This window comes from Eubalaena glacialis, chromosome 19, assembly GCF_028564815.1.
Source record: "Eubalaena glacialis isolate mEubGla1 chromosome 19, mEubGla1.1.hap2.+ XY, whole genome shotgun sequence".
NCBI classification, from domain to species: Eukaryota; Metazoa; Chordata; class Mammalia; order Artiodactyla; family Balaenidae; genus Eubalaena; species Eubalaena glacialis.
This window is the reverse complement of record NC_083734.1, coordinates 27,968,376-28,112,554: the sequence shown is the minus strand read 5'-3', so window position 1 is coordinate 28,112,554 and position 144,179 is coordinate 27,968,376. Positions and strand designations below refer to the sequence as shown.

The 144,179-nt window shown below is 43.2% G+C and overlaps 3 protein-coding genes and 1 pseudogene across 6 annotated transcripts in view; 1 reads left to right on the top strand and 3 right to left on the bottom strand.

Moving 5' to 3' along the window:
- The window catches only part of TRIM25 (tripartite motif containing 25), a 20,346-nt gene extending 4,009 nt beyond the window's left edge, over window positions 1–16,337 (bottom strand). The window contains exons 1-8 of one of the 3 annotated variants that reach the window (XM_061174718.1): window positions 15,673–16,337; window positions 11,380–11,475; window positions 7,899–8,132; window positions 5,602–5,773; window positions 4,031–4,096; window positions 1,788–1,814; window positions 1,381–1,464; window positions 1,204–1,302 (exon numbers count right to left, since the gene is read on the bottom strand). In XM_061174718.1, the coding sequence (XP_061030701.1) occupies window positions 1,204–1,302; window positions 1,381–1,464; window positions 1,788–1,814; window positions 4,031–4,096; window positions 5,602–5,773; window positions 7,899–8,132; window positions 11,380–11,475; window positions 15,673–16,269 (1,375 nt within the window). In that variant the 5' untranslated portion in view covers window positions 16,270–16,337. The remainder of the gene's footprint in view (window positions 1–1,203; window positions 1,303–1,380; window positions 1,465–1,787; window positions 1,815–4,030; window positions 4,097–5,601; window positions 5,774–7,898; window positions 8,133–11,379; window positions 11,476–15,672) is intronic. The other 2 variants (XM_061174719.1, XM_061174720.1) reach the window with 2 other exon arrangements.
- Window positions 16,338–23,226: 6,889 nt separating this feature from the next.
- On the bottom strand, window positions 23,227–25,443 carry LOC133080772 (regulatory factor X-associated protein-like; annotated as a pseudogene).
- Window positions 25,444–42,526: 17,083 nt separating this feature from the next.
- On the bottom strand, window positions 42,527–59,271 carry COIL (coilin). 2 transcript variants are annotated; one of them, XM_061175737.1, is made up of 7 exons: window positions 59,022–59,271; window positions 50,163–51,267; window positions 49,953–50,039; window positions 49,410–49,457; window positions 47,443–47,512; window positions 44,682–44,770; window positions 42,527–43,004 (listed from the first exon to the last, which is right to left on the bottom strand). In XM_061175737.1, exons 1-7 carry the CDS (start codon window positions 59,264–59,266, stop codon window positions 42,894–42,896), a joined length of 1,755 nt encoding a protein of 584 aa, XP_061031720.1. In that variant the 5' UTR covers window positions 59,267–59,271; the 3' UTR covers window positions 42,527–42,893. The 2 variants fall into 2 exon arrangements, with proteins under 2 accessions (XP_061031720.1, XP_061031721.1); XM_061175738.1 differs by lacking the exons at window positions 44,682–44,770; window positions 47,443–47,512.
- An 11,922-nt stretch (window positions 59,272–71,193) lies between these two features.
- Window positions 71,194–109,801, top strand: SCPEP1 (serine carboxypeptidase 1). The gene is made up of 13 exons (XM_061176081.1): window positions 71,194–71,284; window positions 74,113–74,261; window positions 78,792–78,881; window positions 80,947–81,102; window positions 81,447–81,521; window positions 93,028–93,100; window positions 96,827–96,864; window positions 97,736–97,864; window positions 98,460–98,553; window positions 99,336–99,449; window positions 101,895–102,032; window positions 103,042–103,205; window positions 107,154–109,801. Exons 1-13 carry the CDS (start codon window positions 71,218–71,220, stop codon window positions 107,214–107,216), a joined length of 1,350 nt encoding a protein of 449 aa, XP_061032064.1. The 5' UTR covers window positions 71,194–71,217; the 3' UTR covers window positions 107,217–109,801.
- Window positions 109,802–144,179: the final 34,378 nt, after the last annotated feature.

Sequence of the window (144,179 nt, the reverse complement as noted above, 5' to 3'; positions counted from 1 at the left end):
GAACCAGACATGGTGCCTGGCTTCATGGAGTTCACACTCCCACAAGCAAGGCAAGCCCGTCGGTAATGACAACACTATGGGCCCCGCACTCTGCTAAAGGGCAGGCACACTGCTGGAGGGACACAGCCACGGGGCAACAGGTAAAGGGTGGGGAGAGCACAGGGGAACACTTCACACGTGGGCTAGAATTGGAGCTGAGCGACAGGAAGAGGAGGAGAATTAAACAGAGGAGAGCAGAGGAGGGAGAAAGGCTATGCTCGGAAGAGGGGACAGTGAAGGCAAACATGGAGTCACGAGGACGGTGGACAGGTGCTGGGACCAGGGAAGGCTGGGCAGCTGGGAGCACAGAGGCCACAGCAGGAGAGGGACACATGGAGCCACAAGTAGAGAGCTAAGCGGTCTAGACTTTAATCGGTTGCAACGGGGAACCAATCAAGGTCTGTGAGCACACCAATGACCTGAATATACTCCTTGGTTGGGACACGAGCATGGCCTCCCCGCCCTTCCTGCCACACTTCCAGCCAGTTCTGGCAGGTCCAAAGACTGAGCAGAGATGAGTGCTGTCCCCACCCTCCACCTCCTCCCCAGGACACACCCATCTCTGCCCCTCCGCTCACAGGGAACCCTGGACCAGTGGGAGACAGCAGGCAGAGAAGGACAATCCCTAGCTTGGGAATTCAGGACTGGGGTTATCTGCCACTCCCTGGCTCAGAGGCTCAGGGAAGGATACTTTGCACTGGTTCTCCCCCAGGGCAAAATGAATGGCCTGGGAAAATGTCCTCTAAGATCCTAAGTCCCTAGAACTCACTTCCTCTGCTTACACGGCTGTATCACAGAGCGCAGGGGGCTCCACAAATCGGGGGCGGCGGGGGGAGGTTCTCGGGTGCTGGCCCAAGAACCAGGCATCCACTGCCCCCCACCAAGCCTGCCATGGCTGTGGGGAAAGGTGGGTCAGAGCGCACTTTGCAGAGAGAGGTTTTGGCCACTGCGTGGAAGTGAGCACAAGTGGAGGATGCTCTGTGGGTGAAGCTATGGGCGGGTGGCCCCTAGGCTGGCCTGGAAGAAGGAACTCCCACCACTTCCGGGCTGGAAGCCAGAGGGGAGCAAGTAAGGGTGTGACAGAGTAGAGCACAGTGGGTCCTCCAGGGGAGAGGCTGACCAAGCTAGACGGAGGCAAGGGTAAGCAAGCCAGCAGCTACTCACACGCCAGGAGCTCAGGCCTGGACTTGGCTAGGAAGGTCTCCAGCACCTTGGCCTTGAGAGACACCGGGGTCGGCGGTACGGTGGGGACTTTGACCTCAGCTGGATGAAGAACAGAGAGATGTTTTCAGAACAAACTCAGAGCGGGCAGCCCACTGCCCCTGGCCCACCAGAACTCACCCTCCTGGCCAGTTTGCTTGAGATCCACTAAATGTTCTGGGGCTCCAAAGGAGGGAAGCTTGCTGGGTGAGGCAATGGTTGGGGCTGAGGGAGGAGACGCATGAGTTAGGGACATGACAGAGTGACCTGATGGCCTATACTCCCTCCCACGCTGATTCTCAAGAGCTGCTTCCACAAACACACACCTGGACAGCCAGGGCGACACAAACGAGTCCAGACAGGGCAACACTCATCCTAGTGGTCTTACGCATTTACACTTGCCACCTCCAAGCCCAGGCGTGGCCGCCAGCACGGGACACAGTCACAGAGCCCAGACCCCCAAACCCATGGCTCAGCTTTCCCTGCTGGCATTTAGTTCTACACTCAGGCACTCAAGAAACAAAAAGATGCAGAAATGCGTAACTTACGAGGTTTCTTGGGTTTCTTTTCTTCTTCTGAAAAAGAAAATTTTCAGAATTAACATATTTTAAACACAATGACACTTTCAAAACACCATAATAACAATCAATGCACTAATGTGACCCATACAAATAAAGCTAGGATGTTTTAACTTGAAAAATATAAGGGGTCAACAGGCAAATTAATCTATGGTGATAGAAACCTGAATCATGGTTTTGGTAGGGAGGGGCTCACTAATAAGGAGCACGAACGAATTTCCTGGAATAATGGAAATCTTTATCCTGATTTGGGTAATGGTAACACAGATGTATGCATTTGTCAAAATTAATCTAACTGTACTTTTAAGATCTGGGCATTTTACTGTAGTATTAAATTATATCTCCACAAAAGAAAAAATGCAAAAACAAACACAAAAAAAGACACACATAGGGAGCCAGCCAAAAAAATGTGCTTGCCAAGTATCACGATAGTCTTTAGAAAGTATCCCGAGTGTGTGCCTGTGGGAACTGAGTTTAGCTAAAACACCCGTCCTCAAAGCGTGGTCCCCAAACCAGTAGCAGCAGCATCACCTGGGAAGCTGTAGGGATGCAAATTCTCAGACCCACCCAGACCAGCTGAAACTGAGAGTCTGGGGGTGGGGCTCAGAAGTCTGTCTGTTACAAGCCCCTGGGATTGCGATGAGGGCTCAAGGTTGAGCAGGCTAGAAGATTTCAGGTTCCCTTTCTGTCACCTTCCCCACCACTGAAATGACAAGGGGGGTTTTGGATCTCATCCCTGCTTGCCTGCAGGATCCTGTACATTCCAGACCAGCCCTGCTCTCTCCCCACCAGACCCTCCCTGGTCCCACATGCCCCACTGGCTCCCCGTTCCTCCCACTTCAGAGCCGTATTTCTCAGGAGTCGTTCTCACTCTCCCCGTCTCCCCCCTGCTCCTCTCCTGCCCACTGCCACTGGACCAGCATCTTGGCAGGACCCCGGGCTATGACCTTGGCCTCAGGCAAAGGGCCCCCTCCCCAGTCATCGCAATTCTTAGGAGCCTCATCCACAGTGATAAGCCTACCCTTTCCTTGCCTGTTTCCCCACCTCAGCCCCGCCACAGCTCACTCACGTGAAGAGCGGGCCTTATGAAGTGGGGCAGCGGGAAGGAGGCTTTCAGGGGCTGTGCCTTGAGAAGGACACAGGTTTACAGTACTTGTCACCTCCTCTTCCACCTCCCTCTTCACACAAGGTGCCCTTCCACGTTTTCAGGCTCCACTGATGGCTCCCTCCTCACCTGCCCCAGGCATCCCAGTCCCCGACCCCATTCCACTCAGGAACTGGTACCACACATTTGTCTGCCAAAGACAACCACTAAACACTAACACCAAGCAAACAACAACAAAAACCAGCCCGGAGTTCTCTCATCCCAACCACCCAATAGGGGGCAGCCCTCCTCCGTCCTCGCTGACTTTTTGGCCAACAGTTTGGTGACACATGCCTGTCCTTTAAAGAGCTTTCACCATCAGTGTCCCATGTGAACCTCACACAATAATCCCATGAGGTGGACGTCATTATGGTCCAAATTTGATAGATGAGGAAATTGAGGACCATTCTTCACCCCAGCCCCACCCATCTCAACAAGGGTGATTTTGCCCCCAAGGGGGAGCAAAAATTGATGCTTAGGAGGTGAGGGGGAGAGAAGGATGGAAAAAACTTGTTCTTTTTATGTATAAAAGCACAGTGTATAAACAGATATATCATATGTGTGGTATTAAAATTTCATGGATGGGGGTGATTACGAAAAAAATTTCTAAAAGGTCCTGAGAGGTAAGAGCAAAGGAGGGCAATACGGAAAAAAGGTTGAAGAGCTCCGTGATGGCAGAAACACATCCCAACCCGAGGCTGAACGGCACTGGGCTACGGTGAGGCTCAGCCTCTGCTCAGGGGGTCACCCCAAATGCCAGAACTCGGGCATCATAAGTATTTCTCAAGACAAGCCAGTTTCGGTCATCTTGCTGTTCCAGGCAGTCAGAATATCCAGTGCTGATGGCCGGTCCTCCCGCGTGCCCCAGCAGGGCTCCTGCAACAGCCCCGCCACCGCCCCTCAGCGGGGTCAGGCAGCACTTGCCTCCAGGTGCGCCCGGGCCCCGCGGAGCCTGGGATGGGCTGTGCTCCGCTGGAAGGAGCCGTGACGCCTGCCAGTACCTCAGCCCGAGCACCGCCTGCCACAGTCGCTGCTGCCCCAGGGACAGAGGTGGGGTTACTTTACTTACTTGGGATCTTCTTCACAGGCCGTGGCGGTTTCGGAATGTGCAGCAGGCTATGTCCTCCAGGGCCCCCTGTGCCAAAGAAGAAGAGGGTAGTCTATGCGGCTCTTCCAAACCAAGCCTAGGAGCCAGCCCCGCCATCGGCAGGCGGGGAGAGGGCTTACAAAGTTGATTTCCGCTGACCTTCCCCATCTGATCATTTACAAGCACTAGAAACAAGATAACTGAAAGACAAATTCGGTATGTTCCTTCTTTTCTCTGCCTTAAAATGTAGCCAGGGTGGAGTCTTTCCTCCACCAGCACCCAGCTCCATGACCTCTGAACCGTCTGTGTGCTTTGGTTTCTTCCGACGTATGACGGGGATGACTCCTCTCGCTCGTGGTGGTGAGATCAAGATGCCTGGCATGTCGTGGTAGCTCCTTTCCCTCTGGTTTCTCTCACCCCTCCGTCCCCAGACCAGTGATCGCTGACATAGCAGAAAAACAAATATGCAGGGCTAATTCATCAATGGCTTTCCCCTCTGTGCCAGGCGCTGGGGAGAGTGTTGGATGAAAACAGACCCAGCCCCTGCCCTCACTGATCACAGTCTGGTGGGGGAGACACACGGGAATGGCAAGGAAGAGTGAAATGACAGGTGCGCAAAGGGCCCCAAGGGATGATAAGGACCCGGCAACCTGGTCTGAGGAGCAGGAGTGGCAACAGGGGAGGTTTGCTGAGAAATGTAATGTTTCAACTGATCTCTGAAGGGTGAGAGGAGTCACCTGGTGAAGATGTTGGAGTCTGAGCCCTCTAGGCAGTGGGGGAGCATGTACAAAGGCCCTGTGGCAGGAAGCTTAACATATTTGAAGAACTGTAGAGTGTAGAGGGATGTATGGGAGGAGGGGGTAACTTCAGGGCTAAAGAGACAGACGGGGCCTGACCAGGCAGGGGTTGACAGCCAGGGTCAAGAGTCTGGTCTGCAATCTAAAAGCAATGGAAAGTCTCTGAACAGGAGGCAGGGGAGAAGGTGCCAAGAAATCAGATTTGCATCCTGAAAAGCTCTCTCCAGCTGCAACAGGAGTGGATGCAGAGGGACTCATTAGGAAGCTGCCACAGGTGATTGCAATGGAGAGCAGGTGAGTGGTGGCTGGCAGTGAAACCAGCTGACTGAATCAGGAGATATTTAAGAAGCAAAATCTGACAATGGGTTGGATATAAGTGGAAGGGTAGGGGGTATCAAGGAGGAATTCCATGTTTCTCTGACCCCCAAACTAGCCATTTCCCTACCAAATAACAATGACAACCCAGAATCCATTCAACCCATCTGAGCCAACCTCAGACTCAGACAAAAAAAGCCTATCTAGAAAGACCCTTCATAACATCCAGCCCCCAAAAATATTTTAGGAAGGACAGCTACAATCTCAGGATGAGGCAAAAACTCCCCACTACCTCCTAGATGGAGGGCAGATGTTTTGTAACCCCCAAAACTCAAGCCCCAATGCTCCAGATCAAGATTTCTCTCCCACCCCAAAACACTGAGGGGACACATCCCATTTCAGGGGTCCCAGTGGAAAGCATAGGAGGTTGCTAATAGTTACCTGGGATGATGAGCTCTTCAGGCTTCTTGTCCTGGGGCTGTTTGAGGTACTGCTTCAGCTCATTTTTGAGCTCAGAGGTGCCCTGACAGACACCCTTTATCAGCTCGTGATTCAGCTCCACCTTGGGGACGTAGACTGGCTTCGTCGTGATTCCTTGCAGTTTTGCTGCTTTCTGCAACAAGCCAGGGGGTTAGCTCAGGCAGCTCTGGTGAAGCCAGGGCCTGGGCTCAGGCCTCATGAACCCCAGAGGGAGCTTCCCTGTGCCCATGGGCACTAAGTATAATCAGCCTCTCAAATTAGAGCCAGAGGTCAGTGGGGGTTAAAGTGCCACTTCAAGACACAGCGATCTGGAGCTGGAAGGGCCCTCAGAGGTCGCTCACCTTACAAATGGGAAAACTGAAGTCAAAAATGACAAGTGTCTTGCCAGGACCTCTGCCAGTTAGTGGCAGGGACAAAGCTGGGACCCAGATCTCCTGACCCCCATGGATAATGCTCTTTCCACCCCTCCAGCTGTGGCTGAAAAAGTACAGGAGACTCATCACCATCTCCATCCCGCAAGGACCAGCTCTGAACACAGGTCCTGAAAATAGACAGGAATGCCTGGAAGGCTGCAGGACTCAGCCACATATCCAACGGAAAAGAAGGATCTTACAGAAGGTTCCAAACTTGGAGACCACATCATGTCATACAGTATCAAGAGGACCAGATATGGACTCAGAATCCTTCTGTAAGAGCTCAAGGCAGCTAGGTCAACAAACAGGAATGAGCACGTGAGATGAAACTTAATGCCATCCAGCCTAGGTGTGGCTAGAAGATCCTGAACAGAGAAGAGAAGATTGCCAGGCACTCCTGTCCCTCCTCAGGACCTGAACATGGAATCTGGGCCTTTGACGTGTCAAAGCAGCACGTCACCCAATCAATGGGCCTCCCCAGAACATCTGCCGCGTGCCAGACACTCTGCCGTGCACTGGACATGCTAGGAGGATGAAGGGCCCCGCCCGAAAAGAGCTGACAGCTTTTTTTTTTTTTCTTTTTTTTTGGCCATGCTGTGCGGCATGCGGGATCTTAGTTCCCTGACCAGGGATTGAACCCACACCCCTTGCACTGGGAGCATGGAGTCTTAACCACTGGACCGCCAGGCAAGTCCCCTGACAACCTTTTAAACAGACATGAAAACAAGCACATCTAAAACAACGTTGTCGAGGGCAAGAGCAGAGGCAGGTAACATGCTCCGGATCGCCAGCAATGGCAGAATAACGGGATCCGAGGAAGATGGGGGAACTGGGGTTGCCCTGAACAAAGGACAGGGTTTACTAGGCAGAGGCCAGCCTTGGCCTTCCCTCTCAATGCCCGGTGCATCTGACGAGTGCTCTGCTGTGGTTAGAGCACAGGGCATGGGCAGGGGGTGGCTGGCAAGAGATGAGGCTGCTGGCAAAGGCAGGCTGGTCACCAAGGCCCTGTGGGAATGTGAAATCAGAAAGGGCGGGGAGGGGTGCCTGTGCTTTAGAGAGACACTTCCAGGGGCCGTGCAGAGGCGGGATGGAGGGAAGCGGTGGAGGCCTATGCAGTAGGCAGCATGCTAAGATGGCCCCCAAGACTCCCGCCTGCCCCGGGTACACATCCTATACATCCTCTCCTCCTGAGTATGAGCATGACACTGAGGATGAAAGGATATTACTCCATGGTTAGGTTACATTACATGGAAAAACTGAACGAATACTGCAGATGTAATGAAGATCCCAAATCTGTTGGTTCTGAGTTAATCAAAAAGATGATTCTCCCAGGTGGGCCTCACTTAATCAGGTAAAAGTCCTTAAAAGAGAAACTGGGCTTTCCTGGAGGGAGAAATTCTCTGCTGGTTTTGAGGAAGCCGGCTGCCAACTCGAAAGAGGGCCACACAGCGAGGAATCACAGCAGCCTCTAGGAACTGTGGGTGGCCCCTGCTGACAGCCAGCAAGGACATGGGGACCCCAGTCCTGCACCACAGGGGACTGAATTCTGCCAACAAGAATGTGAGCTTGGAAGACAACCTTGAGCTCCAAAAGGAATGTAGCCTGGTGAGACCTCAGCCATGCCCTGAGCCACAGAAAGTGTGAGACAACAGATAACAGTGGTTCTTCTAAGCCACTCAGCTTGTGGTAAGTTGTCATGAAATGTAGAAAACTAACACAGCATGTGTCTCAGGGATGCTTCCCATGACCTCATACAGCCTCAACTCCTCGAGGGCCCCAATGCACCTAGAGTCAACATCATGACGCTAGGCAGAAAGCGTATTCAATGTCCTCATCTTGACCCACCTCCAGAAACTCATACTCGTCCCCCTTAGTCAGGGCAAGTTCAATCTCCTCCTTCAGGGTCTGGATCTCACTCTTCTTCTTGAGGAGAATCTGATAAATGCTGTCGAACTTGCTGTTGACCCTCTTCTCCTCTTCCATTATCTTTCGTATGGAGCTGGCCTCTGAGGCATCAATGAGAGCCTTCATTTCCAGATATTCTTGTCTAAGCTGGTCCATCTTCCTGTGTGCAACCTCCTGAGAAGCCAAAACAAGAGGGCATCCATCAGACTGGCAAAAAAGCTAAGCCTGAGACATGGAGCGCCAGGAACTCTTACCTATACTTCATGGGAATACAAACAGACGCAACCACTTTGGAGAGCAAGATCTGGTGTATTTGAAGGTGCTCATACCCTTTGACCCAGCAACTCAGTCTAGGAATATACTCTAGAAAAAATCTGGGGACTTCCCTGGTGGCTCAATGGATAAGACTCCGCACTCCCAATGCAGGGGGCCGGCGTTCAATCCCTGGTCAGGGAACTAGATCCCACATGCATGCTGGAACTAAGAGTTCGCATGCCACCACTAAGGAGCCCGCGAACCGCAAGTAAGGAGCCCACGTGCCACAACTAAGGAGCTGGCGAGCCACAACTAAGGAGTCCTGGAGCCGCAACTAAGGAGCCCACCTGCCACCACTAAGACCCCATGCAACCAAGTAAATAAAGAAAGAAAAAAATCTCAGAACCTGCCCAAGAGACACACAAGAATGCTCTAAGCAGCACTGTTTGAATTAGCAAAACCCTGGAAACAACCTGAATGTCTATCAATAGAAGATGGAAAATTATTCACAGGATGGAGTATTAAACAGTAATAAGGGAAAAACAACTTGTAGAAGAAGACATACAGTATGATGCTCCTTACATAAAGGTTAGAAACAAACAGAATGGTAGTAGTTATTGCCAAAGGAATACATACATACATATTAAAAGTATAAAGAAACACATGGGAATGGATAAATTCAGGATAGTGGTTACTTCTGGAAGAGAGGAAGGGGGATATAAAAAGGGAGAAGCAAAGCAGGGGCTTCATCTTCCATGGCGATATTTTATTTCTTAAGCTGGAAAGCAGTTCATGAGTTTTTTGGGTTTTTTTAAAATTAATTAATTTATTTAATTTTGGCTATGTTGGGTCTTCGTTTCTGTGCGAGGGCTTTCTCTAGTTGTGGCAAGCGGGGGCCACTCCTCATCGCGGTGCACGGGCCTCTCACTATCGCTGCCTCTCTTGTTGCAGAGCACAGGCTCCAGACACGCAGGCTCAGTAGCTGTGGCTCACGGGCCTAGTTGCTCCGCGGCATGTGGGATCTACCCAGACCAGGGCTCGAACCCGTGTCCCCTGCATTGGCAGGCAGACTCCCAACCACTGCGCCACCAGGGAAGCCCCATGAGTAATTTTTTAAAGGGTATGAAGCTGCTCTAGAAAATTTCCTCTAGAACTGCACTATCCAATACCATAGCTACTCGCTACATGTAGCTACAGAGCACTCGAACTATGGTTAGTCCAAGTTAAGATGTGCTATAAGTGTAAAATAAAAGGAATTTGAAATATCTCATTAATACTTTATACTGATTAAAATAATATTTTGGATATACTGAGTTAAATAAAATATATTATTCAAATTAATTTCATGTGTTATTCAAATTAGAGTTATATACAGTATAAGGCTCATTTTATATTTCTAGCGGACAGCACTGCTCTAGAAGCTGCAGTTTCGCTTTACATGTTGGGAAACCTCAATAGCTCAGAATCAAACGTGACAAACAGAAACACACATAAGAGGGACAGGAAGATTGGAATTCAATTCTTTCTTTCTTTTTTGGCCGCACTGCGCAGCATATGGGATCTTAGTTCCTCGACTGGGGATTGAACCCGTGCCCCCTGCAGTGGAAGCACGGAGTCTTAACCACTGGACCACCAGGGAAGTCCCGGGAATTCAATTATTTCTTTAACCAACACTTTACCCTGCCACCTCCAGTGTGACTATCAATGTCCCCAAGGATTCATCCTCCTTCTGCTACCGTCAGTAAGAGAACACCCCTGGAGTTTAGACCGGCATGTGGCTGCCCAGCCACAGACTACATTTCCCAGCATCCCCTGCAGCTGGGCTTGGTCATGTGACTAAGCTGCTCACGACAGGAGCGAAAGTGATAATGGCAACACTCTCCTTCCCTGTCCCCCTTCTCACAGGCTAGAGCAAAGATGTAATGGTGACCCAGCTGCAACCAAAGAGATGAGGAAGGGCAATAAAAAGGAAAGATCCTGAACTCTGAAGGATCACATGGAGCAGAGCCATCCCACTAGCCTGGGTTGCTCAGGGAGCAAAATAAACGGCTATCTTATTTAAACCTCTGCTTTTGAGGGGTATCTCTGTTACAGCAGTTTAGCCTGCCCCCCAACTGATACAGGTATTTTCATGTGCATCCTTTCATTTAAGCCTCATAACTCACCTTTGGAAAGAAGTTGTGATTGCTTCAAAACTAAGGCTCAGAGATCTGCCAACACAGGCTAGTCTTCTAACCCAGATTTCATCTAATTAAGCCACAGCTGTGGCAATAAAACTGAATGCTGCAGCTCCAGACCAGGATGCTTAAAAATCAAATCTTCTTTCAATATAAAAACACTGTAACCTTATAAAAAACTGTAAAAAAACTAGAGGGAAAAAAATATCCCTAATTCTACCACTCCAACACTTGCAGTACTATTCCTTTACTATATTTCCTTCCAGTCTTTTTTCCTATACTTCCTGTAATGGGTTGAATGGCAGCCCCCCAAAAGATATGTCCATGTTTCAGAACTTAGAAAATGAGTCTTTGCAGATGTAATTAGGGTAGAAATCTTGAGATGAGATCATCCTGGATTACCCAGGTGAGCTCTAAATCCAATAGCAAGTGTCCTTATTAGAGACAAAAGAGGAGAAGACGGAGGAGGCCATGTGAAGATAGGGGCAGAGATTGGAGTGATGCAGCCACGAGCCAAGGAATGCCTGAGCCACGAGAGGCTGGAAGAGGCAAGGAAGGATTCTTCCCCAGAACCTTCGGAAAGAGTGTGGCCCTGTCGACACTTTGAATTTGGACTTCTGGCCTCCAGAACTGTGGGAGACCACATTTCTGTTGTTGTAAGCCAAGTCTGCAGTAACTTGTTACAGTCGCCCTAGAAATGAATACACTTTTTAAAAATAAACAGATACAACTTTTACTTCCTGTTTTTCTCCCCCTTAAATCATAACCATTTTTTATATTACTATATTTTAACCCTAATTTTTAATGGTTGGGCTTGTAGGTAGGCTTTCAGTCTGTGAAGCATCTCTCTGGGCACATAGCTTTTTGCATGTTTTGCACAGTTGAAGTTGAATTCTGACACTGTGAGTGAACCTGACACGAGCCTTGTCCTCCCCAGAGGCGGAGGGAGGCTCCAGGGCCAGGCTGGTGGCGGGAGCCCTGTCACTCACCCGCACGTCCTGCTGCCTGGCTCTCACGTCCTCCAGTGCTCTCGACGCCCCGTTGATCTGACTGTACGTGACAGTCAGTTTATGCCTCAACTTGTTCTGCGGAGAAAACAAACCGAGTGAGAAAACACCCCATCCAGCCCCCCACCAGTACCCAACACCAGCGACTGCCCTCAAGTCTATCCCACAGGTGTTTCCACCACCCCAAGTCTCACCTGCTTGTAGCTCTTTTTTTATTAAGTTTTTTTTCTTTTTTTGATGTGGACCATTTTTAAAGTCTTTATTGAATTTGTTACAATATTGCTTCTGTTTTATGTTTTGGTTTTTTGGCCACGAGGCACGTGGGATCTTAGCTCCCTGACCAGGGATCAAACCCGCACCCTCTGTACTGAAAGGTGAAGTCTTAACCACTGGATCGCCAGGGAAGTCCCTGCTTGTAGCTTTTTGAAGCATTCTCATATTTACTGCCTCCCTTCATCCTTTCAGGGGAACTGGACAGTAAAGAAGTTACAAGGATAGGATTTGGAGCCAGACAGACCAGACTCAATACCCAGCTCTCCAACTGTCTCTCACTTGTTTCTTTGGCCACGAAATAGATATCAACGCAACTGTTCCCACCCCGCAGGGCTAGTAGGAGAATTAACTGAAGCAGTGTAAGTCCTCAGCATAGTGCCTGGATCTTAGTCAGGACAAATGGCCTTAGTAAATTTCAGCTTGGATTAGTATGAGCTTCTTCACTAGCACCCATTTTATAGATGATGAAACTGAGGCAAAGAGGACAGCAAGGTGGTCAAGCTCACACAGACAGAACGAGCTGGGACAGCTGCTTCAATAAGTGGCAGACGGGGTTGTTCAAACCAAGCCTCCCACTGCAAACAACCAGAAAAGGAGACAAAATATTGGGGGAGGGGGATCTACTAAAAACCAATGGGGAGCTAAGAAAGCAGGGAAGGATTATGTAATTAAGATCCAGAAGAAGGAAACCCAGAGAGATAAGGCTGGCATCGGGGGTTGTTCTCCCAGAGCCATCTGCCAGTTCCGGAAGACAGCTGGGAGGGCCTCTGTCAGCCTCGGAGGGGCAGGTGGACAAATATCAGAGTCCAAGGCTCACTTGATAAGCCCCACAGGCAGGGACCTCCAAGGGCTAAACCCTAGGAATAGGGACGAACCAGCAGTAAACCAGCCATCGACAGTTCAGTCCCTGAAACTGAACTAAGGTGATTCAGAATTGCTAGGCACCTAGCCTTCAGATACAAAGGCTAATTGTGCACAGTGGAAGCTAATATCACCCAAGGCCTCTTAGTATTGCCATAAATTTTCATAATCAATATCCAATTTCACCCTACTCAGGTGAAATGTTGGGGCATAGAAATGGGTAGGAAAATCACCACCACCACCACCATAATGGCAGCTAGTGTTTATCATGTACTTACTCCAAGCCAGGCATTGTTCTAGTGCTTTCCATGTATTAACTATGTAAAGCTAAAAACAACACTAGGAGGTAGAGGGTTATCCGCCCTTTACAGATGAGGTCACTGAAGCACAGAGTAATTAAGTGGCTTGCCCTAGGTCACATCGCTATTAACTAGTGTTACAAGATCCTGGTGTTACAATTACAGACTTGTGTCCAAACTGAGCACATAGGAAAATTCTAGAAAAAAATGTATGTCCCCTAACTAACTGGTTCAACAATACTCTGGCCCTCCCTTCCTCTTCCCTGCCTCTCCCACTCCACCAGTGACCTTGACTCTGGATCTGAACAACCCAGAGACAGTCAAATGTAAAGGCTAGAAGCAGAGACCAAGGCCACACTAACTCAACCCCAAAAGCCCAAGTCATTGACAGTGTTTCAGATGTGACCTCTGCGACAATGCCCTTTGACCTGGTCTCTAACAGTGGCCAAGATGAACTGTGGGCCAAAGGCAGAAGGCCAGGCCCGGGCAGATCTGGCCTCACAGGTCTCAGAGCTGGAAGAGACCTCAGAATACCTGGGGGCTGCCAAACGTTTCACCTCCAAGACTCACCCTTAGTAGTACACCCCTGAACCCTATATTTTGAAAGATTTTACCCACCATTAATCAAATGCATACAACAGTCCCCTGATGGTAGAGAGGGGCCCACAGGGCTATAGATGACGAAAGGAAAGCCACCCAAGGGCTTTGACAGCAGCGACAATCCCCTAATCAAGGGTAGAGAACTTTTCGAAGTTCTGAGGATTCCTTCACAGACTGGGGACTTGGGTCCTCCACGTGGGAGGCACCAGAGTCCTGAGTCCGCCCCACACCAGTGACCGAGCCAAGCTGGGCTGGCTCTGCCACCAGTACTGACCAGCAGCAGGGCTTTCCAGCCCTGGAGACAGGTTAAAGGACTCAGCAAGCCAGGACAACGAGGGGTAGGGGAGAGATGGCAGGAAAGCCTTGTTAAAAGGACTAAAAAGCCAAGTGTGTATGGCATACAAATAATCTGGGCGCAGACTCCAGCTCCAGGCCCTGGAGGCTGAGAGGGAGCTGGGGCTCCAGACCAGGCGGAAATGGGTCCTTCTGCCTCCTGGGAAGAACTTCTAGAAGGGTCTTTCGATAGGAGCCAGGCTGCCCTAGTCCTCAGAACCATGCACCCTGAGGCAAAGAAGATCTGGGCAGCCTAACACCCTCTATGCAGCAAACTCTCCTCAGGGAATTTCTGAGTAACAGCAATGATAGTGGCAGTTCTATGGAGCATTAGCGAACTGTAAAACGCCATTTATGGAACACCTCATTTAATCCTCCCAGTAACCTTCTGAGATAGGTACTATTATTGCACCCTTTTTTTGAGTTCCTAGCTAGGAAGCAGAGCCAGAATTCAAACCCAGATCTCAACATCCAGCTCTGGTCGGAGCCCGTGTCAACCAGCCTGACCCTGGGGCCCGCCTATGAGGCACTTCCCACACAGTTCATCCCTCCGGAGCCTCCTGGTCACCCTTGGAGGTGGGGAGGGAATGCTATTAATGCCATTTTACGGATGAAGTTGAGGTTCAGAGAACTCAGTGACTTGCCCTGAACCACAGCGGATGCGGGGCAGAGCAGGGCTCCAGCCTCCGAAGGCCAGGCAGGTCCTTTCCTGCAACAGGTAGAGACCCAGGTAGGCTGGGCCTGAGATGGTGGTACCTCCAAAGTCAACTGTCAGGCACTGCCTGACGTCTGACTTCTGGGACTCAGGGAGGAAGTACATAGAAACCCAGCTCAGACTGGAGAAGCAGACCAGGCCAGGGAGGAGCCGTGCCCGGATGGGAGCAAAGCCTGCACCCTGGTCCTGGCGCCACTGCAAACCTCCCACAGGCCTCACGTCTCCTCTGATGACACGAGGACAGCCCTTGTTCTCCCTGACAGTGCTGCGAGAGTGAAAGGAAATCAGGCTTCACTCTGGAGCTCAGACTGATACAATGAAAGGTAGTTAGACTACACCTTTTCAGCCTCTGCCTCGAGTCCACAGAGGGAAATTATGATCCCCAAACCACTGAAATCATCACAGACCCAGAAGGCCCCTTAGGAATGAATCCACCCGGTCCCACCTCCTCACTTTACTGATGAGGACCAGCCCTGTGCTTTAAAGTGGCACAGGAAGTATATAGGGCGCTGTGGTGCAGGAGTGTGGCTGGGCATCCTATCCAGGGATTCCTGGGACTCTGCCCACCCTCCCACCCATAACCATCCTTCCTGGTCACTGGAAGTCTCTGGCTCACCAAAGGCTTTTTCTCACATGACCTCAGGAATGTCCTATGCTCTGAACTCTGCGGACTCGGCTTTGAGGCTGGTCCATAGGGAGAAACGGCAAATATGGAGTCAGACCAGCTGGGGGCCCAATGCCCACTTGGCCACTGGGGTTAGCTCAGGTTAAATTAACTTCTCTGAACCTCCATTTCCTCAGCTGTAAATAACTAATTATACCCACCTCCTGGGTGCTACCCGGGTTTATTGAGAGAACAGAGGTAACCTCTAGCGCTCATATCTGATGTTCAAAACCCTGTACTAAACATGTCAGACAAGTGCTAGGCTTAAGGCAAGCAACGTCCCTCTGTATAATGGGTGAGAGGGGTGGGGGCAGAGAAGGTGGACCAGGAATGATCCAGGAGGGCTGTATGTTCTCCCAGCCCCTTTCTACCTGGACACTGGGGATGCCCCTGCCCTGATCTCAGGCCCAGCAAGGCCCATTCCCCCGCACCCAGGTGATCCAAGTAGGCCAAGATGCCCACAGTGGTGCCCTCTGCACAACCCAGCAGGCCCAGGCTGCCCCTCTGGGCCCTCGCCCGCCAACCCCTACCTCCAGGTCAGTGCTGGCCTGACTCAGGGGCGCAGGCGAGCAGGTCTTGTGCTCCACCACGCAGATGTGGCAGATGCACTCGCCGTGCTCAGGGCAGAAGAAGTCCCGCAGCCGGTTGTGCTGGGGGCACTTGCGGCGCATCAGCTCACGGATGGGCGACTGCAGCGGGTGGTCCCGAAAGGCGGGGCTGTCGAGATGCGGCCGCAGGTGCTCCTGGCAGAAGGAGGCCATGCACACCAGGCACGTCTTGACGGCGGTCGCCTGCAGGCAGTGGTCGCAAGCCACCTGGCCGGCCGGGTTGGGGGCGGCGGCCCGGGTGGGCGGCATCCAGTCGTCGGGGAGCTCGGGACGGGCCTGCTCGGCCTGCAGGAACTGCTCCACCACCGCACACAACACCGTGTTCTTGTGCAGCTGTGGCCGCGTCTGGAAGCTGGTGCGGCACTGTGGGCACAGGTACGGCGGGTCCTGGACGGCCCACGTCTGGTCCAGGCACGACCCGCAAAAGTTGTGGCCGCAGGGCGTGGTGACCGGCCCCTTGAAGGGCTCCAAGCAGATGGAGCACGACAGCTCCTCGGCCAGGGGGCACAGCTCCGCCATGGCGCTCCTGGGGGGACCCGACGGGACGTGCTGGAACCGCGGCCGCCTCTGCTGCACTATCGCCCGGAAGCCGCCAAGGAAACGAAACTGAGAGGCGCGAGGGGCGGTCCCCGGCCCTTTCGGGAAGTCACGTGGGGCGGGCGGGGAGCGCGGGGGGTGGGGCGGGCGGGGAGCGCGGGGGGTGGGGCGGGCGGGGAGCGCGGGGGGTGGGGCGGGGCGCGCGGGGCCCCCGGGGTTGCTGAGGTGCGAGTTGCGACTTTCATATCCCGGTGGTTTCCGGGGGTTGGGTGCGGGGCGCTGGGCTCGGGGTTTCAGACGAGCCTCTGGACCACCAGCGGGTTCTTGCGGCCACTCTGCGGATGAGGAAACTGACGCCTCGCGTGGTGAACCCCGGGTCCCGGGAGTGAGGGGACTACTGCACAGAAGCCCCTGCAGCAGGTCCCTTCCTTCGGAGAACTCATCCGGACAGGAGTTGTCCCCACCGCCCCCGCGAGCAAGGCTGTCTTATCAGGATAGGGTTTTTAAAAAAATAACTGCAGGAACAGTAAACGACTGACTACTTTTTTTTTTTTTTTAAATCCTTCCTTTCTCTTCCCTGGTCCTGGGCTCTGGCGTAAAGGCTTACAATCTCTGCAGGCTGGAGCCCATGGTCACACACCCACACGCTCAGGCTTAAACTTGGTGATTTCTTTCCATGCCGCCGATATAACATGCTTTTTATTTTATTTTCCATTTCTACTTTACTGGAGTTCGGAGTCATCCCAGTTTAACAAAGTTTTCCTCTCACACACATACAAACACAGTTGCCCGTGCACACACACACAAATATAATTTTGAAACATTTTTCTCAAAATTGTTTATTTAGGTTTATTTTCTTTCATTTATTTTTAGCTTTGTTTCCCTCCCTGCTCTGGCCTGGGTGCAGGTAAAGTGGGTGTACAATAAGGGAGAAGTGTTCAAGAGAGGGGATGGGGAGCAAAGAGAATGATAGTGTTTCGGGAGGAATACGCTGGAGTTTGCTTTGGGGATAGGGTGGGCAGCAAAAAGGTAAATGCTAATCGTGATCACTACCATTTATGGGGCACCTGCTGGGTGCTAGACAAGTCATAGATATCCTTATAATCTCTTATAATCCTTGTAAGCACTACAAGACAGAAGTCATTATATCATTTTACAGATGAGGGTCATGTATTTTATACAAAATAGGACTGGGATGCTAGCTCAGGATTGCTTTATTTAATATCCTAATTCCCGCTTTTCCTGTAGTAATAGTAACAGTAATAGTAATTACTATAGTAATATAGTAATAGTTATTCTATTCCTCCAGGACTCTTTACCCCATTTCTTCTCTTTCATATTGCGTTGTTATTTGCACGAGAAGAAGGAAGACAGAAGAATGAGGAGGGTAGGAAATTAAGATTTATGTGTCTATCTATTTAGTATCTCATTTAATTCTCCCACTAAATCTTTGAGGTATAGTTATCTCATGGTACAGATGAGAAAACTGAGGCTTAGAGAAACTAAATAACTTGCCTAAGGTAATGGTTATTGGCATCCAGACTATCTGATTCCAGAAGCAAAGCATTTCCTACTATAAAATGCTGCCCCGCCTCCATGGGGAGCAGTTTCCAGGAAATGAACACTATGAAATCCCCTCTGACCTAGCTCTTGTGTGCGAGGTGAGCTGACTCATGCCAGAAGGCTTGTAGAACTCTCCTTCCAGGCAGAGAAGTGTAAAAAGGCTGGTTAGCCAGTGAAGAACACTAGGAGGGGCATACTTTATGTTTATCAAATTCTATGCCGTAGATATTTACTAAGACCTACCTAAATACATTCCACTGTGGTTAGAGAATATACTTTGTATTATTTCAATCCTTTAAATTTATTGAGACCCAAATGTGGTCTGTCTTCTTATTGGTTACTATTTGTATGGTGTCTCTTTTTCTATCCTTTTACTTTCAACCTATTTGTGTCTTTGAAACTAAAGTGTGGTTCTTGTGTACAGCATGTAGTCAGATCATGTTTTTTGTGCATTCTGCCAGTCTCTGCCTTTTAATTGGAGCATCTAATCCATTTACATTAAATTACTAAAAAGATAGGATTTACATCTGCCATTCACTACCTATTTTTATGTTATATATCTTTTTTGCTTTTCAATTTCTCTATTACTGCCTTCTTCTGTGTTAAATATTTTCTAATATACTCTTTTTATTCCTTTGTTATTTCTTCCAATCTTCTTTCTGCCCTCCTTCCTCTCCTCTCCTCTTCTTTAGGAACTCACATCATGTGTATGTTGGTGAGCTTGTTGATGTCTCACAGGTGTTTGAGCCTCTGTTCATTTTTCTTTATTCTTTTTCTTTTCTGTTTCACAGACTGGATCATCTCAGTTGATCTATGTCCTGATTCATGAATTCTCTCTTCTGCCTGATCAAATCTGCTGTTGAGCCCCTCTAGTGAATTTTTCATTTCAGTTATTGTACTTTTCAACTCCAGAATTTCCATTTGGTTCTTTTTAAAAAATAATAATAATTTCTATTTCCTTACTGATACTCCGTTTAAAGAGACATCATTCTCATGCTTTCCTTTATTTCTTTAGACATGATTTCCTAATGTTCTTGGAACATATTTAAAATAACTGATGTAAAGTATTTGTCTAGAAAGTCCAACATCTGTGCTTACTCAGAGACAGTTTCTGTTAATTTTTTTTTTTATATGAGCCATGTTTTCTTGTTTCTTTGTATGTATCACCAACTGTCATCAATTTTTTGTTCAAAACTGGACATGGACATTTAAAATAATACAATGTGGCACTGTGGACACCAGATTCCCCCCTTCCCAGGGTTTGTTGTTGTGGCTGTTTGTTGTTATTTATTTAGTGACTTTTCTGAATTAATTCCGTAAAGTGTGTATTCTTCATCATGTGTTTCTCTAAACTCTCTGCTTGGTTAGCTTCCTGATCAGCTACTGACTAGATAAGGATTTCCTTAAGTGCCTAAAACCAATAAGCTTCCCAGTGTTTTCCAAGAGCTTGGAGTTATTTGCAGACTATTGGTTTTTAAGACTACCATGGAGCTAGGGTGGGGGTAATGGGAAAAGGTCAAGTTAAAACCCCACAAAGCCTGCTGTTCTTACCAAGATTCAACCACTTTCTTTGAATAAGCATTTTTCTGAATTGTTGCAAGCTTTTTGCTAATTTACAGAGTTCTGAAAAAGTTGATCCTGACAATTTTTGCTAGTTTTCTTTTATGGAGGCAGAATTTTCAGGGGTCCTTATTCTGCCATATTACTCTTTTAATGTCAGTAGACTCTGTAGTAGTAACCCCTCTTGCGTTCCTGATTTAAGTAATCTGTGTTTTCTTTCTTTTTTCTTCATTAATCCATCTAATAGATTATTTATTTTATTAATTTTTTCAAAGAACCAGCTTTTGGCTTTAATTTTCTCTGCTCTTTTTTTCATTGATTTCTTCTCATATCTGTTATTTCCTTCTATTTACTTTTGGTTTAATTTGCTCTTCTTTTTCAAGTTTATTAAGCTGGAACATCAGATCATTATTGTTAAACTTTCTTCTTGTCTAATATAGGTTTTTAAAAATATAAATCTCCCTCTAAGCACTGTTTTAGTTATATTCCACAAGTTTTGATAAGTGTTTTCATTATCAATTTCATTCAAAATATTTTCTAATTTCCTTTATAATTTCTTCTATGTAATTTTTTTGTAATTACTTATAAAGATATGGCTTAATTTCCCACTATCTAGTGCTTTCCAGTATATCTTATTGTTATTAATTTCTAATTTAATTCCATTTTAGTCAGCTCTACTATCTCAGATGTTTGTCTTTTGAAATATGTTGAGACTGACAGGATGTTAATTTCAATATGATAATGAACTTGTCTATTTCTCACTTTGTATTTGTCCCTTTTTTCCCCCATGTATTGTGAAGCTTTATTATTAGGCACTATTATGCATTGAATTATATCCTCCCAAAATAGAGACACTAGGGTGGCTCTAATGCTTTGGCAGCCAACATAAGCAAAATATATGTTGAAGTCCTAACCCCTGATTTGGACATACGGTTTTGCAGGTTTAATCAATTAAGATGGGGTCATTACAGTGGGCCCTAATTCGACATGATGTAGGAAAATGCCATGTGAAGACAAATGCAGGTGACACTGAAGGCAGAGATTGAACTGCTGTAGCTGCAAGCCAAGGGACACCAAAGATTGCCGGAAAATCCTCATAAGCTAGGAAGAGGCAAGAAAGGAGCCTTTCCTACAGATTCCAGAGGAAGTGTGGCCCTCTGATACCTTGATTTCAGACTTCCAGCCTCTAGAACTGTGAGAGAATAAATTTTTGTTTTAAGTCTCCTAGTCTGTGGTACTTTGTTATGGCAACGCTAGGAAACTAATACAAGTACATACACGTTAAGGATTTTATGTATTTTTTATTATTTAACCCCTTGAAAGTCCCCCTTTATCTCTCATAATAATCTTTCTCTTAAAATCTACTTTGTCCAATAGCAACATAGTTACACTAGTTTTCTTATCTTACTACTTGCATGGTATAGCTTTCTAACGTGTTAATTTCTATTTCTCTGTGTCTTTATGTTTAAAGCGTGTCTCCTGTAGACTGAAGGTATTTGGGTCTTGCTTTTTATGCAGTCTGACAAGCTCAGCCTTTTAATTAGTGTGTTTAGTCCATTTGTATTTAACGTACTTATTGATTTTAAGTCTACCAAAATGCTACTTGTTTTTTGGTTGTCTCTTTGTGTGTTTTTTCCCTATGTTACTCTTTTCCAGTCTTCTTTTGGACTAATCCAATATGCTGTACATTTCATTTTCATTTCCTCTTATTGGTCTTTTGCCTATACCTCTATTTCTTTCTTTTTCTAACTTTTTATTTTATGTTGGAATATAGTTTTTTTTTTTTTCCAAAGGTCAATAACTGGACTTTAATGAATAATTCTGGTAAAAGCGTTTGCGCACAGATATGCAGGTATAAAACATATATCAAAAATGAACAAAAAGAGGGCTTCCCTGGTGGCGCAGTGGTTAAGAATCCACCTGCCAATGCAAGGGACACAGGTTCGAGCCCTGGTCTGGGAAGATCCCACATGGAGCAACCAAGCCCGTGTGCCACAGCTACTGAGCCTGTGCTCTAGAGCCTGTGAGCCACAACTACTGAAGCCCGTGCACCTAGAGCCCATGCTCCGCAACAAGAGAAGCCACCGCAATGAGAAGACCACGCACCGCAACAAAGAGTAGCCCCCGCTAGCCGCAAATAAAGAAAGCCTGCGTGCAGCAACGAAGACCCAACGCAGTCAAAAATAAATAAATAAATAAAATGAACAAAAAGATTCCTTCTCTCCTTAAGTACATCTTAGAACAGCCATGACTAAGTTTAACTTGATATATATTTCAGAGCTTAAAACCCAAGAAACTAACAAATTTTTGCACAAGTTTAACTTGAGACACATGCATTTATTGTCCTAACACTGGAAATACTTTCTTGACATTTGATTTGATACTCTTATTGGTAAGCTTTGCCTTTTAAAAGTTTTCCTAGGAGAAAATACAAGAAAAAAGTATCTATCCAGATTACCCATCACTCTTTGAACATTACTTAGGAATAACACAATCTCAAAATAGCTCAATTTTGAAAAACACAGAAAATGCTGGAGTGTTATTTGTATACTCAAGATCTCTTTTTTTTTTTTTAAGACACCAACTGTACTTGAACATTTGTTACTTTTTTTAAAAATTTATTTATTTATTTATTTTTGGCTGTGTTGGGTCTTCGTTTCTGTGTGAGGGCTTTCTCTAGTTGTGGCAAGCGGGGGCCACTCTTCATCGCGGTGCGCGGGCCTCTCACTATCACGGCCTCTCTTGTTGCAGAGCACAGGCTCCAGACGCGCAGGCTCAGTAGTTGTGGCTCACGGGCCTAGTTGCTCCGTGGCATGTGGGATCTTCCCAGACCAGGGCTCGAACCCATGTCCCCTGCATTAGCAGGCAGATTCTCAACCACTGCGCCACCAGGGAAGCCCCCAGGATCTCTTTTTGAAAAAGAAATGAGTATAAAAAAGTAATTTTGTCCTGACATTGGTGGGATGAGATACATTTGTACTGTTCACAAATTCTACACACAAGACTGTCTGTTTTAAATAAGATCAGCACTAATAGGGAACAAGAAGTACAGAAGCCAACTTTAGGAGATGCATTCATTCCAGGGTACTTGGTTAATGCCTCTCAGGTTTTACCAGCACATCTCTGAAAGGAGATGCACATCCTAATCTCACAGCTATTTAACAGTGATCACTTTCCTTATACACAGAAAATATGCTTACCTCTTTGACAGCTCCAGTCTTGACTGCAAACAAAAGGTTATTACAAGAACACAATTCTAGGTGCCCAACTACATTTTATCATCACAAATAGCTCTCAGTGTTTCTTAACAGGAGGATTATTGGCATTGCCTGTAACGTAATTCTTAGTTGTGGGGGACCATTCCAGACACTTAGCATTCCTGTCCTAGTCACTAAAAACCAGCAGTTTTCAAGGTCACTGTGACAAGCAAAAACATACCCATATGTTTCCAACTGCCCCTTAATGAGAATCACTGAGATCCAAGATTAAAATCTATTAACTTCTTGACTTGCACAGAAAGCAATTGCTTCATTACCTTCAGTAACAATGACTGAAGAGGAACACTTTGTTTAAAAAAACATTGTAATTAAATGTTACTTTGGAAAGACAAGCTGATTTCTTCAAATCCACAGTGATCTGAAAGGATTAGATGCACAATGTGCCATACTTATTGTCCCCAAATGCACACATACATTCACAGGAAAATGACTGTTTACCTTCTACTGGCAAATCTTAACCCATTTATCTTTAGTATAAAAATACGTCCATCCACTACAATAAGATAAAAAAACGTGTAGATCTTCTTGATAAATTCCCTCACACTGATGTTCCTGGAAACTGCTGTTGTCTTTGCTCCAAAACTTGCTGATATAATAGTTGTTGCTGTTTCTGTAAAAACTGCACCACTTCTGGACTTCTTAGTAAGAAGTCTTTTTTGATTTAACACTTGTTCTAAAAGAGTAGGTCTTGCAGGTTGATCCCCAAAAGATTCTGTTCTCTCTTTAACAGTGGAGAGTATATTATCTGCACTTTCCTCAAGTTTGACGTTTCCCGCGCTGCCAGCCTGGGCGGCCTCACCGCAGTTCAGGGCCTGGTCACTTTTCTTCTTCTTGTGCTTATCCTTGTACATCTTGTTGCGGTGTTTCTTGCACATCCACGGCTTGCGCTGTTTGGCCACCTGACTCGTGGTCTCGCTGCAGCCCTCGTAGGTGCAGGTCTTGCTCATGCTGCCCCCGCCGCTGCCCTCGCCGCTGCCCCCGCCGCTGCCCCCGGCTCTGGGTTCCCGCGCTGCCGCCCTCTCCCCCAGGGTGGGTCTCCTCGTCCTCCAGATCCTCCAAACTAGCCGTGCTCTCGCCTCCCCCCGGGGTCCGAAGTGTCCAGCAGGTTTGTCTCGTCTTCACCCGCCTCCTCCTCGCCATCCCCCGCCACTTTGCACGGGTACCAAATGGGCTTGCCCGCGCTAGCGCTGCCCCCCCAGGGCCGGAGCCTGCCGCAGGACGCATTTCGGCAGCAGCCTCCTCCTGCCCTCCACAGGGGCGCATCACCAGCAGGGTGAACTGCGAGGCCGCGGCCGGGACGGGGGCTAGAGCCAGGGCCTGGCCGGGGGCAGGGGCGGGGGCCCCGGGGCTGAGCGCGCCGCTAGCGGCGCCCGGCCCCGCGCCCTCTGCGACAGCCTGCACCTCCGTGCTGCTGAGACCTGGTGAGGGTCCACGACCCCAACATGTCAGCACCTGCCGGGCCCAAGTGACCTTAGCAAACCAAGACCCGGGACCCGCGAGAGGAAAAGGGGCTGGAATATAGTTGGTTAACAATGTTGTGTTAGTTTCAGGTGTACAGCAAAGTGATTCAGTTATGCATATACATGTATCTATTCTTTTTCAAATTATTTTCCCATTTAGGTTGTTACATAATATTGAGCAGAGTTCCCTGTGCTATACAGTAGGTTCTTGTTGGTTATCCATTTTAAATATAACATTGTGTACATGTCAATCCCAAACTCCCTAACTATCCCGTCTTTCAATTACATTTCTGGTGGTTGTTCTAGGGATTATAATATGCATCCTTAACTCATCACAGTCTATTTAGAATGAATATATTAAATGAATGAATATGTAAAATATGAGAATCTTATTACATTAAAATTTTATTTACCACCTCTTTTGCTATTGTTGTCATGTATTTTACATATACATACATAATAAACCCCACACTATCGAGAAAGTCATTAACAAGGAAGTCATTAGACTAGGGTGGCTCTAATGCTTTGGCAGCCAAGGCAAGCAAGCCAAAACCTAAGCCAGAGTCAATTTCTATAAATGCCTCAAGGGAAAAAAAATCAAAACTTGAGAACAACCAATCACAAACATCCAACTAGACTTTCCCAAATAATGCAACTGCTCAAGCTAGAGCCAATTAAATAATTTCCTTGCTTTGCTCCTGCGACTGCTCTGTAAAAGCCTTTTCCCTTGGCTCCTGACAGTAAAGTGCCCTCTAACCAGTTTCAGTTTGGCACTGCCTGATTCAAATCAATGTTTGCTCCAATGAACTCTTCAAAAGTTTAATGTGCCTCAGTTTATCTTTTAACAGTATTATATTATTACATTTACTTTATTTTTTTATATATTTATTTTTGGCTGTGTTGGGTCTTCGTTGCTGTGCGTGGGCTTTCTCTAGTTGCGGCGAGCTGGGACTACTCTTCATTGCAGCGTGCGGCCTTCTCATTGCAGTGGCTTCTCTTGTTGTGGAGTATGGGCTCTAGGCACAGAGGCTTCACTAGTTGTGGCACACAGTCTCAGTAGTTGTGATGCACAGGCTTAGTTGCTCCGTGACATGTGGGGTCTTCCCAGACCAGGGCTCGAACCCGTGTCCCCTGCACTGGCAGGCAGATTCTTAACCACTGTGCCACCAGGGAAGTCCTACATTTACTTTAAACAGTCAGTCACCTCTCAAAGAAAATAAAAGAAGAAGAAAATACATTATACATAAAAAGATAGATACGTTCTCCACATATTTACCATTTCCAGTACTCTTCATCCTGCCGATGGCTACAAGTTTACTTCAGCATATCCTGTAGTGCAGACCTGTTGGCAATGAATTCTTTCAGCTTTTATTTATCTGAAAATGTCTTTATTTCATCTTCATTTTTTTTTAATCAGTTCATCTTCATTTTTAATGGGTAATTTCACAGAATATATAATTCCTGGTTGACTCTCCTTTCAACACTTTAAAGATGTCATTCTGTTGTCTTCTGTCCTCCATTGTTTCTGATGAGATGTCAACTGTCATTTGTATTGGTGCTCCCTTGTAGGTAATGTATTTTATTTCCTCTGGTGGGTTTTGAGATTATCTCTTTAACTGTGATTTTCAGCATATTAACTATAATGCGCCTAGATGTCTTTTTTTTTTTAATCCTGCTTAGGGTTTGCTAGGCTTCTTGGATTTGTAACTTGTTCTCTTTTTCCAAATTTGGGCAATTTTTTTTGGTCTTTGTTTCTTCATTTTTTTTGGCCTCATTTTCTCTCTCCAATTATATATATGTTAGCTTGCTTGATATTGTCCCATAGTTTACTGGGGCTTTGTTAATCTTTTTAAATCTTATTTTCTTTTTCTTCTTTAGATGGGATCATTTCTATTGATCTGATTTCAGGTTTACTAATCCTTTCTTCTGAAGTCTCCAATTTGCTGTTAATTCCCTAAAGTTAAATTTTAATTTCAAATATTTTATTTTTCCATTCTAGAATTTCCACTTGGTTCTTTTTTTATAGTTTCCATTGTTTTGCTGAAATTTACCATCCATCTATTCATTATACTATATTTTTCTTTAAGTCCATAAAAATATTTTAATAGCTACTTAACATTATTGTCTATTAATTCCAACATTTGGGTCATCTTGGAGTCTGTTCTATTGATTTTTATTTGTTTGTTTTTCTTCATCAGGGGTCAAATCTCCCAGCTTTTTCACAGTAATAATTATTTTATTGTATGCTGGACATCGTGGGTGATATATTTTTTTAATATTTATTTATTTATTTATTTATTTGGTTGCGCAGGGTCTTACTTGCGGCAGGCAGGCTCCTTAGTTGCAGCTCACCACCTCCTTAGTTGCGGCACTTGAGCTCCTTCGTTGCAGCAGGCAGGATCCTTAGTTGTGGCTCTCTGGCTCCTTAGTTGCAGCATGCAAACTCTTAGTTGTGGCATGCATGTGGGATCTAGTTCCCTGAGCAAGGGATTGAACCCAGGCTCCCTGCATTGGGAGTGAGGAGTCTTAACCACTGCGCCACCAGGGAAGTCCCCATTGTGGGTGATATATTTTAAGAAGTCTGGATTACATTGTCTTCCTTTAAAGGGTATTGATTTTTGTTCTGGTAGGTAGTTAAATTACAGGCATATCCTTTTGGCCATTTTAGCCTTGGTTTTATTCTTTATTAGAGTGGGTGTATTTCAGTTTGGACCTTTTTTTAAAAATAATTAATTAATTTATTTATTTATTTATTTATTTTTGGCTGCATTGGGTCTTCGTTGCTGCGCGCAGGCTTTCTCTAGTTGGGGAGAGTGAGGGCTACTCTTTGTTGTGGTGCGTGGGCTCTAGGTGCGCGGGCTTCAGTAGTTGTGTCATGTGGGCTCTGTAGTTGTGGCTTGTGGGCTCACTAGTTGCGGCACATGGGCTTAGTTGCTCCACGGCACGTGGGATCTTCCTTGACCAGGTCTCGAACCTGTGTCCCCTGCATTGGCAGGTGGATTCTTTTTTTTTTTTTAAAGATTGATTGATTGATTGATTGATTGATTGATTGCTATGTTGGGTCTTCATTTCTGTGCTAGGGCTTTCTCTAGTTGCGGCAAGCGGGGGCCACTCTTCATCGCGGTGCGTGGGCCTCTCACTATCGTGGCCTCTCTTGTTGTGGAGCGCAGGCTCAGTAGTTGTGGCTCACGGGCTCAGTTGCTCCGTGGCATGTGGGATCCTCCCAGACCAGGGCTCGAACCCGTGTCCCCTGCATTAGCAGGCAGATTCTCAACCACTGCGCCACCAGGGAAGCCCCCAGGTGGATTCTTAACAACTGCACCACCAGGGAAGTCCCTCAGTTTGGACTTTAATCTTAGGGCTCAGCCCTTAAACGAAGACATATTCCTGACTCTTAAATTATGTCTTTTCTGGAGTCTCACCTGAAAGCCCAAAGTGCTCATAGAAGTCTCTGCACTCTGGCTTGGCCAGACACTAATACCTCTCAGAACAGCACAACCTCTAGTATCACCATTCAGCTCTCAGCCCACAACAGATCATCTTTGCTAGGCCTCACAGAGCCTCACCCTGTGCCTGTGCAGCCTAGCCCTCACCCGGGGACCATGGTGAATTCCTTTGCAACTTCCTCTTCTTTAATAACCTGCCCCCAATTTTCAGCTGCTTCAGTAGCCCAGTAACCCACTCCCTGCCCCCTCAGCTCAGCAAGCCATCCTTCCACTTAGGATTCACCTCCATGCACCACAGAAGAAATCTGCGGTGATTGTGAGGCTTACTTCACGTGTTTCTCATCTCTCCAGTCTCATACCCCTACACCAACCATCCTTTGCTTGAAAAAAGGTGCATCACATAACTCGCTCAGTTCTATAGTTGTTCAGTGAGAGGGAATCTTGTACCAATTACTCTGTTATAGCCAGAGGTGGATATTATTATGTCTTTTATTATTTTTTTACTTTTTTTAAAATTTATCTTCTCATTTCTAATTTCTTTTTATTTATTTTATTTATTTGTTTTGGCTGCATAGGGTCTTAGTTGCAGCATGCAGGATCTTCGCTGAGGCATGTAGGAATCTTTCTTGTGACACAGGGTCTTCATTGTGGCACACAGGCTTCTCTCTAGTTGTGGCATGCGGGTTGTCTCTCTCTAGTTGCGGTGCTTGGGCTCCAGGGCGCGTGAGCTCTGTAGTTGCAACACGCAGGCTCTCTCATTGAAAAGTGTGAGCTCAGTAGTTGTGGCGCACAGGCTTAGTTGCCCTGCGGCATGTGGGATCTTAGTTCCCCGACCAGGGATCGAACCCACGTCTCCTGCATTGGAAGATGGATTCTTTACCACTGGACCACCAGGGAAGTCCCCTATTCTGTCTTTTTTGACGTCAGATTCTTTCAGAAGTTTTTGTTTCTCATGTTTTTTGTTTTTGTTTTTTTAATATTTATTTATTTATTTATTTTGGCTGCACCGGGTCTTAGTTGCAGCACATTGGATCTTCGTTGCGGCATGCGGGATCCTTTAGTTGTGGCATGTGGGCTTCTTAGTTGTGGCATGTGGACTCTTACTTGTGGCATGTGAACTCTTAGTTGTGGCATGCATGTGGGATCTAGTTCCCCAACCAATGACAGAAGCCGTGTCCCCTGGGTTGGGAGCATGGAGTCTTACCCACTGGACCACCAGGGAAGTCCCTGTTTCTCATGTTTTTGATGCTCCTTTCTACTGGGGCCCTAAACTTAGGCCTAGTCCACCATTTGGATAATCCAGCACCACCCTGTCTCCTATTCCAATTTTTTCCCACTCTATCTTCTAATCCTAAAAATGGATTAGGATCAAGAGAATAAGGAGACAAGCCACAGAATGGGAGAAAATATTGACAAAACACATAGCTGACAAAAGACTGTTACTAAAGATATACAAAGAACTCTTAAAACTCAATAATAAGAAAACAAACAACCCAAATAAAATATGGGAAAAGAACTGAACGAGCATTTTACAAAAGAAGATATACAAATGTCAAATAAGCATATGAAAAGGTGCTCCACATGATATGTCGTCAGGGAAATGCAAATTAAAGCAAAGAAATACCAGTCTACATCGATTAGAATGGCCAAAATCTAGAACCTTGACAACACCCAACAGGAACTCTCATTCATTGTTGGCAGGAATACAAAAATGGTACAGCTACTTTGGAACACAGTTTGGCAGTTTCTTACAGAGCTAAACATAGTCTTACCATTCAATTCAGCAATCATGCTCATTGACATTTACCCAAAGGAGTTGAAAATTTATATCCACACAAAAGCCTACACACAGATATTTATTTCAGCTTTATGCATAATTGCCACAACTTGGAAGCAGTCCAGATGTCCTTCAGTAGGTGAATGGGTAAATAAACTTTGGTACATCCAGCCTATGGAATATTATTCAGTGCTTAAAAAGAAATGAGCCATCAAGTTACGACATGGAGGAAACTTAAATGTGTATTACTAAGTGAAAGAAGCCAAAGCTACATACTATATGATTCCAATTATATGACTTCTTGGATAAGGCAAAGTATATGGAGACTCTACAAAGGATTAGTGGTTTCCAGAGGATCTTTAAGGTTATGAAACTATTCTGTGTGATACCATAATGGGGGGTACATGTCATTTAGTAATACATTTAGTAAATGCATTTAGTAAAACCCATAGACTGTACAACACCAACGTGAACCTTAGCATAAACTATGGACTTTGAATGATAATGATGTATCTATGTAGGTTCATCAATTGTAACAAGTGTACCACTGTGGTCTCTGATATTGCATGTGTGGGGTCAGGGGATAGATGGGAACTCTCCCACAGCACAGTTTTTTGCTGTGACCCTAAAACTGCTCTAGAAAGAAAGTCTATTTTGAAAAATGGATTAGGAGTCAAAATGATGTTGGATTAAACAAATGCTAGAGGGAACTCCAGCTAAAGGAAATGTAACACACTTAGGGAATTTCCAGGAGAATGTGTTGTTTACATGGGTTATGAAGCCATCTAAAGCTAGACAGAATTCATTTATACTTAGAACACTAGCCCATTCTTTTAACTGGACTCACAGAGGAAGCAATAGTTCTACAAATTCAAAACATCAAATAATTGCTTAACAACAAACAAACACGGTGGGCATTTTGGAGCCCAGGAGTTTATCATCCTGAGTAGTATGCTTTAGACTAATTTTAAAAATGAGTTGTATTTCTATGCACTTTATCCCCAGTGATATTCATTGTGGCTTTTTTTCATAATAACAGAAATCTGGAAACTATCTAAATATTTAGTAATAAAGGACTGCTTAAGTAAATTGATACATCCATGTGATGTGACAGTATACAAACCTTCACAAAGATGCTACAGGCGAATATTTAAGGACATGGGGGAATACTTTCATGATAACTTTTTTTTTTGTTTAGTTTTTGAGGTGGTTGTATTTTTATTCTAGCTTTAATTCCATTTTAAGAAAACAGTTTGCTAAAATCTTTTATTAAAAATTATAAAACATTTGGGGAAAACATATTTTTACTTTGTTTCCCTATCTCTCATTTTTTTTTCTTTTGAGAAAGACCAAAGACACACCATCATTTTGCATCTGTTATATTTACTTACATTCTTTTTTGTTGTTATTGTTCTAGCCATGATGTGATATTCTAGGTGAAGTTTTTTGTTTGTTTTTTTTAACATCTTTATTGGAGTATAATTGCTTTACAATGGTGTGTTAGTTTCTGCTTTATAACAAAGTGAATCAGTTATACATATACATATGTTCCCATATCTCTTCCCTCTTGCATCTCTCTGCCTCCCACCCTCCCTATCCCACCCCTCTAGGTGGTCACAAAGCACCGAGCTGATCTCCCTGTGCTATGCGGTTGCTTCCCACTAGCTATCTATTTTACGTTTGGTTGTGTACATATGTCCATGCCACTCTCTCACTTTGTCACAGCTTACCTAGGTGAAGTTTTTAACCACTTTATAGCAACATCATTTGGGAGTAGGTTAAATAGCCATTTGTGTGTATTGATTTTATATTTCTAGATATTAATGTTTTTTCTTTTTTCCTTTTTGGTTTTCTTGAAGTATAGTTGATTACTGTTGTGTAATTTCTGCTATACAGCAAAGTGATTCAGTTATACATATATATATATATATATATATATATATATATATATATATATTCCTTTTTTATATTCTTTTCCATTATGGTTTATCACAGGTTATTGAATATTAGTTCCCTGTGCTATACAGTAGGACCCTGTTGTATATCCATTGTATATATAATAGCTTACATCATGATAACATTTTTAAGTGAACAAAGCAACTTGCAGAAGGGTATATGCAATTTGATCCTGTTTCATTTAAATTTATTTGTGTGTAGAAAGAGGTTATACATAAAAATGTTTAGTTATTTGTGGGTAAATGTATTATGGGCATTTTTCTTCTTTATCATTTATGCATTTTCTAAATTTTTACAAACAATGTATATATTGTTTTTAAGAAGAAAAATATATAATTTTTAAAATGAGTTGAATGATATGAACAAAAAGGAGTTAATGTTAGAACTAGGGAAGATGGTTGATTTTTATCAACTTTATTTCCCCAGAAGAGTGATGGTTCATGACATTAAGCAAAATGTTATTACATTAAATTAGAATCATACTAATCTTCTCATATTGTGCCCCCTGCCCAAAAAAAGGAAGTAGTAAGTGGACAGTATTTTCTATAGTTTAACCTTCTTCTATAGGAAATGGCTGGGTATGCCTCTTATATACCAGGAGCTTTGTATCAATTTTTTAGGAACCCTCGCAACTCTGTTTGCGTTCTCCCTGTTTCTTCAGCTCCCCGTTTCTTCGGAGCTGTTAAGTGACTTGTCCAAGTTCCTATGACTTTTATATGAGACATCTGTTAAAAACAAACAAACAAAAAAACCCCAACAACCTACATTATAAGATTCCGAAATACACACTTAAGCGGCTTAAGATTCTTGTCGGTATGGCACAGTGGTCAAAGACACCAACACCATCTCTGGAGCTCAGAATAGCTGCTTTCAAATCCCAAATCTGCCGTTTATTCTGTGTGTCTTCTGGACAAATTACTTGGCTTCTTGGTGCCTCCGTGTGTTAACCATAAAAGGGAGGCAACATGACTTAGGGTTTCTGTGAGGATTAAATGAGTGAAAGTATGTAAAGCACTTAAAACAGTAAGAACTCAATAACTGATAAATGTCAGCTGGAGTGCAATGTCACATCCATTCTCTTCCATCCTAGGAGCCAGATCATTGCTCAGATGCAGTATTGTGACTGGAAAGCAGGGCTCCAACTCTGCTGATCTATTGTTCTTAGCTCCTGTCTGCCAGGGAGCCCTCAGTAGTTTAAATCGCCATGGCCTCTGAGGGTGTGCGACCTACAAAAAGCCACCTTGAGGGTATGATCGGAGCGTTAGTATACTCCTTCAGTTAAATGAGCCAAAAGAAATTCTCTAAAGTTGGAGTTTTTCATCTGAGGTCCTTGGATCTCCAGTGTTACCAAGGTATTTAAAACTGTGTTTGTGGCTGTCCTTCAAACCCACACAGTAAAATCAGGGACATTATATTATAGTTGTACCTCATTTGGAAACAAAGATGGTATCTCCACTTTGTCCACCAAACTTGGCTGTTTCCAGAAATTAAATCTGGAATTCAAAATAGAAGATTAGCCATATATTTATCACTGCCATTACTGTAATTATTTGACTAGCTTTCTCTAGATTGTTGCCCAAAAGGAGATCCAAATAGGGTTGGCAGACTGGCAGCTTTAATGCAATAAGTGTTTGGAAATCCAAGGGTTTTATAAGACAGCATTTGTTTTAAAAAATGGGAAGGGGGAGCATGTTACCTATATTTCTTCTATTTCTATATTGTTAAAAATCTTAATATGACCATGCATGACACATCATACATTTGGATTTATATGGAAGGGGAAAAGAAAAAAACTAAAAATATTGCACTGGTTATTATCATAAAGAAATTAAAAAAAAAAAAGCAGCAAGACCCTTATTCATGTTGCACACAGAACAGCTCATTCTAATTATCTATTAAGAGGCCAAAAACACATTCTTGAACTCAATTGTGCTTGGCTTTTTTTACCTAATGATTTTGCAAGAGCACATTCTTAAGAGATTTAGCTCCAAACCTTTTGCTCAGCTCCTAATGGTGGAATTTTGTTCGTTTGTTTCTTCTTGCTCAGCTACTAACCAGGTAATGGGGAGGTGGGACCCTGCACGTTTGGCCACACCCCAACAGCCGCTGGCAACTGGCCACTGCCAGGTCTGGATGTCTGCGGAGGCACCATGATTGAGGCCCTGGGTCACATTTCCTTGGTGTCCCCCAGGCTCTCCACCCCCACAGAGGGTTATGCTTTTGGACAATTGCAGATCCCTTATTCTTTCCCCCGTCGCCTGGGGTAACTGCGGAGCCTCAGGAAGACAGAAACATCTATGACGCTCAAGGTTGGCTGTACATTTCTTACTCCATGTTGGAAATCCATCAGGGCCTGCATCACTAGCTGCTTCTGCATCTTCTCTCCCCATGCCCACCCCAACCCTACAACTTCTCTCCTTCCTGTTGCCCCGGAGTTCTACTTCCTGATGTTTTCCTAAGTAACATTCCTATTGATACCATATCCCTTTAAAACATACTACAAAATTATACAGGTATGGCATGCTTGTGGCAATACATTTACAGAGAGGAAGGATTAAAACAGTGAAAAGCCCCCCTCCATCAGTCCCTCTGTGCAGAGGTGACCACTATCAAGTTTTACAGAAGTCCTTCCAGAATATTTGTATCCATATCCTGTATCAGGAGCCTCTTTTTTAATGCAAATGGGAAATATACTCTATAAATATATTATGTGCTACAATTTGCATTTTCACTTAATACTACATCTATGTCTTCCCTGGACTCTTCTACTGCTGGGGAGGTGGTAGAGCTTAGTGATTAAGAGGACAGACCCTGAAACGGACAACCTAGATCTGGACCCCGGCTCCTTCATCTGCTAGCTGTGTGATCACAGGCAAGGGACTTAACCTCTGTGCCTCAGTTTCCTCTTCTGTAGAAAGGAAATACTAACAGTTCCTATCTCATGTAAATGAATTAACACATGTAAAGTGCTTAGAAAAACAGCGGGCCCAGAGCTATCGTCATCATCTCTGTTCTCCAAACTTCCCTGTCATGATTCTCATCTCCAGCCGTGGGTCTCAGTCTGGGGCCAGAATGGCAGCAGTGGCCCCTCCTAGGCTATGAGGATGACCAGGCCAGCATGGTGGTAGGGCTGCTCAGAGCCGCTCAGGCCATGCTGGGTCCATTTCCTGCTCCTGAATGAACAGCTGTGTCATGAAACAGTGTCCAAATGTGTGAGGTGCCCAAAGGGCTCACGGCACCTGTGTTCCAAGACTTGGATCCCCACAGCTCTGGGCCAGCCAGAACCCATGGGTGGTCACCTCTGGCCACTAACAGCGTCATTTTCTCCTCCCAGTATGCCCTACCAATATAATTTTCTATGTGAGCCCCTGTGTGAGAAAGGTCACAAAGCACTGCTCACAGCACTCACTGAATGTGTCAGTCCTGGCCCAAATAAAACATTCAGCCTCTGAAAGCCCTGAGCCAGCCCCCAGCTGGAGTAGCTGCATCACTCCCTTTTTCCTCTGCAATGAAAGAGAATCTCAGGTTTGCCAGGTCAGCCCCCAAGAGAAAGCTTCACAGCAGAGAGCAGGTGTAGTCAAGCGGAAGCCCCTTTGATTAGTCTGATGGGCAGGGCAGTGCCAGCATTCCGACTGTGTCCTCCTCTGCCTCAGTGCTTGGCAGATCTTCCCGTGCACGCGTCCCCTGTTTGGTTGGGGTTTGGTTAATGCAACTTCCGACACAGCAGGTCTGGGGTGGGCGGAGACCCTGCATTCCTAATCAGCTCCCAGGAAGGGGCCGCTGCTGATGTGTGGACCCACCGGAGCAGCAAGGTCTTGGCTTAGCCCACTGAACCCTTTCCCTTAGTGTTTGAAACCCAGGAGCCAAGAGAGTGGCCTGTGCCGTTGACCCTGAGGCTGTATCTCAGCAAAACTGACCTGGTTCAGTGGAAACTTGCTGGCTTGAGGTGTGTAACCAACACAACCAATGCCTTTGGACTCTGTTATGATGGGTTTGTTTTTTTAAAAAAAAAAAATTCAGACATTACCTTATAGCCACATTTCATATAGTAAAACCCTCCCCAAACCCTGCCCCAATCCAGTCACTCAACACATGGGGTAGCATTACTGCAAGGTTAACAAATTTACCAGCCTGTGTGTCCTGCAGAGCAAACTGCCAATCCCCTTATATCCCAAATGCATTTTTTCTGGGGTTTCATTATACTTATGTTCCCATAATCTCTCACTGCTTCATCTCCGAATGACTTTTCTGTTAACTGAAACAAAACAAAACAAAACAAAACAAAACAAAAAACCACCTGAGTTGTTTTCTTAATATAACCACTTTGAAAGTGGAGATCATGTGTTCTAAGTGGCTAGAGCCCTGGGAGAAAAGCTGTACCACTCAAACATTAGAATAAGACACAACAGTTTGGAGATAATGGGTGGATGCACAGAAATCTCCAAGCCTCCTATTCTAAAAAGCATCACTGATGAGAATTAGATGACTGACTTCCTCCTACATGAAAGAGGAAATTAGAGAAAATCTAAACAAGACAACTATGATATGAAATATGACACAAGTTATTTCTAACAGGTGAAAATAAATTAAAAATAAGGGGGTTCAAGTGCTATCAAAAATTTGGAGCAGGACCTTGGGCAAGTCGCATAATGGAAACATAAATGATAACTAATGTCTCATCAGGTGCTTACTACGTGCCAGGGCCTGTGCTAAATGCTTTACATGCATTATTATCTCACTCAGTCCTCACCACACTCCTATTGGTGGGTATTGTGATGAGGAAATCGAGGCTCGGAGAGGTTAGATAACTTGTCTTATGAAAAAACGACTAAGAAGAGTACAAGGCAGAACTGCACCTGGTTCATCAGACTCCAGCGCCCATGTTCTAACCACAAGCATCTCTGTTATTTCACCTACGCTGAGTCTGCCGTTTCAGGGTAAAATGGAGGTTGGGCTTCATTATTCCAAAGGTGGCTTCTGGCTTTAACATTTTGTGACCCTACAATGACCGAAGATTGTATGCTTAGATTCCAGTAAAGACTCACAGTTCAGACCAGAGCTTTATTTCTCCCTTGAGTCCACTGGGACACGGAAGAGATGATATTCTCCTGGCTGACCCATTCCCATGGGGGTTCCTGGACTGTTTAAAGAGCTGGGTGCTCACTGTAACCCCACTCTCATTTAGGCAGTGAAGCTTTAGAATGAACATTTTAGAACAGGGTACCTAAATATAACTTGAAAGTGAAATGAATCCACCGTAAAGAATATCCAATGCTAAGACTCAGTAGTGACTTTTCTTTCTGAAGGTTAAGTTGGAGTTTACTTCATTTTTATTTATTTATTTTCTGGGGCCGCGCTGCGTGGCATGGAGGATCTTAATTCCCTGACCAGGGATAGAACCCGTTCCCCCTGCAGTAGAAGCACAGAGTCTTAACCACTGGACCGCCAAGGAAGTCCCAGAGTTGGAGTTTATTATTATTATTTTTTGGCCACTCCACACAGCTTGTGGGATTTAAGTACCCTGACCAGGGATCGAACCTAGGCCCTCGGCAGTAAGAGCAAGGAGCCCTAACCTCTGGACCGCCAGGGAATTCGCCAGAGTTGATTACTTAGCTTCTTTTGAGTCTTATTAAAGTCTTAAGAGTAGACCAATACTTTCTGAATGTAACATTTTCAAGCATTACTTTAACCTTTCATTATAAATCTAAGGGTGGGTTAGTCTCATTCTACAAATGAAGACACTCACCCTTTGTCACCCAGCTCAGATGAGGACCCAACTCGGATTTCAAAACCCGTTTTCTTTCCACTATGACAGCAGTTCTCCAGATGTAGTCTGTGGACTCCTGCAGGTCCTCTAGATGCTTTTGGGGGGGGGGTCTCTGAGGTCAAAACTCCTAAGACATCATTTGTCTTTTCACATCAGCAAGCATTGATGTTTGCAATGACGGTGAAAAGCAACAAATTGCTGCACTTGAGCACCAATCTAGTCAGTGGTGTCCTTGGCCTCACTCACAGTAGGAAAGAAAAAAAAAAAGCCAGTTGCACTTAAGAATGTCCCTGATGGAGCAGAGACAATTGTTGTTATTAAATCGTGACCCTTAAAGGCACAGTTTCCACAGCATACCACAGTATGGCAGTTGTCTCAAGGAAAACCACTCGTGCAACTGGTCCCATTGTGAGCTGGACTGCCCCATTTTTCATGGAACACCAGTGCTACTTGAAATAATTACAGACAGAAAATCAGTGGTCATTCTGACATGGGTATTGGCAGACATTGTCTTGACAACGAATGAGGTGAGCCTCTCACTTCAAGAACAACTGACAGTGTTGGTTGCCAATGAAAAAGTTTGAGCTTTCAAGCAAAAATTAGAATTTTGGAAAACTTGTATCTGCTATAGCGAGCTGATAGCTTCCCAATACTTAAAGACTTTTCTGATGAGATGAGGCGCTTGGCAGTATTAATAAATGCAATTTTAAAATACTGCATAATTAAATGTGTCAGGATTTGAAAGATGGCAGATATCCAGCAACCCTCCCAACAAGGTCTGATCACAACCCAGGGGGCGAGGGTATCGCGAACTCTTCCTTGGTGGCTCTATCTCAGCCCCAGGGATTGTGGCTGCCCCTCATATATGACTCCAGCCCCTGCTATAGTTAGTAGTTCTCTGGTTGAATTACCGTGTGGTCTCTCTCTCTCTTGATTGGATCGAGGCTGATACAGCTGGCCTTGCAAGCAAGCGCTGAGATCAGTCACCAGGGAAGAAAAGCAAACCAGAACAGTCGCTGCTGTGAAGGGAAGAGAGCAAGGAGAGGGGCACGACCAACCACCCTCCTCATCTTTGTCAACAGCAAGAGCTGTCTATTTGACATGGAGGGGGGCGGGGAGGCGGTTTGAAGGAGGAAGTTTGGAACAGCTGCTTTTAGATGTAAATAAAGAATTGAAAATTAGACTCAAATAGTACCTACATCTCGAGCAGGCTAGTTCTTTCACCAGTGAAAAGAGTTTTTGTGATGTCATCCCTTCAGAACAGTTAAAGGACTAGGGAGTGAATGACCCAACCGGTTCAGGTTTGGAAGTAGCTTAAAAAGTAGTTAACAGGTGACGAAGTTACCATCACAGTGTCCAAGATGAGGACAGCACAGAGGAGACCAATCATATCAGTGATGTGAGTTGAACTGGAGAGCTTGAAGGTTTCACAAGAAGAGGAAAAAGATCCAGTGTGAAACTGGACCAAGTCAGGGTCAGAGTCTTTCTATACAGAGTTGAACAGCTGAGAGCTAAAGCAGTTTAGAACTTAACAGTGACCACGGTCACTGCAGCATTATTTACAATAGCCAAGATGTGGAAACAACCTAAGTGTCCATCCATGGATGAATGGATTAAAAAAATGTGGTAATACATATCATGGAGTATTATTCAGCCTTAAAAAAGAAGGAAATCCTGCCTATGTGACAACATAGATGAACCAAAGGGCATTATGCTAAGTGAAATAAACCAGTCACAGAGGGGCAAATACTGCATGACTCCACTTACATAAGGTATCTAGAATAATCAAACTCATAGGGGCAGAGAATGGTGATTTCCAGAGACTGGAGCTAGGGGAAATGGGGAGCTCTTGTTCAATGGGTATAAAGTTTGTTATGCGAGATGAATGCATTCTAGAGATCTGCTGTACAATATAGTTAACAACACTGTATTGTGCACTTAAAAATTTTGTTGAGAGGGTAGGTCTCATGTTGTGTTCTTACTACAAAAACAAAACAAAACAAAGTATATGGAAACTTTTGGAGGTGATAGATATTTATTACCTTGTTTGTGGTGATGGTTTCACAATTGTGTGCATTCATCAAATTGAAAACATTAAACATGTGCAGTTTTTGGTATATCAGTTATAACTCAATAAAGCTGTTTTTTTAAAAATTTTTAATCCAAACCAAAACAATAAACACTTGATTAAAAAAAAAAAAAAAAAGAACTTAATGGTGAGGAGACAACCTAAAGATGGACAAAACTGGGCCATGGGGCCAGAAAGGTAATTAGCCATGAGCTCCCAAGGATAAAGGCAGCAGGGGGAAAGGTGAGGCAGGCGCCCTGAAGCTGCTTACACTCAGGCCAAGACAGAGCCTCTTTAGGGACAGCCACCATCCTGCTCTGAAATGACACTAGATTCTCCCTCTTCTGGTTGGGTGGTCTTTGGCAAGTTATTCAATTTTGAGTTGAGAGGAGTTAGATGAGTCACTGCTTTGAGCCCAGAGAATAATCCTAGTCAGTCCCTGGCATGGGCTTTTTGCCTAGCACCTATGTTTTCACCTCTCCTCTTCTCTGTCACTCCTAGAATAAACGGTATTGTTTAGAGTTTCCACATCTGAAAATTATGTCTGATTTCGAGCAGTAAGAAATACATTTACATTTTACATGGTGATCCAGGACACAGATGGCTATATGTAAATTACGTTTTTCATTAAGCAAACTGAAATTTACTAAATGTGGTGCACTATTTTTCTATTCTATTTCATTTTTCAAAATGCAGGTCATGACCCCCTAAATCAATACCGTGACTCTTCTAGTAGACTGTTATTCATAGTTTGAAAACCACCACCACAGAGGAAAAAGGTGACTCATAAACTGATTATAATCTGAAGAAAAGACACCCTGAGCTCAACACTTTCCTGTGGTCTAGTCAATGTTTAGTAGTTATCTTTTTTTTTAAACAGAGGTATAATTGACATACAACATAAGTCTCAGGAGTACAATATATTCAGTATTTGTATACGTAGCAAAATGATCACCACAAAAAGTCTAGTTACCAGACGTAGTAACAATTTTTTTTCTTGTGATGAGAATCTCTAAGGTCTACTCTGAACAACTTTCAAATACAGTATGCAATACAGTATTAACTACAGTCACCATGCTGTATGTTACATCCCCAGGACTTATTTTATAACTAGAAGTTTATACCTTTTGACCCCCTTCACCCATTTTGCCCACCACCCAGCCCCTGCCTCTGCCAACCACCAATCTGTTCTTTGTAAGTTTGGTTTTTTTTGAAATTCCACAGATAAGTGAGATCATACGCTATTTGTCTTTCTCTGTCTGACTTAATTCATTTAGCATGATGCCCTCAAGATCCATCCATGTTATCACAAATGGCAAGATTTCATTCTTTTTTATGGCTGAATACATATATATATACACACATACCACATTTTCTTCATCCATTCATCCATCGATGGACATCAGTGTTTCCATATCTTGGCTATTGTAAACAATGCTGCAATGAACATGGGGGTGCACATATCTTTTCGAGTTAGTGTTTTGCTTTTTTCCACATCTTTATTGGAGTATAAATGCTTTACAATGTTGTGTTAGTTTCTGCTGTACAACAAAGTGAATCAGCTATATGTATACATATATCCCCATATCCCCTCCCACTTGAGCCTCCCTCCCACCCTCCCTATCCCACCCCTCTAGGTGGTCACAAAGCACTGAGCTGATCTCCCTGTGCTATGCAGCAGCTTCCCACTAGCCATCCATTTTACATTCGGTGGTGTATATACGTCAATGCTACTCTCTCACTTCATCCCAGCTTCCCCTCCCCCGCCCCCTTGCCCTCAAGTCTGTTCTTCACGTCTGTGTCTTTATTCCTGCCCTACCACTAGGTTCATCAGTACCGCTTTTTAACATTCCATATATATGTGTTAGCATACGGTATTTGTTTTTCTCTTTCTGACTTCGAGTTAGTGTTTTTGTTTTCTTCGGATAAATACCCAGAAGTGAAATTGCTGGATCATATGGTAGTTCTACTTTTAATTTTTTGAGGAATCTCCATACTGTTTTCCATAGTGGATGTATCAATTTACATTCCCACCAATAGTGCACAGGGGTTCCCTTTTCTTTTTTTTTCTTTTTTATTTATTTATTTATTTATTTATTTATTTATTTATGGCTGTGTTGGGTCTTCGTTTCTGTGCGAGGGCTCTCTCTAGTTGTGGCAAGCGGGGGCCACTCTTCATCGCAGTGCGCGGGCCTCTCATTATCGCGGCCTCTCTTGTTGCGGAGCACAGGCTCCAGATGCGCAGGCTCAGTAATTGTGGCTCACGGGCCTCGTTGCTCCGCGGCATTTGGGATCTTCCCAGACCAGGGCTCGAACCCGTGTCCCCTGCATTGGCAGGCAGATTCTCAACCACTGCGCCACCAGGGAAGCCCCAAGGGGTTCCCTTTTCTGCACACGCTTTCCAACAATTGTTATTTCTTGTCTTTTTGATAAGAGCCATGCTAACAGGTGTGAGGTGATATCTCATTGTGGTTTTGATTTGCATTTCCCAGATTAGTGATGTTGAGCATTTTTTTTTCATGCACCTGTTGGCCTTTACTATTTGTCTTGTTTTCCAAACCCTGGAAAGAAAGCATGCTTACACAAGAAACCCAGTGCCAAGATTCCATCATTCATGTTAATCTCACTCTTTCTGGAGTCATACCTCTCAAATCAATAAATACACACTTTGATATGTATCAATGTCATGCAAATTAAAACTGGACAGCATCTCCTTTGGTCCAATAGCTCCCAAATCTAACAAACCCCACTGGACTAAACCTTGCAACACCAGAGTCTTTAGTCAAGGCAAACCTTGTTCCAGAAATGTTTAATCTTTTGCATTATTATAAAACAAGACAGCAATTTGCAAAACTCAACCGAACAAGATGACTCAGCACGGAAGTTTAGTTCAATATGACTTTATTTAAAAATCTGCAAAGCTGAAGGAGGGATCTGATGTTTTGTTGAAAGAAAACAATTTTCACACTATATATTTTAGCCTTTTTAGCTCTGTGCTGAATAATAACAGAAAAGGAAGTTTCTGTTCAAGATCCTCACTCCAGCACACTCAGCCAGGTGCTCGGGACCTTGTAGCAAGATAACCCTGGTCTGAGCCCACAGTAAATCCTCTCCCCCGAGTGGAGCCCCAGTTCTTCCCCAGGCACACATACTTATTTCCACTGCTCTCCACAGGCCCTAAGAATCCTTCATTTTAAAGTTGAAAAGAGTATGAAAGGATTCCTTAACTCATTGCCTGCAATAAACCCAACTACTGGTTAACTCTTGACAATTACAAGTATGAAATACTTGAAATGTATAAGATGTTCCATATTGAATGGAACATCTTAAATGCTAAAAAATTAAGTCAAGTAACATGCTTTCACGTTTTAAAATGTTACTTAATAAAACTTACTGAGACAAGATATGCAGCACTTTTTTGTACTTGGTATTATAAACTCCTACTGACAATGGCTACTCGATGGTCCAAAAAAATAAAAAAGAGAAGAAACCATACATATTGCTTTATAAACAATGCCTGAAGAATGTCATGTTTTGAATTTTGTTACTAAAATTAAGCCTGCGGAAAAAAAAGAGGTCTAAAAAAGCAACACCCATGTTATTTTAAATGATGAGGTAGATTTTTTCCTATGCGATAAAGATAACCAAAAATGCATACAACTCTCAAATCTTCTTTTTTAAAAAAAAAAAAAAAAAAGTTCAGGTTATAGTCACTTTCACAAATAAGACATTTATAAACCATGAGGTGGAGCGGTCATACTCAGGGAAGCTCCGCACTTTGTGTTACTTGGAGATTCGATAATCAGTCTTGGATCAATTAATTCTCTCCAAAAAATGGTGATCTGAGGAAAAACAGAAAATATTCAGTTTAGAGACTTCATTTTGAGGTCGTATGAATTTTACTCATTTAAAAAGTCAATTTCCATTTGTGCAGAATGCTTGAAGACCTGGAGTAATTTGAGTCCCAGTAAACTCAGTTCAATTAGGGTAGAAGGTCTTGTTTACCTAGAATGCAGCTAAATTTTACATTAAACATATTTCATCTTTCTTTGATATAGAGCAGGGGCTGTGCGGGGAGGGGTAGCTAGCTGGTTACAAAGCGGTCAGGAGGATTTGCCCAACAAGCCTCTGTGGAAAGGCAGCCCACAGATCTCCTGGGAGGCAGATGTGGCCCAGGAAGGTTATCACTATACTGTTGATGCCCTTTTGTGCAGCTCTGTAGTTCTCTTCCTGTGCTGCCTAAAAATAGGAGGTATTTCACATTTTACCAAGAGAAAGCAAAGCTAACATTGGCCATATGAATAATGAGAGCCATCTAGTGTCAAAAAAGGTAATTACAGGCCCTACTTCAGGCCGCTGTTTAGTAAGGCCTCCAAGAGGAAAGCCTTCAACGTTTAATTTTCCAATGTAGCTTCCAAGAACACATTTCAACAAAAAAGTGGGGCTGCATATATTGCAAATGAAGAAGTACAGGAGACTGGGCAAAATCTGCTCAGCCTACCACAGACCCTAAAAATGTGCTTTTGGAGTAAATCCCTGAGTGTCATCTATCCCAAAGACAAAGCAAAACATACAGTCTGCTTAGGGTTTCCACAAATTCACATTTCAGATAAAACGTGACTCTGCAATACTAAAACTCAGAATAATATCATAACATTTCAAGTATAAACACCTTAAGAAGTGGTTTCTTAAATATAAATTCTATTCACTTTAATGCTACCATACTCTAATGAGGCAGCCATTCCAGCAACTCTGGAAGTCTGGCTGCCTACAAAGCTCTAAACCATATACTTCCTAAAATGGAAACTTAAGGACTGAAACAAAATCAAAAGACAGATTCATCATTTTATGTCATTCTTCAAAATGACCTGTGCTGTTATAAGTCAGAATCATGGTTAACATTTGAGAGGTAGTAGTAACTGCAAGGAGGCGTGATGGAGATTTCTGGAGGGGCTGCTCAGGTGCTATTTCTTGATCTGGGTGCTGGTTACTACATGGGGTATGTTCACTGGTGAAAATCGCCCAAGCTGTACATTTATGTGTACATTTTTTTTCAATAAAAAGTTTTTAAAATGCTACTCTTTTCTACTGACACCCTTATAAAACTGTGATTTGATCTGATTTGATTTGATATTGATTTTTGGCCGTGCCAGATAGCTTGTGGGATCTCAGTTCCCTGACCAGGGACTGAACCAGGGCCATGGCAGTGAAAGCCCAGAATCCTAACCACTAGGCCACCAGGGAACTCCCAAAACTGATTTTATGCAACTGTACACTCTTAAATAAGATTTATTTGTGCATCTTGTCTTATAGGCTCTCTGACGTTCAAGATGGCACCCTAACTTGGCACTTGGCACTGTTACAGCCACCCTGTAGGCATGACAGACATCCCCAAGGCTGAGATCCTTTATGATTTTAATACAGGCAGTTCAGGAAGCTGCAATGTCACCTTCCAGGCCACCAGTAGCCAGTCAAGAGAGTGGACGACCAAGCAATCCCAAGAAGAGAAGCGTGCCTACCCTCTTCTCCTGCGTCACAGCATACTCCACTACCTCAGCTCCATTTTCGTTGTGATAAACCAAATCAAATTTCCCAGGTTCTTTCACGGCTGAAACCAGACGGTAGGAAGGAGAGACAATAAGTCATTTCCCAGTAGTGAAATGTTCCTCTACAGGGAATTCATATCATTAGAAAAACAACCACAAACACACTGTCCATTGATGTGGAGGCTGGGGACACACATGGAAGTATGGAGTGCTCAGTGACGGGAGAGCCTTCGAAAACCCTGCATCAACAGACAGGAGCGTCTCGGCTCTTGATCAGTGACAATCTTTCCTTCACCAAAAAGAAATGAGCTTGATACGCTACCACTAGTAATCCCGGAAAAGAACGTGTAACCACAAGATAATCCCCAAAATAGCTGGTATGTTTCAACAAGGGAAGGTAATGTGAATTCTGCAAAGTTCTTATATCTTGCTGTGTCCTCAGAAATCACACAGGCTTCCTACTTGGTAATACAGCAGTCCTCACTTTACATGGTAGGGTGGGGCCGTTAAAGTGACCATGCAGGCTGAAATCATGCAAAACAATCTTAATCAATGGGAAAACTTATGATTGTCTCATGATCTTTAAAATTTTTTGTCAAAACTTTAAAACCTTTACTGTATAGGGAAATGAAAAAATACTAAAACTGCTATTTATGTAGTACACTGATCTAATTTAAAACAGAAATACTGAGAATTAAAGTGTTCTATGTCTTTGTAAGAAACTTATTGGGGGTAGTTTGAGCAGTGCTCACCTTCTTGTCATGTAACCACAATACAGAGTGAGAATCTTTTCTACGCCTTACACAACTGTCATACTCCTCTCAGTCTGTTATTCTTCGAGCTTTTAACGCCATGCAACAGCTCTGAGAGCTTCTTTTTCACAGTTTTGCGAAGTTTTTGCTGATGTCACTTCTAGGACGTCCTCATCCCTCTCGTCACAACCACTTTCCTCGCTGACGGCGAGAAGCTCACATAAAGCTCAATGTCAACACTCCCACAGTGAGCTATTTCTTCTGTGATTTCACTTAAACTCGATTTGGGTGTCACTTTTAGCATTATCACTTTTTGTTTCTTTGTTGTGCTTTCATCTTTGTTGGCCAATTCCCTATTTCAATTATCCATTTTTGTAAAGTGTCACGTGGGTTTATCACTGAGAGACAAGGAAGCAGCACAACTACACACTTTGCTGTGTTACGGGAACTGAGTAACAGATGCACAGTGACCAACCACCAACAGACTTTGAAAGAAGTGATGTGACTTGTCACTAATCATATGGCCATGTGTTATTTGTGCAGTGATTTGTGGACGGGAGAGCTAGCAGTACTCTATACAATTACTCACAGTTAAGAGTTAACATACCAATGTCACTGGGGAGCTGGTTTTATTTAACTAAACCATGGTAACTGAAATTCATGTATATTAGAACCATGCAAGGTGAGGACTACCTGTACTTCTGCTAGAAAACAGATAAAGTGTTTCTTGATGCTCCCAAAAAGAAAAGTTCTAATTGGATGTCATCACTGTCAATCACCTGACAAGAAGTGATCAGGCTGTGTCCACAGAATTTGACCATGGACAAACCTCTGTCCACCATTCCTAAGAAGGGGGATTTCTTCAAATGAAACCTAATCAGAAGAAAGCTGGGGAACCAGTGGAAGTTTTTGTGTGTGTGGTGTGTGTGTGTGTATGTTTTCTGGCCGCACCGCACGGCTTGTGTGATCTTTGTTCCCCAACCAGGGGTTGAACCTGGGCCCCGGCAGTGAAAGCACTGAATCCGAACCACTGGACTGCCAGGGAATTCTCTGAAAAACCTTTTTGAATGATTTCTATGTACTGGAGTTTTGAATCTTTTACTCCCTACCTTATTTAAACACGAACAGAAAATAATTAATTCCTTAGAGTCTGCTAAAGAAAAAGAGATCTCCTCTACTCCCTGGCCAGGGACCCCTGCAAACACAACCCCAGTTAAGCCATATACGGTAAAAGCCCTCTTATTCCAGGATTTCAGAACCAATAATGGGTGGGGTGAATCAGGGATAAAGCAGGGAACCATTTAAAATAATGTGTGAGAGTGTGGATACACTTATACTTTACACATTTTATTTTGACTTAACACACAGAAGTATGTTCATTTGCCAATCTTTTGAAACAGAGCTAGTAGGTCTTATGAGTCCACCAACTAGAGCTGTCTTTCTTTTATAAATCATATCCTTAATGTAGCTATGCAATTTCCACAATTTTTGAGTTTTGAGGGTTTTTTTTTAAGTGATGCAAGAATACAAAAGCTGGCAACGCAATGTAAGTGCAGAATCTTCCCAGATTTTTACCAAATTCCTCCCAATCTCTTATAGCTGACCCACCACATATAATTCAAAAGCGAATTTTTCAGTAACAATCCTGAGTCAGCATTCAACTTAGGTTTCACAGACATAGTTTTTTCTGCCATCAATTTTCATCAATTTATGTAATTTTACGAAATTACATAACTACAGTAACAAGAACAACGTGCCTAACAGCTCTGGGAACAAACCCAACAACTCTTAGTAGACACGCACCTCCACTTGTGGGAGTGCAGCACCCACCCACCCGGCCACTCTGTGCTGACAGAGGTATGCAGAGTGCCAGGCAGCCATGGGGGCCAAGGAAGACAGCAGCGCCTGTGTGTGAAAGCTGTTTAGAAACCAGTGTAGATGTGAAGAGCCTACATTGCCAAATTCTTTTCTAGAACACTCACCAGGTAAAGATGAAAGAATTTCTATATCTACTTGCTGGGTCTCTGGATTATGGCTTAATATTTTTCCTTCCTTTCAAAAACAAAAGTCCAAGTCAAAAATCAACATGTGAAATATTATGAATATACTAAAACCACTGAATTGCACACTTTAAAACAGTTAAATAGTGAGTTTTGTTATGTGGGTTTTATCTCAACAAAAAAAGTTTTTAAATAAATCAACATGCATTTGTAATAAAACTCCCACATACCAAGCCAGCACCTCCCCTGGTCTCAATCATCCCAGGAGCAGGTACCAAACAGGGACAGCCCCTATAGCCCACAGCCTGCTACTTAGTCAAACTAGCCGATCCTAAGCTGTCTCCCTCACCCTGCCTTGCCTACACCAAGGAAACCCCAATAAAAGCTCCTCCCTCCTGCTTCTGCCTCCCAGCCACAACCAGGTGCTGTCCCCTGTGGTCCTGCCTGGTGTGGCATCCCCCCTCTTCTCTCAGGAAATGTAAGTATCAAATTCCTTTCTCAGTAGCACTGACTTCTCTGTGTCATCACTCAGTCACCTCCATAAATTAAAATCCCATGGATACAAATGAGACAGGTTAGGGGCTGAGGAGACTACATTCTTTGAAGGTAGATTTGACTTTTAAACACAAGCTTAATGAATAAACCCGATGATCTAGCTGGACAACAGTACTTGACATCAAAGCAAAAAAGTGGTACTGATTTTCACCCTTGAAACGGTTTTGAAAGCAACTTCAAAAAAGTTCTAAAAATACTGGGAAATAAAGTAAGCAAATAGCTTTCCAAGATGATAACTATAATGACCAACATCCATTTAATGAGTTTTAAAAAAATCAATATCATCTAGAATCAACAATTGGTAGAGGCTGTGGGACATACCAATTCACGTTTATCTCCATTTCCTCACGTACCACAGAATTAAATTAGTCATCTATGGTAGGGTGAAAAAACATCCTGGTTTGCCCAACACAGGTCCATTTACATTTCCTTTCAGTATAATTATTAATACAATATTAATCCTTTTCACTCACAAGTGTTCTGATTTATATAAGTTATGTGGTCACCTATATTAAGGGGCTAAGATGAAAAAGATGATAAAACACCAGTTACCCAGAACTAACCAACCAAATCCCTTCATGAACTGATTCTTCTTCTAGCCTGCTTTTGAAGAAAGATTCTTACCAAGATTTTAAAAGGCTACCAAGGTATCAACTCAGATTGAATCAAATCTTCTTATACCTTATCTGTATTACTATATTAATGTTATCAATTATTCCCTTAAAAAAAATGGACTTACATTCTGAATCTCACATCAAAATAAGAAAGTATGGATTTTAACAAGATTTTCAACAAAATTTTGAATGGGTGAGAAAGGGAAGGAAACATGTAATTACTGATTGAGTCAAACTTTTACTGAAAACTGTGATAAAGTTCATATGCCAATATGAAGTCCCATACAAATATTAAGTGAGTAAATTCCAAGGATAGTATTTGTGAATTACCTGTGGTTAACTGGTAAAGCAAAACAAACCATATTAGATGATAATAACCAGTAGTAGTTCACAAATATATGAAATAGGTTCTTATGCTGAAAATAATCATATTTTCTGGCTGAGAGCTATCTATTTTTCTCTTTCAAAGTTTAGGATCATGGGAGAGGGGTACTCAAATAACTTTGTGTATCTAAGCTGATTAGAAATAAATGAGTAATAAAAAAAAAATTAAATTTGTCATTCTCATTCTATATTCTTCCCAAGTATTAAGAAAAATAACACTGGGAGACTTCAAAGTGATACTATCAAAAAGTTTACATTTTGAAAATATTTTTATTTTCTACTTTATGACATTATTTACTCCATAAAAATCCATGTTATCCATATTAGCAGTATTAAATATGACTTTAGCTTCTTTAATATACTGACATTTGATTACTTTAAAATAAAGAACCTTACCTTGTAGTCAGAAACATCAGGAGAATAATCGGATGTTAGTTCCAAAAGCTAAAAAAGAAGGAAAAAACTCACAAATACACATGCCCTGTGGCTCCTTTCCCCTACTCCTGAGAAAACAAAACATGCAGTATTGGGGTGCCCACTCCACCACTCTGGGAGCCCTACCATGAGCCTGTGGCAAAACAGGGGTTCCAGTAGAAAAGGTTTTTTTGGATTTGGGAGGTTTTTGGGGTGATATGTAGAGCCTTTTTTTATTGAGCACTTGCTATGTTTCAGACACCAGGCTGAGCCATTTCTACTCATTCAGAAAACAATTACTAGGCACCTACTACATGCTAGGCAAGAGAACACGAAAGATATGATCCAGGAAGAGTTATTATAAATATGATATAATATAAATTAGTTTAATAAATTTATTAAATTTTATTAATATAAATTATATTAAATTAAATATAAATGTAACCTGACATGCTAATGAGTAAGTTTATTTAGAGGGAGAATAATCTTTTTTGTTGCAACTAGTGTGGTTTTTTAAAAATATACCTTAAATGCAATCTTTTCTCCAACTTGAGGGGCAGCTGCTAAAAGCGGTAAGAGACTGTAGTCCTTCTTGTGTGTCTCTATGGGATTCTGAAAAACAGTATTAGTCATGTGATTTTGTTACTAGTGAGAAACTGTGAACCCATGACGTCAATTCTAGAAACACAACGTGAGGAAAGGGGAAGAGGTAAACTCACGATAAATAATACTTACCTGGATAACAGTAGATGAGTTTGTCACCATTTCATTCAACTGCTGTTGCTTCTGATAATCAGCATTTCTATTTAAAACACAGGGAACAGCATGCCCTCGTCCTCGACCTCTGGCCCGCATACCCCGACCCCTCGCTCCCTTCCAAGAAAGAAGGTCCTCTCCCCTACTCCAGCCTCTTCCCAAAGTGATGGGGAGAGTCACGTTGGGAGGAGGACCAAGGGCCTGTCTGCCACCATTTGAGTCCGACTGCTTCCATCCAGCAGCATTTGGAACCTGTGAGGATGGCCCTGGACAACATTTTCCTGCAAAGAGACCTACAGTCTTTAAGAAATCTGCAGTACACACCGGGGTACTCTTTGACATCACACATTGGTCATCTGACTCTGAACTAGAGTCTGAACTAGAAGATGATGTTCTGGAGGTCTTGCCCTTGATGCGGGTAGAGGTAAAACCAGTTTTTGCAGCCACTTCGTCTGCAGTTGTGGTTTTCATAGAGGATCCTTCCTTTGATACTTCAGTCGAGATTTTCTCTGGGGAATGTCTGACCTCCAAGATGACATTGCTGAGACCATCACTGGTTGATTCATGATAAGACTCAGACTCTGAGGAGGAATCGGGACTATCTTTTGTATGAATGCCTGTGCGACCTTTTCTTTTGGCTTTCACAAGGCTGTTTCTAGCAGGAGGACCTTTTGGAGGACTGCACTTCAGGATGGTCCACTCTTTCACTGACTGTGCTTTAGAAGACTTGGGAGTCTTTGCCTGCTTTTTATATTCACATTTCTCCTTTTTCTTTGGTGATTTTCTTTTGGTCTCTCCACCATCAGCATCCACTACACCACATGTGGCTTTGTTTTTCCTCTTGTTTTTTTTACTCACACTCCGATCTGTGACAGCTTTTGGTTCTAGATCCAAGGTCTTCTCACTGTTATTGTTCTCATGCCTCTTCCAATGCTTCTTTGAATTTTTGTAATCTAGTTCGGTTTCTTCATCTTCCTCCAACTTAAATGCCCGCTTCTTTGCTTTTCTAGGTAATAAACGAGTACTATCACCATTACTAACTGTTACAGGACTCTCAGCAACTCCTCTCTCTTCTAATTTAACTCTATCAAAAGAACAAGAGAGAAAGCTTTAGTAAGTAATTCATAAGCATGTCTCCAGGATGTAGTTATATACTAAGAGGACTGCAAACTGTCACTGTCATCAGGCAATGAAAAAATGTCAAATCACTTAAGGACAAAAGACTCTTTTTAACAAAATGGCCTATATGGCATCACTTATGGTCAACTTTCAACAAAATGGCCTATATGGCATCACTTATGGTCAACTTTCAAATGACTAGTTTTATTTATTGATCAACTACTGCACCCTAAACATTTTCTATAGATTTTCTCTAATCTAAACACCACCATGAAGTAGGTATCTTTCATTTTAAAACAGATCACAAAATTACAGTTCAGACAAGTAACTGCCCAGGATCCACAGCTAATAAGCCACAGAAATAGGATTCAAACCTGTTTGTCCAACGTCAATGTTCACAATCTTTCCACTACATTATGTGCCTACGCTAAATGGTGATAATGCTAACTATCCATTTTTGTTTTTAACTGTAAGCTACTTTTTTAAAAATCAGATTTCATTTTTATTTTGTTTAAATTTAGGAAAACACCAAACAATTTATAATTTATGTTCTCTGGGGTACTGACAGCCATCGTAAAATTCCATAACATTTGGTGATTATTAATTTTATGTGCCAACTTGACTAGGCCCTGGGGTGACCAGATATTTGGTTAAACATTGTTCTGGGCATGTTTGTCGGGGTGTTTCAGGATCAGATTAACATTTGAATTTGTACACTAAATATAGACTGCCTTTGTGAGCAGACGGTCCCAGCGTGAATGGCCCTCACCCAATCCACTGAAGGCCTGAACAGAATAAAAGGCTGAGCAAGAGGGAATTTGCTCTCCCTGCCTGACTATCTTTGAGCTGGGACATCAGAAGAACTTCTCTTGCCTCAGACTAGGAATCAGACTGAAACACACCATCTGCTTTCCTGGCCTTTGCACTTGGGCCAGAACTTTATCATCAGCTTTCCCAGGTCTCCAGCTTGCCGACTGCAGATCTTGGGACTTCTCTGCCTCCATAATCTCATGAGCCAGGTCCTTATAATAAATCTCATTTCTGTACCTAGAGCTATAGCTATGTCTATATCTATATCATCTCCTATTGTTTCTGTTTCTCTGGAGAACTCTGACTAATATACAGTTCATCCAAAATCATTTCACTATAGTAAAGGAATTCTGTTCCTCCATGAACTGGCAACAGCTAACTCTAACAGGCACAGCCCACTGACAGAGAGCTGAGTGAGTGTAGTCAGTGTCAAGCACATACTGGGTGTTTAAAAATGCCTGCTGGGGCTTCCCTGGTGGCGCAATGGTTAAGAATCCGCCTGCCAATGCAGGGGACACGGGTGCAAGCCCTGGTCCAGGAAGATCCCACATGCCATGGAGCAACTAAGCCCGTGCGCCACAACTACTGAGCCTGCACTCTAGAGCCCGTGAGCCACAATTACTGAGGCCACATGTCACAACTACTGAAGCCCACATGCCTAGAGCCCGTGCTCCACAACAACAGAAGCCACTGCAATGAGAAGCCCACTCACTGCAACAAAGAGTAGCCCCCGCTCACCGCAGCTAGAGAAAGCCCATGCATAGCAACGAAGACCCAACGCAGCCAAAAATAAATAAAATAAATTTATTTTAAAAAAATGTCTCCTAAAAACATACATTATTCTTTCAATACATTTACATCCAGCTGTATCTTTCATCAAGTACTTTTAGTGACCAGGGAAAGATGTGGACAATCATATTTGAAAATAAAGTACAGGGCTTCCCTGGTGGCACAGTGGTTAAGAATCCGCCTGCCAATGCGGGGGACACGGGTTCGAGCCCTGGTGCGGGAAGATCCCACATGCCGCGGAGCAGCTAAGCCCGTGCGCCACAACTACTGAGCCTGCGCTCTAGAGCCCGGGAGCCACAACTACTGAGCCCACGGGCCTAGAGCCCGTGCTCCGCAACAAGAGAATCCACCGCAATGAGAAGCCTGCACACCGCAACGAAGAGTAGCCCCCGCTCGCCACAACTAGAGAAAGCCTGCGCGCAGCAACGAAGACCCAACGCAGCCAAAAAAAACAAATAAAATAAATAAATTTATTTTAAAAAAATAGAAAATAAAGTACAATTGGTGAGTAATAAGATAGATTATAGGCATTCTTTAAATTTTTTAAGGTATAGTAATCCTGTGGATTTATCTCAATGTGGTAGTTGAAAAAAATCCTCAATTATTCTTTAGAATACACAAATACACAGACACATACAAATGAAGATAAAATAAAAGCTACTGATACCAGGAGTAGGATGAAGAGAGAAATAAAACTCTGAAAGAGCAGGGACTTAAATAAAAACTCACTACCCCGTTCTCAGCTGTGGACCTTGGCACCTAGCAGCAAGGAAGTAATTCTTAAACGGGCAAAAGCTAGTTTGGCATCCTGTGAATCTAAGAACTACTTAGGAACTTCCTGGATATGGAACTTTCCGTAACATTCTTGATCAATTTGTTTTCACTTGTAGCAATGCTATGATTCAAGTTTCAATTCTGAGATGACAATTAGTACCAAACTTTCCATCACACTTTGAAAATGGATGCAAGACCTGTTCAGTCATTGTGGTTCATTAATTCACTGGAACACTGCATGTGCTGCATCCCATGTAGGCAAGACCCCTGGCTTTCAAAGGAGCCTACAGCAGCATCATGCTTTCAAGAGCAGCTCCTGTCATCATCTCACCCATTCTGAAGATCATGGATCTGTGGATACTTGACCTGTGACTGCTGCAGCCTCGCTATCTGCTACTCCTGAAGAGAATAATTTCAGTTTGGAACATATTAAGACTGAGAAACAAAACACCATCCAGAGAACAAGAAACGTTCCACCTGGGTCTGCTCAGTTACCATTCTTTTCAGGGTGGACACTTTCCCTGGCAATGTTCTTCATTTCTCCACTTGGATCACAGACAAAAAATGTAACTGTCCTTTTACAAACAGAAGTGAATGTAGCTGTCCTTTTACAAAGAAAAGTGAATTACCTGTATAATTAGCAATGAAAGAGATTTGATTCCAAGAAATGTTTAAAACAGACTCTCCACTGTTCATTCAAACTCTTTGCAGGGCAAACTGGGCACTAGTATCAAAATGCAAGGTATTCCCTTTAAATCTGCAAGTGCACCTCTAGGATTCTTTCATACATAAATACAGACATGCCCATCTGCACTGCCTGACACCTCCCCACTCCCACTAGCCATTGCCTGCCAAGGCCAAAGTGACTGGATTCAAATCCTTCTTCTGCCTTTAGTTAAAATTTTTAAATATCATTACCTCAACTTTTCTCATCTGTACAAATGGGGGTAACAGTAATAATTATAGTACTCAAATGAGCTATCATATATATTTAGAGCAGTGCTGGGCTCAGAGCAAGTGCTATCTAAACGTTAGCTCTAATTTTTATCAATACAGTGAATGTTGTTAGTCCTCTGAGGGCAGGAGTTGGTGGGTTTTTAATGAACTTGTCCCAACAAATGGAGGTGAAATTCAACAAAGAGGGTGAAAGCAGGGACCTGCAATCTCTTTGGGTCCCACCTGTTCCCTGCAGCCTCCCTCCTGTCTAGCTGCTGCTTGCAGTACCCTGCATTACCACCTTCAGAGAAGCAAGTTACCTGACCAAGGGCACACAGCTAATGAGTCATAGAGCCAAGATCTGAACCCAGGGTTCTGATTCCAGACCCTGAGCTCTTAATCACTCTGCTCTCTTACCTTTCACACAATACTGAACAAAAGTAACTCATATATTTTTGGCATAAATACAGACCTGTACAACTCTTCTGGAGGCCAACTTGACAGTACTTACCAAATTTTAAAATTTGACCAAGGAGTACCCCTTCTGGGAATGTATCTTACTGAATCATTGCCCAAGTACACAAAGATATAGAAGAATACTCACCACAGCAGTATGTAACAGCGAAAACCAGACGACAACTGCCAAGGTCTGAATGTTTTGGTGTTCCCCCCAAATTCACATGTTGAAATCCTAACCCCTCAATGTTATGGTGTTAGGAGATGGGGTCTTTGGGAGGCGATTACATCATAAGGGTAACGCCCTCATGAATGGGATTAGCGCCCTTATGAAAGAGACCCCCAGGGCTCCCTAGTCCCCTTCCACCATGTAAGGACACAGGAAGAAGGTACCATCTGTGAACCAGAAAGCAAGCCCTCACCAGACCATGAGCCTGCTGGCACCTTGATCTTGGGTTCCTCAGCCTCTAAACTGTGAGAATTAAATTTCTGTTGTTTATAAGCTACCCAGTTTATGGTATTTTTATTATAGAAGCCCAGTCAAACTAAGATTACAACCTAAAATGTCCATTAATAAGGGGTTGGTTAAATAAATTAACATGGCCATGCAAAGGAATAATATAGCATTTAAAAAGAATGACGTAGCGATTGCATCACATATCGTATATACTAAAATGAAAGATACCCAAGATACATTAGGTAAAAAAAAGTGAGGTGCAGGAAAAAATGTATATTATAATGTAAAAAGTGTAAGTATATATGTTTGTATATGTATGGAAAAGACACTCCAAATTTAACTGAGGATACTTCTGGAGAGTGGGGTGTAGGAAGAGTACGTGAGAAAAGAAATCAGGGATTTTGTACCCTGAACTATTTTGAAGTATAATTTTTTTTTTAACAATAAGCCTTTTTGTTTGCTTTGTTTTAATAAAAGAATAGGAAGGGACTATGAATGTTCCACAATGAAAGCAGCCCAGGCCTAACTTCCACTGGTCTCTGTTTACCCATGGGCATTGGACAAACACGCTCCTGAACATGAGAGAAGAGCTCTCAGTAGTCTATATCGCCAAAACCATCAGCACGCTACAAAACGAGATTTAGCGTCAAGAGACCCAGAGCTGCACAAGGATCGGCAGCCTTAATGGCAAGTACCTTCTTTGGCTCCCGAGGTTTCAGGAAACCAAACTGCCCTCAGCCCGGCTCAGACACTCTGTCTTCTTCACTCCCACAGCCAGCCTCACAGACATGTCAAGAGGGGCTTGGCTGGCTATCCAAGGAGCCACTGATCACAGCAACATGAAATGAGAGCTCATCTCTAATGTTCAGTACTTAATAATCAGTATTAAATGCCGCACAGTCAAAAGAGTGCCAGAGGAGAGAAGGCATTCTGTTTCCGCACAGAATGACTCTTCAACAGGGAGCTCTCACTCCAGCTGGTCGCTCTCCAGGTGCTGCAGCCAGGCCTCTGTGAAGCTCTCTTCAGAGGGTGCTATGAGATGAACTGTGTCCCCTCAGAATTCTTATGCTGAAGCCCTCACCCATAGTACCTCTAAATGTGACTGTATTTAGAGACAGGGCCTTTGAAGAGGTAATCAAGTTAAGATGAGGCCGTTGAGAGCGGGCCCTAATCCAATCTGACTGGTGTCCTTATGAGAGAGAAAATCTGGATACACAAAGAGACACCAGGTCACGTGCCTTTTTCTGAGAACAGAAAAAAGGTCATGTGAGGACACAGTAAGAAGAGAGACACCTACTAGCCAAGCAGAGAGGCCTCAGAAAAAAACAAAACCTGCCAACACTTAACCTTGGACTTCCAGCCTCCAGAACTGTGAGAGAGAAATTTCGGTCGCTTAAGCCTGTGGTGTTTTGTTAGAGCAGCCCTAGCAGACGGATGGGGCTCCAGGCAAATGGGAGCACTTCCTCCTCCCAGGGGAGATGGAGACCGCCTTCAGGAGCTCCATGTTAGCAGCCTGGGGGCAGGGGAAGTCAGATTCTGGGGGCTCAAAAGAAGGGGCTGTGAGGAAGTGGCCGTGGCACACAAGTGTGGAGATGCTCGCGCCTCCAGGGCTGGTTCTCAGGATTCCCACAACCAGACTCCGCTTTTCCTCATGAGAGCTCTCTCAGCACTCCTGGCAATCCCAACAGAATTCTTCTGCTGGTCAAACTCATCCCTTCACCAAGTCAGGGTAGCTTTTGCCTCCACAACTGTACAAGGCTATCCAGCCTTCAAGGTACTGTGCAATCCCCTGACCATTTGTGTTCCACGATGATCTCTTCTTTCTCAGCCATCTTCTGCACTTAGCAGCAAAACCTGGTATGATTATCTGGTCAGATAATTATCCAGTCCACATGACACAAGAAGATAATACACAGAAACACAAAACTAGTTATTTTGGTCTACTCCAACGATATTGGGTACCTTTGAGAAAAGAAACTGTTTTCTTCTGTAGCTCTGAAGAAAAGTGAGTCTGTCAGGGGAAGACAGATAATGACTATGGACATGAAACCACAAAAACATACAAAACTTTTCCAAGTTCAACTTTTTCCTAAGGTCTGCCCCATTTACCACTGAAGCTAGCTGCAGAGGTACTTCTTGCCATATGCAATTGTGCATTCTGGTGTTTAGGAGGAATTCTGCCTGCCATTGTGCTGTATTTATTTCCCATAACAGCTTTCATGGTTTGTTTTTGACACTGTTGACTTCATTATAAAGAGTCTAATTTCCAGATGATTCATTAAATGAAGTATAACTGCAGTTAGCCATCAGCAAGTTATTAATTCATTAGACAGGAGATAGATCAGAAAGCAAACTTAACAGGAAAGGATGCAGTCCTTACAACTGCAATATTTAAATAGTCCCTGAATTGCAGAGAGAATGGAGATCTATTTCACAGTGAATAAAAAGGAAAAAGACCTCTTTTGAAACTTTTGGATTATTTCAAATTGTCACTGGAAACAGCTAAACATTATTAGTAAATCAGTGTTCCTGCTTTTAAAAGAGAGAAAGACTCACATATGCTCAAAGATGTAGCAGTTGTTCCAAGTTAAATTCCCTGATGCTCTGAAGAAATCTTATGAATCTGACATACTCTGGGGAGAGGAATATTCAACATGCAACAAATGGCAAGCAGAAGTAAGTAGCCTGGTTCACAACTCTAGAATTTTTTTCACTGTAGATGAAGCTTTTAAAAAGAAGCCCTGAATAAATCAGTCCAAGATATGAATCCGAACTGAAATGATCGTGTCTTACCATTTTATTGAGACAAATCAGCCACACGTGAGCAATTTACACCACAACCGCTCCTTAATACTCATCTCAATATCATTTTTTAAAACTTCCAAAAGCATATTTAAAACTATTTTGTTTCCCAATTCACAACCCAAAAGGTTCCAAACACCTATTTAAGTGAACCCAGGTGAGACACAGAATGACGCCCACCAGTCCCAGGGGGTATCACAGGAGCTCTGAGATTGGACACGCTGCAAGTGGTGAAGAAAACATGACTGTTGGTCCGTTTGCTTGGGTCTCTGGCACCTGACCCTGCGAGCTGCCGGGGGAAGGCGGGGTCTCAGGCACGCCCGGCACCCCACGCACCTAACACAGTGCCCGGCTAAGTGAGCGCTTGCTAAGTCAAGGCTGGAAGAAACGCGGGCCCTGCCCACACCCAAGATCAGGGTTTTTCCAAGTGTGGTCCACCCACCTTCTGCATTAGAAGCTTCCCGGGGAAAGATGCTCGTTACAAGGCAGATTCCTGAGCCCCATACCTGACTGGACCAATCAGAATCTCCGGGGTTCACGGAAGTGCAGTTTGACAGCCCCCCCCCCTCAGCTCACCCCGACCCTCACCCGGACCCACACCCACACGCGGTCTCCAGTCGCCGGAGGCGCCCCCCGGGCGTGCGCAGGCGCGTTCCCGGCGCCCCACCGCAGCACCCCCCATCCCGCCCGCGCACCTGAGGCAGTCGTTGTCTCGTACCAGGCGCGCGCTCTCGGTGGGGGGCAAGAGCCCCCCCTCCAAGTAGAGGCCCAGGAGGGCCCCAGAACTGAAGCCGAAGCGCTGGCGGATGAGACTGATGAGATCCGTGACTACTCGGCATCTGTTCAAGTCGATGAGAAGCCAGAAGGACGTGCAGTGCGGGGTGGCTGGCGGCGGGTAATCGAATTGAAGGCGTAGCCTAACCGTCTCGGAGGCTGCCATCTTGCTCGATGCGCAACGGAAGCCGAGAGATTCTACTGGGCCGCCGAGAGGCGTGCTCGGGGCCCGCCCCCTGGAGCCTGTTAACGGGTGCCACCTGTTGGTGGCAAATGGCTGCTCCAGGCTTTGAGAATGACGAGAACGCGGAGGGGCATTGATTCAGGTCCGCTCAAGACAGGGCTAGGGAGGAGAATAAGCGAAATGCCTGTATTCCTTTCCTGCTGAGCCCTACGTAGGGTCCGAATTTAGGCAACTCTCTAGATAAACAAGCACTGCCCAGCTGTGGTCTTCTTCTAAGATATTTGCTCATATACATAAAATAATTTCAAAAACGTAATTCCCAATGCATCTAGTTTACAAAATGTTTCATCATACAGAGTTGCAAAAGATGTAATTCCTAATGTATTGTAAATATTGACATTTTAAAATAAAACCATTAATCACTCTTTTAAAAGTATCCAGTGGAATTTAAATACCTTAGCAGTTTAATACCTACCACCATGCAAATTTTTTTTTCATTAATTTTTATTGTAGTATGGTTGACTTACAATGTTGTGTTAGCCTCCGCTGCACAACAAAAGGAATCAGCCATACACATACAGATATCCCCTGCCTTTTGGACTTCCCTCTCATTTAGGTTACAACAGGGCACTACGTGAGTTCCCTGTGCTATACAGCATGTTCCCATCAGTTGTCCATTTTATACATAGTATCAATAATGTATATGTGTCAATCCTAGTCTCCCAGTTCCTCCCACCCCACCCCTTTCCCTCTTGGTAGCCATACATTTGTCCTCTAAGTCTGTGTCTCTATTTCTCCTTTGCAACTAAGATTAGCTATACCATTTTTCTAGATTCTACATATACACGTTATTATACGATATTTGCTTTTCTCTTTCTGACTTAACTTCACTCTGTATGACACTCTCTAAGTCCACCCACGTCTCTACAAATGACCCAATTTCATTCCTTTTTATGGCTGAGTAATATTCCATTGTATATATGTACCACATCTTTTTTTTTTTTATTTTTAATTCAAACAGAAAGTCACAAAAATTATAATCATCCTCATCAGTTCACTCAGTCCCATGTAATTAATTTTTTTTCATCTTGATCTTTTGTTAGCACTTTTATGAGTTCATCAGTTTTTCATTAGAGTTCTGAAAATGCTTATTCATTCAGTTCAGCAGTACAGTCAGTTACCAGAAACCTGTACTTGTCAGAGTCTTTTCCATGAATTCCTTGAAGATGAAACCCTTTTATAGGAACATATTTGCAAAAGCATCAGAGTACACCCAGGACTGTCTGTAAATGACAAAAGACTTAAAAATGACCACGGTTAAAGATTTGATGAAAGTTCATAATAATGCAATTGACAAGGAAATTTAGTTATTTCTGAGATATACATTTTAAAGTGATAACTAGAATTATGACTTATAACATTATACCAAAACATATAAGATTTTTAGAAATTTCATGTAATGTCTGAAACATTTATATTAGCATATTTCCATACAAATAACCCAATGAAAGTTTAGTATTAGTTGTTTTGTTTGTTTGTTTGTTTATACTGCAGGTTCTTATTAGTCATCAGTTTTATACACATCAGTGTATACATGTCAATCCCAATCGCCCAATTCAGCACACCACCATCCCCACCCCACCGCAGTTTTCCCCCCTTGGTATCCATATGTCTGTTCTCTACATCTGTGTCTCAACTTCTGCCCTGCAAACCGGCTCATCTGTACCATTTTTCTAGGTTCCACATACGTGCGTTAATATACGATATTTGTTTTTCTCTTTCTGACTTACTTCACTCTGTATGACAGTCTCTAGATCCATCCACGTCTCAACAAATGACTCAATTTCGTTCCTTTTTATGGCTGAGTAATATTCCATTGTATATATGTACCACAACTTCTTTATCCATTTGTCTGTCGATGGGCATTTAGGTTGCTTCCATGACCTGGCTATTGTAAATAGTGCTGCAATGAACATTGGGGTGCATGTGTCTTTTTGAATTATGGTTTTCTCTGGGTATACGCCCAGTAGTGGGATTGCTGGATCATATGGTAATTCTATTTTTAGTTTTTTAAGGAACCTTCATACTGTTCTCCATAGTGGCTGTATCAATTTACATTCCCACCAACAGTGCAAGAGGGTTCCCTTTTCTCCACACCCTCTCCAGCATTTGTTGTTTGTAGATTTTCTGATGATGCCCATTCTAACTGGTGTGAGGTGATACCTCATTGTAGTTTTGATTTGCATTTCTCTAATAATTAGTGATGTCGAGCATCTTTTCATGTGCTTCTTGGCCATCTGTATGTCTTCTTTGGAGAAATGTCTGTTTAGGTCTTCTGTCCATTTTTGGATTGGGTTGTTTGTTTCTTTAATATTGAGCTGAATGAGCTGTTTATATATTTTGGAGATTAATCCTTTGTCCGTTGATTCATTTGCAAATATTTTCTCCCATTCTGAGTGTACCACATCTTCTTTATCCATTCCTCGGTCGATGGACATTTAGGTTGCTTCCGTGTCCTGGCTATTGTAAATAGTGCTGCTATGAACATTGGGGTGCATATTTTAAAATATAAAAAATACGTCCTCTTATTAACTCTTAGGTAAGTGAATCAGAAATTTTACATCACTTGAATTTCCATTCCATTTCTTCCACATAATATATTAACTCCTTTAGTTTTCATGACAAAGGTATGAATTATGAGCTATTATTATTCCCATTTTGAAGATTAAAAAACAACAAAAAGTTCAGAGATGTTAAGTAACTTCCCCAAGGTCACTGGACTAAGTACGTGGCTAATACCTTGCAGTCAGTAGATACGTTTAAAAAAATTTTTTTTAAGTTTTATTTTCCTGTGACCCTAATGCTCTAGGTCTTCTGGATTGAGTTATTACTATTATTAGAGGTACACAATTGATCAAAATAGCATAAAACGCCACAGATTTTGTTACATAATTATTAAACGGAGAAAATAAAATGGACATGGACCATATCTATTAATAAAATAAATGGAGCTCTGTGTGGGGTTTTTTAATTAGTCCAAGTCTCTGTGAATGGATATTGCTAAATGAGACAGGGCTCCCCATCAATTCTGGACCTATTTTTTGTTTTTATAGATGTGACGCCCTGAGAAAACATGTTCATTTATGTAAGTAGATAAGAATGGAGGGACTTATGTTATTGGCTATATCTGTCAATTCCTTAAAACTCTTTCCAACTTACATGCTAAAATCACCTAGAGATCGTTCGTTAAAAATTATTTTCAGTACTCCTTCAGTCAACAATTCAGTTAGGTTCAATAATGTTAAAAACAAAGAATTGGGAATCACATGACTTTCAAAGACAGTGTTTACCCAGTCGCTAGAGTTGTTCACTTTCTCAATATCTGGGAAGGCTCTACTAAGATTTAAGTGATTATTATACCACTTACTTTTACAATTAAAGGTGCCTGGTCCATGGCGCTAAAATTAGATGAAACTGGGGTAAAAATGACAATTCCATAAAAATGGGGATTATGATCAAAGACCTGTATATTGATGACAGATGGATAGAGAGATGGATGATTGTCAACTATTATATATAGATTTATTAGCAATTTAATCTGATAGTTGAAATCAATTATGTTTATAAATATTCATTTGATAGAATTGGAAGAGCATATCAACATCTAAGAAAGAAGAGTTAATCCCAATAAAATGAAGCTGGGTTCTCAAGTTCAGGGCATTGTTACATTTTTTGTATGAATGATTGCTGTTATGGACTTGATTTACAGCAGAATCCACTACATGTTTCCCTAAAGTTAATCTAAATTTAATAATAGCTGGTGGAAACAAACAAGTACAGTAGGTGCTGTAAGGCTATGTGGATGGGGTCAGGAGGGACAAAGACACTTTGAGGAGAACAGAAACAGTGCACAGGCACATTCTCAGGAAATCAGCTGTAGGAAGGAGTCCCAGTGAAAGAGGGAGATGAACTGAATTCTCTTAAAACCACACAGGCCTACCTCTCCTTAGAAAGTGCGTGCAACTCCTCAGGACACATTTATGCCCAGTTTGAAGACTGCTACTCCAAAACATGGAAAGTTACCTAAGCAGTGTTTACCTAGTCTTGTTTCCTTTCTGGAGTTGCGCAAAACACCACCATTCCCCCTATTATCGGGACCTCGAGTGTGTTCTCTGTGGTTTCTGGTGAGAAATCTGCTGTCCTTGGAATTGTCTTTACTTTATAGGTAAGGTGTCGTTTTTCTCTGCTTTCAAGATTTTTTTTTTTGTCTTTGGGTTTCAAAATTTTAATTATGCTGTGTCTTGGCATGGATTTTTTTAGGTTTATCCTGCTGGAGTTTCACTCAGCTTCAAGAATCTGTAGGTTTATATCTCATGCCAAATTTGAGGCATTTTCAGCCATTATTTCTTTGGGTACTTTTTCAGCCTCTCTTCCTAGGATTCCAATCGCTTAAACGTTAGATCTCTTATTATAGTCCCACAGATCCTTGAGGCTTTTTTTTTTTTTAACTTTATTTTCTCTCAGTTGTTCAGATTGCGAATTTTCTATTGTTCTCTTTTACCTCACTGATTATTTCCTCTCTCCCCTCCATTTTGTTGTAGAGTCCATCCACTGAGCTTCTTACTTTGGTAATTGTATTTTTCAGTTCTAAAATTTCCTTTTGGTTCTCCTTTACATCTTCTATTCCTTTGCTGAGACTTTCTATTTCCTTGCTGAGTCTTTCTTTTCTTTCATTCATTTCAACGTGTTTATCCTGTCTGCTTTAAAATATTTGTCAGAGGGACTTCCCTGGTGGTCCAGTGGTTAAGACTCTGTGCTTCCACTGCAGGGGGTGCGGGTTCGTTCCCTGGTCAGGGAAGATCCCACATGCTGCAGGGTGCAGCCAAAAAATAAAAAAAATAAAAAATAAAAATAAAAAAATAAAATATTTGTCAGATAATTCTAACATCTCCATTATCTCCGTGTCGGCATCTATTAATTGTTTTTCTTTCAGTTTGAGATCTTCCTGGTTCTGGGTATGAAATTGAAGAAGTTGAAATCTGAACATTTTCATATTATGGTCTGAGATTCTGGATCTTGTTTATTCTGTTTTAGCTGTCTTTCTCTGACACTGCTCTGGTAGGGGAGGGGAGGTACTGCAGGTGGGGATTGAAGTCCAAGTTCCTTACTTGGGCTATGTTAACACCTGAAGGCGCAAGTGGCAGAGAAGCTCCTCCTTGCTGCTGCCACTGGTGGGAGTTCCCATCCTGGTTGACATGTAAGAATTGACTCAAGCAAACTCATTTGTCTCTGGTCCCTGATTTATTTTTATCTGAGTTTGGAAATTTGAGAAACAAGGTGCATTCTGATACACCCCACATATAGAGTTGAATTCCTGTTGTTGCACCTACAGGATTTAAATTTAGAAACTGAAGCTGAAAATAAGGAGCATGAAAAATAGCATTGGCCTCTCTGGGTTTTCCTTGCTCCTAAGAATTATTTCTAGTCCATTTCTTCTCTCATATTTTCCTGTTCTCACTCAGCTTTGTCAAGCACATTTATATCTTCACTCCTCCTTGACTTGGGGGCTTTGTTATGATTCCCTGCCTGCTATCATCCTGTTTGAGTTTTGGAAATAGTTGCTATGGCATTTAGCCCGGTTCCTTCAGGAAATTAGCCCTGAAGAAGAGAAAAAACACTTTTGTTGCAACTGTGAAACAAAATTGCCTGCCCTGCAGATCTGGTCATGTGACTGCCTGCCTAATCCTCTTCCCCGGATTCACACCACCTGCAGTGAATCCTGAATTAGTAGCTTGTCAGCAGTAGCTGCATTCTGGTCCAGACCAACCAAGACCCCTTGTACTTTATTCTCCAACAATTCCCCTATTACTTACAGCGCCCTGAATATGCTGGTGCCTCTGAGGCCCTGCATACAATAAAAGAATAATTTATCCCAAACTTGGAAAAAGGCAAAATGCTGTTTGCCTCTCTGATGTCACGGCAGAGGAGTTTCAATAGGGCTGCATGGCTCTCACAGGATACTCTCAAATACTACTTCATGGTCAGGGTCTGTTTGGCCAACCATCCAGGACAGCCTGATCCTCAATCTCATGGTGTCCACAGTTTAGTGAGGAAAATAAAATAAATAACCACACAAACGATTATTTTAAAACAATTATGATGAGCATCAGGAAGTAGAGGTACAGGATGTTGTGAGATCCTATGCAGACTTCACCTAGTCTGCAGTGTTGGGAAAGGCTTCCCTGGGAAGTGACATTTAAACTGACAGCTGAAGTCTCAATAGTAACTAGTCAGGTGCAGGGGAGAGAAAACATGCAAAAGGGCAGTCCATACAGGGAGAACAGCACGTGTAAGTGCACAGAGAAAGACACACACAGAAGGAAGATGGTGTGAAGACACACAGGGAAGAGACTGCCAAGTAACACCTTAGATTGCAAGCCTATGCTCTGAAAATTCACTGGGAGGGCCTTTAACGAGCCCCCAGCCAAAGAGCCTCCATCAGCTTCTCATACCCTTCCCCAACATATAATTTAAAAAATAAAGTATTGTTGCAAACACAGTTTTGAGATAAGTTCCCAATGGATTTCTTCCAATCCTATTGCCTCCCCCAAAGCTCTATTACATTTTTGATCTGTCCCAAGAGGACGAGTTTACATCACAGAAATGCAAGTTCAAACTGAACCACAAGCATCACCTTAAAAAATGTTCTTTTGCCACTCTCCATGAGAGAAAATTCCATTGGCTCTTCAGTCTTGACTCTCTTTTGCTGGTCTTTCTGCACAGTCCCCTTCTTTTCATCTATCTCTCGTCTTTCCTCTCCTAGAAGGAAACCAAATTCCTCTCATATTCCTGTGCAGCACAGTTTAGCAATTCTTTGTTGCCTTGGCTGATGCCCCTATACTCTCAGCTCCCACCTCCTAATGTCAAGGAACCAATAGGTCTTTTTTTTCTCATTATGGTTTATTACAGGATATTGAATATAGTTCTCTGTGCAACACGGTAGGACCGTGTTGTTTATGTATTTTATATATAGTAGTTCTTATCTGCTAACACCAAACTTCTAATTTTTCCCTCCCCACACCCTTTTCCCTTTTGTAATCATCCATTGGTTTTCTATGTCTGAGTCTGTTTCTGTTTCATACATAAGTTAATTTGGGTCGTATTTTAGATTCCATGTATAAGTGGTATTTGTCTTTCTCTTTCTGACTTACTTCAGTTAGTACGATGGTTTCTAGGTCCATCCATGTTGCTGCAAATGACATTATTTAATTCAAAAAGATATTTTTCTTAAACAAAGACCATTCCAGTTCTTGGGAGGAACTTTACTACTGGCTCTTAGAATAATAATCTTTCACTTGGTTCCCAGGTGTGTTTTGTTGCTTTGATTCTAGTGATTATAAACTGTAAAGAAAAGGGGATATGTTAGTGTTTGCCCTCATAAAAGACCACCCAGTGTTGAAGGCCAGATTAAAATGGAGATTATAGGGCACCTACTCACAGTTTGCCGTACTTAACACCACATTTATCTACACAGCCACTGCAAGTGACTCATTGTTTGGTGATTCGTGTGTCATAAGAGCATTTTGGGGGTTCCCTTGTTTGGTTAGCCTTTGCTTATATCGTCAAAAACTTAAACAGATGAAATAGTATGCATTTCAAGTCCTAAGGCATTTTAAGAATGGACTTCTACAATCCACCAGAGGTCTAGTCCTACTTTTTCCTAGCTGACTTTTTCCTTATATCTTATTATAAAAATTTCCGGACACATATAAAGGTTGAAAAAAATATATAGTGAACACCCATATACCTGCCATCCATATTCTACCATTAACATCTTACTATAATACTTGCTTTATCACATATTTATCCATCTATTCATTGCTCTTTCCACCCATCATTCCATCGTATATTTTGGATTCATTTTAAAGATTGCATACACTTCCTCCTAAACACTTCAAACCCATATGATTAACTAAAGGTGAAGTTTTGTTTACAATTTTTCCTTTTCAAGCAAAATTTGCCTCATGAAATGAACAAATCAAGTGTATGTTTGCTGAGTTTTGACAAATATATGCATCTGTTGTAATCCAAACACCTGTTAAAAACAAGACAACAGGCCCCAAATGAAGTCACTTATGCTAAGCCCCACATCACCAAACCGAGACTTAATTACAGTTTTGGCAGTCCCAGAAATGGAATCTTAAACCAGTCCATCAGGATTTGCCTATTCAGCCCTAGTTAATCTGCCTGATAGACCCCTGCCATCCCGTAAAGGCAAGTAAATTTGCAATAACCAACCCACTTTTTTGTCTGTATAACTTCCTCATTCTGCTCCTTTCTACCTATAAAATTCTTTCATTTTGTACATTAGAGCTATTTTCTATCTGCTAGGTTGAATGATGCCTGATTCATGAATCACTGAATAAAGCCAATAAGATCTTTAAATTTACTCAGTTGAGGGGACTTCCCTGGCGGCCCCCGTGGTTAAGACTACACCCTCCCAATGCAGCGGGCACAGGTTTGATCCCTAGTCAGGGAACTAAGATCCTGCATGCTGCAAGACGTGGCCAAAAAAAAAAAAAATTTTACTCAGCTGAATTTTCTTTGTTAACACACCTATCAAAATGTGCAATATTACCACTTCCCCCAGGAAATCTCATATCCCTTCCCTGTCAATGCCTGCCTTTTATCCCTTTGATCCCTGCCTTTTATCAACCACAGTTTCTAGTTGATTTTTACTCCGTCATTTTATCAGGGAATTCCCTCTCCTCCATTACTTCTGCTGAATAAGCCCATCCCATGATTTAAAAATAACACTTTTAATGTTATATTCAGTCGCCCCTCAGTATCTATAGGGGATTGGCTCCAAAACACCCCACAGATACCAAAAATTCACAGATGCTCAAGTCCCTCATATAAAATAGTGTGGTATTTGCATATAATCTCCCATATACTTTAAATCATCTCTAGATTACTTATAATACCTAATACATGCTATGTAAATAGTTGTAGATACAGGTGTGCCTCATTTTATTGTGCTTCACAGGTATTGCATTTTTCACAAATTGAAGGTTTGTGGCAACCCTGTTTCAAGGAAGTCTATTGCTGCCATTTTTCCAATAACATTTGCTCACTTTGTATCTTGTGTCACATTTTGGTAATTCTTCACAATTTGCCAATATTTCAAACTTTCATTATTATTATATTTGTTACGGTGATTTGTGATCTGTGATCTTTGGTGTTACTATTACAAAAAGATTATGACTTGCTGAAGGCTCAGATGATGATCAGTATTTTTTTTAGCAATAAAAAAAATTTTTAATTAAGGCATGTACATTTTTTAAGACATAATGCTATTGCACACTTAATAGACTACAGTATATTGTAGACATAACTTTTACATGCACTGGGAAACAAAAACATCTGTGTGACTCTATTGTGGTGGTCTGGAATCAAACCTGCAATATCTCCAAGGTATGCCTGTACAATGTTAATGCTATGTAAATAGTTGCCTGCATGCAGTAAATTCAAGTTTTGCTTTTAGGAACTTTCTAGAATTTTTTCCAAATATTTTTGATCTCCTGTTGGTTGAATCCACGGATGTGGAATCCACAGATATGGAACCAGCCAATAGTGAGGGAGGGCTGACTTGCAGAATAACGGTTGCAGCCTTTAATGCAATAGTACCACTTCTATTTTATCTTAGAGAAATAACCCCAAATATGAAAAATACCATACGCAAAATATAGATATTTATCATAGTGCTATTTTTCTGTGACAAAGTGAAGTCGTAGAGTCTAATTATGGAAGAGTTTAAGTGTATTTGAGGCTCTGGTGACGCAGAACAACTTTGAATGTTTAGATAGGAAAAGTTTAGGACAATCTTTGTTACATCATTACTTGTGTTTGACTAACGGTGTAACTTTTATATAAACAGTATCTTTCAAATGTTTCTCCAGAGGCTCATCCCCAATACCAGCATTATGGGATTTTACTCATTCTGGAGCATCCCATGCTAAAGTTTAAGAGAACCTGGTTGCATATTTCTCTTCTCTGGCCCAAATCTCAGCACCCTCCCCCTTCATCTGCAGGACTCTGCCATTTCACAAGGCTGCAGATGAAAACATCTGTCCGTTAATGACCTGCAGGGGCAGAAGGTTAGAGAAGGGAACAGGAAAGAGAGAGTTGTCACATGTAGTTCGTTTTTCTGTTTTGTTTGTCATGTGCACCTTTGAAGCAGAATATTTAGAAGTAACCTGACCGTCATACCGCCCTGCACAATCTTGTTTCCTAGCTCTGAGGTGAGTTATTCTATGCACCCTAAAATAAAAATGATATTTAGATACACATGCACACACACACACACACACACACAAGAAAACACCTCTCCCATCCTTTTTCTTCCCTTCCCCTTCCCCAACCTCTAAATGCCTCTTTAAAATGACTGTTGTCATGTTAACGAAACAGTTAGGTGTCATTTAGGGGGCTCGGTCCTTTATGTCTCAGCAGTAAGAATTCAGCGAGAGGCAAACTGATAGATAAGAAGTGATTTATTAGAATAGGACGCTTTCGAGGCTTAACAAGCAGTCAGGCAAGCGTTGCGATGCCCCCGAGTACTTAGTGGGTTATATTTTTATAATCAGGAAGAGAGAGGAGGGGGAGAAGACCTTCTTTGTCTTTCTTGAGTAGATGTCACGCTTTCCTCATCAGTTCCTCCTCCAGATTGGGTTTTTTGTCCCTACGTGGTCAGGCCAGGACTGTCATGGCACTTTGGAAAAATTATTTCAGGTCTCAGTACAATGAGGACCTTTCACTTTGATATGTCACCTTTCCATAAATGATTGTTTGTGTGCACAGAGCATGTGCCGGTTGTCATTAACTTGATGACACCACTGGGCAGGATATAGGTCTCATGCCACCATTGTTGTATTGTTTCGGGGCATGTCTCATGCTTCTGTTGCATGATTTTGTTGCTAATCAAGCTAGCTTTATTTTGTTGTTAAGCAAGCCAATCTGGCTTTGATGCTAAGCCACTTGTTCTGCTTTATGAGTCAAGCAAGCCCACATTTTTTCAGGATTTTCCCATTACTTTCTTGAGTGATCATTAATCTTACTGCGGTTTCCCAAAGTTCCCTAAAGTTCCCTATCAACAATCCCCTAACGGGGTTTCTAAGCTAACTATTTGATTATCCTACTCAATCCCTATCATTACAACACAGAATTATGCCAATGACAAATTATCGAGAAAAAAAACAGAATAAAAAATTTTATTATCGTATTTAAAAAGATGACGTAAAAGACTAGAGGAAAAAAAATCCCAAATGCCAACAATGTTTATGTAGCATCTAATTTTTTCCCCCAAATTTCCAAAATGTCCATTATATTTGTAATTTTGTAAGAAAAATAATTTTAAGAACAAATCTATGAAAATGGAATCCCCCAGTTTCCAGATTAAGCTGGTCAGGTTTAATCTGATTTGGGGCAGATGCAGCAGTTTGAAAGGCCAGGTCTTTTGTTGGGGAAGGAAGAGATAGGCGGGGCAGGAAGGACGGTCCTCGTGGTTATTTCTCTGTAGCGTCTCAGTTCTGTCGCACAACCCAAGTCAAATCAATGCATTAAACGCCTCTTCCTTTCTGCTTGTCCCCAAAACGGCAAAGAACGACGTAGTGTGGCAAGAACAACACCCCGAGCGCCGTTGCAGAGATCCTACGGGGCGGGCTGGGCAGAGGGCGCGCGAGACGTCGCCAGCCGCTGCACCCTCCCAAGCCCCGCCCGCCCCCCGACGCCCCGCCCGCCCCGACGCCCAGGCCCCGCCCCTGACCGCCCAGGTCAGGCCCCGCCCCCGTCCCGGCTGGGCCTCGCCCAGCCTGCCATCGTCACGTGGTGAGGCGCCGGGTCTAGCCTGTAGCTGATGCTGCCGCGCGGTATTCATCATGGAGCTGGCGCCGCGGAGTTGTTCTCTGCTGCTGCTGCTGCTGCTGCTCCTGGGCCTGAGCACGGGTAGGTTCGGGCAAAAGGTGCTTCAGCGGCCGGTGCCTCCTTCTCTTCTTTAGGGATGAGAATCTGTTAGTGGGTTTGTGCTTTTTAAAGCATATTCCTTTTCCCCTGTTTCTACCTTGCGTAATTATTTTGCTTTTGAGCCTCACTCTATTTTTTTTTTTTTTCCCTGATTCAAAGTTCTTTTTCTACTTTATTCTGGCTCTGGGTGGTCTGCTGCCTTGTTTCTTCCCTGCGCGTAGGTAGAAGCAGTTTTGCAAAATGTAAGATTTGGAGAAGCTGCTGATCAATGAGGTTTCCACGATCTTAAGGCCACCTCCCTTTTCCTGCCGTGATTGGCTGCTAAATGAGATTATAAGGTCTTTTTATTTTGAGCTGAAACACACGGTACCAAAAGACTGAAAAATCCTACCACGAATGGGACGTTTAATTGAGAGTAAGCCTTTCTCCCTCTACCTGATCAGAACAGGCAAGATAATATGTCCCCTCACCGCAGTCCTTTTTGGCAAAAACAAATTCGTGTTTAATGGGATGACTTGCAAATTGATTTTCAGTCTTTTCTTTAAGCAAAATGAGCCCTGGTGTGAATCAAGAACTGAGAATTCGAACTGGCCACAAACTTGCCTTGTGATCTTAAGCAAGTTGCTTAACTTGTTTTCCCTTTTGTAAAATGGGGATCATATGACCCTTCGGCTTGTGTCTGGTAAATGTTGTCGAATAGGTTGCCCCCCAGTTTTTTTTATATAAATTTATTTATTTTATTTTATTATTATTTATTTTTGGCTGCGTTGGGTCTTTGTTGCTGCGCGCGGGCTTTCTCTAGTTGCGGCGAGCGGGGGCTACTCTTCGTTGCGGTGCGCGGGCTTCTTATTGCAGTGGCTTCTCCTGTTGTGGAGCACGGGCTCCAGGCGCGCGGGCTTCAGTAGTTGTGGAACGCGGGCCCAGCCGTTGTGGCTCGCGGGCTCTAGAGCGCAAGCTCAGCAGTTGTGGTGTATGGGCCCAGTTACTCCGCGGCATGTGGGATCTTCCCGGACCAGGGCTCGAACCCGTGTCCCCTGCGTTGGCAGGCGGATTCTTAACCACTGCGCCACGAGGGAAGCCCTGCCCCCCCCTCCCCCCCCCCCCCCCGATTTTAGCAGTGGTCACGGGCAGGAAAGGGAGGAGGAGGAGTGCCAGGGGTTAGGTCAAAACGGACCAAGCCTTATCTATCATTTTTAAGGAGACTGTAATCTTGTGTTACTTGAATGTAGGATCTTATAGCCACGTCTATAATAAATATTCTAGCCTTTCTGTTTTGCTCATCAGACCATTTTCTGCTTGTCTTAATCTTCATCCTTAACAAGTTTCAAAACAGCATTGTCTCCTCATATACTCCCTTCTCTTATTTTGGGGACCAGTTTTTGTTTTTTCACTTGCCACAGGGGCAATGAAATTCAAAAAAGGAGGAAGTAGAGGCAGACAACTCCAGTCACCAAGGATCACCCTCTCATCACCTTTCAACATTAGCCTTCTTTACCCACAGAGTAGTATTGGAGAAAAAAAGATACTGTAACTTGAAAGTTGTTACTTTAGCAAAGGTGACATAGAAAATGTGTTCAACCTACTCTTATACACATTTTGCAGATGCTAGAAAAGTTAACTTTGGTTAACTCTAAATTGGAAGAAAATTAGAGTTGCGGGATTAACGAATATATATATGGCTTTTATAAATTTTCTGCCAAACTGCCTTCCCAGTGTGCATTTTTGCCAACAGTGCTGAGGGCTGGTCTCCTGTCTCATTGTGGAGGTTGAGCCCCTGCCATCTGTCAAATAAGCAAAGATTTTTTTAGTGACCTCATTATTGCTTTAATTTTCATATCTTTGAATATTAGTGATGTTAAACATTCTTTCACTTATTTATGACATTCGTATTACCCTTTTCATAAATTATTTTCTCGCGACATTTATCCATTTAATTATTAGGATCTTACTTTTTTTGTTGTTGTTGTTATAATTACTGTTATTTATTGAACGCCTAGTAAGTGCTAGGTATTGTACAACTATCTTGATTGTTGCAAGGCTCTTGCATTTTTTAGTTGGTCTAACGATTAAGGAAATACCCTTTTTCATATTTGTTGCCGATCTTTCTTTGTTGTTTTGCCTTTTATTTTTGTTGTACAGAAATGTAACAAGTTTCTGTCCTCAACTCTTGATATTTTGTTTCATAGTCTCTAGGGTATGCTTTAATCATTTCCCCATCCAGAGGTCAAAAAGACATTCAACTCTATTTTCATATTATTTTTCGCATCTAAATTTTAAAATTGAAATATCTGATCCACTTGGAGTTTATTTTGGTTTATAGTGTTAAGAAAGAACCTACATCTCTATTTTTTTTCTTCAAAAATCTAACAGTTGCCCCAGAGTAATATAGTGAGTAATCTTGCCCCACTAACTTGTGATGCTTCTTTAATCGTATATTAAATGAGGAACAAAAATCAGCATGCTGCATTTTGAGATTTTTTCCTTTTTTCCCCCAAGTGTAAATCTCTCTCTCTTTTCAACAGAATTATAAACACATTTTATGCTTGCTGTTAAAAATCCAAACATTACAGAGGGTGTAGGTGAAAACGTGAAAGCCTCCAGCCCCCTGTGCCACTATTAAGTTTGGTATGTTTTTTCGTAACTGAGTTTTTTGGGGTTTTTTTCCTTATCTCCATAATATATTGGAGTAAATAAATTGTCTGAAATATAAACCAAATCATCACTAGCCTAGCCCAGCCATGTCTCCTGGGCTGGGAATTTAACTGGACATAGACATTCTTCCAGAAAATCGAATTGTGCTTCTGTTTCAGGAGCTGTCATCAGCTGGCCCACAAAAGAGGGCAAGGAAGTATGGGATTATGTGACTGTCCGGAAGGACGCCCACATGTTCTGGTGGCTCTATTATGCCACCAGCCCCAGCAAGAACTTCTCAGAACTGCCCCTGGTCATGTGGCTTCAGGTAAAATTGGTTTCACTGCCTGACCTGAGGTTGAGGCCAGGTTTCCCCCACTTACCACCTTGCTTGCCCTTAAAGGCTCACAGCTCAGCAGTGAAGAACTGATGTGGTCCAGCAGCCAGCTGGGGCTCTTCTAGGCTTGGGGATTCAGCGTCCTTCTGAGGCAGGCAAAGGCGATGGTACAGCCAAGGAAGCCAAATCAGAGAGTGAGAGGTTCTAGCCTTTTACGGGGGTCTTTTTCTGTTGAGCCCAGCACAGGCAGCAGTAGGAACCCTTACTGGAAGCTCCTGAAGACACATTTGACAATATGCTGACAGAAAGTGTTTCTGGAAGGTTCCAAAGCAAAGACTGAGGTACCCTGACCAGCCCTTCCTCTCCCTCCCCTCCCAGTCCTTTCCTAGACCTGAATTCCTTGCCCCTAGAAAAACTGATATTTTGAAAGAACTCAGCCTTTTGTATCTTAGCATTAAGTGTTGGGACCTATCCTTCTCACTAAAGAGTGTTTGCATTTTAATCTTGAGCTCTAGTGGTAGGATTGAAGACAGGAAACTGGTTGAAAATTATTTGAGGGCAGGCAGAGGATCCTTCCTTGCATTCCTAAAATGTCTGTCCAAAGGTGGCCCGCACCCACCTGGAAGACCAAGATCTAGGGAGGGGTTGAGGAACGCGGTCTTGCTTCACCTTCTGGAAACTGTAGGCATGACCCAGCTGGGGCGCCAGGTTGCTCACCAGTAAATAGGGCGCCCTGATACTCACCCCCATGGGATGTAAATGTCACTTCCTCCAAAAATGTCATATTCATAAGCAGCCTCCCAGTGCCCCCAGCTTTGCCTTCCAGACCAGTGGCTACAGGCTTCCTGATGAGATAGTGAAGAAGAGCAGTTTGCAGGGAGGGGCCTTTCTCTCTTGGGATTATCGCAAGTATTTTCTTTGAAGGCTGGGGTGAGGCTCAGCCCGAGAGTGCAGATAGGAAAATGTCTCAGAAGAAGAACCCGTCTGTGTGGCCCAGGGAGCTTTTGTGCATCCCCGGCGGCTGGAGATGAAGCTGTGGCAGGGCTGTCAGGGAGAGCCGTGCAGTGGACAAGCCCAGTTCTGCCTTCCTGCCACTTACAGCCGTGGCAAAACACTTCCCTTCTCTGGGCTTTGGTTTTCTAATCTGCGGGATTTCAGCGCTTTTCAAACTTTTTATTAATCAGCAGAACTTTTTCCACTCCCAAGTGAAAGCTTGCAGACCAGCCAAAGCGGAAGAAAGAAGTGCTGGGGCTGAGGTTGGGGCGGAGTGCCAAGTCCCACCCATTCAGCCTCCCCTTTGTCACATGCTACCCCTCAGGTACTTTTTGGGCTTCCAGGAACACAATTTGAAAACCACTGAATTTCAGAAACTGCAAACCTTCCTTCTGGTTGATTGCAGAATAGGGCAGTTGTTTTATTTGAATGAGTTGCCAACATTTACAAATCAAGACGTTTCCTTCCTTTTTCCAAAAACCAGGAGATGTGATTACTTGGGGCCTGAACTTGCTATCCCGGAGCTGAGCGGTGGGGGCCCTCTTGCACACAGGCAGGAGCTTCTGGAGGAGGGGACCCACCTGCCCTCTTTGCTCTGTGTGGTGCACTTCTGGCGCCTCAAGACCGTGCAGTTTGTGACCTTTGGTTTCTGTGAGCTGAGATGCTATTTGATGGTTATCAACTGGCCAACTGGCCTGCTCTTCATCTCCTCAGAGGCCCAAGGGAAGAGGAAAAGCGTATGATTAAGGAAGAAATAATTAATTCAGGTTAAAAGGAGATCTGTCTTAGCAGCCTACTGAGAATCCGTGCACTGACTTCTCTGGACAGGTCTTTGGGAATCAAGGTCACGTCATCTGAGTGGAGTAGCTCTGAGTGATGTAGTGTGCTACTTTAGGTACACTTTCAAGTCATTTAAGCGTTTTAGTTTGTCCTTTGACACACTTGCCACATTTCAGAGTCACTGCATAGTCCCAGGCCATGACAGTACCCCATCCCAAAGTTCTAGATGAAGAGATTTTGCAGTGGTATGTTATCAAGTAGAACAGAACAGGAGAATGGGATTTCTCCCACAAAGACCATACCTCTAGGATTCCAGCTTCTCTCCTTTCACTTTGGTCCTATCCCAGCCCAGTAAGTCCACTAGGAAAAAGGGGCCCAGCTTTCACTCAAGGACCCTTGCTTTTATTTTATTTTGTTTTGGTTTTTTTTTTTGCTTTGCTTTTTTTTTAAATTGAAGAATAGTTGGTGTACAGTATTATATGTTACAGGTATACAGTATAGTGATTCACAATTTTTAAAGGTTCTACTCCATTTATAGTTCTGTAAATATTGGCTATATTCCCTGTGTTGTACAATATATCCTTGTAGTTTATTTTATACATAGTGGTTTGTACCTCTTAATCCCCTTCCTTTACATTCCCCCCTCCCTTCCCTCTCCCCCCTGGTAACCACTAGTTTGTTCTCTATATCTGTGAGTCTGCTTCTTTTTTGTTACAGCCACTAGTTTGTTGTATTTTTTAGATTTTCCATATAAGTGACATCATACAGTATTTGTCTTTCTCTGTCTGACTTATTTCACTTAGCATAATACCCTCCAAGTCCAATCATGTTGCTGCAATTGGCAAAATTTCATTCTTTTTTATGGCTGAGTAGTATTCCATTGTATATATATACACCACATCTTCTTTATCCATTCATCTGTTGATGGGCACTTAGGTTGCTTCCCATATCTTGGCTATTATAAATAATGTTTCTATGAACATTAGGGTGCATGTATTTTTTCAAATTAGTGTTTTTGTTTTTTCAAATATATACTCAGGAGTGGGATCACTGGATCATGTGGTAGTTCTATTTTTAGTTTTTTGAGAAACCTCCATACGGTTTTCCACAGTGGCTGCACCAATTTACATTCCCACCAACAGTGTTACAAGGATTCCCTTTTCTCCACATCCTCACCAACATTTGTTATTTGTGTTCTTTTTGATGATAGCCATTCTGACAGGTGTGAGGTGATATCTCATTATGGTTTTGATTTGCATTTCCCTGATGATAAGCAGTGTTGAGCATCTTTTCATGTTCATGCTGGCCATCTGCATTTCCTCTTTGGAAAAATGTCTATTGAGTTCTTCTGCCCATTTTTTAATCAGGTTGTTTGTTTTTTTGATGTTGAGTTATATGAGCTGTTCATATATGTTGGATATTAACCCCTTATTGGTCGTATCATTTGCAAATATTTTCTCCCATTCCATAGGTCTTTTCATTCTGTCAATGGTGAGGACATTGCTCTTAATTTATTGCATGTTACATGCATTTTTCAATGTTGCCACGTAGTTTATCATAGTTTGTGATCCTAAATGGCAGTGTCACATTCCGTCCTGTAGACGTGTCATGATTTACTAACCCATTTCCCTACTGCGGGACATTGGAGTTTCATCCTTTTGCTCTTGTAAATACCACTGCAATAAACAGCTCCCTCTGACTTGTGAGCTTTTTACCACTGTATTAGGAAATCTTAAGATACAGAGTGCATATAATTAGAGGGATTTATAGCCTCCCAGTTTTATAATAGTTAGCTTGGTGTCAGTTCAAAACATTAGTTTCATAAAGTCTCTCTGTTGGGGTCCTTTAGTTACCCCTGAGCCCTGACTCTATGTTGTCTTTTTTTTTCCTTTAGATTTCCCTGTACAGATTGCCTTGGCTTCTGTTTTGCCTGAGCTGTTTCCTTCCATCTTTGCGTATCTCCCTTTCCTATCCATCTTGCACAGGGAGACAACATCCTTTTATTCAAGGCCCTCGGCCTATCCTGTTGGCTCAGATGGCCCCTGAGGTTTTGTCCAGAAAAGCACTGACCATCCTTTCCCCTGACCATCTCTTGAAGGACCTCCTCCCCTCTCTTAGCCCTTAGAACCCATAGAACCTCTGCCTCTCATAGTCTGGGGCCCCAGCACTGAGCTTCTGTTCAGAATCCTGCCTCGCCCCTGGCCTTGGATGCCCACGGTATTGAGTGCTTCCTGCCCTGGGACTTCCGCATTTACTATGTTATATCCTGGGGATCATCTTGATCAAACTGCCCCTCAGTCTGGGTCCCTTGTAAATCCTCAGGGACACTGAGGAGAGGGTGGTGGAGAGTCACAAGGCCCCGGGTCCAGTCCTGGTGGAGCCCCTAATTGCCACGTTCCCTCTCTGGGCCATACTGCTCATCTTCGAAGGGAGAGGGTTTGGACGAGATGTTTTGAAGTCAGGAAACCCCACGTGAGGCCAAGGCTCAAGCTCAGAGAATCAGAGGTAGGAACGTTCCCTCTGGGGGCTCTTAGTCTGGTTGCTTCCTCTTTTTAGAAAGACTTGAGCAGTTACCAGGGGGCTCAGTTAGTGTAGACACTGGATCAATTGTGTCCTGTGTGTAAGGTTGACCCAGCCATCACTGACTTATAAATTGTTTATAGTGAATGGGGTCATGGTTGTAATGACGAAGGTTTGACTAACATTTTCTCTGACTTTATTTTTGTTTGTTTGTTTTTGCTTTCACAGGGTGGTCCAGGTGGTTCCAGCACTGGATTTGGGAACTTTGAGGAAATCGGGCCCCTTGACAGAGATCTCAAACCACGAAGAACTACTTGGGTACAGTGAGGAAGGCCTCGAACTCACACTGCCGTGTGGCCTCCCCCAGGCTGAGTCCCACCCAGCCCTACCCCGTTCTGGGTGGCGTCACAAGTTGAGCGATCCCACTCCACCCCCCTCCCTCTTCCTGTGTGTCCAGGGGGACCTTGCGTACTTGTCCACAGGCTTCCTCTCCGGCCAGCCTCTTCCATTTCTTGGGGCAGCTTATCCCACACTGGTCACCTTCCCAACTCGGTGACCTTCCTCTCCACTTGCCTGCAGAAACCTCTGTTAACTCTAGCAGACACCCTGGACCTTGTCATTACCCACATATTGGCCATCCCTGCAATCTGAGACGCCAGGGTCCCACCTTCTGGCCACAACCTGCAGTCCTTTCCCCTCCTACTCTCCTACTTCGATTCTTGTCTTCCTCAGGACTTCAAACCCCTTGTCCTCTGCCCTTTTGATGTCTCTCTAGCTCTCTGTGTCCCCCCGCCCCCTCATTCTTAGCTTCACTTCCTTACCTAACCCCCACCCCTGGTTCCCTCATCCTTCTCCCTCCACATCCTTGCCGCGCCCAGCCTGGGGTCAGTCCCCCTGTCCACATGCTCGGCCCCTTCCTCCAGGCTGCCAAACACTGGTGGGCAACACCACACCAGTGGGCAGGGTGGGGCTGTTGCTCCCAGCTGGTGGCCACCCTCTGCTCTGTGCTTCTCCTCTGCTCCTCTCCCGTCTGTTGATGGACACTTAGGTTGTTTTCACCTTTTGGCTGTTGTGAATAATGCAGGGAACATTAGCGTACAAATATTTGTTTGGGCCCCTATTTTCAATTTGGCGGGGGGTGGGGAATTGCTGGGTCCTATGGTAGCTCTATGTTTAATACCCAAGTGTTGTTAATATTCTTCATCCACCCCTTTTCCATCGCCTCTCATGGGTGCTTTCAAAATGCACCCCCCCCACCCCAAATCCACTTCCCACATGGTGCTTGAGTGAAACCCTCCAATGCCAATCACTCCTTAGTTTACCGTCTTTTAGTTCCCCAAAGATCGGATCCAGATTCCTGGGCATCAACTGGTTCCTGCTACCTCTAGCCACACCTCCCAGCTTCTCTCCATGTGCACTCTTCCTTGAGGCCTCTGTGTGGGCCCTTCCTGGGCTTGGACTTCATTCCTCTGGTCACCCGGTCACACCTAGCTCACCATACTCACCTCTAAGACTCCGTGCGGGAGCACCTCCACCTGAAGATCCCCTCTGAGCCCATTGATTTTCTTGTCTGTCTCCATACTGGTCTTCTTTAAGCACATTTTACTTACTCTTGCCTCAGGGTCTTTGCACATGCTGTTCCCTCAGCCTGGAACATTCACATACTCACTTCCAGTAGCAGAGTACCCCACTGGCTTGTCCCCAAGCCTCCCACGACTAATAGCATAATGTGACTGGGGCAGAGAGCCTGAACAAGAAGTGAGGAGATGCTGGCCTTGGGCCTGATGCTGCCATTACCTATCCAACGTTGTGACCTTGGACAAGTCCTGGGCCTTTTCTGGGCTTTAATGTCCTGATCAGTAAAGGACATGGCTGTAGTGTGTCATCACTAGGGATCCTTCGGGATGTAAAATTCTATAACTCTTAGCCTCTTTGGGAAAGGTGTTAGAATAAATTCTGTTCTTGTAGTGTTCAGCAAAGCCAAGCCAATGTGGAAACTGGATTCATCTTGAAGAAAACAGAGGTGTGGTATTCCGACCTCTCACTGCTTTGAGCTGTTGCTCAGACTGACACCGCATGGTTCTACCTGCACGAATGAATTACATTCAGGACATTTGTAGCGTGTGAAAGTAACAGCCTAGATGCTTCGATCCCTGTGTATATGTTAATCTTTCTTTCTTGCCTCTCCTTTTCTTTGCCTTTCTTTGCCATACTAGTCTATGTTCCTGTTCCAAATTTTTTTTTAATCCATTTTAGTAACAGATCATAACCACACTGATATCCTCACATGTGTGGTTTTTGTTGAGCTCATATAGGATGATCAAAAGATAGTTGGTGACTGGCTGGCTGATTGCAACATTTGACTTTCCTCTGTGGCGTGTAGCTCCAGTCGGCCAGTCTCCTGTTTGTGGATAACCCAGTGGGCACCGGGTTCAGTTATGTGAACAAGAGTGACGCGTACACCAAAGACCTGGCCATGGTGGCATCAGACATGATGGTTCTCCTGAAGACTTTCTTTGAATGCCACAAAGAATTCCAGGTAAGCAAGCTCAGAGCGGGGCTAGCAGTTGCAGCACTGCATCCATCAGATTCAAACTTCCCCGAGAGTTACATGCCCAGCTGATTCCAGAGAAGACCTTTTTGCTCCCAGGATCAGATTGTGGGCTTCTGTCTCAGTCATCACTAAAGGTGGTTTTAGCTTGAAAAACATGACCCTGCAGCCATTATTCTAATTAAACATAATAATCAGATATGGGAGGAAAGATCAGCAAAAGCAGATTTGTTTTGTCTGGCCATTACATGCAATAGAAATTTGAAATTGATTCGTGTGAATTAAAAGGCATTCAGGATATTTAATTCTTTGTAAATTCCTTTTCTTCCTAGACGATTCCATTCTACATTTTCTCAGAGTCCTATGGAGGAAAAATGGCTGCTGGCATTGCTGTAGAACTTTATAAGGTAACAAGGAAGATGACTTTGTTTTTGTGTTGGACAGAAACTGATTATCTTACTTGTTGTAGTCACCTGATAATTGAATATTCTTTGAATAGGACCTTGTACATACAGAGTAAGTCTGTAATAATAACCATGAAAAGTTTCAAAAAGAACAATGAAGTTTGCCCCACCAGATATTGAACAGGCCATACAGCTAAGCGAGTAAAGCAATTTGGGGCTGGCATAGCAACAGAGAAATGCAGATACATGCAGCAGGCTAAAGAATCTAGAAACATATTTTATATATACTTATGTATATGTATATATGTATCTGTGTATGTTTATAACACATACATATGTATCATACTTACATATGAACGTATATAAATGATAAGATGATATTTCAAATCATTGAGGAAAACAGAATGTTCAATAAATGATATGGAGACAAGTGACTATCACTTTGGAAAATAGTAAAGTTAGATTCTTGCCTTACATGAAACATCAGTTCTTTTTTTTTTTTAATTTGTTTATTTTATTTTTGGCTGCGTTGGGTCTTTGTTGCTGTGCACGGGCTTTCTCTAGTTGTGGCGAGCGGGGGCTACTCTTTGTTGCGTTGCGCCGGCTTCTCATTGTGGTGGCTTCTCTTATTGCAGAGCACAGGCTCTAGGCGTGCGGGCTTCAGTAGTTGTGGCTCACGGGCTCTAGAGCACAGGCTCAGTAGTTGTGGTGCATGGGCTTAGTTGCTCCGCGGCATGTGGGATCTTCCCAGACCAGGGCTTGAACCCGTGTCCCCTGCCTTGGCAGGCGGATTCTTAACCAATGCGCCACCAGGGAAGCCCCGAAACATCAGTTCTTGATAGATTAAAAATCTAAACATAAAAATCAAAACTGTAAGAGAACCTGAAAATATAGGAGAAAAGTTTTATAATCTTGGGTACGAAAAGCTTGCTTTTCCTTCATAAGATGAAACACCCAAAAGCAAAAAGAGTAAGTTTGACGTATTTAGACCACATAGAAATTTAAAACTTCTTAGAGTTTCATAAACAATTTTAAAAGATATACACACACAAATAAATATATAGTAGAAGTAGGATTCACATCAATAAGTCCATTAAAAAAAGATAATATTCTAATAGGATATTGGCCAGAAGATACGGGCAAACAATTTATAGAAGAAATGCAAACTGCCTATGGACATGTGAACAATGTTCAACTTTTATTAGTAAGTCAAATCTGTGAGATTTGCAAATATTTTAAAAAATTGGTGGGAAGTCCCTGGGGGGTCCAGTGATTAGGACTCCACGCTTCCACTGCAGGGGGCACGGGTTCGATTCCTGGTCAGGGAACTAAGATCCCGCATGCCACGTGGCATGGCCAAAAAAATAAATCAAATAAAATAAAGTAAAAATTTGGTAACCCCCAGTTTTGGTAAGAAGTCAGGGAAATAAGGGCTCTCATGCACGTTTGATGGGAATGAAAATTGGTAAATCATTTTAAAGGGGCACTTTGGCAGTATCTATAAACTTTTAAAATGTATGTGCCCTTTGACCCAATAATTTCACTTCCAGGAATCTGTCCTGTGGGAATACTTATACATGTGTGTGTGTCAGAGGATGTTAAGTTCATCGTTGCTTATAATGTCCATAAATGGAAAACAAGATCAGTGGCTGTCTGTAGAGGATTACTTAAATGAAATACGTGGATCCTTCCATGATGGACACTTTGAAGCCATCAGAAAGAATGGGTAGATCTGTGCATATGTATACATGTATGTATATATATATGCTTGTGAAAACAAAGAAAGGAGTTAGAAGGATATATACCATGTTAACTGGTTAGTGAGCGTGAGGGTGCAGGTGGGGCAGAGGTAAAACTTTTTTCACATTTTCTCCTGTCTCCTTCTGTGATTAAATTTTTTACAGTGAGCTTGTATGAGCTTTTTTTTTTAATTGAAGTATAGTTGATGTACAATATTATATAAGTTACACATATACAATATACTGATTCATAATTTATAAAGATTATATTCTATTTATAGTTGTAAAATATTGGCTATATTCGTGTTATACAGTATGAGCTTTATTTTTTTAAGATTTATTAATTCTCTTTAAAAATTAACCTTTTATAAGAAGCAGTATAGGTGCATAACAGAAAATTAGAAAATACAGCAAGCACAGATTTTAAAAATTAAAAAGAGATCACCATTGTTAACACCTTAGTGTATAGCCTTTAAATCTTTTTCTGTGCTTTTAGAAATAAGTAAATTTTTTAACCAATAGGAGATAGTAGTATACGTAATGTCTGTAGCCTGCTTTCTTCCATCATTAGTCCTCCCCTTCCTACTTCAGTAAATTTTCATCTCTATTCAGGCTTTAATGATCCCAACACGTCCCTTATAGTCAGTTTGTTTAAGCCAGGACTCAGTCCAGATCCGTGAATTACACATGGCTGGGATGTCCCTAAAGTCTGTTTTCATCTAACACAGTTCCATTTTATGACCCCCATTTGGTAAAGAAACTAGACTACTTACAGAATATCCCATTTTCTGGATTTGTGTGGTAGCATCTTCATGGTGTTATTTAGTTTATTCCTCTCTTCATGGTGTTTCCTACAAAACTGGAGGTCATAGTTAAAGGCCTGATGCATTCAAGGTAAAAGTTTTGGATAGAATATATTATAATAGGTCAGATTTCAGGAAACGATGGCCCATAGGTCAAATCCAGTCCACCACCTGCTTTTATACGACCCATGAGCTAAGAATGGTTTTTACATTACCGAGTGACAGTGGTGGGGTGGGGTGGATTAAAAGAAGAAGAATATTTCATGACACATGAAAATTGTGTGAAACTCAAATTTCAATGTCCACAAATAAAGTTTTATTTTTTTGTAATTTATTTTTAATTTATTTTATTTTTTAAACGTCTTTATTGGAGTGTAATTGCTTCACAATGGTGTGTTAGTTTCTGCTTTATAACAAAGTGAATCAGTTATACATATACATATGTCCCCATATCTCTTCCCTCTTGCGTCTCCCTCCCTCCCACCCTCCCTATCCCACCCCTCTAGGTGGTCACAAAGCACCGAGCTGATCTCCCTGTGCTATGCGGCTGCTTACCACTAGCTATCTATTTTACATTTGGTAGTGTATATATGTCCATGCCGCTCTCTCACTTTGTGCCAGCTTACCCTTCCCCCTCCCCATATCCTCAAGCCCATTCTCTAGTAGGTCTGTGTCTTTATTCCCGTCTTGCCCCTAGGTTCTTCAGATACCTAGCATAAGGTATTTGTTTTTCTCTTTCTGACTTACTTCACTCTGTATGACAGACTCTAGGTCCATCCACTTCACTACAAGTAACTCAATTTCGTTTCTTTTTATGGCTGAGTAATATTCCATTGTATATATGTACCACATCTTCTTTATCCATTCATCTGTCAATGGACACTTAGGTTGCTTCCATGTTCTGGCTATTGTAAATAGAGCTGCAATGAACATTTTGGTACATGACTCTTTGAATTATGGTTTTCTCAGGGTATATGCCCAGTAGTGGGATTGCTGTGTTGTATGGTAGTTCTATTTTTAGTTTTCTAAGGAACCTCCATACTGTTCTCCATAGTGGCTGTATCAATTTACATTCCCACCAACAGTGCACCCTCTCCGGCATTTATTGTTTGTAGGTTTTTTGATGATGGCCATTCTGACCGGTGTGAGGTGATATCTCAGTGTAGTTTTGATTTGCATTTCTCTAATGATTAATGATGTTGAGCATTCTTTCATGTGTTTCTTGGTAATCTGTATATCTTCTTTGGAGAAATGTCTATTTAGGTCTTCTGCCCATTTTTGAATTGGGTTGTTTGTTTTTTTGATATTGAGCTGCATGACCTGCTTGTAAATTTTGGAGATTAATCCTTTGTCAGTTGCTTCATTTGCAAATATTTTCTCCCATTCTGAGGGTTGTCTTTTCGCCTTGTTTATGGTTTCCTTTGCTGTGCAAAAGCTTTTAAGTTTCATTAGGTCCCACTTGTTTACTTTTGTTTTTATTTCCCTTTCTCTAGGAGGTGGGTCAAAAAGGATCTTGCTGTGATTTATGTCATAGAGTGTTCTGCCTATGTTTTCCTCTAAGAGTTTGATAGTTTCTGGCCTTACATTTAGGTCTTTAATCCATTTTGAGTTTATTTTTGTGTTGGTGTTAGCGAGTGTTCCAATTTCATTCTTTTAAATGTAACAGTCCAGTTTTCCCAGCACCACTTATTGAAGAGGCTGTCTTTTCTCCACTGTATATTCTTGCCTCCTTTATCAAAGATAAGGTGACCATATGTGCATGGGTTTATCTCTGGGCTTTCTGTCCTGTTCCATTGATCTGTATTTCTGTTTTTGTGGCAGCACCATACCGTCTTGATTACTGTAGCTTTGTAGTATAGTCTGAAGTCAGGGAGCCTGATTCCTCCAGCTCCATTTTTCTTTCTCCAGATTGCTTTGGCTATTCGGGGTCTTTTGTGTTTCCATACAAATTGTGAAATTTTTTGTTCTAGTTCTGTGAAAAATGCCAGTGGTAGTTTGATAGGGATTGCATTGAATCTGTCGATTGCTTTGGGTAGTAGAGTCATTTTCACAATGTTGATTCTTCCAATCCAAGAACGTGGTATATCTCTCCATCTATTTGTATCATCTTTAATTTCTTTCATCAGTGTCTTATAATTTTCTGCATACAGGTCTTTTGTCTCCTACAGGTAGGTTTATTCCTAGATATTTTATTCTTTTGGTTGCAGTGGTAAATGGGAGTGTTTTCTTAATTTCACTTTCAGATTTTTCATCATTAGTATATAGGAATGCAAGAGATTTCTGTGCATTAATTTTGTATCCTGCTACTTTACCAAATTCATTGATTAGCTCTAGTAGTTTTCTGGTAGCATCTTTTAGATTCTCTATGTACAGTATCATGTCATCTGAAAACAGTAACAGCTTTGCTTCTTCTTTTCCGATTTGGATTCCTTTTATTTCTTTTTCTTCTCTGATTGCTGTGGCTAAAACTTCCAAAACTATGTTGAATAATAGTGGTGAGAGTGGGCAACCTTGTCTTGTTCCTGATCTTAGTGGAAATGGTTTCAGTTTATCACCATTGAGGACAATGTTGGCTGTGGGTTTGTCATAGATGGCCTTTATTATGTTCAGGAAAGTTCCCTCTATGCCTACTTTCTGGAGGGTTTTTATCATAAATGGGTGTTGAATTTTGTCGAAAGCTTTCTCTGCATCTACTGAGATGATCATATGGTTTTTCTCCTTCAGTTTGTTAATATGGTGTATCACATTGATTGATTTGCGTATATTGAAGAATCCTTGCATTCCTGGGATAAACCCCACTTGATCATGGTGTATGATCCTTTTAATGTGCTGTTGGATTCTGTTTGCTAGTATTTTGTTGAGGATTTTTGCATCTATGTTCATCAGTGATATTGGCCTGTAGTTTTCTTTCTTTGTGACATCTTTGTCTGGTTTTGGTATCAGGGTGATGGTGGCCTCGTAGAATGAGTTTGGGAGTGTTCCTCCCTCTGCTATAGTTTGGAAGAGTTTGAGAAGGATAGGTGTTAGCTCTTCTCTAAATGTTTGATAGAATTCGCCTGTGAAGCGATCTGGTCCTGGGCTTTTGTGTGTTGGAAGATTTTTAATCACAGTTTCAATGTCAGTGCTGGTGATTGGTCTGTTCATATTTTCTATTTCTTCCTGGTTCAGTCTCGGCAGGTTGTGCATTTCTAAGAATCTGTCCATTTCTTCCAGGTTGTCCATTTTATTGGCATATAGTTGCTTGTAGTAATCTCTCATGATCCTTTGTATTTCTGCAGTGTCAGTTGTTACTTCTCCTTTTTCATTTCTAATTCTATTGATTTGAGTCTTCTCCCTTTTTTTCTTGGTGAGTCTGGCTAATGGTTTATCAATTTTGTTTATCTTCTCAAAGAACCAGCTTTTAGTTTTATTGGTCTTTGCTATCGTTTCCTTCATTTCTTTTTCATTTATTTCTGATCTGATCTTTATGATTTCTTTCCTTCTGCTAACTTTGGGGTTTTTTTGTTCTTCTTTCTCTAATTGCTTTAGGTGTAAGGTTAGGTTGTTTATTTGAGATGTTTCTTGTTTCTTAAGGTAGGATTGTATTGCTATAAACTTCCCTCTTAGAACTGCTTTTGCTGCATCCTATAGGTTTTCGGTCGTCATGTTTTCATTGTCATTTGTTTCTAGGTAGTTTTTGATTTCCTCTTTGATTTCTTCAGTGATCTCTTGGTTATTAAGTAGTGTATTGTTTAGCCTCCGTGTGTTTGTATTTTTTACAGATTTTTTTCCTGTAATTGATATCTAGTCCCATAGTGTTGTGGTTGGAAAAGATACTTGATATGATTTCGATTTTCTTAAATACGAAGGCTTGATTTGTGACTCAAGATATGATCTATCCTGGGGAATGTTCCATGAGCACTTGAGAATAATGTGTATTCTGTTGTTTTTGGATAGAATGTTCTATAAATATCAATTAAGTCCATCTTGTTTAATGTATCATTTAAAGCTTGTGTTTCCTTATTTATTTTCATTTTGGATGATCTGTCCATTGGTGAAATGGGGTGTTAAAGTCCCCTACTATGATTGTGTTACTGTTGATTTCCCCTTTTATGGCTGTTAGCATTTGCCTTATGTATTGAGGTGCTCCTATGTTGGGTGCATAAATATTTACAATTGTTATATCTTCTTCTTGGATTGATCCCTTGATCATTATGTAGTGTCCTTCTTTGTCTCTTATAATAGTCTTTGTTTTAAAGTCTATTTTGTCTGATATGAGAATTGCTGCTCCAGCTTTCTTTTGATTTCCATTTGCATGGAATATCTTTTTCCATCTCCTCACTTTCAGTCTGTATGTGTCCCTAGGTCTGAAGTGGGTCTCTTGTAGACAGCATATATACGCGTCTTGTTTTTGTATCCATTCAGCCAGTCTATGTCTTTTGGTTGGAGCATTTAATCCTTTTACATTTAAGGTAATTATCTACATGTATGTTCCTATTACCATTTTCTTAATTGTTTTGGGTTTCTTATTGTAGGTCTTTTCCTTCTCTTGTGTTTCCTGCCTAGAGAAGTTCTTTTAGCATTTGTTGTGAAGTTGGTTTGGTGGTGCTGAATTTTCTTAGCTTTTGCTTCTCTGTAAAGGTTTTAATTTCTCCGTCAAATCTGAATGAGATCCTTGCTGGGTAGAGTAATCTTGGTTGTAGGTTTTTCTCCTTCATCACTTTAAATATGTCCTGCCACTCCCTTCTGGCTTGCAGAGTTTCTGCTGAAAGATCAGCTGTTAACCTTATGGGGATGCCCTTGTGTGTTATTTGTTGTTTTTCCCTTGCTGCTTTTAATATTTTTTCTTTGTATTTAATTTTTGATAGTTTGATTCGTATGTGTCTTGGCGTGTTTCTCCTTGGATTTATCCTGTATGGGACTCTCTGTGCTTCCTGGACTTGATTAACTATTTCCTTTCCCATATTAGGGAAGTTTTCAACTATAAACTCTTCAGATATTTTTTCAGTCCCTTTCTTTTTCTCTTCTTCTTCTGGGACCCCTATAATTTGAATGTTGGTGCATTTAATGTTGTCCCAGAGGTCTCTGAGACTGTCCTCAATTCTTTTCATTCTTTTTTCTTTATTCTGCTCTGTAGTAATTATTTTCACTATTTTATCTTCCAGGTCACTTATCCATTCTTCTGCCTCAGTTATTCTGCTATTGATCCATTCTAGAGAATTTTTAATTTCATTTATTCTGTTGCTCATCACTGTTTGTTTGCTCTTTAGTTCTTCTAAGTCCTTGTTAAAAGTGTCTTGTATTTTCTCCATTCTATTTCCAAGATTTTGGATCATCTTTACTATCATTCTGAATTCTTTTTCAGGTAGACTGCTATTTCCTCTTCATTTGTTAGGTCTGGTGGGTTTTTGCCTTGCTCCTTCATCTGCTGTGTGTTTCTCTGTCTTCTCATTTTGCTTAACTTACTGTGCTTGGGGTCTCCTTTTCTCAGGCTGCAGGTTCGTAGTTCCCGTTGTTTTTGGTGTGTGTCCCCAGTGGCTAAGGTTGGTTCAGTGGGTTGTGTATGGTTCCTGGTGGAGGGAACTAGTGCCTGTGTTCTGGTGGATGAGGCTGGATCTTGTCTTTCTGTTGGGCAGGTCCACATCTGGTGGTGTATTTCGGGGTGTCTGTGGCCTTATTATGATTTTAGGCAGCCTCTCTGCTAATGGATGGGGTTGTGTTCCTGTCTTGCTAGTTGTTTGGCATAGTGTGTCCAGCACTGTAGCTTGCTTGTCATTGAGTGGAGCTGGGTCTTGGTGTTGAGATGGAGATCTCTGGGAGATTTTCGCTGTTTGATATTACGTGGAGCTGGGAGGTCTCTTGTGGACCAGTGTCCTGAACTTGGCTCTCCGACCTCAGAGGCACAGCCCTGATGTCTGGCTGGAGCACCAAGAGCCTGTCATCCACACGGCTCAGAATAAAAGGGAGGAAAAAAAGAAAGAAAGAAAGAAGAAGATAAAATAGAGTAAAATAAAATAAAATAAAGTTATTAAAATAAAAAATAATTATTAAAAAAAATTTTTAAAGTAATAAAAAAAAAAAAAGAAAGAAAGAAGAGAGCAACCAAACCAAAAAACAAATCCACCAATGATAACAAGTGTTAAAAACTATACTAGGAAAAAAAAAAAAAAACGGACAGAACGGTACGGCAAATTGTAAAAGCAAAGCTATACAGACAAAATCACACACAGAAGCATACACATACACACTCACAAAAAGAGAAAAAGGGAAAAAAATATATATATCGTTGCTCCCAAAGTCCACCTCCTCAATTTGGGATGATTCGTTGTCTGTTCAGGTATTCCACAGATGCAGTTACATCAAGTTGACTGTGGAGATTTAATCCGCTGCTCCTGAGGCTGCTGGGAGAAATTTCCTTTTCTCTTCTTTGTTCGCACAGCTCCTGGGGTTCAGCTTTGGATTTGGCCCCGCCTCTGCGTGTAGGTCGCCTGAGGGCGTCTGTTCTTTGCTCAGACAGGACGGGGTTAAAGGAGCAGCTGCTTTGGGGGCTCTGGCTCACTCAGGCGGGGGGGAGGGAAGGGTAGGGATGCGGGGCGAGCCTGCGGCGGCAGAGGCCAGCGTGACGTTGCACCAGCTCGAGGCGCGCCGTGCGTTCTCCCGGGGAAGTTGTCCCTGGATCCCGGGACCCTGGCAGTGGCGGGCGGCACAGGCTCCCGGGAGGGGAGGTGTGGAGAGTGACCTGTGCTCACACACAGGCTTCTTGGTGGCGGCAGCAGCAGCCTTAGCGTCTCATGCCCGTCTCTGGGGACCGCGCTGATAGCCGCGGCTGGCGCCTGTCTCTGGAGCTCCTTTAAGCGGCGCTCTGAATCCCCTCTCCTCCCGCACCAGGAAACAAAGAGGCAAGAAAAAGTCTCGTGCGTCTTCGGCAGCTCCAGACTTTTTCCCGGACTTCCTCCTGGCTAGCTGTGGCGCACTAGCCGCCTTCAGGCTGTGTTCACGCAGCCAACCCCAGTCCTCTCCCTGGGATCTGACCTCCGAAGCCCGAGCCTCAGCTCCCAGCCCTTGCCCGCCCCGGCGGGTGAGCAGACAAGCCTCTCGGGCTGGTGAGTGCTACTCGGCACCGATCCTCCGTGCGGGAATCTCTCCGCTTTGCCCTCCGCACCCCTGTGGCTGCGCTCTCCTCTGTGGCTCCGAAGCTCCCCCCTCTGCCACTCGCAGTCTCCGCCCACAAAAGGCCTTCCTAGTGTGTGGAAACCTTTCCTCCTTCACAGCTCCTTCCCACTGGTGCAGGTCCCGTTCCTATTCTTTTGTCTCTGTTTTTTCTTTATTCTTTTGCCCTACCCAGGTACGTGGGGAGTTTCTTGCCTTTTGGGAGGTCTGAGGTCTTCTGCCAGCATTCAGTAGGTGTTCTGTAGGAGCTGCTCCACATGTAGATGTATTTCTGTTGTATTTGTGGGGAGGAAGGTGATCTCCACGTCTTACTCCTCTGCCATCTTGAAGCTCCTCCACAAATAAAGTTTCATTAGAACTCTCACTTGTTTACATATTGCCTGTGGCTGCTTTAGCAGTACAGTGGCAGAGTTGAGTAATTGCAACGTAGTAGACTTTTGTTCTTCAAAGTCTAGAATATTTAATATCTGCCCCTTATAGAAAAAATTGCCAGCCTCTGATGTAGGGGATGTTGTGCACTTCATTTTGCTTTGAATCAGAGGGCACATAATATCCAGATCTAGTCTGATCCCTCCATTGAACTCCTATACCCTCCGCCTGGACAGAAAATGATCTGAGTTGTGTTATTTTCACATGACTTGGATGTCCAGTTCTTCATCCATCTTTCGCTGAATAATGGTTTTAACATCAATTTTTAATTCTTACACAAGTCAGTAATTTCATTAGGAGTTTCCAAATGATGGTTTTATCCTCCCTTCATTTTGTTCACATTTGTTAGCTGGTATTCTCCTATAAAGTGGAACTTTTCCTCATCAGCTGGGACTATTTAAGTAACTTGAAATAAGTTCCTTTTGGAAAAGCCAAATAATGGCATAATTTTTTCTCTTTTATTACCAGTGTTCAAAGTCAGGCTATTCATTGTTTTCTTATTTTAGATCTCTGAATAGCTTGTGCATTCACATAATTCAAAATTCAAAATATGTAAATGGTATGCTATAAAAATTCTCCGTCTTGCCTCTGTCCGCCGCCCAAGGCAACCTCTATTAGTTTTTTCTGTACCTTTTCAGAGTATTTCATGCCTATATAAGCTAGTTCTTGTGTATTCTTTTCCCCCATTTTTATACAAATGATTGTATATACTGCACACTATTCTACATGTCTCTTTTTTACTTTAACAATATACCCTGGAGATCTTTTTATATTCGACCATAAAAAGCCTTCTCATTCCTTTTTTTAAGCTGCATCATGCACCATGGAAATAACCATAATTAATTTAGCCCATCCTATTGATAAATATTTCAGTTGTTTCCAATGTTCTGCTACTGGGCAGATGAATTCCTTTTAAGTGGATAAAAGCAGCAAGGGGCATGAGTTCCCAGTCCTAAGGCATCCATCCCACCCTCAAGGACCTTCTGAGGAGGCCTCCCACCTCTCCAGTGACGGCCACGCAGACAGTGGCGATTGTACCCAGAGAGCCCCCAGAGCACCTTGTGAGAAATCAGAGACCTCCAGGGGAAAGGGTGCCAGCGTCCCTTCTAAGGAAGAGATAGGGGCTACACCAGATCCCCCACACATCCTGCCAACACCCTTGGGAAAACTCAAACAGTTCCTACTCATTTTGCAAATGGCAGCAGGAAAGAGTTACCCTTACCCTCTAGTGGGCATCTGTTGTCTTTGGATATCCAGAGTATCCTGGATGGGCAGGAGCTTTCTCTGCTCAGGAAAGGCAGTGTATAAAGGCTTGGCTCCCTCATGTTGAGGAAGGGATGGAGGCCCCTGGGTCTTCTTGACAAGGATATTTCTTGGCTTCTCTTTCAGGCCATTCAGCAAGGGACCATCCAGTGCAACTTTGCCGGGGTTGCTTTGGGTGACTCCTGGATCTCTCCCATCGGTAAGTAGGGAATTTTCAGACATTTTAAAATTCCCTTTCCCTACCGTTCAGGACTTTGGGCTGTGGTGTCTAGATCAAAGAACAAAGCAATGGAATTCTCTGGGTCCTTGAAGAAGTCGGCACAGAAAGTGTTTGCCCCAGGAGTATTCCAAGAAATTCAAGGGTGAGAACTCATTCACAGAGCACCTACCATGGACTGCTACAGGCTGAACCGATGTCTCTTATTTGATTTTCACAACAAAAGAATCAAATTTTACAGTTGAAGACATTCTAGAGACTTAGAAAGATGATGGAATTTGCCCTCTGGCACACAGAATGAGTCGCCTGGGCAGGATTCAAACCCAAGTCTGTTTGTCATCTCATCCTGTCCACCATCCTTATGCTAACATGAGCATTTGGGGTGAAATTCCCACCTGTTGCTCATTTTGATGGTGAGGCAGGGCTACCATCTGGTCCTGTAACTCAGAGGTTTGAAATTTCGTAACCTGAGCATCCTTGTTGGGAGTATAGATAAAAGTTGTTTGGATTGTATACACCCAGGGTGTGGCTTCAGGCATCTGAAATAGTCACTGTGGTAGGATTAACTCTAGTGAGGATTTCTAAATCTCAGCAATGTTGATGTTTTGAGCATCATGTGATTCTTTGTTGTAGGGGGGTGTCCTGTGCAGTGAGGATGTTAGCAGCATCTCTACCCGTTAGATGCCAGTATTTCCACCCCAGCGTGGCAACCAACAATATCTCCAGACATATTGCCAAATGTCCCCAGGGGACAAAATCACCCCAGTTAAGAACTACTGCCCTAACCTAACAAAAGATGACTTTTCACAGGCAAAACCAAACTGTAGAGTTAGATTTCAGAAGAGAAGTTGCCTCTGAAGGAGGGAGGGGAATAAGCTGGAAAGGGTCACGAAGGAACTTTTTAGGCTCTCGTTGGGTGGTTGTTACATGAGTGGATGTGTTAATCGAAACTCTTCTAAATGTATGTCTATGGTTTGTGATGTGTAATTATGCCTCAGGTTTTTAAAAATAATAATTTATAAAAGGTAATATTTTCCCCTTAAAAGATAGAGATTTGGCTTGTTACAGAGCCATGTCCCTGATGGATTCAAGACATTCTGAAGCTGCTTGGAATGGTTATTTCTTGCCCTCGTTCTTGGCATCTCCAGGGCAGGACTGAAAGGACAGAACTGAGAGCTCAGTCCGCATTGCGAAAAGGGCTGCTCTTTGTGTTTCCTTCCTGGATGTACTTCCTAGGACGCCAAGATGTTGCAGAAGCCTTGACCTCAGGCGTGAGGGGGCCAGCAGGTTTCCTGCCAGGTGTCTCACTCAGAGTGACAGTACTGGCCTCACGCTTCCTTCGAGGGTCTCATCACAGCTGTGTTAATAACACTAAACACTTTTCATGTGTTAACTTCACTTAATGCTTGCAACAGCTCCCTGGGATGGATGGTATTATTATCCTAGTTTTGGAGGTGATGAAATGGAGACTCAGAGAGGTTAAGCAATCTTCCTAAAGTCACACAGCTAAAGCCAGGATGCACATGAAGGCAGCAGGCATTGGAATCCATGCACTTAACCATTACCCTGCATTCCTCCCTGAGACCAGTAAGTTAGCCTCATGGCTTTGCATGTGCTCTTCATCTGGTCCAAAATCTCCCGAATTCACCTTGTTGCAACCCACCTCCCCTTTTGAATCTTCCTGCCCAGCTCTTAATCCCTCCTTCCAGGTCCACCTTGATCCCTCCTTCCAGATCCACCTTACATATCACTCTTCCACCCCAGAAGTACTCCCTTTTTTGAAGAAGTACTGTTAATTTTCATACGCAATTATTAATTGCTTGCTAGGGAGTAGTTGTTTTGTTGGGTGCTAGGAAAGACACACAGACATGCTTCATTTCTTCAAGAAGATCTGCACGGTTCAATATGGTAGCCATAGCCACATATGACTAAATTAATTAAAATACATAAAATTTTCCATCTTTCATTTGTACTACCCACAATTTCAAAGTGCCCAATAGCTACATGTGGCTGATGACTATTGTTTTGGACCACACAGATATAGAACATTTTGAGAATTCCCTGGCGGTCCAGTGGGTTAGGACTCTGTGCTTCCACTGCAGGGGGCACGGGTTCAATCCCTGGTCGGGGAACTACGATCCCACAAGCCTCGCGGTGTGGAAGAAAAAAAAAAAAAAAAGAAAAAGATATAGAACATTTCCATCATTGCAGAAAGTTCTGTTGGACATCAGAGGTCCACATCAGAGTTCAGCAAACTACGGCCTCCAAGTCAAGTCTGTCCTGCCACTCTGCTTTGGTAAATAAAGTTTTTACTGGGACACAGTCACACCTATTTATTTACATATCCTCTGACTGTTTGGAGGCTGCAAAAACAGAGTTGAGTAGTTGTAACAGAGACCAGTTGGCCTGCAAAACCAGAAATATTTATTATTTATCTCTTTCTTTCAGAAAAAGTTTATCAGTCCCTGGTCTAGATCAAGCAGGGAATGGGATGCATTGGAGAACTGCAGATGATTCTTTATAAGAAACTGAGGCACAGGCTTGATGGTTTAGCTGGAGAGGTGGATGACAGCTAGGTCCTGAAGGACCTGGTGTGCCTGCATTTCTCAGGGTGTGCTCTGAAGAATACCAGTCCAATGAAGTGCTATGCAAAGGGCTCCATGGCCAAATAAGTTTCAGAAGTGCCAAATACTGGTCCCCTTCCTCAAGGTTCACAGGCACATTAAAGGCTCTGAGAAGTCCTGCAGTAAAAAAAAAATGTGTTGTCTTTTGCATAACCCCAAAGGTATTTCACCAGCAAGTCATTTTTCCTTCTAATACTTAGGTTAACATCCTGCAGAACTGAGGTTATTTGAAACAGACTTTGAGATACTTGGGCTTAGGGGGAACCATTGAAGGCTTTTAAGCAAAGGAGTGACGTGTTCAAATGTGCTCTATAAGTTGTGGTCCTTGATGTAAATCAACTATACTTCAATTTTGTTTTTAATTACAGAAGAGAAAAATCACATAAGCCAAAAAAAAAAAAAGTTGTGGTCCTTGCTACTTTTTTAGCACATCTCTCAATGGCACTAGCCGTACTTAGTGTTATGGTAGTTGTGAACTTGTCCAAACCAAGCCCAACTATTCTCTTTGAAGTCAGGTATTGTCTTACTCATGTTTATATCTTATAAAGCTCCTTACTGGCTTTAGGCCCATAGTAAACTCTCCATACATTTTCGGAATTGAAATGAATCGATTGGCAGTACAGCACAGACACTTGTTGTGAGTTCATTAGTCTTCTTCCTTAATTAGGAAGCTGGCGTCCCCAAATTGGAGGAGCAGGCAGGATGCAGAGCAGAACTGTGAAGGTGGGGAAATATTTTAGGCTGTCACAAAGTCTAGAAGTCTGCAAATGAGAGCCTCCACTGTACACGCACTGCTTGCCTGTGGTGCCATCCCTGGCGATGACTCACTGGCTGCGCCAGTATCAGGCCAAATTAATGTGGCATTTAGTCCTGAGTCAACAGAAAGACCCCCACAGCCTCGCCCCACCTCCCAGCCACTGAGACATCAGCCCTGCATGGGCCCTGGTGAGTTAAGGAGCCTTCAGACCCAAAGCCACTGCATTTCTTCTGTCTCTTTCTGCTTTGGAAGGAAAACTAGTTAGGTATTTTGGGGGGAGGACAGAGCCGCAACAAACTTATTTTATTCTTATGTGGTTTCCTTTAGATTCAGTGCTCTCCTGGGGACCTTACTTGTACAGCATGGTAAGTAGATGAGTCCCCAACTCTGAACCTTCTGTGGTTAACAGCCCAGCTGACCTCTTCTGGCTCTGTCTGAAGGAAGGACAAAGCTAGCTGGGTTTGCCAATGTGGTTGACACTGCCCCTTAGGGACTTATCAAATAATCCATATCAAATCAAAGACCCTAAGCAACAGCCGGCCTTGGGGACAAATTTAAAGAAATATCAGCACAGTTATCCCATTTCTCCAGGTACAAGAAATGCACATTTTTAAATCCCCCACACCAGCTTTTTTTTTTAAAAATTATTTTATTTATTTATTTTTGGCTGCGTTGGGTCTTCGTTGCTGCGCGCGGGCTTTCTCTAGTTGCGGTGAGTGGGGGCTACTCTTCGTTGCAGCACGCAGGCTTCTCATTGTGGTGGCTTCTCTTGTTGCGGAGCACGGGCTCTAGGCATGTGGGCTTCAGTAGCTGTGGCACGTGTGCTCAGTAGTTGTGGCTCGCGGGCTCTAGAGTGCAGGCTCAGTAGTTGTGGTGCACGGGCTTAGTTGCTCCGTGGCATGTGGGATCTTCCCAGACCAGGGCTTGAACCCATGTCCCCTGCATTGGCAGGCGGATTCTTAACCACTGCGCCACCAGGGAAGCCCCAGACATTTTCAAATATGCAGAAAAGTTGAAAGATCATGGTGAACACCCATATACCCATCACTTAGACTCAGTTACCATTTTCTTATATTTCCTTCATCAATAAACACAGCACTTGTAATGCTGTGCTTTCATATGGACGGTCCCCTTTCTCCTTCCTGCCACTGTTTCTGTTACCCATCCCTAACTGGAGCAATGCCAGATTTGTGTCTCTCACAAAGTGGGCCTTTTAGTTCTTGCTTTGCGTTCCAGTCTCTTCTCGACGACCAAGGTCTGGCAGAGGTGTCTCGGGTTGCAGAGCAAGTCCTGGATGCCATAAATAAGAGACTCTACAAAGAGGCCACCGAGCTGTGGGGGAAAGCAGAAATGGTCATCGAACAGGTAAGAGGGGACACGCTCGGGGCCAGCCTGCTTGGCTTTTCCCCTTGGGTGAAGGGACCTTGGTTGGTGTTGTTAGGATTGGGATCTATCCTGAGACTGCCCACAAGTCAAGAAATGATGTCAAACTAAACGATACATCTGACAAGTCTGAGCAAAGACAGGGTCAGAAAGCCACCCAGCCTGCAAGACTTGCCTGCCCCTCGACTGAAGGTATGGCTTCTATAAAAAAGAATATGTCCCACAGAGGCAAGTGTTTGGATCCTTGCCGAGCAGTGCTCTAGCCCCAGTGAGCCAGGAGGGAAGAATGCACAGGCTGAGGACTTGAGTGTGTAGGACACTGTAGCTCAGTTTTCCCTGGTAATTAACACACAGGCCCTTGATTTTCTCCTGCGGCATTGAAGCTCACTACCCCAGGAGACCGGGCTGACACTGCTGGTCTCTGAGCCTTCAGGGCTACATTTCTTTCTGGTCCGAGCAAATGTACAGAGTTAAAGCTGTCCTCGGATAAGGTGGAGAACCAGGTGCCGTTCTCTTTTGCAACTTTGATAATGAATAAATAAAACAAACAGCCAAATATATTTCTTCTGTATTTCAGAACACAGATGGGGTGAACTTCTATAACATCTTAACTAAGACGTCTCCCATGTCTACCGTGAAATCGAGTCTAGAATTCACCCAGAGCCACCTAGGTGAGTGGACCTTGAAGTTGCTAGACCCTGTCTCAGCCTCCGTGTGAGAGGAAGCCAATTTTTTAAAAAGCTTTATTGATATATAATTTACATACCATAAAATTCACCCATTTTAAGTGTGTAATTTTCCATGGTTTTTAGTTTATTTACAGAGTTGTGCACTCATCACCACAATCCAGTTTTAGAACATTTCCATCACCCCAGAAAGATCCCACATGTCTGTCTGCAGTCAATTTCTGTTCCCACTCCCAGCCCCAGGCAACCACTAATCTGCTTTCTGCCTCTCTAGATTGGCCATTTCAGGACATTTCACATAGATGGAGTCATGCACTAGGTAGTCTTTTGCATCCGGCTTCTTGCACTTAGATAGCGTTTTGAAGTTTGGAAACCAGCTTCTGCACATTGAATTATGATGTCAGTTCTCCTAAAGGCTGGATTGAGTTGTCTTCCCTGCGGGTGCTGAATGCCTGGTATCCTCCCGCCATGTAGAAGCTGCAGGAGGCCTCTAGATTCCACTCAGCTGATTGCCTTTGGCCGTGCTGGATAATGTCAGTGGCCCCAGAGTACATAAAATGCAGCAATCAAAACCAATAAAGCATCTCCACTTTGAACAGGTTCCTGACTCCCCCCGCCCCCCGCCATCTGGGGGGAATCAGGGGGACACTTTTCTTTTTCCAGGTGCAGGCCTCCCTCTTACACACAGCATCCCTGGCAGCTTAGAAAAGAGGTTCTCTTGGTCTTATTTCCAGTCCTTTGACTCACCGTGTACCAGTTTGTTTTAGTTCATCTTTTCCAGCGCCACGTGAGACACTTACAGCAGGATGCCTTAAGTCAGCTCATGAATGGTCCCATCAGAAAGAAGCTCAAAATTATTCCTGAAGATTGCTCCTGGGGAGGTAACTTGTGTGACCTAATTAAAGCGTCTTTTGTAGAGCTGGGGGGTGAAAAAGGTGGAAATTCAAAGACCTTAATTTGCTGAGTGGGTTTTGGTGGTGGCGATAGTGTGTTGCAGGTAGAACAGTATCGACATTGATAGATGAGCAAACATAGAAAGACAGTAAATAACATGCCAAAATTGGTTCAAAATCGGGGGTTGGTAAGGGAAGTGGGTGGGGAGAGAAATGAAGCGACGTTTTATAAGTGGAAGCCTGGAGTGAGTATACGGGAATCATCACACCCTCCTCTTTACTTCTGTATCAGTGTGAGGTTTTCCATAATAAAAAATTGAGATTAAAAAAGCCATGCCCAAGGCCGCAGTTGGTTGTGGGTGAGACTTCCAGACAAAGGTCCTTTCGGACGGAGTTTGAGAAGCTCTCTCTGGCTGGCCTCTGCAGGCATCCTGATGTGGATGTGGTCTGGCATCTATTGCATTCTGGTCTGAAGGTCATAGTGGGGAAATACCGGGGTCCTCAGGGACCGAGACCAGGTAGAAATCTTGCATAAGTTCCTGCTCAGTCTTATAGGGAAGCCATGAGTAAGTGGGACTCCCAGACTCCTGGAGGGGAAACACTCAAGCTGAGGAGGGTTTTGTTCATGTCTAAGAGACCCCAAAGCTATGCCTCTGTTAGGGCAGAACCTTGACAGTGGCGGAGAGGCTGGGACTTGGCTCTGGCCCTGGCTTCTTCAGGGGACGCGGCCATCCTCCCAACATGCAGTCAACAGAGGACTCGTCCTAGACCTAGTGTCTTCATTTCCCCCTCACCCCTTAGAGTTTTCTAGAAATGAGGGGAAAGTTAGCTCAAATAAAAGAATGTGGTGTCAGAGCTTTAAGGGGTACAGACACCCACAGGAGGTTGGATGCTGAGAAGGAGGAGATGTGAGCACCCCCAGGAGGCCAGGTGAAGGTCAAGCTCACAAGAGCACATCTTTTCAGCTCAACCCCCTCATCTTACCTTCATGACAGTGTTGTCTAGCCCCAGCTTCTCTCGTTATAGGGACCCTCCCTCCCTGCCCAGTGTGGCTGGACGGGCGAGCCAACTACACTTTTGCAGATGAAAACTGATAAGAGCAAACTCTCCCTGGCTCCGGGTGTGCCTGTGTATGGGTCTGGAAAGGACAGACTGCACTTTCCGGGTACCCTCAGTGTCCCAAGTCCAGTTTGCAGTTAAGGCCTACATACTTCGGAGTCAGCCAGGCCTGCGTTCTGGTCCCAGCTTGCCACTGGCTGTTTCGCCCGGGGCATGTTTCTCAGCCTCTCTGAGCCTTATTTTCTTTATCCATTGCACAGGCTAAAGAACCTAACCTCGCAGGGCTGGTGAAGGAAGGAGGCAATAGGGTGTTGCTTACAGAGTGCTTACTTAGCACAGTGACTGGCAACTAAAAATCAGTGATGGCTGCTGCCGTTGTTCAGTATGATGACAGTGACGGTCAGGGATCCAGCAAGAAGGCTGTGCGGACCGCCTCCTCTCTTGCCTGGGGCTAGTCATCCATGCGACTTTACCAAGGGCTGGCTCCGAATTGGTTTAGGGCTGATTTGTTGGTTACTAAGGTAACAAGCTTAGTTACCAACTAAGAGCTTAAAACTTGGCCCTGAAAAAGCAAAAACAAAGCAAAACAAAAAAACCTTGGCCCTGGTATTACTCAGCAAAGGAGGAAAACTAATGTTGGCCCCAAATCAGTTTGTCCCCTGAGAGGACCAGCCCAATGGGTATTTTCTTTTTCTTTTTTTTTTTTTTTTAATTTTATTTATTTTTTGGCTGCATTGGGTCTTCGTTGCTGCGTGCGGGCTTTTCTCTAGTTGTGGAGAGCGGAGGCTACTCTTTGTTGCGGTGCGTGGGCTTCTCATTGTGGTGGCTTCTCTTGTTGTGGAGCACGGGCTCTAAGCACGCGGGCTTCAGTTGTTGCGGCATGTGGGCTCAGTAGTTGTGGCTCGCGGGCTCTAGAGCACAAGCTCAGTAGTTGTGGCGCACGGGCTTAGTTGATCCGCGGCATGTGGGATCTTCCCGGACCAGGGCTCGAACCTGTGTCCTCTGTGTTGGCAGGCAGATCCTTAACCACTGCGCCACCAGGGAAGTCCCTCAAAGGGTATTTTCTAAACCTCCCTGTTTCCTTGGGTGTTAGCTTTCTCTGGGTTTCCATCCCTCATGACAAATGGCATCTGCTGTCATCACAAGCACCTGGATGAACAGACACGTGTGCTGTTTGGGCTCCCCTTCTACACGGCCAGCTCGGGGCACAGATTTCTGGGCCAGCTCGTCCCTGTTGGTGAAGCAGCTGTGTATTCGGTCTTTGTTAGGTGCTGCGTGGTGGTCACTTGTGGGTGCTGGATGCTCTGGGCTGAAAGGTGCCTCTTGTTCTGGCAGGTTCCAAGCTGCTACCTCTTTCTCCTTCCCCTTGTACAGGCCAGGCTTCCAGTGTCTTCCTGAACATGGAGGGGGACTTCATGAAGCCAGTCATCAGCATTGTGGACGAGCTGCTGGAAGCCGGGGTCAACGTGACCGTGTATAATGGACAGCTTGACCTCATCGTGGACACCATGGGTAGGAGCCACTCGGGGCCCATGGAGCCAGTGTCGTGGGTTGAGCTGGAAGGGAACTGGCCTCTTGGGGGACTGTTGACATTGAAATGGCAGGAGGAAGGCCATTTCCTGTTACATGCATCCACCCCTGACCTTGACTCGTTGAAGAAGGTAGGGCTGCCCGAGGTTGTGACCCCTCAGAGAAGCCTGGCCTGTCCAGCTTTTGAGGCCTTAGGTATGATTACAGAAAAGGATAATACCCACCCCCACCTCGAAATTTAAAAAGAAGACATTTCCCTAGCCACTGGACAAAGGCACCATTTAAATGAGGGAAAACCTCGTTTTTGTGTAGTGTCACAGGGGATGGTAAGCACTGCAGCATGAATCAAGACAGCCCTGCTGACCCTGTAAAGATGAAGACCCAGGGGAAGTGGTCTTGGTGGGGTCCCTCCCACACTGGCTGCCACCTGTGCCCATCTCTGGTTTCAGGGAGGGCCAGGGAGAAGCTCAGGCAAGTTCTCAGAACTGGCAGATAAATCGAGGCACGTGGTCTGGCGGGTGTGAGCGTGCCTCAAAGTCAGCAGGATTGAATATTTTTGCGACTTGGGAGCCAGGGGTACTGAGGACAATGTGAAAAGGTTCCGTGTTTCTTCCATGAGCTCCGCCGTGTGATCCACCATCTCCTTACCCTGAGGCTTCTCCGTCCTCCTGGCAGCCCTGTCCACCTCCAGAGGTCCCCGATTTCCTTCCTACAGAGCGTAGGGCAGCGGGAGGGTCAGGGGCAAAAAGTAGTCACAGCTGTTAGGTTTCTCCCGGGCAGCCTGGCTGTGGCTGGGACACCCAGTGCTACAAATGCAGAGTCCCAGGCCCTGCCCAGACCTACTGCATCGGAATTTGCATTTTAACAAGATCCCGGAGTGAGTTTTATGTACATCCCAGCTTGCAAATTCCAGGCCGAATCATGGGACCCAGATTTTGGTTTCTACTCCACTCAGCTCTTAACGCTGAGCCTTCTTCATCCCTCTTGCCAGGTCAGGAGGCCTGGGTGCGAAAACTGAAGTGGGCAGAACTGCCCAAATTCAGTCAGCTGAAGTGGAAGCCCCTGCACAGTGACCCTAAGACTTCAGAAACCTCTGCCTTTGTCAAGTCCCACAAGAACCTGGCTTTCTACTGGATTCTCAGAGCTGGACACATGGTGAGAGAGGGTCAGCGTTTGTTCCAGATTTGCCACTCGAGTTGGGGGTGGAGGAGCCACACTCACTGGTCTCATAAGTGCATTGGGTTTGGGGGTGTTTTGGGGTCGCTAATGAAACTCTATTTGTGCTTCATTGAAAAAGTAAATCCTCCTGAGAGACTTACGCTGGGTTCTCTATCCTCTGCTCTTTAGGTTAAATGAGTTGAATGTTACTTTCCTCTGGACAGTTTGTCCTAAAGGAACAACTTGTCCTGAGGGAGGGAGGGAGGGAGGGAGAAATCGTCTTTCCCTGACATTTTCAGGGAGCGAAATCAGAGCTCGGTGGTCTGTAAGGCTGAGCACAGTGCAGAGTACAAGTGTTTGTGAGGAGCGGTGGCTCTGGAACTTCAGTTCAGAAGAGGCTTCACCTGCAAAGACGAGCACTGAGGCTGCAGCACTCTTGCACTTGCCTAGCAAACACAGTGTTTTCCCTTAGGCTGTAGGTGGACTGAGTAGCTTTCCCTGGACTGAGGGAGATTATGGAGGGATGGATCCACTATGCAAGCACATGCACACGTGCACACGCATACACACACAGACTACCTGCAAAGGAGCCAAAGGCAGGAATGCCGAGGAAGCAGAAGGGGCCCAGGTGTTTCCCTCATGGTTATGCTTTGGTCCAACCATTTAAATGCAGGCTCTCCTTTCGTCCAAGATGGCAGTTTCCTGGAGGAGATCTGTGGGAGGGATGATGGTAAGGCTTGGTGCCATTGTGCTAAGACAGAATCTCCACAGAGAAGGGGCTGAGGGACAGCTGTCTGGCTAGAAAGGAGGGCCTAAGGAACTGGCCTTAAAGCTTCATTTGCACAGTGAGCACATCATAGAGCATTCACTTGGATCGCCAAGGAAGTGCTGAGGGGCTTGGGGGTTACCAATAGTGGTTCTCAACTGGGGTCAGTTTTGCCCCAAGGGGACTTCAGCGATGTCTGGAGACATTTGAGGTTGTCACAGCATGGGGAAGGTTGCTACTGGTGTGTGGTGGGCAGAGGCCATGGATCCTGGTAAACATCCTGCCACACACAGGCTGGCCCCCCACCACAGAGAATTGTGCCGCACAAAACGTTAGTCGTGTCAAGGTTGAGAAACCCTGATCTAAAGGAAAGTGGGAGCTTGGGTATATGGTATACTTGTTCTCACAATATTTATTAGGTATCTTGACCATGGATAACTTATCCTCAACCTCTCTGACCCTTAGTCTTCTATTGTTTTAAATAAATTTATTTTATTTATTTATTTATTTTCGGCTGCATTGGGTCTTTGTTGCTGTGCATGGGCTTTTTCTAGTTGCGGTGAGCGGGGGCTACTCTTCGTTGCTGTGTGCAGGCTTCTCATTGCGGTGGCTTCTCTTGTTGCGGAGCACAGGCTCTAGGCGCGCGGGCCTCAGTAGTTGTGGCATGTGGGCTCAGCAGTTGTGGCTCACAGGCTCTAGAGCGCAGGCTCAGTAGTTGTGGCACACGGGCTTAGTTGCTCCGCGGCATGTAGGATCTTCCCAAATCAGGGATCGAACCCATGTCCCCTGCATGGGCAGACGGACTCTCAACCACTGCGCCACCAGGAAAGCCCTTCCCTTAGTCTTCTCTTAAGAACCTCCCAGAAATGAAGATGCTGCAAGCTTTAAGAGAAACCAAAGTTACTCTTTGGTTCCTTTATTCACTGAGCAAACATTTGAGTGTCTCATAACTACTCATCCCTGTGCCAGGTACTGGGAGTACACAGATGGATGATACACCATCTCTGTCCTCCGGGAGCTCATGGACCAGAACGGCAGACAGGCAAAGAGACTCTAGTAACATGGGGTGAGAAATCCCAAGATGGGGCTTGGCCCTGGGAACGGGGCCCAGTCCAGGCTTGGGGGTAAAAATGAGGCCCTAAGGATGGGCAGGAGTTAGCTGGGTAAAGAGGAGAAGGTGTGGGGTCAAAGAGAGCAGTGCGTGCAAGTCCAGAGGTGCCTTCAGGCAACTGCAGCCTCAGAGGGTTGTCTCCGCATCACTGAGGAGACATGAGGCTGGAGAGGGAGACTTTGCATACCTCTGTAAGGAGCTTAGACCTACCCTGAAAGCAATGATGTGCCACTGGGGAGTTTTAAGCAAAGGAGTAAAATTACCAGATTTGTCTAAGAAATAACATTCTAGCAATAGAGGACATGGGACAAGACTGGAGCAGAGAGCTGATCTAAGATGCTTTTATAATAATCCAGATGGGAGAGACATAGAGGAATTTGATGTTCGAAGGGAGAATAAGCAAGACTTGGTAACTGTTTGTCTATAGACCAGCCGAGTGGGCTATCCATAGGCAATGGACTATATAAATTGTGTATTTGTGGGTCTGGAGTTAAATGTTTGTCCTTAGAGATAGCGATTCGGGAGTCAAATATGGAAAAGGCCAGGGTCAGGGCCCTGGATACACCAGTATTTAAGAGGCAGGAGGAAAAAGAAGGACCCACAAATGAGACTTGAGAAGAGAACAGCTAGAAAAGTAGGAGGGAGACCAGGGACATCCCCAAAGCAGAGAGGGGCCAGTGGTGTCGAATGCTGCCAAGAGCTCAGATAAAGGACTGAAGTGTAAGCAGTGATTTGGGTGCACCGGTGTTGGTGGTAATTGTGGCAAAAGCATGTTTAGTGTATCGGCAGGCTCAGACGCCAGCACGGAAAGGACAGAGCGAATGAATGAGCAGTGAGGGAGAGAAGACAACTTCCTTTAAGAAACCGGAAGGAAGTAGTAGCCCACCCTTTTAATAAACTTGATCCGAAGAGACAGTGGACAAGGCAGCAGGACACAGGGTTAAGAAGGCATTTTGTCATGGCTCTGAGTACCTTCGGTGTTGACTGGGAAAAGGCAGTAGGAGGTCCTAGAGCACAACACTATTCCAAGAAAGGGTCTCTGCGGGGTCAGAGAGGAGGGGGGAGGCAGGAGGAACCAGCTGTGGGCTATCACTGGTGTGAGGAGTTCAGGCCCGTTTCCTCTTGGTTTGTCACCGGTAGAACAAGGCATCAGTTGGGGGCAGCCTTAAAATAGCTGTTGGAGACTGTTATTAAATCATCCCCCAACCACTTCCTCTTTAGTTGATTGTGTCGTTTTGGCATACCCCACCGTGCCTGTGCCTCCTGGGGACCGAGCCTGGCAGGAGAGTCGGGGGCAGGAGTGTGAGAGAATCGTGGAGCCGCAGAATTTCAGAACTTGGAGCCATCTACTCTACCCCCATCTTTGTGGAGGACAACCTGAGGCGTCTGCCCTTCCCCCTTTTGATGGTGTGTGGGAAGGAGATTTTTTACAAGAATTATTTGAAAAATCTTACAGGAAAACAAAAAGTTGAATAACTGTGTAAAAGCAGGGGTGCCCCAAACAAAGGGTCTTGTTGGTTTACAGATTTGCTGTTAGTTTCCCTTCCACTCTGGGACCCTTCCTACACAGAGAATCCTTTAAAATATTTACAATCTTCCCTCTTCCTTGAACAGTCTGGATCCTAGTAACATAAGCACAGCCCTTATAAAGAAATCAACAGGAACTTCCCTGGTGGTCCAGGGGTTAAGACTCCGCACTTCCACTGCAGGGGGCGAGGGTTCCATCCCTGGTTGGGGAACTAAGATCCTGAATGCGGTGTGGCCAAGAAAAAAAGAAAGAAAGAAGGAAATCAACAGATCAGCCCCAAATGGAATAGGAGATTCCTTCCTAAATGCTGGCTTCTCTAGACCCCTGCAGCCCAGCAGGTGGGGGCCCAGAAGAGGATTTGTCCAGCGTAGGGTCATTTCACAGAAGGGACGCTCTTTTGAGGAATGGCACCCAGGTGCAGCTGTCCTCCCAGGTTACTGTCACAGAGCTGGCCCCCCAGCTCTGTCTTGGGATGCCGGCCCTGACCCCAGCCCCAGGCATGGAAACAGGAGTGCTAACGCGGATACTGCTTGCTTCCAGGTTCCTTCCGACCAAGGGGACGTGGCTCTGCAGATGATGAGGCTGGTGACTCAGCAAGAATAGGATGGCCTGGGCTGGAGGTGAGCTGCTTGCCTTCGGGGCACGGAATCCGAAGCAAGCACCCTGAAGGTGTAGGAACCACTCTTCTCCCTTCGAATCTGACTCAGGGGGAGAACGTGACTTGGGCTGTGATTGTGAAGGGTCCCATCAGCTTCGACAGAGAACAAAATCATTGCCTCTGTGACAACTTGGAAATCATTTCTGCTTCTGAAAACTAAGTTTTAAAAAAATGGATTTGTTTTCATCAGAATGAAGGGTTGAAATAGATTAACATTTTCTTATTACAAAAGCAAATTATGCGATTTATAGAAAAAACAGGAAATACAGGCAAACAAAGAACAAAATGAATACTCATATGCTCCCTTCCCAGGGATAAGCACTGTTACCACTTAAGTGTTTATCCTTGCAATTCTTTGTTTGCTATACATACATATATATTTTTTACAAAAAATGCAATCATTGCTATGTTATGTCACAGTCTACTTTGTTCACACATCAGTATGTTGTCTGCTGAGCATTCCATTTTATGGATGTACCATAATTTACCTACCAAATGCCCAGTTGTTTCCCATAAGCAGTGTCTAGTTTGTCGCTTTTATAAACGGTGCTCTGGTGATTTATCCTGTGAGTTACATTTTTACACACATCCTTATCATTTTCTTACAATAATTTCCTAAAAGCATACTTGTTCAGTCAAAAAATTGTAACATTTCTTTAAAATTAAAATGATGAGTTCGGGACTTCTGAGTTTTAATTCATGGCTCAAGATCTGCAAAGGGACCTGATAGCTTCTATGATAGCCCTGAAAGAAATACCACTTCCTGTAGTTGTGGGGCTGGGATTTTGAAAACCAAACCCGAAGTCTCGTCCTGCAGTGTGTGAGGAAAGAGTTACTAACAGGTTACGCCTTTGTGACCAGCCCCTGCTGACCTGAGACTAAAACAGGCTTCCTTGGGTGGTGCTCCACGCTTTCCCTACAGTTTGGTTTGCTGTTGGGAAGAGAGGGCTCCTGTACTCCTGTGTGGACGGGGAAGAAGGCCAGAGGCTTGTGCTGGGTCCCCCTGGACTCCACCAATGCGTATCGTTCTCCTGCTGCTTCTGCCGGGTATCATTTGCTGGAAAAAAATTGAACTATGAGTATAACTAGTTGCTGAGTCTTACGAGTCCTTCGGGCGTTGAATTACAGCACAAGTTGAATTCCCAGCCTCACAGAGTCTTTTTATTAGAGGTTAGGGTATTTGGGGGGAAGGAGTGAAAGTTTGAACATTAGGATATGTCATATGGGCAGATTCCAATGAACCTGGGACCTCAAAGCTTTTTTGCCACTGGAAGCAGCCCTTCCATCCCTGTCTGAGGAGGTGAGTCTCTTGCCCTAAGATCCTATAGCAAATTCCCAGACTTGCCTAAGGCCCCTGTTCCTGCTACATTGTATTCTCTCTCAACCCACACCCATGCCTTCATGGGATTCCCTATGATGTGTTGACTGAGGAAGAAAAGTCTCAGGCTTGGTTTGTAGATGGTTCTGTGTGATGGGCATGCATCACCTGAAAGTGGACAGCTTTGGCACTGGAGTTCTCTCTGGGACAGCCCTGGAAGGTGGTGGTGAAGGGAAATCCTCCTACTGGACAGACCTGGGAGCAGTGCACCTGTTTATTTTGCCTGCAAAGAGAGATGGCCAGAAGAAAGCGTCTGCCCCAAGTCATGGTTTGGTTGGGTCGTTGAACTGGAAGGAGTGCAACTGGAAAATCGAAAGGTCTGAAGGAGAGAGGTCTGAGGATAGAGCTCTCTGATTGGCAGAGCCTGAAGATATTTGGGTTCCATGTGAATGCTCACTGAAGGGTAGAGGAAGGTTTTAATAATCGGGTGGATGGGATGACCCATTTGGTAGACAACAGACAGCCCCCTTCCCCAGCAACTCCTGTGGACTTGTGAACAGAGTGGCCCTGGTGACAGTGATGGAAGCTATGCATGGGCTCAGCAACATGAACGTGTGTTCACCAAGACTGACCTGGCTACAGCTACTGCTCAGTGCCCAATCTGCCAGCAGCAGAGACAGCACTGAGCCCCTGATGTGGCACCATTGCTGCAAGGAATCAGCCAGCTACCTGGTGTTAGGTTGATTACATTGGACCACTTTCATTTTGGAAGAGCCAGCAAGTTGCTCTTACTGGAATTGACACTTGCTCTGGACATAGATTTGCCTTCCCTGCCCACAGTGCTTCTGCCAAAACTACCATCTGTGGCCTTGCAGAATGTCTCATCCACCATCATGGTATTCACAGCAAATGAAATACAGCAGTGGGTTCATGCTCTTGGAATTCACTGGTCCAACCCTAGTCTTCATCATCTCGAAGCAACTGCTTTGACAGACAATTGAATGACTTTTTGGAGATTCACTTATATTGCCGAATAGGTGGTGACATCTTGCAAGGGCTGGGGCAGTGTCCTCCAGTTTGTGGTAAATTCTCTAAATCAGCATTATGTTTCTCCCATACCCTGGATTCAGAAGTTCAGGAATCAAGGGATAAATATGAAAGTCAATCCTCTCAGTATTAACCCTAATGATCCAATAGTCAAAGTTTTGCTTCCCATCTCTGCAGTTTTAGCATCTGCTGGTGTAGAGATCTTCATTACGAAAGGAGAAATGCTTTCACCAGGAGACACAGCAAAGATTGCATTAAATTGGAACTTGAAGCTGCCATCTGGCCTCTTTGGGCACTGAATCAATAGGCAGAGTACTGGCTGGGGTGATTGACCTGACTATCAAGGGGAGACTGGGTCGCTGCTGCACGGTGGGGGTAAGAAGGGGTACTGCAGGAGACCCTTTGGGGTGCCTCTTAGTACTCCCATATCCTCTGATTAAGATCAATGGAAAACGGATAAACAACAAGGTCCTACTACTGTACAGCACAGAGAACTATATTCAGTATCCTATGATGAACGATAATGGAAAAGAATATTAAAAGAATATATATATATAACTGAATCACTTTTCTCTACAGCAGAAATTAACACAACGTTGTAAATCAACGATACGTCAATAAAACAAACAAACAAAAGATCAGTGGAAAACTACAACAGCCCAATTTAGACTGCTAATGTCCCAGATCCTTCACAAAGGGCTTGAGTCATTCCACCAGGCAAGGAACTATGACAACGGAGGTGTTTGCTGAGGGCAAAAGAAATATGGAATGAGCAGTAGATGATGATAGTTATAAATACTAGCTGTGGCCTTGTGACCAGCTGTAGAATGAGGACTCTAATAGTTTAAAGTATTTCTTCCTTATTTTGATGTGACTATATTTTAATAAATATTAACCAAAAATTTTTTATCTCCTCTCTCAATCTCTATCATCTAACCTGAGATGTGCTCATAATCACTTTATATGTAAGTATTTTAAGTTACAAGATGTCAAAACAGGAGTGTGAATCAGCTAGGAAAAGAATGAACGTTATCCAAAGACAAAAAAGGGACCCTGATGCTCTCCTGGGGATGAGGTTAGAATGGTTTTGGTTGTAAGAGGGATAGTGTGTCATGTTAAGCAGAAGCATAGCTTTGTTTTTGTCTTTATTTGGAGATTAAATGGGGTTTCGGGCAACGTGTGGGTGGCCAGTTGAGAAGGGGTGGACTGTAGTCTTTGTAATGTTTCAACTTGCCTTGGCCAAACTCTGTTTTCTGGAATTAAATTTCCTCTATGTTTCTGATTAGAGTGGCCCAGAAGACTGGAGATTCTATGACCTTTGGAGGATGGAAATTGATTTTTCCTAGTTATGCCAGCTGCTGTTTCACCTTATTAACTGTTGTCTTCTCATCTGTTTCGTAATTTCTTATTTCATGAACTCAGTGTTTGCTTTAATTTCCTTGAGAGGAAGCAAAGTGTTTAGAGTTTCCTAGTACAAACCTTCCAAGGAATGTTTCTCATCTGTTTCATCTATCTTTTGTGTTTTGTGTTGATTTCCTCCCTTTTAATTGAGGTTGGTTGTGTGTGTGTTTTTTCATGTTTATTATGTTTGCTTGTTTATGTATACTTATCTTTGAATGAGGGTAGTTACAGAATAATCTCATTCCCCATCCTGTTCATTTGGTTAATTTTTAGATTGTCCCCTTAGTTCTTATTCTGGAAGATTGGATGTTGTGGGTCCATATGGTCTGTTTAGTTGTTCAGGTGCCTAAGGGAGGCGGATGCTGGGATCTTGAGCAATAAGAACAGATCTTCCTCGACTTTGATGGGCTTACATCCTGATAAATCCATCGTAAGTTGAAAATAAGTCAAAACTGCATTGAATATACCTAACCTACCTAGCTTACGTAGTGTAGCCTAACCTACCTTAAACGTGCTCAGAACACTTCCATTAGCCTACGGTTGGGCACAGTCATCCAACACAAAGCCTATTTTATAATAAACTGTTGAATATCTCATGTAATTTGTTGAATACTGTACTGAAAGTGAAAGACAGAATGGTTGTCAGTGTCTCATGATCACGTGGCCGACTGGGAGCTGTGGCTGCTGCTGCCCAGCATCACAAGAGAGTGTTGTACCAGGTATCGCTGCCCGGGGAAAGATCACAACTCAAAATCTGATGTATGGTTTCTACCGAATGCATATTGCTTTTGCACCATCTAAAGTCGAAAAATTGTAAGTCAAACCACTGTAAGTCGTGGACTGTCTGTATTGGGAACCTTCCTTGAGGCCCTTATTCACGAATGGCAGAGGCACCTAGATTTTGTTGTGGTCCCCTGCTGCAGGATGGACCAACCACTTTGGTTTTTTTCTTTGTTTGTTTTTGTTTATTTGTTTTTTTGGACCAACCACTTTGGTAAGAAGCAAAGTCCAGAGAGACCTAGAGACTCCTTATTTGATGGATTAGTATTAGTTACCTATTGCTGCATAATAAATCACCCAGAAATGTAGTGACTTAGAACATTTTTATCTGATCGTTTCTGTAGGTCAAGTTGGGGTCTCTCCTGGGGCTGCCATCAAGGTATTAGCCAGAGCTGCAGTCATCTCAAGGCTCAACTGGGGAAGGATCTGCTTTCAAGCTCGCTCATGAGATTGTTGGCAAGACTCAGCTCATCACAGGCGGTTGCACTGAGGGCCTCTCTCAGTTATTTGCCATGTGAATCTCTCCGCAGGGTAGCGCATGACCTGGCAAAGTGAGAGAGAAGAATCAGGGAGAGAAAGTGAGCAAGGTACGGGTCACCGTCCTTTATAGCCGAATCCCAGTGTGCTATCTTATCACCTTTGCATATTCTATCCTTAAGAAGCAAGTCAGTATGTCCTGCCCCGTTCAAGTGGAGGGAATTACACAAGGGCGTGAATACAGGAAGCAGACATCACTGAGAGCCATTGAGAGGCTGTCTACCAGGTGGGCCAGCACTCATTTTCTCGTACCTCCCTCTGTCTTTCTTCACCTCAGAACTCTTCTTGTCATGAGAGGGGTCAGAGGAGAAAGTATGGTGATGTGTAGACTTTCAGACTCTCCTCACACCTCACACTCCTGAGGTGGAAGAATGGGCTTCCCCATGGCCTTAGGTTCAAGTCCAAAATCCTTAACCAGACCCAAAGGCCTAATAGAATCAGGGCCCTCTTCAGCCTCATTGGTGTCTCTCTACCCCTTTCTCTTTTCACTGCAGTGCTATTAGAAGTTGGGTTCCTGGAGAGGGCCCTATAAATTGTATCCTCTTCCTTACCCAAGTTGTGAAACTATTGAAAACAACACAATAAAGTCAGCAGATAAGAAAACCAAAATAAATTGGAGGACATAGCTTAGTGTTTGAATCAGAACACACTTGCTAATTCCAAATCCCCAGTCTTGACCTTGGACCAGCCCATCCAAGGGAAAGGTACAATGTGTAGGGCACACACTGCCTCCTGCTCATCCTGGTACTGAGGGAAAAAGAAAGCCAAATCCCCCCAAGCCAGCATTCATGCTAGATTGGCTCTACCCAGTCAAGAAATGTAGACCACCATCTGTGCCCCAGTGTGATGAACACTATGAATTAGCTTTTAACTGCCAGCCCACCCTCATAGGCACCTTCCAGAGTGCAGAGGTCAGAAAGCCAAAACTATACTCACAGATGCCTTTGTAGTTAGGGTTCGTGTTGTAAGTAAGGTGGAAATTAGATGGTGGCCCTTTTGGGTTTTTGTTTTTTTTTTTTCTCGCAAGCCAGGTTGTAGAATCGTGAGATTTTTCAGCAGCAACGTTCCAGTACCCATTCTTCCTGTGTATGAAGGATCTTTTGGGGTGGCAGCTTCTTGCCTGAGGGCTCCTGGTCCCTGACTTACAACTATGGTGGTCTATGTTAAATCAGTGTTCCAGTGGTAGGAGCTACAGTAGTGGACGAGTTCTTCCATGTTCTTGGACTCACCTCTGGAGACCCTATCCTCGAGCCATTTCTTCCCTCTTTCCAGTCTTTACAATGAAGTAGTGAGCACTGATACTGATAAATCCTTTCCTACCCAAAATATCTACAGTGCTTTCTATTTCCTGCACTAAACTTTGGATGATGTTGTAGTGTAAGTGCCTGACAGTTAGCTTATTTGATTGTAATGTAGGTGCCTGACATTAAACTTTCGATTGAATAAACACATTGCCAGCTACACAAGTACATAAAGAGCCAGGCCACTGCCCCTATGAAGTTCTCCCTTTAGAAAGCCCTGGGTGACCTAGATGACTGACTGCTTGAGTGATCCTGCTTTTTCCCTTCCTGCTCCTTCATTCCCAATCCTGTGTTCTAAATTAACCAATAAAGAGTGAACTCATGCAACCCTAGGCACCCCACCTTGACCCCAGTAAAGGCAGAACCCAGGTATGCACTCTCTTTCTCTTTATCCATGACCTCAGTATGTAGGCCCCAGGCATGCCTGTACCCTCCAGGGCTTGTGACTAATCAACCTTGCTTTTTCAAAGTTCCCTGAGGGTTGCTGTGAGGTGCATCTTGCAATCATGATCAGAACCACAAGAGCTAATCCAGCCACAACACTGGCTCCAGTAGGGGAAGAGTAGGCTCACCACAAGTAGCAGGGACCCAGGTGAGTGCCCGCAGGCATTCCTGGCAGATAGGTAGCATCACTGTCAATAGGCTGAGACTGCCACAAAACAGATACCCATCAGATAACTCAGCCTTCCTCACTGCGGAGGATTAAAGTGGGGCAAGAGCTCTGAGTCTTCAGGAAGACTTAAAGCCAGAAACAGGGAAGAAGCCTTTCCCCTCTCCACTCTTCAGCACCCAACACTGGACTTTTCACGTGTCCTTCTTATTGAAAGACCTCCTGCCCCTCCTCACGTAGCTACTTTCTTACTCATCTTTCAGGTTTCAGCGTAAACCTGACCTTCTCTCATAAGCCTTCCCTGAATCCCCTGGGAAGTTAGGAGCCCCCTTACTCAATCTCATAGCCCTCTACCTGTGCTCTGTGATCCTCAGTCTTCTAGTGATTACTTCCTGTGGCCCTGGTACAGGGCAGGCCTTCAGGCTTCGCTAGTTGTTTGGCTGACTGGCACTCCAGAGCGGGAATGAGGAATGAACACAATGGACCTCCTCCAAATTATGCAGTCCCTGAGCTGCACTTGAGTTTGCTTTGTTCCAGGTGCTTACCTTCCTCATTGGCTCTGACTGGGATTTCACCATTCAGTGATACCCACTTTTTGCCGTATCTGTGCATGAAAATTTGCCACATTTTCTCGTTTCAGAAACTTGACCTTTTCATTTGTGCTGTTCTCTTTCCAACTTTGTTGGCAGATGTAGTTCACTGTTGCAGAAGTCTTGGGAGCAACGTCTTCAATGATAGCAAGAACAAGAATTGTATTTCTCATGAGGAATTGTGCCCCTGACTTAGGGCCATCTGTTGCAAGGTTAGTTACACTTTATGGAGGTCTATCTATGCTGTAGGATAGGTAATCGAGCAGGTTGTAGGCTGAGTGTGCCAATACGAAAGCCCTTCTGAATGAGGTATCACCTCACACTGGTCAGAATGGCCATCATTAAAAACTCTACAACAATAAATGCTGGAGAGGGTGTGGAGAAAAGGGAACCTTCCTACATTGTTGGTGGGAATGTAAATTGGTACAACCACTATGGAGAACAGTATGGAGGTTCCTTAAAAAAACTAAAAATAGAATAAAGATGCAGACGTAGAGAATAGACTTGAGGACATGGGGAGGGGGAAGGGTAAGCTGGGACAAAGTGAGAGAGTGGCATGGACATATATACACTACCAAAAGTAAAATATATAGCTAGTGGGAAGCAGCCACATAGCACAGGGAGATCAGCTTGGTGCTTTGTGACCAGCTAGAGGGGTGGGATAGGGAGGGTGGGAGGGAGACGCAAGAGATATGGGGATATATGTATGCATATAGCTGATTCACTTTGTTATACAATAGAAACTAACACACCATTGTAAAGCAATTATACTCCAATAAAGATGTTTAAAAAAAAAAAACACCTAAAAATAGAACTACCACATGATCCAGCAATCCCGCTCCTGGCCATATATCTGGAGAAAACCATAATTTGAAAAGATACATGCACCCCAGTGTTCATTGGAGCACTATTTACAATAGACAAGACATGGAAGCAACCTAAATGTCCATCGACAGAGGAATGGATAAAGAAGATGGGATATGTATATACAATGGAATGTTACTCGGCCATAAAAAAAGAATGAAATAATACCATTTGCAGCAACATGGGTGGACCTAGAGATTATCATACTAAGTGAAGTCAGACAGAGAAAGACAAATATCATATGATATCACTTATATGTGGAATCTAAAAAGATGACACAAATAAACTTATTTACAAAACAGAAACAGACTCACAGACTTCGAAAACAAACTTATGGTTACCAAAGGGGAAAGGCTGGGGGGAGGGAGAAATTAGGGGTTTGAGATTAACATATACACATTACTATATATAAAATAGAGGGAACCAAGATGGCAGTGTGGGAAGACATGGAGTTAGCATCTCCCCACAACTAGGGCACCTGCCGGCTGCTGGTGGGGGACTCTGATACCCCAGGAGACGGGAGGAATGCCAAAGTGAACCGGTAGGATGTAGGGGGACTAAGGGGGGAGGAGAAGTGGAGGCCAGACAGGATTGGCGCCCCTGAGGGTGGGGAGATCAGGAGAGGCAGGCGGGAGGAGCCATCCAGGAGGAGCAGGAGAGGAGCGGAGGGTGATTGCCCTGCTCACTTGGGCCTGGGGAGCCTGCTGAGTTCCCAGGCCGATCCCCTGCCCTCCAAAGCGCCCTCCAAACCCCTCTCCAGGTCGTGTCGGTCCTTGGGGGCATAGGAAGGAAGCCGAGGGGAGAACAGGAGAGGCAGGTGGGAGGAGCGGGAGAGGAGCAGAGGGCAATTGCCATGCCCACTCGGGAACAGGGAGGCTGCTGAGCTCCCAGGCTGACCCCCTGCCCTCCAAAGTCTCCTCCAGGCCGCGCGGGTCCTTGGGGGCATAGGAGGGAGACCGGGGAGATCAGGAGAGGCAGGTGGGAGGGGCCCTTCCAGACCGGAGGAGCAGGAGAGGAGAGGCAGGCGTTTGCCCTGCCCACTCGAGCCCAGGAAGCCTGCTGGGCTCCCAGGTGAGGTCCCCTGCCCTCTGAGACCAGGGATTGGTGGTACGCCTGGACCCCTTCTTTTTCTTGAGCCTAAGCCCCACCCCCCACAGCTCCCAGGGCCTTTTCTGACTCTGTGGGCCCTGAGCATTGGCCCCACCCACTACCCAAACCTTTCCCTTGTTTAGTCCCTGCCCTCCACAGCCAAGGCCTTTCCCCACCCTTTTTTTTTTTTTTTTCTTTTCCCTCCTCTTTTTTACTATTGTGGTACTGATGTACCTTCTGGTTGTTGATTCATCTATATTTTAATATTTATATTCTTCCTAACATATCTGTTAGTTTACTAGTCTAATTTTATTTCTTACTTTTTTTTTCTTGCTGCCCCAGGCAGCTTGAAGGATCTTGGTTCACAAGCCCAGGGTCGGGCCAAAGCTCCTGTGGTGGGAGCTCTGAGTCCCAACCACTGGACTAACAGAGAACCTCAGACCCCAGGGAATATTCATAGGAGTGAGATCTCACAGAGTTCCTCATCTCAGCACCAAGACCCAGCTCCACCCAATAGCCTACAAACCCCAGTGATGGAAGCCTCAGGCCAAACAACCAGTAGTAATACAGGAACACAATCCCACCCATCAAAAAATAAATGACAAAAAAATGTCACACATGAAGGAGCAAGGTAAAAACCTACAAGACCAAATAAATGAAGAGGAAATAGGCAACCTACCTGAAAAAGAATTCAGAGTAATGATAGTGAACATGATCCAGAATCTAAGAAATAGAATGGAGACATGGATTGAGAAAATACAAGAAATGCTTAACAAAGATCTAGAAGAAGTAAAGAACAAACAAACAGAGATGAACAACACAATAACTGAAATGAAAAATACATGAGAAGGAATAACAATAACTGAGGCAGAAAAACGAATAAGTGAGTTGGAAGACAAAATGGTGGAAATAACTGCCAAGGAGCAGAATAAAAAAAAGAATGAAAAGAATTGAAGACAGGGGGCTTCCCTGGTGGCACAGTGGTTAAGAATCCTCCAGCCAACGCAGGGGACACGAGTTCGAGCCCTGGTCTAGGAAGATCCCACATGCTGTGGAGCAACTAAGCCTGTGAGCAACAACTACTGAGCCTGTGCTCTAGAGCCCATGCTCTGCAACAAGAGAAGCCACTGCAATGAGAAGCCCACGCACTGCAACGAAGAGTAGCCCCCACTCGCCACAACTAGAGAAAGCCCACATGCAGCAACAAAGACCCAACGCAGACAAAAATAAATAAATAAAATAAATAAATAAATTTATTAAATATAAAAAGAATTGAAGGTGATCTCAGAGACCTCTGGGACAGCACTAAACACACCAACATTCGAATTATAGGGGTCCCAGAATAAGAAGAGAGAAAGAAAGGGTCTGAGAAAATACTTGAAGAGACTATAGTGGAAAACGTCTCTAACATGGGAAAGGAAATAGGCACCCAAGTCCAGGAAGCACAGAGAATCCCATACAGGATAAACCCTAGGAGAAACACAGCAAGACACATATTAATCAAACTAACAAAAATTAAATTCAAAGAAAAAATATTAAAAGCAGCAAGGGAAAAGCAAAAAAATAACATGCAAAGGAATCCCCATAAGGTTATCAGCTGATTTTTCAGCAGAAACTCTGCAGGCCAAAAAGGAGTGGCAGGATATACTTAAAGTGATGAAAGAAAGACACCTACAACCAAGATTACTCTACCCAGCAAGGATCTCATTAAGATTTGATGGAGAAGTCAAAAGTTTTTCAGACAAGCAAAAGCTAGAGAATTTGGCACCACCAAACCAGCTTTACAACAAATGGTAAAGAAACTTCTCTAAGCGGGAAACACAAGAGAAGAAAAAGACCTACAAAAACAAACCCAAAACAATTAAGAAAATGGTAATAGGAACATACATATTGATAATAACCTTGAATGTAAATGGATTAAATGCCCCAACCAAAAGACACAGACTAGCTGAATTGATACAAAAACAGGACCCATATATATGCTGCCTACAGGAGACTCACTTCAGTCCTAGGGACACATACAGACTGAAAATGAAGGGATGGAAAAATATATTCCATGCAAATGGAAATCAAAAGAAAGATGGAGTAGTAATACTCATATCAGATAAAATAGACTTTAAAATAAAGACTGTTACAATAGGTAAGGAAGGACACTACCTAATGATCAAAGGATCAATCCAAGAAGAAGATATAATTATAAAGGTTTATGCACCCAACATAGGAGCTACATATGGTAAATGCTAAAACCATGAAAAGAGAAGTCAACAGTAACACATACATATGGTAAATGCTAAAAACCATGAAAAGAGAAGTCAACAGTAACACAATAATAGTAGGGGACTTTAACACCCCACTTACACCAATGGACAGATCATCCAAACAGAAAATAAATAAGGAAACACAAGCTTTAAATGACACAATAGACCAGATAGATCTAATTGATATTTATAGAACATTCCACCCAAAAGTGGCCGAGTACACTTTCTTCTCAAGTGCACAGAGAACATTCTCCAGGATAGATCATACCTTGGGTCACAAAGCAAGCCTTGGAAAATTTAAGAAAATTGAAATAGTATCAAACATCTTTTCTGACCACAATGCTATGAGATTGGAAATCAATTACAGGAAAAAAAAAAAACACAAATACATGGAGGCTAAACAGTGCACTACTAAATAACCAAGAGATCATGGAAGAAATCAAAGAAGAAATTTAAAAATACGTAGAAACAAATGACAATGAGAACATGACAAGCCAAAATCTATGGGGCGCAGCAAAAACAGTTCTAAGAGGGAAGTTTATAGCAATACAGTCTCACCTCAAGAAACAAGAAAAATCTCAAATAAAACAATCTAACCCTACATTTTAAACAACTAGAGAATGAAGAACAAAGAAAACCCAAAGTCAGTAGAAGTACAGAAATCATAAAGATCAGAGCAGAAATAAATGAAATAGAAACGAAGAAAACAATAGCAAAGATCAATAAAACTAAAAGCTGGTTCTTTGGGAAGATAAACAAAATTGATAAACCCTTAGCCAGACTCATCAAGAAAAAAAGGGAGAGGACACAAATCAATAAAATTAGAAATGAAAAAGGAGAAATCACAACTGACACTGCAGAAATAAAATGGATGATAAGAGACTACTACAAACAACTGGATGCCAATAAAATGGACAACCACGAAGAAATGGACAAATTCTTGGAAAGGTACAATTTTCCAAGACTGAACCAGGAAGAATTAGAAAATATAAACAGACCTATCACAAGCACTGAAATTGAAACCATAATTTAAACTATTCCAACAAACAAAAGTCCAGGACCAGATGGCTTCACAGGAGAATTCTATCAAACATTTAGAGAAGAGCTAACACCAATCCTTCTCAAACTCCTCCAAAAAATTGCAGAGGGAGAAACACTCCCAGATTCATTCTACGAAGCCACCATCACCCTGACACCAAAACCAGACAAAGATAATCACACACAAAAAAGAAAATTACAGACCAATATCACTGATGAACATAGATGTAAAAATCCTGAACAAAATACTAGCAAACAGAATCCAACAGCACATTAAAAGGATCATACACCATGATCAAGTGGCATTTATTCCAGGGGTGCAAGGATTCTTCAATATACGCAAATCAATCAGTGTGATACACTACATCAACAAATTAAGGAATAAAAACCATATGATCATCTCAATAGATGCAGAAAAAGCTTTTGGCAAAATTCAATACTGGTTTATGATGAAAATTCTCCAGAATATGGGCATAGAGGGAAGCTACCTCAACATAATAAAGGCCATACGTGACAAACCCACAGCAAGCATCATACTCAATGGTGAAAAACTGAAAGCATTTCCCCTAAGATCAGGAACAAGACAAGGATGTCCACTTTCACCACTCTTATTCAACATAGTTTTGGAAGTCCTCGCCACAGCAATCAGAGAAGAAAAAGCAATAAAAGGAATACAAATTGGAAAAGAAGAAGTAAAACTGTCACTGTTTGCCAATGACATGATACTATACACAGAAAATCCTAAAGATGTCACCAGAAAACTACTAGAACTATTCAATGAATTTGGTAAGGTTGCAGGATACAAAATTAATGCACAGAAATCTCTGGCATTCCTATACACCAACAGTGAAAAATCAGAAAGAGAAATTAAGGAAACACTTCCATTTACCATTGCAACAAAAAGAATAAAATACCTAGAAATAACCCTGCCTAAGGAGGCGAAAGACTTGTACTCAAAACTATAAAACACTGATGAATGAAATCAAAGATGACATAAACAGATGGAAAAATATACCATGTTCTTAGATTGAAAGAATCAATATTGTGAAAATGACTATACTAACCAAAGCAGTCTGCAGATTCAGTGCAATCCCTATCAAACTACCGATGTCATTCTTCACAGAATTAGAACAAAAAATTTTACAATTCGTGTGGAAACACAAAAGACCCCAAATAGCCAAAGCAATCTGGAGAAAGAAAAACTGAGTTGGAGGAATCAGGCTTCAAGCTATACCACAAAGCTACAGTAATGAAGACAGTATGGTAATGGCACAAAAACAGAAATATAGATCAATGGTACAAGATAGAATGCCCAAAGGTAAACCCACGCACATACGGGCACCTAATTTATGACAAAGGAGGCAAGAACATACAATGGAGAAAAGACAGCCTCTTCAACAAGTGGTGCTGGGAAAACTGGACAGCTACATGTAAAAGAATGAAATTAGAACACTATCTAACACCATACACAAAAATAAACTCAAAATGGATTAAAGACTTAAATGTAAGACCAGACACTATAAAACTTTTAGAGGAAAACATAGGAAGAACACTCTTTGACATAAGCCACAGCAAGATCTTTTTTGACCCACCTCCTAGAGTAACAGAAATAAAAACAAAAATAAACAAATGGGATTTAATTAAACTTAAAAGCTTTTGCACGGCAAAGGAAACTATAAACAAGACAAAAAGACAACCCTCAGAATTGGAGAAAATATTTGCAAATGAAACAACAGACAAAGGATTAATCTCCAAAATATACAAACAGCTCATGGAGCTCAATATCAAAAAACAAACAATCCAGTTAAAAAATGGGTGAAAGACCTAAATAGACATTTTTCCAAGGAAGACATACAGATGGCCAAGATGCACATGAAAAGATGCTCTAACTAATCATTAGAGAAATGCAAATCAAAACTCCAATGAGGGGGCTTCCCTTGTGGCCCAGTGGTTAAGAATCCACGTGCCAATGCAGGGGACACAGGTTCGTGCCCTGGTCAGGGAAGATCCCACATGCCGTGGAGCAGCTAAGCCCACAAGCCACAACAGCTGAGCCCAAATGCCACAACTACTGCAGCCCACGTGCCTAGAGCCCATGCTCCACAACAAGAGAAGCCACTGCAGTGAGAAGCCCATGCACCGCAACGAAGAGTAGCCCCCGCTCACCGCAACTAGAGAAAGCCCGTGCGCAGCAACGAAGAGCCAACGCAGCCAAAAATAAATAAATAAATAAATAAATTTATTAAAAACAAACAAACAAAAAAACTCCAATGAGGTATCACCTCACACCAGTCAGAATGGCCATTATCAAAAAATCTAGAAACAATAAATGCTATAAAGGGTGTGGGGAAAAGGGAACCCTCCTGCACTGTTGCTGCGAATGTAAATTGATACACCCACTATGGAAAACAGTATGGAGGCTCCTTAAAAAACTAAAAATAGAACTACCATATGACCCAGCAATCCCAGTACTGGGTATATACCCTGAGAGAACCATAATTCAAAAAGAGACATGTACCACAATGTTCATTGCAGCACTATTTACAATAGCCAGGACATGGAACCAATGTAAATGTCCACAACAGATGAATGGATAAAGAAGATGTGGCACATATAAACAATGGAATATTACTCAGCCATAAAAAGAAACGAAATTGAATTATTTGTAGTGAGGTGGATGGACCTAGAGTCTGTCATACAGAGTGAAGTAAGTCAGAAAGAGAAAAACAAATACCATATGCTAACACATATATATGGAATCTAAAAAACAAAAACAATGGTACTGAGTAACCTAGTTGCAGGGCAGGAATAAAGAGGTAGACAGAAAATGGACTTGAGGACATGGAGTGGGAGGGGGAAGCTGGGGCGAAGTGAGAGTAGCATCGACATATATACACTACTGAATGTAAAATAGTTGGCTGGTGGGAAGCAGCAGCATAGCACAGGGAGATCAGCTCAGTGCTTTGCGATGACCTAGAGGGGTGGGATAGGGAGGATGGGAGGGAAGCTCAAGAGGGAGGGGATATGGAGACCTGTGTATGCATATGGCTGATTCGCTTTGTTGTGCAACAGAAACTAACACAGTATGGTGAAGCAATTAAACTCCAATAAAGATCTATTTTTAAAATATATAAGCAACAAGGACCTACTGTATAGCACAGGGAACACTACTCAATATTCTGTAATAACCTAAATGGGAAAAGAATCTCAAAAAGAATGGATATATGTATATGTATAACAACCACTTTGCTGTACACCTGACACTAGCACAACATTGTAAATCAACTATGCCCCAATATAAAATGAAAATTAAATTTTAAAAAAAAGAAAGCCCTTCTGTCTTAAAATGGATCTGTCTTATATCTTAGGCCACTTCAACCACCTGGGCAAGTCTTCCCTGGCTGCACCCCACCCCCAGTTCATCCCCAGATGACTAAGGCTCTCTGTGCTCAAAGACTGACTCTCTTGAATTGCCACTGTTTTCTCACCTGTTTCCCCCACCAGGCTGTAGAGCTCTTCTGGGAACAGAATGTGTCTTACTCAGATGTGGCACATATATACAATGGAATATTACTCAGCCATAAAAAGAAACGAAATTGAGTTATTTGTAGTGAGGTGGATGGAGCTAGAGACTGTCATACAGAGTGAAGTGAGTCAGAAAGAGAAAAACAAATACCGTATGCTAACACATATATATGGAATCTAAAAAAAAAAAAAAAAAGAAAATTGGTTCTGAAGAACCTAGGGTCAAGACAGGAATAAAGATGCAGACGTAGAGAATGGACTTGAGGATACGGGGAGGGGGAAGGGTAAGCTGGGACAAAGTGAGAGAGTGGCATGGACATATATACACTACCAAATGTAAAATAGATAGCTAGTGGGAAGCAGCCCATAGCACAGGGAGATCAGCTCCATGCTTTGTGACCAGCTAGAGGGGTGGGAGGGAGACGCAAGATGGAGGAGATATGGGGATATATGTATATGTATAGCTGATTCACTTTGTTATAAAGCAGAAACTAACACACCATTGTAAAGCAATTATGCTCCAATAAAGATGTTAAAAAAATAAATATAAATAAATAAATAAACAAATAAATAAAAGAATGTGTCTTACTCATCTTCAGATCCCAAGTACCTGTCCCAATGCCTGACATATAAGAGCACGCGGTAAATATTCGACAAACCAAACTAAATTATGAGCATCACGCAGGAAGCCTGGAACCTACTTAAGAAATAGAGAAGTGCATTTCCAGTTTAATGTTTCCAGTTTCATTTGGGACTTAGGTGATACATATATCTTTTCTAGTTAGTGTTTTTGTTTTCTTCAGATAAATACCCAGTAGTGGAATTGATGGATCATATGGTAGTTCTGTTTTTAATTTTTTGAGGAATCTCCATACTGTTTTCCATAGTGACTGCACCAATTTACATTGCCACCAACAGTGCATAAGGGTTCCCATTTCTTCACACCCTCACCAACACATGGTGTTTGTTGTCTTTTTAATAATAGCCATTCTGACAGTTACGAAGTGATAACTCATAGTGTAGTTTATTTACAGTGTTTCAGGTGTAGAGCAAACTGATTCATATGTATATTATATATATACATATGTATATATATAATATATATATATATATATATTCTTTTTCAGATTCTTTTCCAATACAGGTAATTACAGGACATTGAATATAGTTCCCTGTGCTATACAGTGTGTCCTTGTTATTTATCTATTCACTGTGGTTTTGATTTACATTTCCCTGATGATTAGTGATGTTGAGCATCTTTTCATGTACTGGTTGGCCATATGTATTTCTTCTTTGGAAAAAATGTTCTGCTCATTTTTTAATTGAGTAGTGTTTTTGATGTTGAGTTATATGCATTCTTTGTATATTTTGGATATTAATCCCTTATAGGAGATATTGTTTGCAAATGTCTTCTCCCATTCAGTAGGTGGTCTCTTCATTTTGTTGATAGTTTCCTTCACTGTGCAAAAACTTTTTAATTTGAAGCAGCCCAATTTGTCTATTTTTGCTTTTGTTTCCCTTGCCTGAGGAGATATATCCAAAAAAATATTACTAAGACTGATGTAAAAGTGTAGTGGTTATGTTTTCTTCTAGAAATTTTATGGTTTCAGGTCTTTAATCCATTTTGAATTTATTTTTGTGCGTGGTGTGAGAACATACTCCAGCTTGAGTATTTTGCATGTAGCTGTCGAGTTTTCTGAACACCATTTATTAGGCTGTCTTTTCCCCATGATGTATTCTTACCTCCTTTGTCATAGATTAATTGCCCAGACAAGTGTGGGTTCATTTCTGGGCTCTCTATTCTGCTCCATTGATCTGTGTGTCTATTTTTGTGCCAGTACCATACTATTTTTTTTTAATTTATTTATTTATTTATTTTTTTTTTGGCTGCATTGGGTCTTCGTTGCTGTGCGCGGGCCCTCTCTAGTTGTGGCGAGTGGGGGCCACCCCTCGCCATGGTGTGTGGGCTTCTCATTGCGGTGGCCTTTCCTGTCACGGAGCACAGGCTCTAGGCGCACAGGCCTCAGCAGTTGTGGCACGTGGGCTCAGTAGTTGTGGCTTGCAGGCTCCAGAGCGCAGGCTCAGCAGCTGTGGTGCACGGGCCCAGTTGCTCTGCGGCATGTGGGATTCCCCTGGACCAGGGGTCAAACCCATGTGCCCTGCATTGGCAGGCAGACTCTCAACCACTGCGCCACCAGGGAAGCCCCAGTACCATACTGTTTTGATTACTGTAGCTTTGTAGTATAGTTTGAAGTCAGGGAGCATGATACCTCCAGCTTTGTTCTTCTTTCTCAAGATTGTTTTGGCTATTCAAGTTCTTTTGTGTTTCCATACAAATTATAGAATTATTTGTTCTAGTTCTGTGAAAAGTGCCATTGGTATTTTGATAGAGATTGCATTGTATCTGTAGATTGCTTTGGGTATTATGGTCATTTTAACAGTATTAATTCTTCCAACCATGAGCACCATATATCTGTCCATCTGTGTCATCTTTAATTTCTTTCATCAGTGCCTTACAGTTTCCACCTACAGGTCTTTTACCTCCTTAGTTAGATTTATTTCTAGGTATTTTATTATTTTTGATACAATTTTAAATGGGATTATTTTGTTAACTTCTCTTTCCAATAGTTTATTGTTAGTGTATAGAAACACAATGTATTTCTGTATATTAATTTTATATCCTGCAACTTTACCAAATTCTGATGAGTTCTATTACTTTTTTGGTGGCATCTTTAGGATTTTCTATGTATAGTATCATGTCATCTGCAAACACTGACACTTTTACTTATTCCTTTACAATTTGGATTCCTTTTATTTCTTTTTCTTATCTGCTTGCTGTGGCTAGGACTTCTAATACTATGTTGAATAAAAGTGGCAAGAGTGGGCATCCTTGTCTTGTTCCTGATCTTAGAGGAAGTGCTTTCTGCTTTTCATCGTGGAAAATTATGTTCAGCTGTGTGCTTGTCATATATGGCCTTTATTATGTTGAGGTATGTTCCCTCTATACCCACTTTCTGGAGAGTTTTTAATCATAAATGGATGCTGACTTTTGTCAAAAGCTTTTTTTGCATTTATTGAGGTGATTATATGATTTTTGTTCTTCAGTTTGTTAATGTAATGTGTCACATTGATTGATATGTGGATATTGATCCATCCTTGCATCCCTGGGGTAAATCCCCTGGATCATGGTGTATGATCCTTTTAATGTATTGTTGCATTGGTTTGCTAATATTTTGTTGAGGAATTTTGCATCTATGTTCATTCATCAGTGATATTGGCCTATAATTTTCTTTTTTTGTGATATCTTTGGTTTTGGTCTCAGGGTGATGCTGGCCTTGTTGAATGAGTTCAGAAGCATTTCTTCCTCTGCAATTTTTTGGAATAGTTGGAGAAGGATAGATGTTAACTCTTCTCTAAACATTTGATAGAATTCACCTATGAAGCCATCTGATCCTGGGCTTTTGTTTGCTGGAAGTTTTTAAATTACTGATTCAATTTCTTTACTGGTAATTGGTCTGTTCGTATTTTCTATTTCTTCCTGATTCAGTCTTGAGAGGTTGTACATTTCTAGGAGTTTGTCCATTTCTTCTAAGTTGTCCATTTTATTCGTGTATAATTGTTCATGGTAATTTATTATGATCCTTTGTATTTCTGTGGTTTTGGTGTTGACTTCTTTTTCATTTCTGATTTTATTAATTTGGGCCCTCTCTCTTGTTTTCTTGATGAATCTGGCTAAAGGTTTATCAGTTTCATTTATCTTTTCAAAGAACCAGCTCTTAGTTTCATTGATTTTTGTTTTTTTGTCTCTATGTCATTTATTTCTGCTCTGATCTTTATGATTTCATTCCTTCTACTAACTTTGGGTTTTGTTTGTTCTTCTTTTTCTAGTTCCTTTAGGTGTAAATTTAGGTTGTTTATTTGAGATTTTTCTTGTTTCCTGAGGTTAGCTTCTATCACTATAAACTTTCCCCTCAGAACTGCTTTTGCTATGTCCTATAGATTTTGGATTGTTGTATTTTCATTTTCACTTGCCTCTAGGTACTTTTTTATTTCCTCTTTGATTTCTTCAATGACCCATTGGTCACTTGGCTTAATTTTCTCTATTCCTGATGATCACTGTCTGAGTACAGTTGTAAAGGATAGCTACCTCCCAAATACTTTTCCTGGACTCATGGTAGTTTCACACCTTCTTTCGTAACTTCAGCCTTACCATCTGGGATCAAGAAGAGAGCGATCAAGCTCAGGCACCATGTGGAAATTTAATTTTTATGTGTTTTTAATAATCATGTATTTATATTTTATATCCTACCCTTTTTTTCATTTAATAGTATTTCATATAAAACTTTCCAGTTATTGGAACTTCTGGATTGGTGAACACATCAAGGTGCTGGGAGGGTGATGTGTCTGGAGAGGACATGGAAGCTGTGTACCCCTCACCCCATACTGTGCCCTATGTATCTCTTCCATTTGACTGTTCCTAAGTTGTATCCTTTATAATAAACCAGTAATAGTAAGTAAATTGTTTCCTGAGTGAGTTGTATTAGTGAATTATTGAACCTTGGAGATGGATTTGTAGGAACCCCCAAACTTTAGCCAATTTAGATAGAAGTGTGGGTACCCTGACCACCCCATTTGTGACCAGTGTCTGATGTATGGGACTGAGCCCTTAAACCTGTGGGCCTGATGCTAACTCTGGGTGGTTAGTGTCAGAATTGAGTTGAATTGTAAGACACCTAGTTGGTGTCAGAGAATCAGAGAATTGGTTGTTGGTGTGAAAAAAACCCCACATGTTTGGTATCAGAAGTATTGTGCGTTAAAACAGCTCTTTCAGTGTCAGAAAAAATGTGGGATTTGCTAAAACGGCCTTGCTCACTGAAACACGTGATTTGGGAAGAGGAAAAGTGAGTGGAGTGTAAGGAACCTTTAATCCCTGGGTAGTCATGTGGCCATCCACAGTATGGAGCAGCAGCTGTGGTGGGATAAATTACTAACAGTAAAAATTAATAGCTCCCAGGGAGCTGGTCCACTGGATACATAAGAGATGAAAACGAGGGCTTCCCTGGTGGTGCAGTGGTTAAGAATCCGCCTGCCAATGCAGGGGACAGGAGTTCGAGCCCTGGTCCAGGAAGATCCCACATGCCGCGGAGCAACTAAGCTCGTGCTCCACGACTACTGAGCCTGCGTGCTGCAACTATTGAAGCCCGCACGCCTAGAGCCCATGCTCCACAACAAGAGAAGCCACCGCAATGAGAAGACCGTGCACCGCAACAAAGAGTAGCCCCAATCGCTGCAACTAGAGAAAGCCCACACACGGCAACGAAGACCCAATGCAGCCAAAAATAAATAAATAAAATTAAAAAAAAAAAAGAACTGCAAACGAATAAGAAAAAAGCAAAACACACAGTCCCTAAGTTATTGTTATCTGTAAAGACTAAAATGAAATTAAAAGAGAGTGCTGGTCAGACCTTGATACTGAACCATGCTCACATTTCTATCAGTCTGAGCTTCAGCCTCAAGCCTCAAAGCCACCCCAAAAAGATGGATTATGTGGGGACAACAGAGAGTAACTCCAATACCTCTGGTCACCAGGGAGGTGGTCCACACTGGGGGAGGGCAAAATCAAGAAACTATTGAAACCAGAGGGTACAGCATGAAGAATCTGTCTTATTTTGTGGATTGGTATCATCAGCTTCCTGAAGAACCTTTACTAGAATAGATTATGAGAGTAATTTAGGAGCACTGTCTTTGGTTTTGAAAGCTGCAAAGTGGAAGAGCATGTTTGGGTTGATGTAGGACCCACAGCTCACGATGGAACAATCACAGGTGGCTGTACAAGATTCAGAAACATACTAGGCTATTCCCAAGGAAACACCAGTCTGGTGAATGACTAAAAGTGAATGTAAGGTCTTTTTACCCTGAGAAGGGAGATTGTCTGACTCTCCCTATAAAGGCCAAGTGAACAGCCCACATGAAGCAGCTGATATGCTCTGTATGCAAGCTGTGTGGGACTGGCTTTATGATGACCAGGGTATTCACCTGCAGCAAAATGGGTTTATTTGGGAACAGTAAAGAACTACAATTCAGGACGTAAACTCTTTGACGAAGCACCAGCAAGTCCGAAGAACAAAGGAAAAGAATGTTCTTTTATAAAGGAAAAGGAGGTGTTGGGAGGGGCTGTTGTAAATAAGGAGTCCATTGGAGGAAACTGGGAGTTCCAAGTGTAGTGACTTTTCATTGGCTGAGTGGTGACAGCCTCTCATTGGCTGGGCTGTTGCTGGGCAAGGAGAAATTCTTCCTTCTCCTGCTGGGTAGTAAAGTAGTAATCTTCTTCCTGTTGGAGCTGCAAAGGTATGTCTCTTCCTATTGGGTCTGCAATTGACTACAAGTGCTAGTGCATAAGAGTTCCCCCTTCTGGACTCCTGACTCCATTTTATTTAATTAATTAGTTTATTTTGGCCACACCGCACAGCATGCGTGATCTTAGTTCCCCGACCAGGATTTGAACCTGTGCCCCCTGCAGTGGAAGCGTGGAGTCTTAACCACTGGGAAGACCACCAGGGAAGTCTCATCCTGACTCCATTTTAAATGGGGTTTCTGTTTATTAATTTTCACACCTGTAACCCAGGTCATGGTAAATTCTGTGGTTAAGGGGTGCCCTTTTTCACTGGGCACCCTGTGTAACTTTACTGCTGCAAAATCAGCAATAATCCCAGAAGCCTTATCGAATTTGCTGTCTCAGTTTCTCCTCATGGGCTTTACAGATGCTAATAAAAACTCTAGGTTAATGAACAAGAGAATGTGGAAAGGTGGGGGGGGGGGTGGATCAAGGGATGCATCCCAGCAGGATGGAAATCCTTAGAAATGAGATAAATAAAACTGGACATTGATGGGATTGAAACAAAAGTCTTAATACAGCACGCTTGAAGGTTGGGTGGACAAAAGGGACCCCCCTGGTGGGCCCCAAACAAGTCCACTCTATTTACTTCAGTTTGAAGAAATTTTTGTAAATTTAAAAAGCTGGCAGACAAAGATTACAATGAGAAACCTGACCTGGAGTAGGTTGGGGCAATAGCTAGTCAGTAAACCAAGATGAAGACTGTTAAAGTACCAGATTAGGGCCAAGATGGAGTCACTCACGCTAAACCACATGTCATCAAACCAAAACTTCACTAAGTTTTTATGCTGGGCTCTCCTGGAAAAGGAGGACCTAAGCCAACCCGTCAGCTCGTGCCTGCTCAGCACAAATTACCTGGCCCAGCTCTTCTAAGACTTCCCTTTGCTCCATGTAAGGAAAGAAACCCTGCCTTAACAAATCAGCAAATGCCCAGTATAACTTCCTTGTTCCTGCTCCCTTCTGCCTATAAATTTCTTGCCTTGTACAGTCCTTTGAGGCTCCTATCTATCTATTGCTAGATTGATGCTCCCCAATTTATGAATCTCTGAATAAAGCCAACAAGGTCTTTAAAGTTTACTCAGTTGAATTTTGTTCTCTAACATACCTGACAAAGGGCCAGGGTCCCCAGGCTCATCCCCTTGCTGGGGACTGAACACGTTGTATACTTGAGTGGGTGAAATGATCAGGGAGTGAAGGAGAAAGGTCTCTGGGACTCCTTGACATGGAATACCCAAGCACTGTGGTACCAAAATGCATCAGTGAAGCCTGAGGTGGGCCTCAGTAAGATGGAGAGAATATAGTGATAAACACATTGATAGAATTTAGATGGAGGTTTGGATGAAAATTGTAAGGTTGAAACTGTCTCCTTCATATGAATGGTCTGTGGGATGGATATCATGTCTGACTTGGGAACACCTCCCCAGCCTACAGTTAGGAATGTAAAGATTGATGGGATTAAGGTGAAAGTTTAGATGAAAATTCGTATACGTGAAGTGGTTGCATCTCTTTTATCTGAATGATTATGGGGCTGGACATTGTGCCTGACTAGGGAACTGTTTTTGAAAACAGAAAGTGTGTAAATCACTTCACAGTATTAATTGGCAGTATTAATTGGATGTGCTAAATTGGAACCAATAAGACTGCCTGAGTGCTGACGACCTGGAGTGCTGACACGAACAAATTCTCTGTGCAATAGCTGTGTGTGGAGCAGAGACTAGGGTTTATTGCAAAAGCCTGTGAGCACCTCCCAGCGTTGAGTACTAGGACTTTAGTCTAGTAAATTGCCATCTGAGGGGCAATTGCTAGCTTGCTAGCAGACATTAGTTAAAACTGCCCCTGTGACTGAAGGATAGAAAATAATTTTGAGACCAGAAATGCCTATGATGTCTTAGAGGACATCAGAAAAACACTCTATCAGGGAGGGCAACGCCCAGAAGAGTTCCATAATAAAACGGAAATGAAAAAAAAAAAAAAAACAACTATACTTCAATTAAAAAATAAAATGGAAAAATGGTTTATACAGCATCATGCTACCTGTGGAATGTAAGGATCATGTACTCACGAGCAGGGAGCCTCTTTTCCCCTAGAACTGACTTTGTATGAGGAGCCGCCAGATTCTGTCATCACTTGGCCAGTGCCCTGTAAACAGCTCTCAACTGACCAACAAAGAGCTGCTTGGTTTATGGATGGCAGTTGTAAGGTAAACGGATAACATCCTGTTTGGAAGGCCACCTCTCTGATCAAAGAAAGTAAAAAACAAATCAGCGAGGTGGGCTGAATTGCATGCTGTTCTCCTAGCAGTGGTGGGAGAATTGAACAATGATAAAAGCCCCTGTGTTTCGAGTTTTATCTACTTATGGGCAAAGACCTATGCCTATGTAATGAAACCTCCACAAAACCCCTAAACAACAGGATCCTGAGAGCTTCCAGATTGGTGAACACATCAAGGTGCTGGGAGGGTGATGCACCCAGAGTGCATGGGAGCTCTGTGTCCCTCACCCCATACTGTGTGCTATGCATCTCTTCCATCTGGCTGTTCCTGAATTGTATCCTTTATAATAAACCGGTAATAGGGACTTCCCTGGTGGTCCAGTGGTTGAGAATCCACCTTCCAATGCACGGGATGTGGGTTGGGTTTGATCCCTGGTTGGGGAACTAAGATCCCACCTGCTGCAGGGCAACTAAGCCCGTGCACCACAGCTACCGAGCCCGCTCACTGTGGAGCCCATGCGCCACAACTAGAGAAGCCGGCGCACTGCAATGGAGAGCCCACGCACCAAAACGAAAGACCCCGCCTGCCACAATGAAGATCCTACGTGCCGCAACTAAGACCCAACGCAGCCAAATAAATAAATAAATAATGATAAACCAGTAATAGTAAGTAAAACAACAACAAACTTTCCAGTTATTTATGTAATTTTTGAAATTATGTAATTTATTGACTCGTAATTCCATGAAATTGATATATAATGGTTTATGTCATTCATCTATCGTTGGCTTCTCTTTATATTTATTGCCACAAGCATTCTGTATCTACAGCAAGATAATATTTTGAAATTATTAATCTTTGTGGCTTTCTTCTCTATTGTACTGAGTATGTGATCCTTCACCTAATCATCCAGAGACATCTTAAATGCCTTGGGAAGAATTGGAGTTGTTAAAACAGGAATGCAAACAGAAAGGAACAGTTAACTTTTGACTTTCCAACCTAAGCTCCTGAAGCCTACTTAAGAAACGTTGGGAAACTATAGCTTTTGATTTTGCAATAGAAAAGAAAGGGCATTTGAAGATCAAAAAGATCCTACAAGAAAAGGGCAGAGAATGTGTGCCTGAACAACACATGGTATCAAAGATAAACAAAGCTGAACACTAGCTAAAGTGGTGAGGCTAGACTTTATTCAGTAATACTATTGCAACAGGAAAGAGAGTCCAGCATAAACTCAACTTCAATTTGTGCAGGGGTCTGAGATAGAATTATAAATTTGAGGTCAATGGTGTATAAATGGTGTGTTGATTGCCTTCCCAATATAATTTCTCTTCCTTTTTTTTCCCAATTGAGATATAATTGACATATGACATTGTGTAAGTTTAAGGTGTACAGTGTGTTGGTTTGACACATTTCTGTGTTGCAATATGATTACTACAATAGTGTTTGCTAACACCTCTATCACATCACCTAATTATCATCTCTTTTTTGTGATGAGAACAATTAAAATCTAGTCTCTTAGCAATTTTGACGTGTATAATAGAGCATTGTTGACTATAAGTACTATGCTATGCATTAGATCTCCAGAACTTTTTTATTTACTAGTAGCAAGTTTGCACCCTTAAACATCTCCCAGTTCCCCCACCCACCTGACCCCACGCCCCCAGCCCCTGGTAACCACCATTCTACTCTCTGTTTTTAGTTCAACTTTTTTAGATTCCACATACAAGTGATATCATATAGTATTTGTCTTTCTCTGTCTGACTTATCTCTTAGCATTATGCCCTCAAGTTCCATCCATGTTGTTGGATGCAAATGGCTGAATTTCCTTTCTCATGGCTGAACAGTATTTCATTGTATATATATAAATTTCCTTCATTCTATCAGAGTCTTAAATTTGTTCAGGATACCATGTGCCCAGTTAAATATACCTTCCCTGACTTCCTGGCTGCTGGAAATTGCCAGCTCTGACCAAAGAGGTAAACAGAAGTAGCCAGGTAAGAGTTCCAGGAAACTTTATACAAAGTGATAGATTAGGCTTTCATAAATTTTTGTCATTCCCCCATCTACCTGCCTGGAATGTGAACTTGAAGCTGGAGGCAGAGCATCTATCTTGTTATTTAAGGCAAAAAGAGCATGAGAATGAAAGCTACATGTGAGGATGGTGGAGAGGAACAGTCAAGGGTCCCTAGGACGCTGATGACATGGCAGAGCCCAGATCATGTATTTTTTTTTTTTAACATCTTTATTGGAGTATAATTGCTTTCCAATGGTGTGTTAGTTTCTGCTGTGTAACAAAGTGAATCAGCTATACGTATACATGTATAGCTATACATATACATATATAGATATATAGTATTTTTAATCTTACTAGAAAAACAAACCCCCGTTTTGTTAAGCTAGTATAGTCACTTTTTTAGCTGTACAGTCGTCCCTCAGTATCCATGGGGGATTAGTTCTGTTGCAGGAAAGGGGATCCCTCCCAGGGCTCTTGTCTAACACTCAGAAATGAATTGTCCCAGGAAACGCATGCTGACAAAGCAAGAGACTTTATTGGGAAGGGGCGCCCGGGCGGAGAGCATCAGGGTAAGGGAACCCAGGAGAACTGCTCTGCCACATGGCTCAGTCTCAGGTTTTAGGGTAATGGGGTTAGTTTCCAGGTTGTCTCTGGTCAGTCATTCTGGTCAGCCAAGATGGATTCCAGCAAGAAGGATTCTGAGAGGTTGGTAGGACACATGGACTGGAGTCTCCTCTCTCCTTTTGACCTTTACCAAATTCTTCCGGTTGGCGGTAGCTTATTAGTTCCACGTTCCTTACCAGGACCTCCTGTTGTAAGATAACACACGCAAGTGGTTACGATCATGTCTGGCCAGGGTGGGCGGTTTTGGTCAGTAGTTACCCTAACAGTTCCAGAACTCTCCCCAAAAGGATGCCAAAATCTAAGGATGGTCAAGTCCCTTATACAAAATGACATAGTTGGCCCTCTGTATCAGTGGGTTCCACATCCATGGGTACAGAAGGCCAACTGTATGTAGGCAAATGCAGTCCTGATACTGATGGCAACTGAACCCAAGGGCCTTAATGCAATTGCACAGGGAAAGAATCTAGACAGTGAGAGGAGAGGAGGGCCTAGGAAGAATCCTGTGAGAACTTGTAACACTTAGCAGCCAGGTACTGGAGGCTGACTTGCAAGAGAGAGTGTTTGAGAAAGAGTGCTTGGAAGTATCGGCAAGACCAAGAAGGAGAGGGATTAAAAGAACGAGCTCTGTCACCAGAATTCAATCCTGGCTCAGGTTACTACTAGCCAGATGACCTACAGTAATTGACTTAATTGTTCTGTGCCTCAACTTCCTCATTTGTAAAATTAGGATAATAATAGGCTTATTGTGATGATGAAATGTGAAGGGCATACAGTAAGCCCTCAGTCAGCACTAGCTGCTGTTATTGTTAATCATTCCACAGAAAGAGGAAGTTTTTTTTTTTTTTTGTAAAAGCTTATCTCTTGGGAAGCCTGGCAAATGGTATTATCCCCCATGGGATTATCAGACATTAGTCATCAGACAGGTCTAATGAAATTTCTCTCTATGGTGTCGCAAAATTCCTTTTCCAAGTCTGCCCGGTTGGCCCTGTAGTTGTACATTGGCAAAAAGTTTTCCATTCAAAAAAGCATTTAGAAGCATTTGTTGAACCCCTTTCATGTGCGAGGACTGTGTTGGGTAATGGTGGGATACAAAGATGAATGTATTTGTGTGTGTGTGTGTGTGTGTGTGTGTGTGTGTGTGTGTGTGTATGCATGGGGGAGGGGGCGGCAAGAGCAACTGCTACTCTCTTGTTTTTGCTAGACTTGAACCAGATCAGATGTGAACCTGAGGAAGCACCTTGTGAAGTCCAAGGATGAAGCTAACTTGGCAGAAGGCGGAGCCAAGAGACAGAGAGATATAGAGAGTCCCAGTGCAATGGCATGTTTGAACCCTGGCTCGAACAATGCCTTGTGAAAATTAATAAAGGGAAACCCTACTAAAATAGAGTCAGGAGGCCAGAAAGGGGAGATCTCATGCACATACAATTCAGATCCCAACCGGAAGAGAGGTACCTTGCGTCTCCAGCAGGAAGTGACAATACTTTATCACCTCCAGAAGGAAGAAAAAAGATTCTCTTTGCTTGGCAACAGCTCAGCCAATGAGAAACTGTCATGACTCAGCCAATGAAAAGCCACTATACTGGGAAACTTCCAGTTTTCCTCTAATGGACTTTTTGTTTGTAATAGCCCCTCCCAACTTCCCCTTCTCCTCTATAAAAGAGTTTCCTCTCCTTTGCTTTACCGGGACTTGCATGTGGTTTTCCGTAATTGCATGTCCCAAATTGCAATTTTTTGCTGCTCCCAAATAAACCCATTTTGCTGATAAAATAACTGGCTGTTTATTGTTTTAGGTTAACAAGCTGAAGAGAGTCGTATTTTCTAACTTTTCATGAATGGGATCCAATAAATTGCCTAAACTATTTTGAATTAGATTTTCCTTCACTTGGAATGGAAACAGAAATGATGCCAGTGATAACATTTGCCTCCTGCCTTAAAATTTACTAATGACTTTGTTCCCAGTTGTTAATGCCCTAATTAAATGAACTGTTGAAGTTGCATAGTTAGCCAGTTTCAGAAACTGGAGTAAATTCTAAGTATCTTTTTTTTTTTTAATTACATTATGGAAAATTTCAAACAAATACAAAAGTAGAGACAACGGTATAATGAACCACTATGCTTCTCTCACTCTTTTCAACAGTTAATCAACTCATGAACAAACTTATTTCACCTAGTCTACCCTCCATCCCCTGAAATGGACTATTTTAAAGCATATCCCATGCTTCATGTCATCTGATTAGTGTGCCCGGATCATAGGACTGCATCGTATCTGCCAAGGAGCAGGGAGAGGGGAGATCTAGCCTGCTTTGGACCCCAAGACTCCTCCAGCAGAGGATTCCCCTTGATGGTGGTAAGTCAAAAAAGCTGACTTTCCATTTTAAGTGATAATAACAGTAATACAAAAGAGAGAGAGGGTAATCAGGAAAAGCTTTTGTATGGGAAGAAGGATTAAACTGAGCTCTATGAGGTGGGTTGAATGTAGGTACCTAAAGAAACAAGAGAATAGGATTTATTTTTTATTTCTAATATAATAAATAAATATAATAGTAAGAAAACTTTGAAAATAAAGAATGTAGGAAAAATAGTCACTAAAATTCTTATTAACCAAAAAGCCATTTGGGTTCGGATTTTAATGTTTGATTTTTTTGTTTTCACTTGTTTTTTGTTTTTCTTTCTATATATAGGTTAATTGTAACTGTACTGCAAGTTTATATCCCTATATTTTTATTTAACAGGGTAAGCAGTTTTCTAAGTTACTGTGGACTCTTTGTAAACATAATTTTTTTTTTCTGGCTGTGCCACGTGGCTTGCAGGATCTTAGTTCCCTGACCAGGGATCAAACCTGGACCCCAGCAGTGAAAGCACTGAGTCCTAACCACTGGACTGCCAGGCAAGTCCCTGTAAACATAATTTTTAATAGATGCATATTTCATTAAGGATGTATAGCATGGTTTATTTGATCAGTCTCCCATATTTTGGCATTCTGATCCGTTTTATTGTGTCTGACTATATATAACTATGTAATGAGTATTTTTTTTTTTAAATGAGTATTTTTTTTGTTTAAAACTTTTTCTGAATTTTGAGTTAATTAAATTGTAGCAAAATTACTGGTAAAAGAGTATGAATATTATAGAATGGGGCATTTCTAATACTGATTTTACACCATCTTATATTGTTATCGCAAAAGGTGATTCAAAATTCTTAAGGTAAAATTGATAGAAACATTAATTTTAAGAACATAAGACCTAGAGTGTATGTCACAGAAATATAATTTTGGGTTTGCTTTTTTTTTTTTCTGGCCGCGCTGCACGGTTTGTGTGTGGGACTTTAGTTGCCCAACCACCAGGGAATTCCCCTACAAATATAATTTTTAAGTGGGCACACAGCCATCCAGAAAACAAGACTACATTTCCCAGCCTCCCTTGTAGCTAAGTGTGATCATGTGATTAAGTTCTGGTCAGTGAGATATAAGAAGAAGTGTTCTCTTGGCAGTGGATGGAAACCTTCCCCAATAGGTGCTTTTTGCCTTTTTGTTTTCCTCTTCTTTTTTTACTTTACTGGCTGGTAATGTGGATGCCATCATTTGGGATAATGAGCATAAGGACAAAAGCCTAGTCACGGTGGGAGACAAGCTGGAAGAGGCCAGGGTCACTGAGAACTTTGAAGAATGCACCCACCATTCCACTCCCTCCACTTCCTTCCCCTTTGCATGGGAGAGAGAAAGTTCCATCTTAAGCCACTGGTGGTTTGGGTTTTCTACCACATACAGCCAAACCTTATTCTAACTAAATACGTGTGGCTTTAGAAACTGGGAATAACATTGTTACACTCTTTTTCATGAGCCCAGAGAAGGAAAGGTTACTGCCCTGGCAAAAAGCATTTCAAATGTACTTCGAGAACACGTCATTAGGTTTGGCTTGAGTATTGCTGATTCCAACAAAAAAGAAAACTTTAGTGTCAACAGCAGGAAATCCCAAGTAAAACTATAGGATTCATGATGTCCAACTTCCAATTTAGTTACCTCAAGTGTAAAAGGAAAAAAAGGAAGTAGGGGTAGGGTAAATATATCCCAGTTTATCTTGTTTCCAGAGATTACCATCCCTACTCCAAGAACTATTAAAAGGTCCTCTTGAGAGAACTGAAACCAAAAATAAAGTGGCATTGGCATCTCTCTGGGAACACATTTAACTCTGCTCTGAGAAGAATAACCTGTTTTAATTTGCTAAAGCCCAAGTCTAGCTCTGTTTTCCTCTGAGCTGGGAAAAAGAAACCACTAAGAAAGTATTTTAAAACAAAAATGTCAATCTAAAAAAGAGAAACAAAATGCCAGGTCAAAAGAAAGTCATGTTAGAATGTATTTTGGTGAAAGCACAGATAACTTTGGGGCTCAGATATGTTGGGAATGGGGAATCAGGGATTTTTGTTGTTGTTTGTCAAAAAAAAGTGCTCATTTCTGGGGGCAGCGAAGGGAGTGAAATGTTTTGCTGGGATGGTTAGAAGCAATCCTGGCCCTTGCTTTTTCCTGCCATTAGGAATTTGTCGGCAGTCAAAATCAGGGTCAGATTCAAAAGCAAAGAGCAACCTGTAGGTGACCCTCTTCAGAATGAAATAGCATCGCCAATGACGTAGCTTAATTTGATGTCTTCTGATGTAAAGAACTCTCTCGACCAGACCTCCCCACCCACTGTCCTCTCTGCCAAACCACGTGTGATAGGTCTGGCCAGTTCCTGTAAGATGCCCTCTTTCCCTCTAACTCATCCTGGATTGAAGCTTTGGGTGCTTGCAAATGAGCTATAGAGGGGCCATCCAGTCTGTGATTACACATGGCAAGATGTCAACCCAGGCCAGCTTCTTCCCGCCAGTCTGCACATCTCTGAACTACTCCAATCAGTGTTCACCTGGGGAAAGCAAAGTTGAGTTTCGTCTTAGGCAAAGCCTAACAGAGGTAGCAAATCTGTTTCCAAAATAAATCATATAGCGCATCTCAAAGCCAATGGGATTAAAAAGAAACCTGCAAACATCCTCAGCCATTCTATTATTGTGATAAATAATTAACCTTCAGCAAGTCAAATTTACATATGGACTTTAGGAGGTTTCTGATGTCATAAGACTTTTTAAAAATAGACATTTCACCTCTAGGGTAAAGGAGAGGGTTGTAGAACTTGGCGATGAAATCTATACTCTCTTGGAGAAAAAGAAAAAAAGACTGGGGCGTATAACTTAAATCATTGATGGGTTTTAGCATTACATTCCAGTGTGTTCCACCAGCGACACAGCTCATTATTACCTTGGGCTTTTCCTTCAAAAGCCACCTGCCTGCTGCCCCAGCGCCTGGAAGTTTGCCCTTGTTCCTTGCTCACTTTCCCTTTAAGACTCGTTAGTGTTTCAGCTGGTAAAGGTCCAAGTGCCCTCTGGAATAATTGGCATGACGTGCAAATTTTCCATTTCGGAAGCGAAAGAGCCAGTTCTCCAGGGAGGGCTCTTCAAGGTAATTGCTCTCTGAGAGATTCCTGCCACTACCTTTGGCAGCCTTCACCAGAGACAAATCCCTTTTGCTGTTAGGACAAGCTAGAAACCCAGAGATAGAAAAACAGGGGCTCAGGACAGACATGCCAAGACCTTTGAAACCAGTGACCTTTCCAAACAGAGGAAATGGGGGAAAGGCCAGCGCAGGCCAAGGCAGGTGAATCCCGCCTCCCCGCTCCTGGCAAGACAGGCACAACAGCTCTGCCCCAACATTTCCATTGCCTTCCTTTCTCAAAAGAGCTTCCTTTTTCGAAGGAGGGTTGGTAGAGGAAGCTAATGTATTAATCAGGATTCCAAGCAGGGAGAGAACAACACTTATTTGGAATAAAGCCTTTAACAACTTGGGCTGGAGGGAGGCACCCAAAGGATGTGCTGGATGAGGAAAACTGGTTTGCTAACCCGAGCGCGGCTCCAAGAGGAATTTGGGTGAGAAGGGGAGAGTGAGAAGGAGAGACTTGGAAAAGAGGGAAGTCCTCCCTCAGCCACCACCTGCCACCCCAGGCAGAGGATGTGTGGGAGAGGGGGGAGGGAGGCTGGAGGGAGCGGTGACAGAAGAACGGGTGGCAGGCTGGAAAGAAGCATGGAGGAATAAAAATGGAATTGTTGTCTTCTGTGAGTTGTGCGCTGGAGATCCCCTTCCTCAGCTCTGCTTTGAAATCTTCAGTAATGTTTCTGTTGTTCCCTGTTGTGGTGAGTGCATCCTTTTGGTTTTTTTGTCGTTCATTTGTCTGTTTTGTTTTGCTTTTTGTGGGGCTTTTTTGGCCCTGCTGCGCGGCATGTGGGATCTTGGTTCCCCGACCAGGGCTCGAACCCGCACCCCCTGCATTGGCAGCGCTGAGTCTTAACCACTGGACGGCCAAGGAAGTCCCGAGTGCATCCTCTTGGGGGACACTGGGGAGCTGCTGAGTTCTGTGGTCTATTGACACTGGGTGAAAAGAGGGAGCGGCTGGACACAGGAGATAGGAAAGCCCCGGCTGGGTTATGGCACTTTTGTTCCTCTGTGTGTGCACATCACAATCCTGGAAAACAGCAGAAGGGAAATGACAGCCAGAGTTGTTTTGGGGTGGAGAAGGGAGGCTCGAAGCCCCCAAGGTGAGGGGAGATGTGAACTTGGAACTGCCTGACTCCAAAGCTCATGCCTTAATTATCTGTACAGTCATATCTTCCCCCATCCCCCCTTTCCCAGCCCCTGCCTGGAGCTTTGGGACTGTGGGAATCCATGTCTACAAGCTTCTGGCCCCTATTTCTGGTAGGAGGAGCATAGCATGGGGCATAAATGTGTGGGTTTTGGAGCCAGACTCTCTGGGTTTGAATCCTAGCTCGGCCATTTACTAGTAATGTGGTCTTGGGCAAGTTGTTCCGAGTGTCTGCACCTTTCTTATCTGCAAAGGCAAGACAATAACCATGCCTTCTTTATAGAGTTGTTAGGGGAAGTAACTGAGATGCGTACAGAAGAATTTTAGCACAATGCACTAAATGTTAGTTGTTATCATTATTTCTAACAACAACACAGGATCATGCCACGAACAGCCCTGCAGTTCAGTGATGATTACGGTACCCTTATATCCATCTTTCTGATCCACAGAAAGAGTTTAGGTTCTGAGGCCAAACAGACTGGGTTCCAATCTCAGCTCTGCCCCTTCTGGCTGAATCACTCTGGGCAAATTACTTAACCTCCCTGTGAAAGGGGTAAAAAAACACCTCACCTGAGGTGCAGGCTTGTTGGGCGGGTGAACTAACATGAAAAGTAGCTGACCAAGGCCTGTCCATCTGTTTTGATCATGACACTGTCTGGGAGCTCCCCTGCCCTACTATGCTTTACTACACACATATTCTAAATAGCTCTGGGGGCTCCTAGCACATCAGACTTTTCCCACATTTGGTTAAGTTTGACTGGAGTCAAACTCAGTGAGAACTGTTCCCTCTGTTTTGTCTGGAAACCCAGTTGGCCTCATCTCAGCATCTTGCTGGGCAGGTTGGCTGAAGTATGACAAAGGCTATTTTGAGATTGCTGGGAAAACTAAACTGGCTAAGATGGAATAAACTAAGTCAAACACATTTATTATGAGCCAGAGCCTTTTCCTCTAGCTTTGGGCAGTTCTCCATGTTAGCTGCTTCCTCTTCCCCTTCCAGGGACCTTCCCAAAGGCTTTTGTCACTGATTGCCACAATCTGTAATGTTTATTCCTCCTAGGATACCAAGCCCCATTATAGTCCCTCTAGAAGGCTTGATTTCCCTTTGTGTGTTGCCCGGGGACCAAGACATTTTGTTTGGCTGTTGAAAGAGTAACCCCAGAAAGTTGAAGGACTTGGGAGCATATATATCCCTATATATGTGGGTAGAGATGCATTGAAACTGTCCTAGAAGAATACATCTGAAGGCTAATGCAGCTATCTCTAAATGTGAGATAACATGTTTTGTTTTTTTAATCTGTACTTTCTAATCTTTTCTACAGCGAAAAGTATGGCTTTTGCAATAGGGGAAAAATCATTGTTAAAGATACAAGTGATATTTTTAGCTAGAAAATCCATCCAACAGATGTTTGTCAAGGCTGTATTGTGGCCAGCACTGGGCGTGCCACTGGATGAACAAAAGGGATGGGACCGCTGCACTCAGGGAAACTGTAATAAATCGAGGGAAACCTTCAGTAAACTAACAAATATGTCATGATAAAATGAGATGCATGCTTTGAAAGAAATGACCTGGGTGCTATGGTTGAGAGTGATGGAACCTGCTTGAGAAAGCAGTTCACTAAGCTCAGATTTTTAGGAGGAAAAGGAGGCTGCAATGCACAGAGTGGGCAGAGGACAGTTCCAGACACCGGAAGTGCCTGCAGGATGGTCCTGAGACAAGAGCAAGCTTGACACATGTGGGAAGGAGTGTTTGGAGAGTGGAGGTGAGATTTGGAGGGGAGGGGCCAGTTCATGCAGAGCCCCTAGGCCTTGATAAAGAGTTTTTTGGTCTTTATTCTAAATGCAAGAGGAAGACTGTTAGGAGGCTCTTGAAAGAAAGGAGGCTGGGATGGTGCCCTTGGAGATGGAAAGAGGTGCGTGGATTTAGGGCATTTTGAAGACAAAACATGCTGTTGGACTGGAGGTGGGGAATGAGAGAGGGCAGTGCCACAGATGGCTTCCCATTTCCTGGCTTGGAATTATCCATCAAAGTGAGACAGACTGTGGGAGGAACAGGTTTGGACTTAAACTTCACATGACTGGGTCTATTAAAAGGGCAGCATTCAGAGGTGGCTCAGACCTCTGATGTGATAAAGTTCAATGCAAACAAGAGAAACAATTCACCCAGTTGCTTTGGCACAAGTTAACGGCTTTAAAAAGGTTTAGTTCCTTATTTATAGAACTGTTAAGGACTTGAAAGAGTCATGTATATGTTTGAGTTGTACTTGATTTCATTTTATGGCTGACAGTACGTGCTAGAGGGGCAGTTGGTGGTTTGAGGTTTCACAAAGATAACAGGTATAACCCTTGTGAAATAGAAGTCTTATTTTTATGGCAAGACAAGAAAAATTTAAACAAAACTCTCTGCCCTTTGGCCTCCTCTCCCCCACTGTGCATTGTGTATCTTCATTGTACATTGACCAGACCTACCCCATCGGTAGAAATACCTGCTCAGCCATAAAGAGCAACATTCTCCCAGCATCAACAAGACAACTCCTTAAAAGATAGCATTCCTTCTTGATCTCGTAAGGGGTCACATGACCCACCACGATGAGGCTTATATCTGGATTATGTAAACTGTCAATAATACGTCATTTGAGGTACAGTCCTCTGT

What these genes read in the sequence shown, in the direction of transcription:
- COIL (XM_061175737.1), bottom strand. Translation starts at nt 59,266, where the DNA reads ATGGCAGCCTCCGAGACGGTTAGGCTACGCCTTCAATTCGATTACCCG. An exon ending in ACTCATCTACTGTTATCCAG is followed by an intron (nt 50,040 to 50,162) that starts GTAAGTATTATT and finishes ACTGTTTTTCAG; the next exon opens with AATCCCATAGAGACACACAA. An exon ending in GAGAAAAGATTGCATTTAAG is followed by an intron (nt 49,458 to 49,952) that starts GTATATTTTTAA and finishes CTTCTTTTTTAG; the next exon opens with CTTTTGGAACTAACATCCGA.
- SCPEP1 (XM_061176081.1), top strand. Translation starts at nt 71,218, where the DNA reads ATGGAGCTGGCGCCGCGGAGTTGTTCTCTGCTGCTGCTGCTGCTGCTG. An exon ending in AATGCCACAAAGAATTCCAG is followed by an intron (nt 81,103 to 81,446) that starts GTAAGCAAGCTC and finishes TTTTCTTCCTAG; the next exon opens with ACGATTCCATTCTACATTTT. An exon ending in TGAAGATTGCTCCTGGGGAG is followed by an intron (nt 99,450 to 101,894) that starts GTAACTTGTGTG and finishes CCCCTTGTACAG; the next exon opens with GCCAGGCTTCCAGTGTCTTC.